This window comes from Haemaphysalis longicornis, unplaced genomic scaffold (assembly GCF_048455015.1).
Source record: "Haemaphysalis longicornis isolate Haplotype H1 unplaced genomic scaffold, Haemaphysalis longicornis Haplotype H1 scaffold_8, whole genome shotgun sequence".
Taxonomy (NCBI): Eukaryota; Metazoa; Arthropoda; class Arachnida; order Ixodida; family Ixodidae; genus Haemaphysalis; species Haemaphysalis longicornis.
Window position 1 is genome coordinate 177,531,345 of NW_027526445.1, and position 144,179 is coordinate 177,675,523.

A 144,179-nucleotide genomic window follows, 5' to 3' on the forward strand; every position below is an offset into this window, starting at 1 on the left:
CCCCCGGGCCGTGACCCAGGGTTCGGATCCCACCAGGCGGGCAATTTCTCTCCACTTTCTTTCTTTCTTCCAAAAATTATGTATCTGTTTCAATGACCTACGGCATCCTCCCCTTTGCTTTCCTTGGCATTCTTGACTGCCAATTCGTATTTCCGTATTATCCCCACATTTCTCATTCTGATTCGCTATATATATATATATATATATATATATATATATATATATATATATATATATATATATATATATATATATATATATATATATATATATATATATATATATATATATATATATATATATATAGAAATAAGGGTTGGAAGTCAAGACAACCTTGTAAAGCAAGGGGAGGATGTGGCAGAGTATTGAAAGGAATAAAGAATTTCGAAAGAAAGAAAGAAAGCGGAGAAAAAATGCCCGCGGGTGCCCACCCGGCGGGCATTTTTTCTGCGGGCATTTTTGCGAGATACTGTTCCGGTGAGTACAAAAGATCAAATATATTTTCCCTCCAATACCGATTTATGCTGAATCGATCGGAAGCTACGGCATATATGTACGTAAGCGGCGCAAAGCGGTAAATTGCCGCTTTCTCCCTGAGGCCTTACCAATTATGTTGCAGAAATACCTCAGAAAGTATGGAAAAGGAGTCAATCTTGTAAACATCTTACAAATTGTATGATGATAATGAAATGGGGAACAAATGCCGAATGAAGAGTTTGTAACTATTGCCACTGGTCGTAACGGTCTCCCTATGTATGTGGTTGTTTTGACTGGCTTTGCATTCTTGACTATCTGGATTTTTTTTTCGCCTGTCAGAAGCGATTATATGGATATCAATGCGACGAAAACTAGGAAAAAGAAAACTGCGCATAAAACGAGGACACAAGCGAGGATGACTAGACACACAGGACACGCACTGCACCCTGTGTGTCTAGTCATCTTCGCTTGTGCCCTCGTTTTATGCGCAGTTTTCTTTTTCGTAATGTACCAACTGGCCCAAGTTTGCATCCTACTTATGAACACAAAGGAGCCTGGATTGCAGGCGTTTTTCAATTAACATCTAATTATATTGGTCTGGAGTTATATTTCTCGCCTAGTTAGGCCTTTACAAGTCTCGCTAATTAGGGGACCGGTTTATATCCGATGTCGATAGAAATTTAACCTCGTCATTTCACCAATTTGTTCATTTTATATACGATAGTTCCTCCTGGACATTCTTTCTTTGATTTTAGCACTACGTGTTTCTAACGCGCGCACATTTTGAAGCGGCCTGGGAAGGGGAGGTCTCGTCTGTCTTCTCTGAAGACTCATCATCGCGTCATCGTTCTTTTTGCAACCAGATATCCTTTTCCGCGACGCTGCGGGAAGGCAAAAACAAAACGCTCCACGAGAGAAGTCACGTGAAAAAGAGCCCATCCAGCTTTTGCCGTAAACATCGCATGAATAGGTCGATGAGCCGACGTCCTCTTGCGACGAGCTAGGAGAACCAACCAGAAACAAAACACGCTGGCCGTATCAACACCACCTACATGTGAGAGCCTGCGAACAATATTCCTACCGATGCTTCTTTGTCAAGTAACCCACCAGTCGCCCGTTTTGTTTCTTAAATCTTCGTTTATCTACTCTCTTCCTTCCTTCTTGTCTTGTTCCGTAATGCACGATCCAGTCCTCGAAGTTCTCTGGCTACGAGCTTCTCAACTTTCGCCGTCTTGGAAGCGTTGCTCATTTCCGCAAGCCTGCACGTGGCACCTGGTCATAGCGCTGACTGAAGCAGCTGTGGCAAGGCGTCCGCCGGGGTCAAGAGATCTACTGTCGCCGCTACCCCCGAGAAACAAACAGTCCCTGAACTGGCTGCACAAGTAAAAACTGAATAATGCAATGGCTCTGAACGTGTGGTTAGGGTAAAAGCGAAAACTTGGGGGGTCTAAGTAAATTCGTTGACCCGGAAACGGCTTGGAATCGAAAGGTGAGGCCCGGACTGCCATTGGTTCTGTTTCTTAATGACCATAGGTCTTCTTTGGCCACGCAGAGGGTACGTGCGCTCCCGTGGGAGACGTATACTTCGTCAAGAGGTGGATGGCTCCCGTTGGGTGATGCAAGTATACACCAACCGTGTCAGGGAAAACAAACAACGGAGCCGGCAGGTAGCGTGTCGCTGACGCTAGCTACTGGGGGCGCGCAGAGATAACGCTACTGCGTAGCCAGTAGGAAAAAAACGTAAACTCCGCGTGTCTGCGCAGCCACGCATAAGATCGCGTGAGCTGCATGCGGAGAGAGCATGGCCGCTTGAAATGCAAACACAAGAGGGCACTTTGGGTTCGTAGCCGGGCTACGAAAAGACGCTTGGAATTGGGAGGATGTTATCTCGCACGCCTGTGAAGCACATCTGCAGAATTTAAGCGAAGTTTGTAGGTGTCGTCCCTGAAGTGTCGTACCATTGTCCCCCCTGATAAAGAAAGTGCATGACAGCTCCATCTTACCATGTACTCACCTACGGGGCAGAGGCTCACTAAAAGGATTCAACTTAAATTGAGGACGACTCAGGGAGGAATGGAACGGAAGATGATAGGTGTAACACTAAGGGACAAGAAGAGAGCGGAGTGGGTCAGAGAAAAAACGCGTGTTAAGTACATATTAGTAGAAATTAAGAAGAGGGAATAGGTGTGGGCAGAGCATGTAATGCGAAAGGAAGACAACCGTTGGTCATTAAGGGTAACAGAGTGGATCCCTCGAGAAGGCAAGCGTGGCAGGGGGCGGCAGAAAGTTAGATGGGCAGATGAGATCAAGAAGTTTGCGAACATAAATTGGTCGCAGTTATCACAGGACCAGGATAATTGGAGATTTATGGGAGAGACCTTTGCCCTGCAGTGGGCGTAGATAGTCTGATGATGACGATGATGATGATAGGTGCCATGTGTTTTTCACTTATGCAAAAAAACTCCCCATGCTCCACGTGTCTATGAAGCGCGTAGAGTGTGAAAACGAACGCCCCGGTGTGTGTGCTATTAGCACGTCACCAACAAAGTCGCACGCCGTTGGAAACATTGATTTGGGGATCAAGGTTATACTTCTCGTCACTTTGAGTGGATAAGTTATCAATAGGCGCCAGTTTCAAGATCAGTAGAGACAAAATAAAATACTGCGTGTGTCTGCACGTGCCTCTCTCAGGTGTGACCGGCGTTAACGCTCAAGAAAAGCAACATTTTCTCATACTTTTCACCTAAATTCTGGGTCGCCCATTTATATCGTGTGGTGCAAAGCTTTCCTGATCATCCACCTTCACAGAATGGAATGGCACATGATTTTTCTTCTGTGTTTCGATTTCCGTATTCTAAAATTAAAAGTGAACTAAGATATAATGCCGAAAATTCACAAACAAGGACAAGAAAGAGACATTTGTACGCAGCGCTGTCCCTGTGTACGCTTTTTCCTACCCATGTGTGTGTTTTTTCTGCGCTGTAGCCCTAGTTATGTTAAATGGACGGACAGCCGATTTTTTTCGCGTATATGTGTTCTCTGGCTCATATGAAAGCCAGCGTTTTATATAGCCCGGTAACCACAAGCAATTTGTGGACAAATTGGCGGAAATAATTTTAATTTGGCAGCAAGCTTTCTGAAATCGGAAGGGTGGCGGTTCGTAGAGTTGAAAGTTGACACTACAATATGTGTCCCGTGTCCCGGTCACGTGACCTGCCAGCCTAACAGCTACTGCAACTGTTGAAACGTTTATTCACTTATTGAAAACCTTTTAACACAAGTATTTGTACAAGGTTAAATTGTATTTGTATTTCTAAACATTATTTTGAAAATTCTAAAGACACGCCGCCCACCGCCCCTGAGTTGCTCTCAGTGTGGCTAACTGAGCCTCCATGCCCAGAATCAACGCCAGCGTTCAGTAAACAGACCCAGTGAAGCAGCTTTGACGGTTCTGCCCGAGTCATGGGCGTTTGCTCTGCCAAAATATTCGATTTCAGTTTCCAAATACGCCAATGGCAGCTTAAGAAAAAAAAAAAATACGCACCCGGGGAGAATCGAGCTCCCGACCTCTACAACGTGAAGCCAAATTCTACCTATCGTCCATCCCAACAGATGGCGCCTTCATGCAAAATAGACTGGTGAATTAAAAAAAACACATAAAGGAATAAGAAAACCTGCGATTCACATTTTTTAGCTGGGGACAAGTTTTTAAATACCGCTTTTCATTCCGCATAGAGACAAAAGTATGTTGCCATGCTACAGCATGTCATAGTTGCCGGCATTATTTTTGGGAGGACACATACGGCTCGTAGATCTAAAAAAATTCGATTTACAAAGTTCTAAGGCGTTATCAGCAAAACCGTTTCTCATTAAGGTGCTTTAAGGGATGCCCTTTCATTTGGGATAGAGAATATATACCCGACAAAAATCGGTTGTCTCTCCCTTTGAACCAACTCGCGCCAACCTCAGCCTTACTAAAAAATGAAAGAAGTAATTGAAATTGCGTGCATAAAAGGTAAACAGAAAAAAGGGAAACATGAATATTATCGGATTGTAAAGGGGGATTTTGTGCTAGGTAACAAAAAAAAATACGCTGTGACAAATGCAGGTAAGTCAGCTTAGTCCCATAAGCTATAGCTTTCTTACCATATTTTGTAACACACACTTCATTCCGCCCCAGTTGACTCAACATCAGAACTCCCAGCAGGATATGTTTTCTTTAATCAACCCTCACTTGCTATAGCTCAGTGTATACATAATTCGAGGTGGCGTCACAATGCTGAGATCGTGACTCAAGCAAGAACACGAGCGCCGGTATCATGCTGCAGATTCGTCACGCAAGAAAAACTTTACTGCGCGTCATATAAATGTGTGTATCGATGAAATCAGAGCGCCTCGGTGGTCCAAAACAGCACTTTCAATCCTACAGACGATTTGGCATGAACAACACTGATCTGGAAAAAAAAAAAAAAAAAAAAAAAACTTGTTTCCGCCCGGGATCGAACCGGGGACCTTGCGCGTGTGAGGCGCACGTGATAACCGCTACACCACGGAAACGGGATGGGGGAGGCATCGAATAAGATGAAGGTCAAAACTGCTAGGTGCTTCCTTCGCTTCTAACTCCGTATTTGTAGCGTTTGCTTCAGTTTCCCGGCCGATACTGTAATTTTTTTTTTTAATGCGGCGTGTTTGATGCGACAATGGGAATGCGATGTCTAAATTATTGATGTGAGTGAGTGAGTGTGCCTTTGTGCGGAAGTAAGGGAGCAGCAAGGAGGCCTGTTGACCCAAACTCGAAGGCGACTCGACCTGTACCTGTTCAGTGATCATTGAAGCGGCAGACTGCATGCGGTTACTTGGCTGGAAATTCAAACATAACAAGAATTAATCAGTGTGATATCAGTAGTGCCCTTGCACAGATAGAATGGCCTCGTCCTGATGAAATTCGTGAAGGAAAAGGAAACAAATTGAGGACATTTGAATGTCAACGTATTTCTCCTAACAAGACAAATACAGCTGCGATAGCCTCGGTCAAGAAAAGCCGTGATCGTCCGGTCAAGTCGATACATGGCATAAATGATAAAAGCCACAGCTGTTCTTACAAAAGTCGCAAACCATAAACTGTGACTACACTCGAAGGTTATTGTAATGTCGAAAAATTTCTTATCCCAGAGACAATGCAAAAATATAGAAATTGGCTGTTAAGGAAAAGAAGAGAAATAGACCTATTATTGACGAAAGGAAATATATAACGTAGGGCCGTGGCTAAGGCGTTGTAAAAACAACACTTCAGATGGAAAACAAACAAAAAAAGAAAACAACTACTGCTTTTACAACGTTTTATGTTTAAGGTTTGCCATACGTCCCGTTGCTGCCGCTGCTGCGTCCCCAAGTAGCTGTCAGTGGGATTAGCCTTGCGAGTTTTGCAGACACTTGATGCGCCTGAACGCCCTGATACCCGCCGCGGTGGCTCAGTGGCTAAGGCGTTGCGCTGCTGAGCACGAGGTCGCGGGTTCGATTCTCGGCCGCGGCGGCCGCTTTTCTGATGGAGGCGAAAAGCAAAAACGCCCGTGTGTACGAGATTTCGGCGCACGATAAAGATCCCCAGGTGGTCAAAATTAATCCGTAGCCCTCCACTACGGCGCGCCTCATCGCCTGCGTTGCGTCGGCGCGTTAAACCCCACAATCAATCTGAACGCCCTGATAATTTCGGAGGCGATACAAGCACGCTGCCATTCGCTTGCACATGAGACATCGTCGACAAACTTCAGCAGCGTTGCCACCCGCCTTGCTCTGAGCCGCTTTGATACCCACAGTGTCTCAGTTCCATATACGCAAAACGTTTCAGACTCAAACCGTCCAGGCCTTTCCGCAAAAACTCGACAGAGAAAGATGTCAGGGTTCCTAGTTGTTGTGCAGTCCGCACACAGGGTCATGAACCGCCGTGCTGGAGTATGCTGATTGATCTATTTCGCAGTCTGCAAATGAGGGGGGCATCTACTCGCTAATATCCTCTTAAGGCGCACGGCTGAAGGGGTGTGGTCGCATAGACAAGAAATGTTGATGTAGTAACGTCTTGAAGCCCCCAGAGATAGCGCTACTGGTTGCGCTTTGCCTTGTCACCAGCGTACTTGGGCGCCGAGACAACGTATGTTGTGTTAACTGCATGGTCCGCCATTTGGCTTCCGTTCATTCCCACGTGTGAGGGAGTCCAGTGCAACACGATGGGAAATCTTTCGGTGGGTAACTATTGAGTAATATCGAGGACCCTCTTTAGCTGCGCCGGAAAGACCCTGCTGAAGGCGCTTGAGGATGTATTCGGAAACATGAAGGACCACCAGAACTTGGGCCTGAACTGGCGGGGTCCTCAGAAGCGGTACTGCTAGGAGTGCAGTGTCAGCTGTAGGCGCTATATGATGGAATCATACTCCCTAACATATATGCGCAGACAGGGGAGATGGTACCAGCGGTCGGGTAAGCTTGAAGGTATCTACTGATGAAGCCGGTGGGGTTATATGGTGTAGGCTACCATGAGTGTGTGTCGTATAACTTGTAAGTTGCGTACCAGCCGTTTTGCCTTCCGCAGAAGCAGATATATATATTTTTTAATGAGCCTCAGAGACCAAAGGCGTTGTGCTGGCCTTCAAGTAAAGAGTTCTCGAGAGGTCCTGCCGGGTGGCGCTGCTCGCCTGCTATGACAATGTGGCTACGCTGGCTCATTCGTGCGCTTCACAGCAAATACCCCGGTAAGTTGTGCACTGCCAGAAAATAATTGCGAGGTGGGACGACCGCTTATGAGGAAGAGCACCGTGCCACAACAAAAGTCGGGAGTCGCAAGGACAGAGCTGTTCCTGCTGTCCCTCCTTCTTCATCTCCCCGCTTTCTCCCCGCGCGCTTCGTGATGTGGGTTTTTCCGTCGCAGCACCTCACAGGCTTTCTCTCCAATGAACGATGAGGCTCCCTGGAGAGAAGACAAAGAAAAAGAAAGTTAAAATAAGAAGAAGCAATCGCGAGGCAATGGCAGGCATGCAGTTATGCATGCAAGGTTAAGAAGGAGCCTTTTTTTTTTTCGTCGCAGGCTTCTATAATAATTGGTTATGAGCCCAGGTCTCGCACGTGGGGCACATCGATCTCGCAGGCAAGTTCGCCAGCCGAACGGTCGACGGGGGCCCGCTTCCAAGGGGCGGCTCGGAGGAGGCAGGGAGACCGTGCAAGTCGGAACAAAGCGGTGCCATTGTAGTACCACCCCCCATGCGGGGACCTTTCCTTTGGCGCACCGGGGCCCGGATGACTCAAGACGAAGGGCACACAACCTCCCCCTCTACCCATCTCGCCGCACACCCGACCCCGGAACGACACACGTGCGGGCGTTTCGAGGAAAGCCGGCTCTCTCTGTTTCCAACTGCTCCTTTTATCTGGCGCACTTCTAAATCGTACGCTTATGTGCCGCCAGAAAAACGGTAGGGGGTTGGTATGAGGCTTTCTTCCTGGTCGGGTGGCGCCCCGCGGGGAGTTCGGGCCTTTTAAACACCTTTGCATGAGAATGCGGGTGATGAACCGGGACCGCCCGCTGTGGCGTTGTCTGGCCTTTACGCAACCTCGCTGGCGGTAGGAAAAACACGTTGGTTGCGCAAGTTGAAGGACGGTTTTGGCTGTTTTGTTATCGGCAGCCTTTCACACAAACTTCTTATGCGTCTCTCCGCGTGTCTTTTTTTTCTGTACCGACGTTTTCTTTTTCTCTTTTTCTGACCGTTAAGTGCCCAAAGGTATTCTTTTGCTCACTCGCACCCCTTCGGCGGGGGATGTTCGTATAGGCTTTGTCGAGTTTCCAATTGATAGCGCTCGTTGCGGCGAAATTGTTTTGTTATCTACGGAAGGAGTTGAATACGAACATAATGTCTTCCTGCCTTCGAGTCCTTGCGCGTTTCACGCGAACTTCAAGGGCAGTCACCTTCTAACGTACAAGGAGGAGGTTCCGCCTCCTCCGCAGGAACCTACCGCTCCCAAGCACTTCACTTACTCCGCCGGAAGCTCACATGTGGCGGCTCTTGCAAACCCACACTTTCCTACACCGCACTCTTTCAACAGCAGTGCAGTTGTTACTGGCCGTACGTTCGGGGTTCGTGAGCGCCGAAAACTCCCCACGAGGAACGCTATTCTGCAGGCGTCGTGCAGGTGTCGCAAATTCTCGCAACACCAACTTGACAACGGAAAGACACGTGATAGCGGCCGGCTCAACAGTCGAGAGGAGCATGCGCATGCGCTCAGTATCGTTGGACAGCCCTTCGCTCGGGAGATTGCGTCATCGTGTCGTCGGGAGCATGCGATCAGTATCATACAAGACACCTCGCGCGCAGCGTCTTCGCAGTTTTTGGCATTGCCTGGCAGCGCATAGTTGGCATTGCGGAGGAAGAGGGCGCGATCCGAAAGGCAGGGCGTGGTACTGAAAATATGTGCTCGTCAATGCTCACGTAAAACAGCTTCAGGATTCAAGTATTGCGCATGAGTGCGAGCTTCCCTGGATTTTTTTGTGCCCACCCACCCACACCAATTCGTCTCCCCTGACTGCCCCTCATGTGGCGCGCTGGACGCACTCTTCCACTCCCAATGTGAGCGTCCACGAGGCCCTTTCCCCTTTTTCCCATCCCCCTCTCACTGAGAGCAGGCTTTGGAGAGCTCCGGCTTGGCAACCCAAGAAACCATCACGGCCAGAGCACTGGACGCCGCGGGGGCCCTTTGTGCCACCGCCACCCCCTTACCCTGATCGCAATGTAAAATAAAGTGGCACTACTACTACTGACTCTGGATGCTGCTATGACCTTTGACGGAGGCCCCATATCTGCAGTATGCGCTTAGGTTCCTGTCCCAACGAGGCAGCGCCACACTTTTCATTAGTTTAGCAAAGAAAGTGAAGAGTGCAGTTGGGCGAACTGAGTCGAAATGTGTGGGCTCTTTATACGGTTTCAACAGAGCGACAGCGCCGGGAAGCCTCCACTTTGCTTTGAAGCCGGTGGTTCCTAAGAGGTACATCGACGGGCGACGGTAGATGGTTGGACAATACCTTACAACGTTGCCCGTGGAGTACTTCAGCGCCCAACTAGTTTCACATCTGTACGATCAGTCTTGAGCGGTGCTACCGCAGTAAGTTTAGATTTTGATGTACGCAGACGATGGTGGGGCTCAGGCCGTAGCAAACGTGAGCTGGCGCGCGAGGATTCAGTGTGAGATACGATAAATTGTCGAATTTCTCGCGAAACGCAGCCGTCAGATCTCTGCCCCGAAATACTCCGCAACCATCATCGTCATGCGAAGAGTCACCAACTACCGCTAGCAGTTGCAGACGTGCCGGTGCCTACGTCCACCATTTCAGAGTTTCCTTCTCACGTGAAAACCACAAATTCTTAGCCTAACAAGGAAGCTAGCATGACTTATGCGCGTAATTTATGCGCATCGTTCATCTAGCAGCTCTACAGAAGGGGGAGGAGTTCGTACGCAACTTTTACGACACATAATAAATGGGCTGTTTTCACTTATTCAAGGTCAGCAATCGAGCTCTTAGCATCACTTCCGAAATAACAGCTGCCCTCGGTAATTCGCAATTCCCACACCAGCGAGCAATACGGGAGCGGCTGAGTGTGGAACAGGGGCTTGCTGCACACTGCAATGTCGCCGGTTACGTCGCAGCAGACCGAACGGCCTCGTCCGCCAACACTCCTTTCCTGCTTTGCCAATTTCGTTCCGAAAAAGAACGCGGCTGCTCTAGAATTTCACAAAACTGTCCACCGGGGCTCAAGTAACAAGCTGCATCTGTACTTCCTTTACCCAACTGCAGCTTCAGGCTACGTCCAGGTCCAAGCAAACGTGAAGGCTAAGCAATCTTGCATCGGCTGCTGTTGGACGCTTGCAGTGGACTTTTCAAGGCACGTCCTTTTCGAAAAAAAGAGATAGACAAGCTTTAACTGACCACGAACGTGGGCCTGCTTGGTCCTGTTATTCCAGAGGACATGTAGTGACGTCCTCAAGCCGTTGCGGGATGTACGCCGTCAGTCGTTTTTGCTCTTCGGTGGTGCTTGTTGCGGTCAGCCATTCTTTGTGTGGAAGCGTTTGTAGAGCTTCAGCAGCAGATACCAACGCCCAGTGATGTACGGAACGGCGTCCCTGAAACTAGTTCCTCTTGGGAAATAAGGAGGAACGGCACCGTTTCGTTAACTGTAACGGAAATTGGTTAGTTTACGAAGGAACGGCAAAGAGAGGGAACGGCGTTCCTTATTTAAACGTTCCATCGCGAGGATTTCGCTGTGTTTGATGCCAAGGCATTAGGGCGCTGAAGCTAGTACACAAATCCACAGGCCGCTACTGTGTTTTTCTTCCTATAAGCTGCCCAATTTGACCAACCACGAATTGGAGTTTGGTAACCACGCTGTTAGGTTGGTGTTTTTATTTTAGCTCCCGTGGGTTACTGGTTCTCAAATATATATGCGTTCGTCTCTTTGACGTCTTTACCAATTGAGATCACTGCATGCGCTTTCCCACATCCAGCTACTTATTTCATTGCAAATTAACAAAGCGTAAATTAACTAAACTTATCATTCACAGGTCATGAAGCCACTCTCCTAGCCTAGCGATGGACGTACTTCAGCGACAGGATCCCGTGTTCATTGGTCACCTGCTTCCTACCCTGATCGTCCTGGAGAAACGAAGTAATTGCCAGTCCATGAAGGGACTGACATAATGTGGCCCTCAGGCAAGCGCAGTTCTCGCCGGGATCGAAAAGAGGTAAACGATGTCAGCATCTGGGATTAAGTATGCTGCTTTTCTGATGAATTGTTCGGGATTGCAGGTTTGGACACCTCAAAGGAAAGCGCGAGGTCGTTGTCGCCAGTTGCTTAATCCCAGGATTTAAGCTATCATGTATCAAGTTAGCTTCGGACTCCATGCCGAAGCTAACGTGCAGTCCTGTTTTGTGCAAAGAGGCGCACAAGTTTTCCTACGGCGAAATTTTCACGCCCCCCCCCCTTTACAAAAAAAAAAAAAAAAAAAAACCCAAGCTGGGTGAATGTTTAGAGATTGCGTCTTTAATAACTGGCGTCACACCGGAACGATTACCAGGAAGATTAGCAATTACAAGATTAGCAGGAAGCGTTACACGTGGTTAGAACAACCGTTGTGGAATTTCGTAAGCGTTTCTAGGAAAACCACTGCAGTGGTCGCAATTAATTTGCCTAAACAGATGGTGTAAAACCTTTCGACTAAGTAGTCTTTGCGAAGAGGGAGGTTGTTTTATTCCGGCCGAATTGTCGAAATGCACCTACGTAATATCTCCTCGGTAGGTGGAATTACATTTGGGAGGAAAAAAGCCATTCAGCAGTGTAGGCAGAACTTATTCCGATTAGATTAAGATGCTGGGCCTACTGTATTCGAATACGGCAGGGGGATTTTTTGCAAACTTAGGCTTAAAACGAACCCCCTTCCATGGGTGCTTTAAAAGTTTGGGATATGACTTTCACTTTTTAAGTATGGTGACCGATCGCAAACTTCGAGTCAAAGCTATTTTAAATATGAAACGCCTTTCAAAAAATTATATGTATTCATCTGCGCGTGGAAACTTCCTCCAAATCTTAAAGGACAAGTAGTTAATTGGGTGTGGGTGTGCTTACGTTTAGGTAAAAAAGAACACGCCACGTATCTCTTAAACGTTTGGCTTAAAATGTGCAGCGACATTTAAAACACCCTTGACGAGCATCATATGTCAAGCGTATAACCTCGGTTGAACCCAGAATGCATCTATGTTAACGCCCTAAGCCAGACACTTAACATAAAGCATCTGGCATTCATCCGCGACCTTCGAACGACAGCACGGGAACTCCATCAAAAGTCTTGCAAAGGACCCCCTTAAAATTTCGCCCTGCCTGACAGAAACGAGAAATAATAAAAAAAAACGCCACTTTCTTGCTTGCCGTTCTTCCGTCGCCAATGCACAAACCCTGCCTGCTGCCTATACTTTTTACGGGCGTATTTTCATCGGCCACTAAAGCAGCGAGCAGCTTATATTGACGTGCCCGTCGCCTGGCTCGAAGATAACCGGTCGCCTCCCCGGCACGCTTCATTTTCCATTGTGCTTGTTCTTACGCTTTTTTTTTTGTCCATGCGACGTGCGTGCATGCCAACACGTTGCCTTTTGAACCACGCACCTTTTTCAGGGGCCGCTTGGCCGCTGACAAAGGACCCGGTTCCCCGCGTGCGGAGTGTGCGTACCCCAACCATCCACCACAAGGCTTGCTGTCGCATGCAACGAGCTCCTCTCGAAACCATACAGGTAAGTACAAAAGCCCAAACACGGTGTCATCGCCGCGGCAATGGTTGCACACATTCATCAGCGGGAGTGGATCACACTAAAATCACTAAAGGAACATTGATACTGTCAATTACACCAGGAAAGATACAGACACTTAAGCTATGAAGAGATTGCAAGGCTTTCTCGCTACCTTCGAGGGGTTGCTCAGGTTCGGCTAGACGGGGGGTGGCTCCGCGCATTGGCCTTTCAGAGCGGGCCAGCGCACGTTCCGGAATAAACACGCCGCTGTGCGTCCCAGCATGGGTTCCCCAATCACCCCGCTCCTCCGTCCTCCGTTTTCGCCCCACAGCTTTTCCTGCTCGTTCAACAGACACGAGAAGCGAGTCACGGGCCAACCACCCCCTTCTCTGATCGACCCTGCGAGTTGCTGCTCGCCGACAACACATCGACGACCCCACGCTTTTCGGTTGGTGTCCCCAAGGGCTTTTCACTTTGCCCTCCGACCTTCGCTAGATCTGAGGCAACCCATATTGATAAGGCCTGTGTGGTGCTTCAGCGGCAACGCTGGGAGTCACAGTAGTAACCACCTCTGAGTGGTTGTTAAAGCTTCAGAAGGAATGCTCTGAGGACACCAGGGCACAGCGAGAAATAAAAGAGAGCGCACAGATCTCGTGAGTTAGTAAAACGTGCAGTTGGGTTAGTTGTTACATATCGAATGGGAGTCTTGAGGACGGTGGCAGACGAGACAGACGCCTGTCTCGTTTGCCACCCTCCTCGTCTGTTTTGCACTAAGCCTCCCATTCACGTTGGCTAGTGTTATCCTGATCATGTATAGTGTAATCTAGGTCGCACAAGTGAAGGTAACCAGTGCATACATAATGTGACTTTAAAAGCACTGAATGGTGGGAAGCTTTTGCACTGGATTTTTTTATATTGTAGCCGCGGACTGCTGGCTACAACCTCGAAGCCCTGGATTGAGGACGCCTCTCACTGGTCCGGAGTGACCGCGATCACAATGGAGGGTCATAATGAATGTTTATTCTTTCTATTCGCGATTTCTTCGTGTGGCACATGAAGGGAGACGGGGAGAAAAAAGGAAGTAAAACGACGGTACGTACGTGGGAAGGACCGCGAAAATTGGAGCACTTCTCATAAGTTGGGAATGCGAAAGAATTCAACCCCGCAGTGTCGCTTCAAAATATAATCCGCCTCTTTCATTGCGGTGTGCTGCCACCTAGCGTGCCTAGCGGAAGTTGAAGCCGTAGGGTTTGCCGGCGTTTCCTCCGGCTGCGTTCTCGTTGTATGCACGGCAATCCCACATTACGGCGAGGAGCAGCCGAAGTTTTTCTTCTGTGTTGGTGTTATAACGCCTTAAGATGACAGCCCCTGGTCATCACATAATACCAGGCGGCTTCTTATCACTGAATGAGGGCTGGCAAAGAAATCTCGGACAGATCCGTGTGCCCGGTGTGCCGGCCGAGTAGCAGAGCGAGCAGTACTTGGAGTCACCTGGCATGAAGTGCGATCGCCAGCTCAACAAAGGCCGGCAGTTCGCAAAATGCCTTTAAGCGCTGGACACATGTACGATTGGTACACGCGATTCGCATGCGACTGATCGTTACGACTGTCGCCACGACTAGTCGTACGCGTGAATTTGAGACGGCCCGATGCGGGCATGAGATGCGTCGTCGGCGTCGCTCCGCCGACTGTTTTTGCTCAACGGTCAACTACGATGATCGCTGAGCTGAATTTGTAGATTCTCCGCTTTTGTTCGCAAGAAATGGATAAAGCAAGCAATCTTGAAGCGTTTTCTGCCATCGGAAACAGTCCGCGCACACGCCGGCCGCGCCTGCCAGCTCGACGCACTCAGCGGCTCGAACCGGCGCAGACCACGGTAGCAACCGCGCTTGTCGCTGCTCTGTCAATCTGATCGCTAAAAAGTTCCACATGCGAGAAAGTAGGTGTTAGTGTGGTGAAAAATTGTGCTAGGGATTGTTGTCTGGGCTTATTTTAAAAGCGGCGATCAGATATATCTGCCGCGATGCAAGCGTATACGCTGACCGGTCGCCGCGGCGCGCGTTGCGCCGAGCGGCCCAGAGATGGCGATACCTGCGGGGAAGCATCGAAACAGGCTACGCAGATGTCTCGGTCACCGATCTCTCAAACGGCAGTTATAACTTAAACAGAGTTCCACATGCGAGAAAGGGGATGATAGTGTAGTGAAAAGTTGTGTTGCGGATTGTTATTCGCAGTTGCACAGATAGCAGCGATCAAATATGCGCCAGGATGCTAAGCCTAATGTTCCCAACACCCGAGCCGACGCGAGCGACGCAAGCCGCCGTAGCCGATCGCGTGCGGCCGACGGGAAGCGATACAAGCCGACACCGTTCCCTTTTCGGCACTCCGAGTTACAGCGGAACGCAGCACAAGTTGTGGGCATTGTTCCGCGCACAACGAGCACACACAAAAGATCAAACGATGTAAATACAACCACGACCCCTTCCCGCTTGTGCGGGAGCTGTGGGGAATGTCGTCTGCTGCCCCTACTGGACTGCTTAGGGACTTGGCCGCTTGGGGATTGCGCATGCGCAGTGGGGTTGTGAAAGAGGCGGATTGGAGGATCAGGCGTCGGCTCCTGGCGCCAACTGTCAACGTCGCTGGAAAATCCATTTGAGTGGGTTTGTTATGCTGTCATCGGCGTCGTCGTCGGTGTCACCACCACCACCACCACCACCACCACCACCACCACATCCAATTACCCCAGTCCTGTGCTAACTGCGACCAATTTTCTCCCGCAGACCTCTTGATCTCATCTGCCCACCTAACTTTCTGCCGTCCCCTACCACGCTTGCCTTCTCTAGGGGTCCTCTTTGTTACCCTTAATGCCCAACGGTTATCTTGCCCAGTCGAAAAACACAACAGGAATTTCTGTCGCACAACAGAATTTTCTGTCGCACGACAGAAATTTCTGTCGCACGACAGGGATTTCTGTTGGGACTACAGGATGGTCTGTCGTGCGACAGGAAGTTCTGTAGTACAACTACAGAAAATCTGTCGTACGACAGGCATTTCTGTCGCACGACAGGAATTTCTGTTCGGACTACAGGGTGGCCGGTCGTGCGACAGAAATTTCTGTAGTACAACTACAGGAAATCTGTCGTACGACAGGCATTTCTGTCGCACAACTGGAATATCTGTTGGAAATGCAGGATGGTCTGTTGTGAGACAGGAATCTCTGCAGAATGATGACAGAATGTCTGTCGTACGACCGAAATTTATGTAGTACAACAGACATATCTATCATGCGACCGACATTCTGCAGTCCCCACTACAAAAACCTTTGTAATAGAACTACAAAATTTCTGTCGCATGAGACATTTCTGTTGTACTACAGTTATTGTGCAACACCGTGTAGGCACTACACAAACTTCTGTTGGCCCACAGACTGTCCTTCAGCCACTACATTCATCATTCCGTAATTACCATTATTATCTGCCATGCGACAGATCATTTTGTAGTCCCTGCAGATATTTATAGTGTGAAAGAGAAGTTTAGATCCATTGCGAAAGTGTCACATGACAGACCGTTCAGTATTGCTACAAAATCTCTTGCTTACCCTGTCGGAAAACCCCGCGTTTTCCGGCATTAGGAGAGCGATGGAATAGCCCGGAAAAAACGAAATACACAGGAAAACGCCGCGCTGAACGACAGCAACGCGTGAAGGTTGCTGGAGAGCATCGAATAACATGAGGACATTGCCTTTGGGGACAGGGCTTCAGCCAATGCGAAGGGGATAGCACGAACGGGATCTGTTTGGCTGTACACGGGAATGCCGCGCGCCGCGATCGACGCAGATGCTCCGAAACTTGGTGTTTGCGGCCCGTGCGGTGCCGCAAAATGTCACTTTTTTAGCGTGCGCTGCACGGAAACAATGCTGCGTGCGAGTGACGGTCATCTCGTTCAATTGCATTGCAAGCGTCTGTTGTAATGAACGTTTGTTGCATTGCGACCATTAGCATTCCGGCCGTGTTGGAAAAAATCTTCGCTACCAATTTGCAATTAACAACACAACTTAGCACAAATCACACTAATGTTGGAGCATCTAAGCGTAGCCCCATAATAAAAAAAATGGATACATAGAGAACTTCGGAAATTCCTTGGGTTCTTTGAGTGAATTGCAATTGCATATATTGTACTGTGGACAATGTTTGATAAAATAATCAGGCAACAAGGGTACCCCTTGGCAAAACGGACGCATAACAAACAAGCAAGATGTGCTTTTTGAAGACGTGGTCTAATAATTGCAGTGCACATTCTGACATGCATTTCTGGGTGTCTTTGAGAGCCCCATTGTTTCAATCTGCGTGCTGTTGTTTTATTTTTTTAGTGAGCAATTTGTTTATTTTAACGCGAAACATGTGTCCAATCAAGCCGAAATAGTTAAAATAAGATTTTAAAAACAGCGAACCAGTGGCCGCTACCTGTGTGAAAAAAAAAAAAAGAAACGGCGCCAGTGAACTCGCTGCATTACCGAGATGTGTTAAAAAAATAAATGTAGATAGAAAGAAAACGCGCGCCTTCCCTCTAGCCCGGCCCTTCGGAAGAAGTTCGGGGAAGAATCGTCCCCACTGAAGGCATGTCGCGGCGCGGCAGAACTCGCGGGACGGGGTGACCAGAATACGAAGAATCGAGAGGGGTGAGGAGGGGTCGCGAAACAACTTCTCGTGATCGGCCGGTTCCCTCCTTACCCTTCTTTTGTTCCCTCCTGCTTTTCGTCTCCCGGTCAAAATTTGCGGTGGCTGCGTGGCCCAGTGGCTCGTTCACATTTCACACCGGCGCTTTGCCTAGTTGAAGTTAGGCTTAACTTTTTTGCGAAAACGTGCATCTTATGTCCCCGCGGAGTGTCAGCAGCAACATTTGAAGCTTCGGAAGCTGTGGTAAAAGCAAGATCAGTCGTCCGGATTTCAAGCATCTCGATGTGATGACCCCTCCAGCGACGACTAACCGGGGTGCTTGGGATAATTGGCACTCTAATGTGAGTGAATGTGACGAATCTCGCAGGCAGCGTGATTTGGAATACGTGCGATGTGCTTCGACAATCGACTGAACTTGCTACGATCCCTGCGTGACTTCGGCAGGTATCGTACGTGCATACTCTTCAAGATAATGCAGCACCACAGAGACGTGCGCTTTTCGCCACAGGATACCCTTCTACGCCTTGCTGTGCGAATGCAACGAAACAAGGTTCACAAAGGCAAGCATTCCAGCTAAAGATTGACTTTCAATTTTAATTTTCTCACGTTCTCTCACGTTTTGCAGTGTAAAAAAAATATTTGTTCACTTGTGTTTTAATGGCCCTAACTAATATAAGGAAGAAATTTTCGAATGGTTATTGTCGATGCTCGTTTAATTTTTTTTTCTATCGGGGAGAATAAATTTGCTTTTATGAACAGGTTGAGCGTCATGGACGGAACGCGATGATGGGACGCGATTTGGCCCTGCTTCCGAAGCACGGCCAAATCAGCTGAAAAGTGCCCAAATGAGTCTGGCTAAATTTTGTAGCGCTACTGAGGTTTCCCTGAAGGAATGACTTCTGTATTTCTTGTTAACAGCTACGCGGGTTTGCAATTACACGGCTATTAAAAAAAAAAGGCCGGGCGTGTTCCAGCGTTACGTTCCAGGGGCTGCTGGATCCACGAGTTTCCGCGTCCGGCGTGTACCAGCGTCCAGGTTCCCGTGAATTTGCAGGAGGCACAGTTTCGCATGACGTGCGGATGAAAGCTGTTTTGTACTAAAAGAAATTATAGTTCTGACCGTTTCCAAGTCAGCACGATCATGGAGCATACGCGCCATATTTTGTTTTTATATTTGGCAATGAAATAAAAATTATTTGTTTGGTGTAACAGCAACATAAGAGGGCAGTAAAAGCCTCTCCATGACAAAAAGTGAAGCCACGGTAGTGCCCAGGAAAAGTGTTGTAAAAAGTGGAAAATAAAACGGATAAGCACCGCAAACTGCTTTTTTTTTCGGTTGGTACAGCTTTCTGAAATCAGTTATTCACTGAAAACAATTTCAAGCTTTTACCAGAAAGGCAAGAATGACCCCAAATGCTTATGTTTGTTGGTCATATTTTTATTGAAATTGTTATTGAAATTTTGAAATTGAAATGAAATTTATTGAAATCCTGCATACTTCAGGTACTTAATAGAAAAAACATCACGGGAAGTAAATTTCTTATGCCAAACAAGTTGAAATTGGAGACATGACAGGATTACTACGAAAACAGACATGACAGGATTTACTACAGACTACAGAACAGGATTTACTACAGACTACAGGACAGGATTTACTACAGACTACAGGACAGGATTTACGACAGACTACAGGACAGGATTAACTACAGACTACAGGACAGGATTTACTACAGAATACAGGACAGGATTTACTACAGACTACATGACAGGATTTACTACAGACTACAGGATAGGGTTTACTACAGACTACAGGATGTCCCATTCCCTCACAGGATCATTCTGTCGTATTTTTCTGTTGTGTTTTTCGACTGGGTGCCTTCGCATTACATGCCCCGCCCACGCCAATTTCTTATTATTAACTTCTAGTAGTATGTCCTTAACGCGCGTTTGTTCCCTGACCCACTCCGCTCTCTTCTTGTCCCTTAATGTTACACCTATCATCTTCCGTTCCATTGTTTGCTGAGTCGCCCTCAATTTAAACTGAACCCTTTTAGTGAGCTTCCAAGTTTCGGCCCTGTAGGTGAGTATCGGTAAGATGCAGCTGTCATACACTTTCTTATTCAGGGACAATGGCAGGCTGCCGTTCATTATCTGAGAATGTCTGCCCAATGTTGTATTCACCCTTAATGTCTGCTTATCTTAATATTGAGCCCAACAACGGGATAAGTAACGCCAAACTCGTCGAGATGTGCGTACTGGTTGCCGACGTTTCGAGGTGAGAGCGTTATGTTGCCTAAGAGAAGAAAAATTCGATGTTTGGAAATGCCACGTTATGAGGCACGTCATCAAGCTCACAGAGCCACAAAATTAGCACTCGCGGACAATTAGCGTGCCAGGAGAAGCCATTAGGTCTGGTGGCGCTGTCGGCGCGATTCGCGCCGTATCTCTTGATGAAAAGGGTTTCTACATCCAGTGTCGGTTTCTGCGTCGCCTAAGAGCGGTCCGCTACCCAAATACGCCAACAAGGCAGGAGGCGTACAATGCATAGACGAGGAGCAAACCTCAGGAACTTGGTGTTATTTTAAGGGTGTCGCGTTTCCCGATTCACGTACGGAAATATGATGTAGCAGTATACATCAGTTTTCATAAGTATCGCAGAAGTCCCAATGTTTTCGCATTCAAGCCACGTAAATAGACTTAAGTGCCCCGAGGAATTTTGTTTGTTGCGTTCTAGCTGACACCTCACCACCCGCCCCTCCCCTCTTTCTATTTCTAATTCGATGGCCGCAAAGTATTCACAAGGTCCATCTTTAGTCAGCTAAAGGCACGAACCCACGACCCTAAAGCTAAAGCTTTGAAGCCGACAATGCGAGCTGGACTCGCATTTAGGAGACCCTGGGCTGGATTCCAATGAATTCTTATACTTTTGTAATTTTATTGTCAGTTCAGTTACGTTATTTGAATTTTCTTGGCGCCATCGGTCAATTTAGGAGCCGTTCAGTTGCTACAGATGCCGAGCTGTGGCTTTTCTGATGAATACGCCGTTAAATGATTTAGCATTAAAACGAGAGGAAGGAGGATCAGAGGGAAATAAAAGATCTAAAGGAAACCAAGGAGAGCAGTATAGTGGGAGGGCAGGTCTATAAGAAAGCATTTAGTCCGGCCTTGTGCAGGAACTGTGGTAGGGTCTTGCGGCTTACTTGTCCTGCACCTAGCGTTTCTCGCCACCCGGTTTGTCACTGCCAGAGACGATCATCGTTGAGCACCCTGAAGTGCCTTAAGGATGCACGTAACTTCTCCTCACTAGTTAAAGGGACACTGAAGTGAATTTGTCAAGCTCCCGTTTTTGCTTGCACTGCGTAGACTGGCTCAAATTAGCACACTTTTCATCGTTTATCCGGTTGACAAATCGGTAATTATTTTACAAAGCGCGAAAGAAGAAAAACTACCATGCGCGGTTTGCGGCGGCTGCACCAACTAAGGCTGTGACGTTGAGAGGAGGGGCGCCGTGATTGGACGATGCCCAAGGTTAGCAATCAAACAAGTTTCGGTTTCGGTTTCGGTTCTGTAAAACATAACCAATGGCGTTGTTGGATGGGCATTCTCAATATCTCAGTAATCATCGTACCGCGCTTCTGCCATGTTGGCGGCTGTAAAATGCACAAGATAAGCCTCCCAGAACGGCTTGTAGTCGTAGCATTCACTAGCCGAGACCTACGCAGTGCATGAACGCCCTCCGCGTACCCGCAGACGCCCAAATGTCATGCGCTTTTCCCCCATATTTGGAGCTTGCCTCCCTCATGCCTGTATCGTAAAAAGCGTGTTCGCACCAGGCCAAGGGTCTGTTCATTCTGGCCTGTGCCCACTGCCTGCAAGCAGTCGGTGCTTATGGCAACAGCACGCCAACGAGAAGTCGCTAGCGCGCCAGTGCCAGCCTGCGCGTGTTTTGTGAACTAGTTCGTGTAGACATGAACGTTGCGGCCCAAAAAAAGGTGAACTCAATATAGAAAACATCGGCGGAAAACATAAAAGTGAACTTACAAAAAAAAAAAAAGCACGTACCCGCGGGGATTCGAACTCGTGACTTGCAAAACATTTGCGGTGAACTACATAACGCCTCAGCCCACTCGGCTTTTTTTTTTTTTTTTTTTTTTTTTCTGAAACAATAACTTTATTTACACATAAATATACACGTCATGCCGAGTGTTACACATGGTTCAGGAGCAGCTCTGACAGTGGATGTGTCGGTTACATGTTTGGCGGGTAAGATGACAACGTACGTGAAACCAGGAGAAGCAAAAAAAAAAAGGGGCAAAGAGACACGAAACAAAAATAGGAGGGCAATGAGAAACAGCAGCACAGGCTCTACGAAAACAAAGGCTAAAGGAATTGTGTGTGTCCTATGGCTGGCGCTATCTCTCCTGTTTCTCAAAGGAGGACTTGGTCAACGTAGATACGCTGGCCCGTTGAACGCTCCAGCCCCCCCCCCCCCCCCCCTTTTTTTGTTTTTTTTTTTTTGAATGGCTTAGGCGTTTCCCTGCCTCCGCCTTTCCTCATTTGTTTTGTAGCGCTTCAGCGCATGGCTGCCTCGGGCGAGCTTCCTTCGCAGTTCCAGGTCGCAGTCAGATGTGCCCAATGCGCTGACCGTCCATTGGACCTCCCGCAGAAAGTGTCGCCATGCGGGTTGTGGGTGGAGGGCGCACTCCACTGCATCTACCCTCGCTTTCCAGAGGGAGTGAAGTCCGATGGCTAGGACACAATCACGGAAAGCGGGGTGCTCTGCGTCTACACACAGGAACTTGAGGCCCGGCCAAGTGACGTTCCACGATGTTCTGAAGCACGCTTGTATTTCGTGCCAGAAATACATCGCCGTGTTGCAGTCGAGGAATGCATGTTCTGCGGTTTCCGGTTTGCCACACAGGAGGCATCCGGCGCCCCAGGGGAGGAAGAAGCCCCGCTCCTGCTGACGCGCCATGACTGGCAACACTGCCGCGTGGAAACGGAAGAAAAAATCTTTTGTGCCGACTGGGATGGGGGATTGCCTGACTCGCTTGAGAACATCGCCTCCACCCTGAGGGACCGGTGGCTGACGGTACAGGGGTGGTGGCAGTGTCTGAGCAACTAGGTCCCAGTATAACTTTCGCGGCTTCACAGCGAGCAGGTATTCCCAAGAAAAACACGTCTGAAGTGAAGCCACCGCGCTCGCTATCTCCCTGTAGAACCCGGTGATGCGAGAGCCGTGATCGACAGGCGCTGATGTGGCAAGCCACGGCCGCAAGTGAAAGGAGCCTATGCATTGGATGGCCGCCTGAAGAAACGGGTCGACCTGGTCGCGGAAGAAAAGGAAGCGCTGGACTACGAGCTTGAGTTCTGCGTTTATCAGTCCAATGCCACCCCCCTCCACGCTCCAGAAGAGATTGGTGCGGCGCATGGGCTCGTATTGTGACCGCCAAACGAACACTGCCCACGACCGGTGTAGCCTCTGTATCGAGCCGGCATCGATGGTGGTAATGCGCGCTGCGTACAAAATTGCGGGGTAGGCTACCATGTTGCACAAGAGGGACCTTGCATAAATGGATATGTTACGGTTCCTCCAGGGGTGAAGCTTCCATTCGGCCGCGTCAACTTTTGATTTCCATCGAGGCGCCACCGCCTGGCCCACTCCGATCTTTACCCCTAGATATGTCTCAACGCGGTCCGACCACCGCATGTTGAAGCACTTGCGCGGCTTTCTTTCCCAGCACCCCAACCAGGCTCCCTCGGATTTTTCAAGGTTCAGCTCTGCACCGGAGAAACCGCAGAACTGATGTGCCAGTCGGAGTACTTCTCCGGCTTGGGCAGCTGTTGTGCAGATAAGGGCAACGTCGTCGGCATATGCCAACACTCGGAGTTCCCGTCCGCCCATAACGAGTCCTTCGATTTTGGTGGACGCAGCAACCATGCGACACAGCGGCTCCAGGTAAAGAGCAAAAAGTAGTGGAGACATTGGACAGCCTTGGCGGACAGAGTTTTGTACCATGATGGGGGTGCCTACTTGCCCATTAACGATTATGCTCGTCGTGATTTGAGTGTAGCATATCTGGATCCACTCCATCATGGTGTCTCCTACTCCGCAGTGCCTGAGGAGTGTGAACAGGAAAGGCCGTTGTACCCTGTCGAATGCCTTCCTAAGGTCGAGCTGTAGCACAGCCAGTGGTGTTAACCCTAGCTCTCCCGCCTCACAAGCGGTCCTCATCCAGTGAAGGTTGGAATTTATTGTTCGCCCTTTGAAGCCGCAAGTCTGGTGTGGGCCCACCACCGTACTAAGGGCCGTTTCGAGTCGATGAGCCAGTATCCGAGCCAGGATTTTGTAGTCTGACGACAAAAGGGAAATCGGGCGGAAATCGGATGTGCTTGGAATTGGACCGGATTGTGGTGTTTTCGGCAGGAGGACCAGGTGGCTATTTCGCATGGAAGGAGGAAGTAGCTTTTTGTGCATTGTGTCCTCGAAAACTGAAGCGAGTATTGGACTTAACCATTTTTGAAAAGTCATGTAAAATTCTGAGACAATCCCGTCTGGACCTGGGGACTTGTTTCTGGGTAGCTGTTTGATTACGGATTCTACCTCCGCTGCAGTTATTGGAGAGTTAATTAATTCTCTCAAATCCTCCGATACCTTTGGGAGCTCGCTCAGAACTTCCTCGGGCACGGGGTCTAATCCAATCTGCAAATTAAACAGGCTGGAGTAAAAGTCCTCAAAGGCGCTTGCCACTTCACGCGGTCCCCGCGCGAGCTGCCCTTGGTGTTGAACCTCGGTGATGTTTTTCCGGGTAGCGTTCTCTCTCTCGAGCGTGCGGAAGATTTTCGAGGGCTGTGCCTCCTGCTCAACTCTCTGCTCCCTGCTGCGGACCAAGGCACCCCAGTAGCGATGTTCCAGTTCATTGAAAAGCACTCGGCCACGAAGCCGGATCCGCAGGCCTTCCTAATATAGGGTATATATTGCACAACCGGTTTACACTTTTATTTAGTTTTGGCATTTCAAGCCGCTTAGGTGACTATTTGTTGTACTGCGATCGTGCAGTAAGCGTCGCCCGAGTTTCCACAGTAGCTCACGTCTAGCAATTGCATTTCGTAGACGGAAAAGCGTTCGCAGATGCGTAGTCGTGCTGCTGACCGCTGTTCTTGTTCGCCCAGCGCAAAAAAGTGCTTCCCGCGCCCTAGTTTTACGCTGTACGGTAAAAATATCAGTTGATTTTATTTATTTAGTACCTATATTAACTTCGCTGACTCTTCTCCCGCCTTCAAGAGGCCTTATATTTTCCTACTGGCGTACCAGTCAGCGAAGCGTCGCATGTGCGCTTGTGCAGCGCTTGTGTGAAGCGACCTTGACTTGGAGCTAGATACAGTGTACAAACAAACCAAGTAAAGAAAGGCACATTCTTCCATTCACAAACGTGTCCTGGCTTCGTTTCAACTAGGCGAACGAATTGCGACCAAGCAATTTTTTTAACCTCCTTGATTGCGACGACCCGCCGGCGGACGGCGGACGAAACGCTGGGCCGACTGACTCTGTCTGAAGGCCGGGGAGCCGTGCAGTAGCGCAGCCAGCCAATTGCCCCCTCATCCCCTCCTGACGTCACACGAAAACGCCACAGAAAATGGGCGAGCGTAAAGAGAGGAGGACAGCATTTTCGAATTAGTTTTTCTACTAAATAAAATCGCGTAAACGCGCCTAGAGTGGTCGAAACATGGCCTGGGGACTCCGGACTACAATTTGCGCTAGTAATCCCGCAATGTTTACATATCACTTCAGTGTCCCTTTAATATCGGGTGATCTCTTTGCCATTCCCTCGTTACGTCAGGACCCCTAAAAAAGGAACTGCACACTGCGTAAACCCCGATAAATGAGACTGCAAGCTTTGCACGGTGACATATCGTGTAGCCGCGAAGCAGCGCCCTTTTGATATTTTCGACCTGGCTCGGCGGAGGAGTACATGTACTGCGCATAAAACGGAATATAATAAGATAAGCAATTTAATTTCCGACCTGTTGCGTTGTTGGCTTTTAATGCAAAATGTGGTTCATTCACCGCATGAGGCAATTTGGGGGCCCGTGCGTGGCAGCCTAGTTTCCGAAATACAGAACGGGAATTCTAAAGCAATGTGTAGGATTTTAATACCTGTCCTATCTCTGTATGTCTTACAAACAGAAATTGGCGGACTGTTATTACACGCGCGTACAGAACAATAAAATTCATTCAAGAAACCACACAATTGGTCGATTTAAAGCGTGCATGCCAACTAATTTTGCAAATACAGGGTATGATCACGTGTTGGGCAGCTCACGGAAGGAAAACTGTCACAAAAGAAAGCGATTCCACACAAGGCAGAAATAATAATAAGAAACCGCAACATTGCTGTCAACGTGTTAAAAAGCACTCGCGTTCTTGACGCGGAGTAATTGTGTTGACATGATATTATTATTCCAATCTTCCAACACGTTGAGAAGAGAAGGCAAACAATATTTTAGTGACTGTAAAATGTTAGTCAGGCGGCGGGCTGAAAGCCACCTGCCACAGCTGTGGCTGCGGGAATTAACCTTCTGGACCGTTGCGAAAATCATTTCATAAAACTGCGTATCGTGTTATTAAAGAAACAGACAACCGATTTTTTGGAGTATACGATGTTTCTTCCTAATGAAATGCATCACTTTAAACATTTTAAACCGAAACGGTTTCCTTGATAGCCACCTACAACGTCTGAAAGCGGAATTTTTTTATCAAACTGCCTTACATATGCCGCCAAAACGAATGGCGGCAAATATGACAGTCAGGCGCACGTGGCAACATAGGTACTTTGAATTGCACGTGAGAAGAAAATATGGCGTTGCGCTGCTGAGCACGAGGTCGCGGGTTCGATTCCTGGCCGCGACGGCCACTTTTCTGATGAAGGCGAAAAGGGGCCCGTGTGTACGAGATTTCGGCGCACGTCAAAGGTCCCCAGGTGGTCAAAATTAACCCGGAGCCCTCCACTACGGTGCGCCTCATCGCCTGCGTTGCGTCGGCGCGTTAAACCCTACAATCAATCTAGATAAAAATGTGTGTTTAAAAGCTTGTCCCAAGATGAAACAAAAATAGAATGCAGTTTTTCCTGATATCTTGTGCGGTTTTTGAATCCCGCATTGAAACCGACAGAGCTGTCTGTATACGTATAGTGTAACGTGTAGCCACTACAAGGCGCCATTTTTCAGACTTCAGAAAGTTTAGTTCCAAATTAAAAATATTTCCGCTGATTTATTTAGAAATTTCTTGATGCTACGCCACCATATAAAACGCTGGCTTTCATATAAGGTTGGTGATATCGACTTCACAAGGAATGGTTATCTGTCCCTTAAATACTCAAGAACCGAAGAGCCCAAAATAATGCAAGTTCCTTACACTTAGTATGTAATACTTTAAAAAAGTGTGGTGTTGTGTGCAAACACGTACTGTTTGCGTCGCAGCGAATCACTAGTGACAAAGCATTCACCGCTGATGACAAGTACACCGTCAATTATTCATTAATAAACTTTAAAGGCGTAGCAGCTGTAAATGTGACGCCAATACCTTTGTGCATATCACTACGTCAACGGGTGTGTCGCCTAGGTTTATTTGAGTGTAAATGTGCACCAGCCTGTGCTTTTACCTAAGATTAAGTGGCTTTAAAATTGCAGCCGTTTATTTAGTTTTGCTTGTAAAAGTTTTACCGCTATCGAACCTTTGCAAGGGCTACTGTGGTTTCATAACAAAAGATAATGAACTAACGATATTTAAACTATTCGTACCACGAAGTTATCTTGCGCTTACCTGTAATTTGCCTGTCCTATCGATCTTTCTGACACCCCCTTCCCTTTCCCCACACCAGCAGGCGTTCCGGTGTCCACCCTCAGGTGTGACAAATTACGGCTACTGGTGGACCTTCCTTTCCTTCTTCCTTTTCAATAAATGCATTCATACATTCACCACAAAAATATACTTCCTTCTCATTCCTTCCGAAACGATACGTACTTTCGACAGGATTGTACAATATAACGTTTAGGGAGGCAATGAGCAAAGTGCTGAAGGTGTTTTTGCGTGATAGAATTCCCAGTAAAATGACACAACTAACGGCTTCTCTATACAATGAACGCGCAGTAATCAAGGTTCGAGGCGCAGTGGATCTTGGCACCCTCCAGTGCCACAGGAGTTGAATACTCAGCGCAAGGACGCGGGTTCGATCCCCACCGCGGTGGTAATTTTTCTTATGGTGGCGAGAAATGAAAAAAAAAACTGTGTCTAGATTTCATCGCACATTCAGGGTACCCAGGCTGTCTAAATTAACTCGGAGCCCTTCCCTACGGTACGCATTATATCCCAGGTGTCGCTTCGGCGAGCGACACCCCTAACTTAAAAAATTACTTTTTCTACTGTTACGAACGTCTTGATGTCAGTCTCAGAAGAGGAAAAAGCTTGCACGAGGAATAACTCGGTTGATAATAAAGGCAAGCGGCGTTCGCAGGGAGTACGCCAATGCTTCATAAATTGCCTTGTGTAATGATATCGCCGTGTTAGTGATTTGTTGCGGCAAACGTATATCTTCAAAGCTTTACTACTACTGTGTCAGAAAAGTGAATTGAATCTATTCCCACACATTTTGTTACTTTTCGTATGTGTTAACGTACACATAACGTAGGCAACATCTCTTTGTTAAGTGCCGCTCTCTTAAATCTACCATTTCATGATTAGGCTATTCAAGTAATCTAAGTTGTCCCTTCACGTTTTATGCAAGTAATAACAAATCCTCCAGCGATGTGTGTTGCATCTCCAAGATACAATGTCATTTGTAGCGTAGACGAATTCAGAATTTTTTTGGGGGGAAGGAGGGAGGGTTAGAACGTGCTATTTCGGAACCACGTTCCAACACGTTCTTAATAACATTGCTTAACGATTTTAGAACGTAAATGTACCAAAAAAAGAAACCCAGGCGGCTTACGGTCGAATTTTTGTCCCTGGGCAGAGCTATTACTTGCATTGCATCCCCAGTTAAGTGCATTACAAAGTGTCTTTTCAATCGCACCATCACTTTCAACGATTTCGTGACGTCAGCTATGCATGACGACATGAACCAGCGGGAAGCCCGCATGGTTGAATTTGACAGATTGTTTGCTCTTTTGGCCTGCATGAATTGCTGTGAACAAGGGAACGCCACCAACGACAAATCACAGAACATGACGACCTTGAATAGCGAGATAGCATTAAAACCCTTTTGTAAGATAGTTTGACTTCATTTTAGCAGTAATGGTCTCTCCTCTGCCAACTTTTAACAAAAGCTAATGCTAGAGGCTTCTTTTGAATAGTGACATAAAGGGTTACCTGCACTAATCTTTACAGTGCTGCTGCAACACAATTCGAAATATCCATTGCGGTGGTCTTAATTAAAAGCAGCATCGTCTAACGGGAAAGTGCCAGGAGGTGGAGTCACTCCGAGCAGAAATTTCCGTTGTCACTGCCACCATCCTTGCATATCCCGGATAAGCCAAGAAGATAAACATCTCTTAGTTTGATGAAGATCACCAGCGTTCGTACTCTGTACGCTTTGTATCATCCCATCGCATTCCAGCGCATCCTTTGAATGACACTTCTGGCGAGAATTGGGGGGTGGTGCATGCTGTCCGCACGCAGAAAACTGCTATTCCACAGGCCGCCTAGTTACATTTCCTGCAGGTAATCAACAAATTGGGAAAACTGGCCTGAAGGAAAAGCAGGGGCGGGTGAATGGGTTTCAACTGTGCATGAGAACCAAACATAGCAGTAAACGCAAAGGGATCTCAGGCAACTGAGTGCTAACGGATCGACAGTGTCGAAATATGCGCGTTGCGCTAGAGCTAGCCGTTTGCATTGAGCTCTCTCTGAGACAAGGACCACGTATTTGTCTCCTACCGTGTCTCGACCGGTACAGTATGCGCCATACGTCGCGTGTTACATAGGACTCATTGCAACAAAATGCCTCCATTTCTAGATGCCGCATATACTTCCCTCATTAATTAATACACATTTTCTAGAATTGTTAAATGTTTTCACAGAAATAGTATTGAAAATTACACTGTGCGTCGTGTTTTGTGCCAAATTTAACGGCTGGCTCCACTAGTTTTCCTCCAGGCATGTAAAAGCTACCACGGGAAGCACATGGGAGCAATATCGAATATCAATCACTTAAAGATTCTGTAAATTTCTACGAAGAATTTTTGTTACGTTAGCGTTCAAAGGGAAGTCTCGCATACCTATTATCGGTGTTATAAAACGGTTCAATTACGTTGCTCAAACCGGCGTTTATATGTTAAATTGACGAGCATGCGAGGTTGATACAGGCGAGCCCGCTTATAACGAACACAACGGGAAACCGAAATCACTTCGTTATATCCGCTTTTCGCTATATCTGGACAGAAAATCTATGTAGACCAATGGTAACGGGAAACGAAGATTTCTTCGTTATAGCCGCTATTTCGTTAAAACCGGGTTCGCTATAAGTGGGCTATACCGTAGTATCTGGTGAGTTTGACGCTGACATTTCGCTGACGCTGAACGGCATCTGTAGTGACTTATTTATGACAGGTACGAACATCGTGTAATTTTGCTGCATGAAACCTTATTATGACTCATTTATCAGACTACGCTGCCAGTTAGATCAAGACATGCGTGTATATTGCCGAAGTCTTGCAGCATTTTGAAACGATTTGCCTCCTTTACAATAAAATTGTAGGCACTGCTTGGTACGAAAATAAAGAACGGTTTGAGAAGTGTCAAAAACTCTCCAGCGCTATTATAACCTTTGTGCACCGTGTGACAAACATTTCCTTTAAAAAATTGTCGGTCGACACAGGTGCCTGCGAAATTTTGTGGAAACTGCAAGATTTTCATGAGCGCGAGCCAAACTTACAAACAGGTGCTATCTAAAGAAACTGAAGACTTGCTGTAATTGCCACCAAATTATTTTTTTTTGTGCCTTCTCACATGAAATTCTTTGCAGCGCGCTGCAGTAAAAAGGGCTTCTGCTGACATTCTAAGTGCTATAGGCAGTATTTTCATGTGTGTTTCCTGATTTCAGCGGGCATTTATGGGTCAGTGGGCCTTTTTCAGCCCCACGGGAATCTGGGAGAGTTGAAATTGGTTTATTTTTAAATTAGGGAAAGTCAGGGAAGGCTGGAGAATGGAAAGCCGACAAAAGACAGCGTAGAGGAGTTTTCTTGTCAGGTGAGGGACGATATAGTTTTTTCGGCAACGTGACCGACAGGTTTGTACAAGTACACGGGAAAGAAAACCACGAACCATAGCCCGAAACACGTGTGAAACTAGCATGCCAGCCTCCTGCACTGGCAATGAAGGAGAATGAATGACTCATTCACATTTTGTTACGAAATGTGGAAAGCTGCTCACGCATTTCGTATTATGTGTATGATACTGTGGCGCCTTGCCAAAAAGGGACGCAGTTTGACCGCACGCAGGAAGAGAGCTGTTTATTAGACGATATGCCTAACTGGAGTTGAGAGGTTGGGCGAGGCACGATAGCGGTGGCTGGCAAGATGGCGCATGACCGAAAGCGCGAGCCACACGCCAACGCGCTTCTTCTTCGTCGTCTGCTGTGCCGCATCAAGTGGCACGTACGCACACAGGGGGAACCATTCCCCATAGTCATTGCAGACTTATGGTGTGGAAGAGTCGCAGTTACACACGCGACAATATGTTACATCCTAAAATGTTTGCTTCTCTGCCCGAAGTAGTTCTATTTGATCTCGTGTGCCTTTTAGAATAGCGCACCAATATATTCCTATAGGGATAAATTGGATTGACAGAATGACTGATCATCACGTAAGCCTCGAACTGCTGTATCGAACAGGCATGGAATTGAGAGGGTTCGCTAAGCCGTCTTTTTAACGAAATAGCCTTGTTCGGAAAACCACTTTTTTTAGAAGCTTTTTCATGGTGCTTTCTTCAGTGCGCAGACATAGCATGTTTTACCTGATGTTTACGAAGCATGGCTTATAACAATGTCGGTTTCTTCTCCCGAGGACTTTGTTATAACAAAGGATTACTGTACCTTCTTTTGTTGACGTAGACTTGCAAGAAAACCAGATTTTTCTGGCTCTGGTCTTCAATTTTGTGAAAAAGACGTAAATGAATTTTCATGAGTACGCGTCTCTAAAAATCTACGAACTAGTAATTAGTTATCAAATCGGTCGTATCAAATGATAACTCACTCTCAATTCGACATGCGTAAGTCTCAGTTTTCTTAGATTCGTATCAAATGAGAACCCACTCTAAATTCGACATGCATATGTCTGTTCTCATTTAAATTTAATACGCATGTCTATGACCGTTTCTATAAATTTATCTGGGAGTCTTACTCCCACAATGTCATATTTTCTAAAGACTGATTACTTGGACAGGCGTCTGACAGCAAAAGGCAAAGTTTTAGGCACTCACAACAAGACTAACAGGATTAAATGTGTTTTCATGCATCTCCTTAACATTTACGCCCGTGAAGTTATAGAATTCGTTTCTTCGTACAAAAGCCTTTTTTATGTGTATGTACAAATGTTTTCTTTCGTTCAGTGCTCAAAAGCATACCTTGCATGTATTGCGGTTGCTTTCTGGGCTTTCTTTCACCTTGTTTTTGTGCATGCCGGGTAGTTCTTGCACTTGTACTTTGATATACAGGGTGCTTCAAGTTATGTAGATTGTTTTTTTTTAAATTGGGCGCTTAGATGTACGTGAGGACTACCTTTACTAGCTTGTTATGCGTACGTGAGGACTAGCTTGTTATGCGCCCAGAGAGACGCAGAATGAGGGACAACTATTGATGGCGGTGGCCTAATTAACTAAAATTGAATCATTACCTTTATGGTGGATGCAGTAAGCAGGCATGTTTGTATCGAAAAGTTGGACGCAATCGTGTTTATACGCAGTTTTATTTGGCAGAATTCTTCTAGCTCATCAGTACTACGCGATATGGAACTGCGCACTGTTATTGCCGTTCGCATGATTACGCATTCTAGACAGTCAAGACCGGCGCAAAGCTCCTCACTTTCGTGACGTGCCTGCCGTGTATGGTTTTTTAGTTTGACAACGTGGTGGCGGCATAGGCAAAAGTGATAACTTTGAGAGGCAAAAGTGGTAAAAGTGAGAACGGGTTATTTGCAATTATTTTACTACAAACCGGTATCATCAATGGAATTTGACCGTTGTAGTGCGCATTGGAAAAAAATGTTCTGGAAGGACGTGTACGCAATATTTTCTAAGAACTGTTGTGCTATTTACGTGTTATTTGCGTGCTACTTACGTGCTATTTACGTGATCAGAATGGTATCTAGGAAACTGCTCATAAAGCCTTTGTCTGGCATCGCATTTGAGGAAACCAGAGCGTGGGCGTTCGTTTTAACTGAATAGAATTTAGAAAGAGATGCGACGTTGAGTTTATCTTGTGCACCAGTAATAGCCAAGTGGCTGAGGTTGCCTCGACTGAAATGCGGCTGATATTTACGATTATGACTCGTCTTCAGGAATGTTCTTCTCACTTATATGTCAACAGCAGTGCAGCGGGAAAAATTGTTTCTTGGTAAACGAAAAGGTGAACTTGAATTTTCGCCGTGAATTTTTTCTAACCAAATGTCCGAGAATAGAAAAGAGGAATGACGAACCTTTAACTTGAAGCATAAGCGACGAACTCGACTTAAAGTACCAGCCATATAAAGTTCGGATGTAGATGACTCACATTGCAGCATGCAGATGGACTTACAAATAGCTGTTGACTTTCCTCTGAGAATGTCGGAATATAAATAAACCTTTCAGTAGCAGCCAAGTAAAAAGCGATAAGAAAGCAATTAAGTATTGCATCACAGCATGTGGAACACAGGTCATTTTAAATCCTGGCCAAGTCGCAACGTGGGCATGTGTAATGTGTAAATATTGTCACGAAGCCAAGGACGACGCAGTTGTTTTGGAAAAGAAAGAAGTTTGTTGCAGCGAACTTGTACTCCCCTAACAACTCAAAAGAATACAGGGGCGGCGAAGCAGCGGTCAACAAAGTGACGTGCGTCGGCGAGCGTAGCAGAATCGGATACCCCGGCGTCTTCTCTGCAGGCTTTTTATCTTTTGGCGGGCGTGGTTCTCGAACCGTCGATTCGCATCGAGAACATTGTAGATCCAAGAAGATTATTCCGGGCTGTTCACGTTAGATCGGAATGCTCTCCCTATCAGAACAGATAACACACGCGGCACAGAAAGAAAGAATGGAACACGCGCTTCCCTTGGCACAGAGATAACACAGACCTGCGCAGCCGGGCGGTAAAAGCAAAACACAAATAAACAAACCCCATGCATGGTTCGCTGCAATATGTGGGTACGAACCTGGGGCACATACATCCTACGACACCTTCAATACTGCGTTTCCCAAATTTGGTGAAGCGTTCGGGAAGCTACAGTTGAGATCACCGCTGAAGGAGAGAGGCGGGAAGGGGGGGGGGCAGTGGCACCAACTGAATAGAGCAGCACATGCACCCACAACAGCGTCTGCTGCGGCTGTTTCTCTGCAAAAACCACGCCCGAGGCTCTAATTTCACCGTGCCGAAAGAGACGATGTGCCCTGGGATAAGTCCGTTCTCCGCATTCTCAGCGGAACCTATTCGCGGCTTGCAGCTGCTGCGGCACTACAGGAAGTTCGTGGAAGAGTATAGAAGAGGATCGGCTTGACCACATTAGGCCACTCTCCCTGCGTTTGCGTGCGTTAAGTGTGAGCAGGAGGACACAGGTTTGGGGAAGCCCCGGCATGTTTTCCGGCGAAGGTACTATTTACTCGGTCTGCCGGTACACTTGGGAATCCGCTAAGCCAGTCTTGTAAAGTGAATTTCTTGGAACCAGCATTGTGAAGACTTAGTAAATTGTCTTTGGTTAAGTCTCCCGTATTTTCCAGCTTATAATTCGCTTGCGCAAGGACGTAGCTGGCGATACCGGCATGCGCCGGCCCGACGATGCGCTTAATGTTCCGTTTCGAGGTTCAATGTCGTCAACTATTGTCCGCAGCTCAACACACGACTACGGCGTTGCTTGGTACGGTTGAAGTGTCACCGCAGTAGTAGTAATAGCAGCAGCAGCAGTAGTAATAGTAGCACTGTAGTAGTAGTACTAGTAGTAGTAGTAGTAATAGTAGTAGTAGTAGCAGCAGCAGTAGTGGTAGTTGTAGTGGTAGTGGTGGTAGTAGTGGTAGTAGTAGCAGTAGTGGTAGTGGTAGTAATAGTAGTAGTGGTAGTAGTGGTAGTGGTAATAGTAGTAGTAGTAGTTGTAGTAGTAGTAGTAGTAGTAGTAGTAGTAGTGGCAGCGGCAGTAGTAGTAGTAGTTGTAGTGGTAGTGGTGGTAGTAGTGGTAGTAGTAGCAGTAGTGGTAGTGGTAGTAATAGTAGTAGTGGTAGTAGTGGTAGTGGTAGTGGTAATAGTAGTAGTAGCAGTTGTAGTTGTAGTTGTAGTAGTAGTAGTAGTAGTAGTAGTAGTAGTAGTGGTAGCGGCAGTAGTAGTAGTAATAGTAGTAGTAGTTGTAGTTGTAGTAGTAGTAGTAGTAGTAGTATTAGTAGTGGTAGCCGCAGTAGTAGTAGTAGCAGTAGTAGTACTAGTAGTGTAGTAGTAGTCGAAGAAAACTTTACCTCGCAGAGAAATGGGTGTGGTTCGACGATTACGCAACGTTAAGCCAGAAGATATGGCGTCAAGCTTTGAGATCTAACGTCGCCAACCGGTACCCTTTAAAGAAACCACTCATTATAGGTACCGGACTACTCGCTGACGTTGTAAGATTTCAAAGCGAACCGTTAGATACCCGACACATACCCGACAGTTGCTGCTAGTAATCTAGCAAATGATTATGCGTTCACAGAGTTACCCTCGCACAAAGTAACCCTACATTGGTTCGTTGGAACTCCATTGTGCAGTTCTGCACAGTGACAATTACGGCGATGTGTAACGAAAGGAAAACTGTCTTTTTAGTGGTGGCACTGGCATGGAGTATAAATGTCAAGCAGATATATCCGCTGTCTGCCACACTGATCTGTGTTTAATGCGACACGGCCGTCGTTGCGCACAGAAACATGTCTGCTATTGTGTTAAATTTTTATCATTGCCATGAATTAGCATAAAGATAATAAAAATAATTTTGGTGAGCACTTTCGCTCTACGGTTTACGTAAACATAATTGAAAGCTATATATCCTTACACCCATTCCCGCCTATATTTGTGTGTTATCCACTATTATTTTTGTTCATGTGATGATGGCTTGTTCGCCTGCAACACGTACAAAGCCTTGGTTTAGTCATTGGAGGTTCGATGTCGCACGGCGTAAGTGCGAGTGATAAGCCGGTTGCAATGTTTTATTCCAATCAATCCTTGTTAAAAGTTCCCTGGTACTCTCAATGACACTGCAACGGGGTTATTTTGAGCGAAGGGGAATGCGAAACTGCTTTTGGCGTCATTCGTGTCACGTGGTGTACTTCCCTGTGTGCAATGTGAGCGGTCTTCCACCTCAAGAGCTTCTGACGATACCTCTCGCGGCCGCTGAAACGCGTGAGCTCACTGGGCTCCGCTTGAAATTAACGACAAGCCGCACGAAGATCTGGCGAACAGTAAAACTGGTGGATACCTTGCCCACGACACAAAATGATTTTTTTCCTTGCTGCGTCCATCGGAGGAAGAATTTCAAAAGAACGTAAAAAAAAGGGATGTCTAAAGCGAACTATGGGTGACGTTGTCCAAAGTTACTGCAACAGAAAAAATACCGAGAACAAAACGCAGAAGCTTTCGAAATTTTCCTTATGCCCAACATATCCGCCTAACTGCATAAGTAAGACGGCTGACATTTCCGTTACCACTTTACGGCTCACGATTGCCAGTATCTATGTTTTCGGGGGCCGGAAAATCTGCACATGGAAATGTTGGCTTGCGAAAAACTAACTATATAATATAATGCTGTGATATCTCCCCCGGAAACACTCCCTGTGAAGCGTTAAGGACCCAATTTCGCAAAGACGCCGGCGTCATCAGTGGCGTTGGCCATCAACGAAAAATCACAACCAGCAATATTTTCCGTATTGCCCCCTAGCGGTGCCAACTGATCGTAAGGGGCTGTCCAAACAGATGGCGTGCGAGCCGGAGCGGAAAGTTATACGGCTCGCCGCGGGTGCCAGTGATGTCAATGGATGAGACGTCAGTGCTAGGCTGTAATGAACCGTGGCGCGCACTCGCTTTTGATCACATGTAATGGCTCGCTACCATGCGAGTGATAATACTATACAAATGAGGCCTTATAACGATTTCGTGTTCCACGCTTAAAGGCAAGGTTGAAACATCCTCCGTATATTTTGGGTATTCTGCAACTGAACGTAATTCCCGGCTTGCACTTTTAGACGGCAACTGCTTCAGCACTCCCATTGATAACATTATGCCGCACCCATTCTAGGCATACGTGATACAGTCACGTAGTTTAGCGTACATTGACACGCCACGAATCGATGAATTCCAATACTGACGTGCCCGCCGGTTTACTGTGTGAGCTGTGCGCGGTCGCAGTCGCCTATCTGGTGTTTGGCCGTACATGTAACGCGCTGGGTCAACGACATGCTGTTTGCAATATGTTATTGTGAATTCCAGCTACAGCACAACGTCGTTACAACAGACCATGATAGTAATATCAATTTCAGTTTGCAGTAAAAGAAGTATGAGCAATCCAAATACTGTTACTACAGACTTTTATGGCATCATGAATGAAGTCTGTAATAACTTGAGTTCTGACTTATCAGCTGTTAAAAAGCAAGCAGAAACAATAAAAGTCTGCGGTCATTTTTCAAGATTCAGATACAACTGAAACACATTGGTATTTAAGGTCAATAAACATTCAAGGTGGCAAGAGTTTTTCAGCGTTTCTATCCTCATGAAGCAATGAAGCACAACACGAAATCACATATTATTAACACTACTCTTTCACTTCCTCACCCTACACTTGCGTTTCCATTGTCCCCACATGAATAAAAGCAAAGTGCAATTAACAGATTTGTGGCCTCGCTCAGAGATCTAGCCGTCTATACTGTATGGGGGTTTACATTTAACTCTGGTAACTTTCATATATAAACACCCAGTCTGTTGCACGAAATACTGTTCAATTTTAATTCTTATCACTTGACTGCCAGGAAATCATTCACGCCTACTGCAAGTGTATGACTGCATGCACGTGACGGTGCAACTACTTGGCATTTTACTGCTACGAGTTCACAATTATTCATAGTTGTTGGTTGTTTCAAATTTTTCCATTTGACCAAAATTGTAAATTGCAAACACAAACACTGCAAATGTATGAAATGAAAAGTTCTCTGCACTTGAAAAGTCTAATGAAGAGGTGCAAAACTCGACTTGCCACCTTTAATATAGTCTTATATCCAAATGTGTGTTGTAACAGATTCTACAAAAAAGAAGTTTAATTAATGCCACAGATGGTAATACGAACCAATATCACAAATCGGTATATCGTACCAAATATTTGTTGTAAACGAATCTGTTGTAACCATGTTACAGGGTACCTTTTTCTTCATGTGCACCCTGTAAATGATGAAAAAAATTCGCTTCCAACCTCCGCGCGCAGCAAGAGCATTTGTCGCACTTGGTGTGGACGATGATGAAGACTCTGATCATTTCTTAGTTATCTCCACTGTAGAGCAGATACATTTCTCTCCTCTGTAAAGCTCGGCGCTTCAGGAAAATGGACGTTCTCTTCACCTCAGGCTAGATTGATACTTTGACATTCCCTTACGATATGTTCGATTGTTCTAGATTTCTTCTACCCAAGATGTCCAACTCTTGTCATGTTGGAAGTATTCGCTTTAAATAGTCCTGGTACTCAACTATAGCCAGCTGGGACCTTAAAAAGCCGCACACTGCCTTTAAACTTACTGTAAAAACGCTTTCTTGGTTCCTCGTTTGTTTATTCTTAAATCCACATCTACATTTTTTGTTTCCATCTTGTCTGTCCACGTAACCACCTGTTTCCATAACTTTATATTTGATGGACGTCATAGTTTTTTTTTGCGCCTTCAGCTGTGAATTTAGTCGAGAGAGCTTTCGTCCCTTTCTGCTCTTGAGTGCAAACTATCGTAAAATATTCAGGTACCTGTAAGCTATCCTTGCCAGTTTCTTATGACCGAAATTTCTAAGCATCTCCTCAAGACCTATCTTGCTTTGTGCTTGTTTGGCTTCAAAGCTCTGCCACCCACATAAACCGGTACTGCCAATTTGTGGTACACCCATGAGTTGCCTGCGCCAATTGGCCGACTTCCTCCTGGCTCCCCTCCTATCCTGGCAGGATAGCAGTGAATAAACTTTAGTAAAAGTAGAGCTGTTTGAACTTGAGCTTGGTCCGTCCGTGTTCGCCTAAAGTTCTACCAAAAAAATACCGAGTGAACGTCAGAGTGTGTCTCGTGAGTAGCGCACGGCGTCGTCCAGGATTGACCGTGGTCTTGCGCCACGTGAGAAGCTCTCTAAATAAATAATGGAAGCTCACAGTAGCGCGTAACACTTGAAGAAGTGAAGCTGTGCACAACCTTCACGACCATCATGAAGGTTTAAGTCCGCGATTCCAGCCAGATTGCTTCTTCGCTGCCGCAACGCCATTTACTCTATCATTGTTGCTATAAGTGTGCGCTTTTCTCATTTTTTTTGGAAATGATAATCATTGGGCCTCACCTTGGAGGGGTGTACGCTATGACGTGTCTTTCGCGTTCCGAGCAAGTGTTGCTACGATTACGGTGAACGATGGAGTCTTTCTCATTCCGAGTAAGTGTTGCCACGATTACGGCGAACGCTGTAGATTTTTTGGGCCAATCTTGGCCAATCTCCCTAAGTGGGTATGTTTTGCTTGATGAACGTGCGCAGGGGAAGCTTGGTGGTTGCCGCGAGGCACGCACACACAAGCGCTGAGAATTTTCTTGGTTTTTTTAACTGCCGAGTGGTTGCCGCAATGTTGGCCAATCTCCCTAAGTGGGTAAGCTCAGGTTGACGAACGTGCGTAGGGTACATCGCGCGGTCGTCTAGAGGCCATGCTGTTGTAGGGTCATTGTTTGCCGGATAATTTGGTTTACGGAAGGGTGCGTTGAAAATGGTTGTCGAAGTTCTTGAAATGCTTCGTAGCAATCGGTTACTATTCTGATCTTTTTTGGTATAGGTTGATGGTGGTCGTACATCAAGTAGTCAAGAGCATTCAAGTCCGCATAGACTGGACTCCTGGCCATGATTTGGCGGCACCGGGGAATCAGGCAGCCCACGAAGCTGCGCAGGAGGCTTGCTCTTTCCTATCCTCCGCTGACCTCGCCGTCGCCCAGCCTTCAGACCTTCCTGAATGCTTGGACACGACCGAAAATATCAGCGTACCCCCCGCCATTCGCATACACCGGTACAAACACGAAAAGAAACTCCGACTCAGGCAACTTACGCCGAAGGATCACGTTTCCAACAGGCCTTCCCTTACAAGAACCCAAGAAATATTTATTAACAAATTCTATACAGATACATCATTTTCACCGGAAACAATTCGCAAATGGTACTACCCCCACATCAACCCAAAATGTCCATACTGTCAGCAAGCCGTCACGGCTGATTTGCACCACCTAGTCTGGATATGCCCCAAATTCTCTCGATACCGGAATTTAACTTCCCCAAACCCAGATCCCTCAACCCGTATCGATCCCCTCACATTAGATGAACACACCCTTAACCTTATAATACGGTTCGCCACTAAGAGCGGTCTAGCGCGAGTTATATAGCGATGGCCTACACCAGTGAATGGACCATTCAATGCTGAACAATTGCCCTGTGGAAAACTGATGCCGCCTCCCGAAGACCACGAACTCATACGAGCCCCCTTCAACCATAAATCCTCCCCTCCCAACACCCCCCCAAGGCCTCCGGCCTTCCCTTTTTGAATAAAAGATTTAACAACAACAACGTCTAGAGGCACGCTCGCACGAGCGCTAGGCATGTTGTTGGTTTTGTTAACTACAGGGCGGTCACCGCGAGGCCCGCGCTCACTGGCGCGCGCTCGGCGATTTCTTCGTATTTTTAACTGGGGACACTAAAAACTACGGTTTGCTAAACAGCTTCGCTGTTAAAAAATACCATGACAACATGCCGAGCGCACGTGAGCGTGTGCCTCGTGACGAGCGCCCGGAATCGTCCAACTCGACCTTCGCGCACACTCTGCCGAGCTTTCATGGCGTGATTGCTCGTGCACTCTTCTCTTCGCCAGTTCACGTGCGTTCGCGCCTGAAACGGGAAGCACAGACCAGCTCGCGCTACGGATGCCAAGTTCGCGAAGCCGGTTGCCGCCGGTTCTAGCGCGTGCTGCACGCTTTACTTTGTGAGAAATGTGAAAGCCCCCGGGCAAAACGATCTGGACCTGCCATTCATGGGGAGCTTTCACCGGCAAGTTCCGAATTCCATGTGAGGGGCAACAGCCGGGTCTTTGACGAAGGGAGGGGGACCGGCAGCTCTGTTGTTTCTCCAGCCTAGCGCCGCTAGTGGAAGCGGTGCCATTTTTTTAGAAAACATGGGTGAATCAGGAATGACTGGAAAAATCAGAAGGAGATTTGTGGGTGGAGCCCCAAGTGCCGAGCTCAGATTCAGCAGCAACCTGCTTTGCCCTTTCGGAACAAGCTAATCTTGTCATCTCAGGCTTCACTGGCTACAGCTCGAGCAGGGTTTGTGTTGTTCGTCTGGGTCCGGCACTCCCAATGGTTGCGTGGAAAAGCATGGATTTTTTTCTGTAGTGCTTGCAGTGTTCTTGTATCTTATTTGTAAACATTAGACTAAGCGTGACCTATTAATAGAGATGCTGGTTTGTATTCGCCGTAGTGTCTGCAAATCGTGGATGTTGAGCTCCTTGTGAAGAGAGGTGAAAGACTGCATCCTCTGAGTTTGGCAAGCTGTTTACCGCATCTTTCTAGAGGCGGGTAGTGAGTGGTCGTGCTAAACACTGTACGCTAGGTCTCTCGCCACCCTCGCCACTAGTGTCCTGTACACCAGTGTACGTTTTGAGTTTTGCTAATCTTTGTGGATAGGTGTTATATTGGATCTAGATTCTTCCTGCCGTGACATGCGGAATGGCTCGCTTGGAGTGCGAAATGATGTTAAGCGCTCTGTTATTCTTTTTTCCCATAGCCTGATTACCAGGAGGATGGCCCCGGTTTCGACCTTTCCAATGCTCAACTTGCTCATTGTGAGGCAGTCCTGCAGGTCCCCTAGGTAGTACCACAGCCACCGTGGAGTTTGATGGTTTCCTATAGGCTCGCATCTGCGCAGATTGTTTTAGTGTGGTGTCGGAATTTCCTTGAGGGATATTTAATTCTCGCCTGTGTTACGGAGTGGTTGAGATTAGGGTCTATTTTCTTGAGGAGGGTAGAGCCTTTTGATTTTGGTAAGCTGATCTGGGAGGAGGTCAGTCATTGCCTCGAGGCTTCTCCCTCTGAAGGGCTGGAATTGTAGACGGGATAACCCTTACCGTCTTGGCACGAACAAGTCGTTCTTTTTCTGTCCCTGTCTCCTCAAAAGTGTTGAATATAATCAATTTCCAAAGTTTTTCATGGGAACAGATTAAGCGCCAGGCACAATTGGAGGAAGGACAACTGACAGAAAAGAGGCACAGTAACAACTGAGCTTTATTCGCTCCGAAGCGATTATAACGGCACTAAAAACACCATGTAATACTTGTTTGCAACACGTGTGAAAGCGATTACAGCTGCAACCCCCTCCTTAGTATTCATCCAGGTAATCCACCTCGCTCGAAAGGAGATCAACTGAAGGCTTGCTGACGCACCGGTCTCCCATCTGTTTTTATGACGTAGGCCTCGAATATTTCCCGTTCTTCTTTTTTGCGGTATATCTCTGAACGCAACTCCGTTCTGCGCTTCATTGAAATGTTGCGATGACTTTTTCGCGTAAAAATAGCAGGCGTCAGACAATCATGTCAGCAGAAGGTTATTTACATATGTTCGTCGGGAGTTGAACAAATATTCTTATGTGCCTGCAATTTACAACCGATTCTGTATGTATTTCGTCAATTTTACTTTAGTACATTTTTACGATCTCGACTACCCACTACCATAATTCAACGCCTCAAAGCGCGGTATCTGCAACCAATTCCTGTGTCATATTTACACTCGCACAGAAGCCCTTCATTGCCACGTTAAATACATTGTACATCCTAACTCGCACCCTTAAAGCTTTTTGAAAAAAAAGTGATAAAAAAGTTCCAGATGACAGCTACGTTTAGGTCTTAAGATGTACGACGTGATAGCGTTACTTAGAGGTGGATGAAACGTTTTGAAACGGAGTTGCTGCGTTTACAACGTATAGCGGCAACGATTTTTATTTGCCGTTGCACAAAAAGGACAAAGGCCACCTGCGCTAGCGTTGCCGAAGAATCTGGCGTGAAAAGTTGCGCCTGCCGGTGGAAGTGGCAGTGTTTCAAAGTTTTATTCTCTAGCGTCGTGACCAGCCTGAACCTTTTTAGCATTTCTATTAAAGCGGGAGGGCGGGAGGGGGGCACATATGTGGTTAGAGTTTCGCAAAAGGAGGTAAAGAGATGGTGAGGAGCTCAAAGGTTGAGCCCTAATTGCGCGGCCCCAAACGCACCGGCTCTTTTCCTGGCTCTCTTTGAATAGGCTCACGCTGATATGGTGTCGAGGTGGTCAAGGACGCTCCCCATGTTTCGACAGAAGTGGCACATGTAAGCAGAGTGTAGTATTGGGTGAGTTGGTGATTCATCTTAACAATACAGCGCAACAGAAAAAGAGACTTGAGCTGAGGCAGCGTTCGTCCTGTGTGCCTTAGCTTAACTCTGTTTCTCTTGCGATGTATTCTTAAGGGGGAACATGCAACGTTTCACTTGTTATCCTGTGTGCATGGTTGGGGAGAAATTGTACGTTTTCCTGTGCATAGCAGTTTTATAGTATTGTCGGGCATTTCCTGCAAAAACATCTTTGCCCGTCTAGATTTGTCGATATATGGGTTGGTTCGTATCCTGCGCCGAGCTTGCGATTGTTCGACGATGACAGCGAATTTGGCACGGGAACGAAGGATAATGCGTGTTCGCGTGCTTTTTGTCAGCTGGAGCGCAATTTTCCAGATTCACGTATCCAGGTGTCAATGCGATATGAACTGTTATCATTGCAGACGCAAGAATGTTAATCAAGTGCTTGGATATTCTACCTCCAGGAAAAAGTGTAATGGCCTTTTGAGAGTGCGTAATTATGCTGAAGCTGATATTTGGTAGTTCTGATAGGTGGGCCGCCGACCTCCTTGGTGATCGGGAGAAGTGGGAGGTTTAGGGCTGCTGTATATGCTGCCCTCATGGTGGTGTTAATTGAGTTTCGTTCAGTGCAGGTATATTTCTGGAGCGGCGGGCGTGATGAGTGTCTGCATAAATGTTGCCATTACTTTTTATCTCATTCTAGCTCGTTTCTTGGTTAGGTGTATTGCAATGTGGTCCAAATGGGTAAAGATTCCCAATTTCGGCCTCTTCTCTAGTGCCATTCTGATGATTTTTACGCGACCCTCCTCTCGGACGATATCTTGAGCAATTTTTAGGGTCCCTTCTAAATTGTCCGCGTGGTGCCGTCCATCGTTTTCCCCACAGAGCTTGCACTGGTGACAGGGCCGCGAGAAATTTCAAACGTAATCCAAAAATTGGCCCATTACACGCTCTGTTTCCGGTTTAATTTCTTACTAACACATTTTAGTTAGTTTCTCCTCGTAGTTTACCTCAGAATTTCGCAGGCGACCCTCGAGCTTACGATGTTTTAATGTTTTCATTATCAATGAAGAGATGGTGGCCTTGTGCAGAAGACGTACGCTTCAACTGTTTTTTCAGCTGGAGGTTGCTTCATTTATACGGTTTTCACTGCTCGACATTTTTTTCTGCAAACGCAGAAGACGTTATATGATTCTCGCATCTCGTGAGTTAAAAGGGCACTCTCTCACTGACACTGTGGCGGACGGCAGATGTTCACAAACAGTTTGAAACATGCCTGTTTGAAGTGCCAAAGTTGCTTGAACTGAAAACTAATTCATTCATGACTTTTACAAACGCGGGGATATCATGTTTTATCTCGGATATAGCTACATTCGAAGTCTGCAGCGTATACAGAAACAGGCTCTCCAGGCCAACGGTCGGCTGGCTGGAATCGGCAATGCGGAACTTGCCACCGAAGACAAGCTGAACATTTCTTGGGATGGTCCTCGTATTCCGTTTGACCCGGTAGCATATTATTTGCGTCTATTTTGTATAGAGTGCCCTCTATGTAACTGAGCACTATTGCTGAGTCCGCCCACGGGTTATTTATATATTTGGTCAATACTGCCAGCAGCCATTTAGCTACTGGCCAGTGCAGGAGTGTACACAGCTGTGAAATTATGCATGTTGCGAGATGCGAGCACAGAGGAGGATCAAGGAATAAATTAAACATACGGCATACATATACAGAGTTTTCAAGGAACGATGGCGAAAAAAAAGAAACAAATATTACTAAATTCCGAAATCTGTGAGTGACAATTTAATGACAGTATGATTGGGCTTGTAAAATACAGTCATCATCATCATCACCACCATCGTCATCATCCTCATCATAACCATAATAATCGTCGTCATCATCGTCAATTTTTATTATTATTATTATTATTATTATTATTATGATTATTCATCGTCGTCATCACCGTCATAATCAGCATGGCTTCAGAAAAAGTTTCTCGTGTGACACCCAGCTATTTGAATTCCCTACTGATCTGCACCATAACATGGACAACGGCTTACAAACTGATTGTGTCTTTCTGGACTTCTCCAAAGCATTCGACCGTGTAGCCCATTGTCGTCTCATAACAAAATTATCAGCTCTTCGTCTAGATTCACTAACATTGTCATGGCTACGCAACTTCATTACATTATGTCAGCAGTTCACTGCAGCCAAAAATTTTTCTTCCACTGTTTCGGAAGTGACTTCTGGTGTAGCGCAAGGCAGCGTTTTAGGCTCTTCACTCTTTTTAATTTGCATCAACGACTTGGGTACAAATTTAACATCATGCGTTCGGCTTTTTGCTGATGATTGAATTATATACCGTAAAATAATTAATTCTGACGATCATCTAGCCTTTCAAAATGACCTTGATCTGATTTCAACCTGGTGTGACACCTGGCTGATGACATTAAATTTAAGCAAATGTAATGTTATGAATTTTAGCCGTAAACTTACTAACTCTGATTTTCTGTATACCATGAACAATAACTTGCTAACGCCGACGTCGTCATACAAATACCTTGGCATCATTCTCACTCCCAATTTGTCTTGGTCGAACCACATCTCTAGCATATGCGCAAAAGCTTCTCGATCGCTTGGTTATCTACGACGCAACTTACGCAATTCCCCGTCTAGTGTTCGTAAACTTGATTTTCTTACATTCGTCCTTCCACAGCTAGAATGTGCTTCTTCTATATGGACTCCGCATCAAAACTATCTAATTGACATGTTTGAGTCTATTTAGAATCGAGCTTCTCATTTGATATCATCTAATTACGACCGCTACGCTAGCATCACCCAGATTAAACATGAATACTCCATTGAACAGTTACACACACGTCGTTCCTTAGCACGTTTATGCCTATTTCATCAATATATTTATTTCTCGAGATCATCCGAGTTTAATCTTCGCCACCCATTTACCACGTCACGTCGACTGTACAACCAGTTCAGCTTCTCACGGATTTATCGTTCCACGCATGCCTTTATCTGCCCTCCCACGTGCTATACGCCTTTGGAATGATCTCCCCGACGTTATCGCATCTGTTTCATGCCACAAAACCTTTCGACGTCATGTATCTGATCATTACGCTCCGTAATTTTTTCACTGAACTTCAATTTCTGTACCTTTTATTTCATATGTTTCTCGCTTTTGGCGATTTAATTATCACCGAAGTGCTCATGTTGGCTGTGCCTTTCATGAACTCATCTACTTTTGATTGTATACATACCTACGTGCAGTAGCTATAATACCACTTTTGTAAACTTGAGTTCATCTTTTTGACCAGTGTTTTTCCTTCTTCAAACATTGTATTTTCTACGGTTTAACTTCTTACTTGTGTTTATTTTCTTCCCTTGTGGCATTTTTTGTTTCTCTGTCGTTAGTTCCCTTTGACAAATTATGTGCTTCCCCTTACGCTACGCCCTTCCATGGGCCTGTAAGGTATCCTTAACGAATGAATGAATGAATGAATGAATGAATGAATGAATGAATGAATGAATGAATGAATAAAACAAGCAACAAAATAAATAAATAAATACATAAATAAGAATAACCATCATCATCAGCCTACTCAGGTCCCCTGCAGCATGAAAACCTCTCCCACTGACCTCCAACCGCTCCTGTACTGCGCTGCTCGGGTCAATAATTTACCCCTGAAGTTTCGTATTTCATCCCTCCATCGATAATGGCCTTCCCCTTCCTCTGGACCCATCTTTTGTTATTCACTATGTTACCCTAATTGTCCACCGGTTGTCCGTTCGTCTCACTTCATGGCCAGCCCAAGTCCATTTCTTTTTCTTTACTTGAACAATGACATCTCCTACTCTAGTTTGTCCTCGGATGCAGGTAGCTCGTTTCCTGCCCTGAGTGGTATTCCTAATAATATTCGTTCACTGGCTCGTTTAGCCGACCTATGTTTGCTTTCTAGTTTAGTAAGGCGCAAAATTTCAGCTTCGTATGTCATCACCGGCAGTATGCACTGGTTATAGATTTTTCTTTTCAGTGACAGAGGTATCTTACTTTCATAATTTGGGAGTGCTTGCCGAGAGCGCTCCAACCTATGCCTTTTCTGCGCCGGATTTCTTTCCCGTGGTTGGGGTCAGCACTAACCGTCTCTCCGCAGTAGTTATATTCTTTTACTTCTTCAAGCATTTCGTTTCCTAAGCTGAAGAGGACGTTTATGGCAGGCTTATTCCTCATTACTTTAGATTTATTCATATTTATTTTTAGCCCCAGGGCCGCGTTCTGCAGTCTCAATCAGCAAGACTATGTCATCCGCAAACCTCAAATGGCTCAAGTATTCCCCGTTTATCCTTAATCCCATGTTTTCCCTGTCAATCCTCGATCCCTGCCATGTTATATGCGCTAATGTCCTTTGTTTTACTTCTGTTAATCAGTTTCGACAGTTCGGCTAAGTACTCACTTGAACAGAGACAAAGTAATCGCTGAAAAAAGAAAAGAAAAACGGCAGGCGTAACAGTAGTTTTCGCTCACAAGGAAAAAAAAAAGTCATCAGGCCATGACTGCTCTCGTTTGCTTCAACACAAAAAAATAATGAACAGGTGTAATATAAGAGCAGAAAAAACAGCATGCTGAGCACGAGGTCACGGGTTCGATTCCCGGCCGCGGCAGCCGCTTTTCTGATGGAGGCGAAAAGCAAAAACGCCCGTGTGTACGAGATTTCGGCGCACGTTAAAGATCCCCAGGTGGTCAAAATTAATCCGGAGCCCTCCACTACGGCGCGCCTCATCGCCTGCGTTGCGTCAGCGCGTTAAACCCTACAATCAATCAATCAATCAATCAAGAAAAAACAGCAAAAGCATTCAGCCAAGACATCTAAATTGATATTAGCGAGTGGCTCAAAGACACTCGGATGTACGATACCAGAGCGCAGAAGTTGTTTTGATTCAGATAAAAAATGCAGATTGAGTTGAAGGATTAGAGCCGAGCGCCGACAAAAACAATCGAAGGATGACGCTTTTATCAAGTCATAAGAAAGAACATTCCAACTCCTTATTGTACTCGTAAAAAAAGCGAAACAGTGGGTTTTTGTTTTACTAAGGGGAACCAGGATTGTCTTATCATGCTTCCTTCGCGTCTCAGGCGTTGTGTTATATGATACATAGTCATGATAGCTTAGTCTAGTGCGCCAATTGACAACGTTGAACAGGGTTTTGAGACAGTGAACTTTGCGGCCTGATTCAAGCGTTGGGATCTCGGACCTGTTGCGTAATTCAGTGATGGAAACGTGACTCCCGTTTACGTAATAGATAAACATCAGTGCTTCGTTTTGAACACGATCAGTTCAAGCGGTGTATTTTTGTGTGTGCGGGTTCCAGATGATGTCAGAATATTCCAATAATGGGCGTACCAGGTGTGCGTAGGCAACACGTTTTGTCTTGCTAGTCTCGTCATCGTCGTCGCCACCACCACTACCCCCACCACCATCATCATCATCATCACCATCGTCGTCATCATAATCATCATTGTCGTCGTCGTCAGCCTACTGATGTCCACTTCAGGACGAAGGCCTCCCTCATTGACCTCCAACCACTTCTGTCCTGCGAGGCTCGAGTGCAGTTTACCCCCAATTTTTTATTTCATCCCTCCATCAGGTTAATGGCATTCTCCTCCATCTAGACCCGTCTCTTGGTATTCACTCTTGCTAGTGCAGTGTTTAATCGCTATTTTGTGAACCATAACTGCCGAGTTGCCCCCGAGATTATGTTGGTGATGTGGGAATTCCAAGATAGATCACCTGTTTGATTGGGTTTTCATTTATTTTATAGACATGCTTTAGCGGATTTCTTTTACGGGTAATGGTCATTTGAGTGCATTTTGAACTATTTAGTGTCATTACCAAACGTCTACACCAGTTTGCAACCGCCAGAAGATACGTATCTATTAGTTGGTGATCTTATATTGATTGGGCATCATGGTAAATGACGCAGTCATCCGTAAAAAGCGGCATCACACAGAAAATTCAAATGATAAATCATTTAAAAAAATGCGAAATACAAGCGGCCCAAGGACAGAAACCTGCGGCACACCAGAGAGGACTGCAGTCAATTGGGAATCGAAGTTGCCCATACTAACATATTGGTGTCATTCGGAAAGATAGCAATCCAGACATTGGGTTATTTTTGTGTAGCGTAATATTTGGGACAGTTTAGTTTTTATATGGACATCAGAAACCTGATCAAAGGCCTTTCGGAAATCAAGAAAAATAACGGCGTTATCTACGTTATAGCTATAATTATGCTTCAGAGTTAACCACGACCAGCTGCTTATTTAAAAGCGTTCCTTTAAGAATTTTCACTACAAGAAATGCCAGAACAGCCATTACTAGGTCTAACATAAATAGAGGGAGCCGTTTAGCAGCTGTTGCTCAATAGGTGATCCAAAAGCTCCGTCGTAGGGTTAAATATGATTAAGAAAACAAACCAAAATTTAAGTTAAGCAGAAACGTAGAGAACCCCACCCTTAGCTTTATTAAATAATGCTTGAGGAAGTGAAAGAAGGTATACCGTAAGTCGGACAATTTGTCAAAATGGGACTGGTCAATTTGTCAGTCTTGATTTGAACGACGAGAAATACACCCGGTGTACAATTAGTGTTGACTTGGGCGCAATCGGCAAACACCTTTAAATTACACGGTGTCGGCTACCAGTGTGATTTAAGAGAATTTTTTTACATTTAGTATTTAATTTAAAACTTTAAAATGTAGTAGCCTTTCGGAATTTTATTTGACTGTATATTTTCGTGTGTTACGGGTGCTTGCACGCAGCTACGCACGTGTTTGGGTTTTTCAGCCGGTATGTATTATGGTTTCGGCATTTCTGTTCGCAAAAAATGTCTTAGAACTCGGCATAAAAACGGCATATTTATTCATCCAACTGTAACCACAATGAGAAAACCCGCAGGCACAAGCACCTAAGCACGCTAGTGAGATATTGAGCGCACACGGCAATCGTAAACTTCCGTACCAGTCAAGTGACCATTATTTAGTGTCCTTATAACACACTCGTATACAAAAAAAGTGACGTTCCTTGGAAGTATGCAGGTTAAAACGGCGTTTTTAACCAGTGCCATGAATACACGCATTACCCAGCCTTTGAACAAACTTCGTGGTGCGCCTTCAAAAGGTGTCTGCCGAGTGGACAATTGCGTAAAATTGCTTCCAGTGTCGTTTTGAAAGTGCTTTGGACACGTAATATTACACGCAATTTGCAGGCCCATTTTTTTCCTATGCTAGGGTGTTGGGTAATTGGATGCACGCGTTACACACAGGGTTAGGATACACACGTGGAGGCATGGTATAAACGTTACTGCGTCACAAACTTCCGGAGTTATTAACGTTCTGGTCCGGGAACACAAAAGCGGTTTTATTCTTTTCACAAGTGAGGGTCGCCATAAATCCAGGGGCGGTATTCTCCCGGCTGTCATGAGCTTTGACATCGGGCGCTCCAGTTATTTAGCGATTTTGCGAAAAAAGAAATTTTTTTTTCGGGCTGACGCCGACCAACTGCCACGGCGAGCTGCCACTCGAAAGTATATTTCACAGCCTTGTGGGTTTTTAAATAAAGAGCACAGGGAAAGCTGCGCTATTTCAAGCTGTGAAGTGACACCTGGGGTTGTTAGCAACGCTTAGATGGGAACAGTCTTGCAGACGTGAATTCCTCTGGTGTGCACGAAACGCTCGTTTTTTGGGGGAATCCTCCATTCGAAAAACGAACAAACTATTTCGATATATTCATCAAACGACGCCATAAAGTATTTCTGATGTCTTCCAGGTGAAAGTCTACCAGGGGACATTATTGGAATTCAAAAAGATGTCACATCATGGTCGTAAATACTCATGTGCTGTTAAATGGGTCGTTAATTCTCGTCTTACGGAACATTTTATGCGAAATGTCCTCGAAGAAGCCACGTGGTTACCTTGGTGGTACACCGGTTGTCATCAATTCACTCACTCACTCACTCACTCACTCACTCACTCACTCACTCACTCACTCACTCACTCACTCACTCACTCACTCACTCACTCACTCACTCACTCACTCACTCACTCTTCGTACTTGAGGATTTCGCTCCTCGAGAATTTAGGCACCCTTTCCTGTGGTTGCCTTCGTCTTGAGAAGGCTTCGCATTGAAAGACAATCTTTGGAGGCAAGTGGTGCTTGTAATTTTTGTAAATACCTGCAGGCCCACAGACTACATAAGCGTCTCTCCTCAGTTGGCAGCCATTAGACACTGCATTCCTCCCTTCTTTCGTATTGGGTTTTCTGCAAGTTTCATGGAGCTAGGCTGACGATTCCGCTACCCCCCCTCCCCCTTGCGCATTCTAAACCGATTACACATGTAATTTGAATTTCACTTAACCGACAGGTTTCGAATGCTACCTGGTCTGGTCGCAATAATGACATATGTTTCGGCCGAGGCTGCACTGGACATGTGAACCACACTAGGAAAGCTCTGTACCACACAAACAGCTCAATGCGTTTGTCCACCGTGGTACGGTACGCGGCTGAACTCCTGAATATAGGGAGAGGCCTTCGTCCTGCATTGCACACATATAAGCGGATAAATGAATGAGTCTCCCGATGCCTCCGACGAATATACATAGACGGCATTCTGCACCTTCATTTCCAGGTTTTCTTTTTTTTTTATTTCTCAACGTAAGAAGAGCGGTTGTTTAGACTTTCACAGCGGTATAAACCATGGGCGTCGGCAGGATTTTGTCTTGGAGGAGGGGAGGGGGGGGGACAAACCCCTTGCATTGGGGGAAGGGGGAGGGCGGGGGAAGGGGCAGTTGTGCTGGTGGGGCTCTGGGGTGGGGGTAACTGCCCCTTTTGTAAACCCCTGCCGACGCCCGTGATGCCAATGAACTCCGGGCTTTGTAATGAGCGCGTGACCATGACCAGCACGACTGGCGTTTCGGACAGCGCAGCTTGGTACGCAAAAATAGGAGTGCTCTCAGTCCCTCAGCAAGCTCTGTATATATGGAACATAATGGTGCCGTTTAAACGCAAAGTTGATTTTTAATTATCAGAGCACTAATAAAGTTGGTTAGGCACTGGTTTGTTTTTCGTACGTGCTCGAAGTTAACGGAGCCTTAAGAATGCTGCCGCATGCAAGGTAAAGAATTTGGCTAGTTGGTTTTGCATTCTTCTGGTTCAGCTTCGCTTTTTAGAGTTTTTACGCTTTCGAAGGGGTGAGCGAGGACAAAATAAATGTTTGGTTCATCTGAAAGACTGCTTTGTCGCAGCGAAAATGGTACCAATTTGGTACGAAAATGGTACGAAAATGGTACCAATTGGTACCAATGGTACCAATACCGAAAGTTCTGCCCGAAGCGTCGAGGGATCGAAACCAGGCGCCGGATAGTATTTTTTTTATATAGTGTAGAGGGAGGGGTGCGGACAACGATGGTGCGGACTACGACGGACGTCAACGCGGGTGACATCGTGAGTTACTGAAATGCTCTGCATTTAATATACGTAACTAACCGGCAGCGCCCGCGTTCATTTAGTTAGGAACGCTCATCGGGTTAGTTTTAGCGATAGTACTAAGCGAAAAATATGGCATTGCAACGCCGGCACGTGCAGGAGGAAAAGCAAGCACAAAAAGAACAGAACTCCCGTTGGCGCTGTTTCAGGCAGGGGGTGCACGAGCACTGCGAAGGGGGGAAACTTAATGCATTGGACAAACCTTCGTTAAATTCATCAGGAGAAAAATGAGACAGGGCGGCGAAGAGCGTGTTGCGTTGTAAGAGTGAACGGATAACGGTGTTACAGCCCATTATGGCGAATCACTGTTGTGCACCGACAGTTTTCACATTGAGTAGAACGGCTCCATTTTTTAAATGTTTCCTCGGTTTTATATCGTAAAAAAAAAACGTCCTTCGCGGGTAACATAGACCTGAGTGACTCACCAAAGGCTAGTTTTTTTCCCATCATTCCAAACTTTCCGGGACACGCACCTCCGAAGACGCCTAGCGCCCTCTTCGGCGGCAGCCTTCGACGGCCAGCGTAACTGAAAGGGAGAGAGGGAAACAATGGTAGGTCTCGAATGGAAGCAGGTTTTGCAAAAGGCCATCATGAAATAACTAAAACTACTGAAACTGCACTCGCGGGTAAATATTGCAACTTTTTTCGGCGAACAAACTTGTAATATAAGAAAGCGTGAGACGAAAACTGTTCTTGAGGTGCAAAAAGCGGTGCTGCTTTGCTTTGCCTTCTTTGAATAGAAGAAACGGCCGAAGACCTTGAGCCCCAAGGCGGCAGGCAACCAATTCAAGATATAAACGGGAGCAGCAGCAACAAGAAGGAGTTGGCGACAAGTCGCGCCTACAGACTGCGCGGAAATACAGCTCACATCCGCAAACACGGGTGGCGGTGGCGCAAAAAACGCGATAGAGGCACGATGCGGAAAGGCGCCTGCGATTGCGCGAAGACCAGAGAGAACACAAAACGAAAGAAAAATGTTAAGGCAGGAAGGCGGGCGGCACGTATCTATCCGCATTATCGTCGTACTGTGTTGTACAATGCATTGTAGAAAGCTCACTGCAGCGTCTACGAGAAACGGACGAGCGCAGACTCTCTTTTATCTTGTTATCGATATTTTTTTTGTATATTTTTTACGGACCTAGCACACGGCGCACTGAAATGGCAGGCGGTAGCTAGGTTATCAGGTAAATGGCGAGCCATTTTGAGGACATTAGATAAGATTCCCGGAACGCGTGATGCAGTCTGAGCATGAATAAGTACGTGCCTTTAAAGGCAGCACATGTGAAATCAAGCCTCCATATAGATTCAAGGGAATAACTATAGTTCGACATATGAATCACGGCCATTTCTTGCCAAAACGCTCAGAGAATCCCAGATTACAAAGGACTTTCAGATCTACGGAGTAATGGCTCCTAGCGGCAAGCAACAGTTTTCAGTGGGGGCAGCGTTACAATAGCAGCCCGAGTCTGAGCGGAATTTGAACCATGTGCGCTTTACTACAGTTGCATGCTTCGTGGTGGGCAGAGAGCTTAATTCCGTCGGAGCCAGGACTGGTAACATTACTGGTAACCTTGCGTGCCGCTACGTGCTGTGTTAAGCAGTGCAGCGAACACAGTGAGTTGGTTGGTAATGGCGTTATGATAGGAAATTTTGCAAGAGTGGACGGCAACGCAAAATGCGGCGCTAGCGCTGAACTTTCAACTGAAATGTTTTTTTCAAGTTATCGATGGTTTGCGGCATAGAATCACGTACTCGCGCGTGGCATTATTTTCCGCAAAAAAACAAGATAACCATTCCCTACTGCGCCACCTTAATGACCTGGAGCTTGAGTACTTTGTCAACAGTACTGAAGAAAAGGTCGCCCGTAACCTGTGTAAGCGTTGAGAGCTAACACTAACATTTTTTTAAGCCCTATGTTACATTGACGTTACGTGAAGCGTAGAACTACAAAAAAAGGATTTACGCACATCCAGAACTTATCTGCAGACAGTGCATACACTGCGTCATTTAGGCACCCCTTGAAATTAAAAGTTATTGAAATAGGCACGCTGTAATGTCAAGGCAGTTTTTGAGAACCGTACGCTTGTCACACGGCCATAAAGTTTCTCGTGTAGACGGCTTCGGAATTCACAGCAAAAGGAGATTTGACCGTTTAAACGCCTTTATAGAACTGTGGTTTGAGGTTCTAGTAGACACCAAAGCGTACAGTCAGTTATAAAAATCCCAAGCTATTCCCTTCTGCGATGGGGGATGACACGGGAAGTTGAGGTGACACAATTTCGAAGAAAGGTGCAAACTCATTTATTGCCTTGATTGGTGATCATCGTGGTGAAAGGTACGCGCACACATTCATTGTCTTGCCCCTGTCGTTATATATACACATTCGCGGGTGAATCTAGGCACGCGTGGCGCTTCGACGTGACCGCAACCGCATCGATGAACCCGGCACCACGGGAGAGTGGAAGAAAAAGAAACTGGGCGTCACGGCCTCCGCGATCGGCGGCGCGCCGCCGGAAGCCTATGGTGGAGGCCGTGTGGGCATAAAAGTGCTTAGAACGACGACAAGGAGAGGGCGTCGCGAGCGCAGACATGACCGATGCCAGCCGTACAAATGTTGAGGAAATTCCCCGTTATAGCAAGTGAGAATCCAAGTAAAAGTAAGGAATTACGCGAACAAACAAACGCACATAGCCGAGTGCCTCGCGCCATGGAACGCCTTGCACTTCAAAGACGTTGAGTCTCGCGATCGTGCTCCAGTGTGGACAACTACCATCGCCGACGATTCACGAAGACTATAAAAGGAACAGGGACCGGGCCTGTGCCGTGTTCCTACAACGACATTACCAACATTTGTGCTGTGATGCGTTCCACAACGTTTCTGGTGTCTGACCCGGTTCTTGGTGAAGAATTCTTGAGTTGGGGTCGTTTGAGAAACGCCGGTTTAGCGTCCGTTTCGAGTCGTGGCGCAGTCGCGCTTGCCGAGCCCCTGACAAGCACAGTAATCAAATGCTTTGCCGTGTCTAACTCCAGGCACTAAGGGCTCGCGCGAAGCGCACACTTTGACATAGACAAAACTAGAATGCCAACCCTTGCGTGCGCGGCGCCAATGGCCGGTCATTCTGTTTGTCTGGGAGCAATGGGTGCGGCCCCAGTCGAGCCGCTCTGTTGCCTGGCTGTGGCTTGGAATCGTCAGAGATATGAGTGTCGGCGTACACAGGACGTAGAGAGAAGGGTGGGGCTGCAGAAAGTAAGTGAAGGGCGATCACCACTTCACAGCCTCACGGAGTCAGAGGTATATCCGAGGCCGTATCACCACAGGAAGCTATCGTAGTGGGTTCTCTCACGCCTTGATTGTGAAAGCGCTAAAAAAACAGCTGTTTTGAGAGCTTATTCTTCTTTCGCTCCTAGAAACGAAAGAAGAAAGACAACACAACGCGTCCTGGTAAGCGTTAGCGCAGAGGTTCACATTTTAAAGCAATGCTTTCTACCTCTATCAGCCAACGGTTCCTTCGTGGCGTGCGCGGCAAGAAACTCCCAACACGGCTGGGGAGGGGCAGGGCGGTTTTCACTCGCGGAGCACAGTGTAGATGGCGCAGCGAATGGTTACCCAACGTTCCCCGCGCGCAGGGGCCTGCTCACACTGGTGGGTGCACCGGCGAGACGGCTTTGTCGCCTGCTTTAGCGACGGTAGTTTTGGGCCTGTTTTGGCACAGCTTCGCGTCCATTGCGCGCTTCTTTCGCAAGGCTTGTTTGACTTGTTCGAGACAGCACCGCCTGGGTAACCTGGACCCGACGGAATTAAGTGGTCGTATGTCAAAGACACGTTAAACAGTGGTTTGCAGGTCGGTACAACAAAATGTAGAGACCACATACAAGGCATCTGGCCGATTGAGAAACGCTACCTTTTGCGCACTGCTTGCCACGAATGGGACTGTGTTTTCTAAATTGGCGAATACCAATTCGGTTGTGTTTTAACAAGTATTACGACCAAGACCAGTAAACGTCTACCATGGGCTAGCAGGTATACAAGCTGACGATTGCTATACAAGCCGACTGATATACAACGTATAGAAGCCGACGACAAGCCGACGACTCAGGTGAATTATTGCGAAAGCAGAGACGTGAAGGAAACAGCGATCAAATCGGCTGTGAGAAAGGCTGACGTGCGCGCCCAGCAGTAACGGCCGTTCATATGTAGGTGAAGTGCTCTTTTCGGCCTCTCTTCCTCACACAATTACTCCACCCGTTGATACCGACAGACAGAGAGAAGGAGAACCGACAGGTGGCTGCTATCGCTGCTATCGCTACTCTCCAGACAGCTCAAGTACACGGAAGCTGTTGGGGTGTAGAATGGCATTGCGTGTGGTGATAAAGCCGATAATTACAGTGTCGTAGCTGAAATATGCACAGTGGAGGCAGCCTGCTTATCTTATACTATAATATTCAGCCGTTCTTGTCTCGTTCAATGTGTCTGCCTTTGTGAGATGTAGGCACGACGGTGTGAAGCAGTTTTTGTGGCTTTCTCAACAGATGTTCGCCAAAGATTTGACACGTCGAGTGTAAATACCCCAAAAGTGACTATACACTCAAAAGAATGCGGCATTTGACACAGCAAAGCTTCTGAACCCCTTAAAAGGAAGGAAACGTGTGTGATGTAGTCAAATGAAAGGAGTTTTGTGCCTTGTTGAGTGGCAACGTTTATCATCAGCAGTGTAGGGGAGGAATAAAGCAATATAAAAAAATCAGAGTACATCCCATTTTCTTGGAAGAAGTCCCTAAAGGCCTGAAGCGCTCTCGTCCCACTGTTTGTCAAGGCGGATTATACCGACAGGGATAAGAGGAGTGGCTGCTTTTTTAATCATCCCATCATTGCAGATATCGTGCCGCGCCGCAGTAGAATCGATGTCCTCTGAGCGCCTTCTGTGATGTTTGAAAGAAATTAAAGTTACACAGTGTCGTGTGTAGAGACTGTGTTAATAGCGAGATCGGACTGTTTGGATCAGGGTTAAAAAAACATGGCAAACTGTTGGAATGTTGTGCTCCTGGACAAGGCATATATTGCTGATGGCACCAGCATACACGTTCTCGAGCAAGATTTTATTCAGAATATGATGCGTGCCTGGCGACAAGACAAGAAAAAACATGTTCATATGTACGCACACTTACAACGACACCTAATCATCTTCACAATGACCCATTAAGCACTAACACATCGTGACAAGAACGTGCAGAGGTGCGGATGACATTACGGCTCCTTTCACGAGCGGCATCCGACTATTCACTAACGTTAGGAAGGGGGGGAGAAGCAGATGCGCAATCTCTCTTTCTCTCTCACACACTGAGACAGTGATGGGGAGTAGACAGGTGAGTATAAGGACATGACACTTGCCGTATTAAAGGGGGCGATGAAGATAGCATACAAGCTTAAAGGGACTCTGCAACACTTTTCTCAACTTTTTTTGAAATCTTAAGTCACCCAACACCCCCAGTACGTAATTAGGGGACCGCAAAGTACCACATTCAAAAATGAGTACTCTACGCCCATTAGATAACGTGGAAACTCGCTCAAAAGATTTTTCTGTCTTTCCCGCTCTTGACGTTCTTCGACAGCTCGAATTACGTCATTAAGGCCATGTAGCGGCTGTTGGCCGGTTTTCTTTCAGTTGCAGCAATGAACGCTTTTCGATAGCAACTTTAAAAATAAAGCCACAAAAATGAAACAGAAATGGAAGGCGTATCTGATGCGACGAGCAAATCACGCAATGCTGCTCCGCGCTGGCGATAACTACAGCTTTCGCAGTGGTTCCAGACCCGCAGGATAGAGTGAAAGCGCTTATCGAAAGTGTTGCAGGGTCCCTTTAATATTGGCGCATTGAAAGTACTGCCTTGCCCGATAACAATAATATGAATCTTATCGCAAACTTAAAAACAATGATGGGGATAATAAGGAACACAGGTGGAGCAGTGACGACTCCGCAGCAACTTTCCGGCGATTTTTCTATGACGTCACAGAATTTTGTTTGCGTGATTGGCGGCCACTGACCTAATCCACCGCCGACAAACTTAACTGCAGAATTGTAGTGGTGCCCTCCAGTTCCGTTTGATCGTGTTGCTTCGATGGTAACATGCAGTTAACTCACTGATAACTATGTTTTAGTGCTGGTCCATACTACCTGACTCCTGCTCATATTATGCCAGTGTAGCACGAAATCTAGAATTTTTTTTAATATTTATGCTCGATTTTAAAGCGTCCTTCGTGGCTGCAATGGATCCGAGTCCATTACCGAAGGCTAATTATATCAACATTAACAAAGTCATATTTTGTCTTGGTGGCCAGCGGCCCCTTTAATCAGATGAATGAGGATCTCTATCTTGAAGAGAAGTATTCGATCTCACCCGCTGTGGCCTTAAGGGAGGACCTTATCGAATTGTGCGCGTGCTTGCGCGCGTGCGTGCGTATGTTCGCGTGTATGCGCGTATGTGTGTGCGTGCCTGATATGTGTTTGTGTTTAGGGTTACGATGTATCATATATAATAATTCTGTAAGTGTGTTCGGCAGAGGAATTACACGAAGTTTTTTAACAGCGAAGCTGTGTGGCAAATCGTAATTTTTGGTGTCCGCAGTTAGAAATACCAATTGCCGAGTGCGTGCCTCGCGGCGACCACCCAGCGTCCCCGGCGAACGTTTGTCAAGCCAAGCATTGAAAAACTCCAGCGTTCGCCGTAATCGTGAAAACACTTGCTCGGAACGAGAGAGACACGTCATAGCGTACGCCGCACGGAGGTGATGTCCAATGATTATAATTCCCAGGAAAATGAAGGAAGCTTAACTTACAGCAACAACGATGGAGTTAAGGCGGCAGCGAAGAAAAAGCTGATTGGGTGCAATTGTTGACTTAAAGTTTCGTGGTGCCGTAAAGGTTGCGTACCGCTTCGCTACCGTCAAGTCTTACGCGTTAATCTGAGCCTCCTTCCATTTTTTCAGTATAGCAGATTCGAAGAAAAAATGGAATGTTAGCTCCTCCCTAAAAGGACTTACTACTGCGATTTTTATATGTGTATCTAAAAGGAGCAACGTTGCTGCTTTATAGGACAGAGCAACGTTGCTCCCCTCAACCAAAATGGCCGCCGATAAACAAGCGCGCTCAGTGGGAAGCTCGATGTTTCTTATGATCATGTATATCTCATCGCTGGCAGGCTGCGTTCATAGTAAGCACCATCTAAGGTGCTTCATTAAACACATCTGTTGGGAAAGTTGGTGCATTATGATTGAAAAAAATAGAGCGTGACTTGGACAACGACAGTTAAGAAGGACGAGCGCTTTCCCGTCGTCCTTGTTTACTGTCGTTGTCTAAGTCGCGCTCTGTTTTTTTCAACCATCTAAGGTATTCGAACATGCTGCTACGAGCGTGTTTGAATACCCCGAGGGTCATTTTTGAGCACTACGAGAATCGCTGCCTGCATGGTTCAGTTTCGATGAAAGCATTTGTTTACAGAAAAAGCCGACCGTGCATAGACCGTGCTGTCCATAGTCCAACACCAGAGTTTAATTGATGGGCCCTTATCCTTGATCTAAAAGGTCGTGCAGTGGCAAAAAAAAAAGAAAAGTAAAAAAAACTAACGGGACGAACCAAACCAGCTTTTAGGTGGTATACGTCATTCACATTTACCGAGTCATACATTCACGCGCATCACATTCTGCAATCTAACAACACAGCCCCCACGTCACAAGCGTGCCACAGCAGAAACGACACAAACGCAAACGAACGCGACATCGGAATTTATACATATATCATGGGTGCACTTTATGTATATAGGTTGTCTCTCTATTGTTGTCTGTCAGATGGCGTTATCTGTCAGATGCCGGCAACGGGTGAGGCATGCCACACATTGCATGGTTACAAAACGGCACATTCATATTTCCATATACCATACAGGTGAACATTCGGACGTCAAGGACTGCACATATTTGATTTTTTTTGCGTTACATTTATAAGCTATAATAAAACATGGGAAAACTGGGACCGGTTGCAAGAAAATGGCGAGGATTGGACGTGGCTGCCTTTGGTGACTGACACGTTTTCCGTGCGGTACGGTATACGTCAGCTCAAAGCGGGAGTTGAGCCGGTGCCGGTTGTTTTGAATCACTGAGAGCGGGCAAAGCATTTCCGCCGGCCGTATTAGGCTTAGAATAGCCGGCGACTTGCGTTGAGCGCCGTTATTAGAGAGTTTTAGCAGTCCGTCTGTTCTGTCGCGTACATAGTTACCGTGTTGACCGGGACCCGTCAGAGCACTTGTGCATTCGTCGCGTTAAGGGGATTAGTTCCGCGGGCCGGCCTTCGCCATGTCTGCGCATATGTCACTGAGGGGTGCGCCTTCTTACCCTTCCTCCTCGCCCTCCCGCGCGCGCAGGCGCAGTCGGGGCCCGGTCAACACGGTAACTACGTACACGACGGTACAGACGGACTGCTAAAACTGTCTATTAAGGCGCGTACAGGAGTCTGCGGAGAAATATCTACGACCGAAATTCACTCCTTTCAAGCATGTGGCACTTAGTTTCCGTAAATGAAAACACGGGCGGGCGTTTGCGGGCGATCGATGTAGCTGAGCAGCCCTGTTTCCCGACATGGAGACTGAGAGGGAATAGAGAGTTTTAGCAGTCCGTATGCTCCGGCCGTTCCGTTCGTTACGTTGCTACCGGGTTTACCGGGACCCGACTGCGCATGCGCGCGCACGTACCGGGCTCTTTCCGTGTAGTGAGACGGAAAACGTGTTTTAGCACTCCGTAGCGTCGTACCGTTCGTTCCGTGTGACGGCTGATTAGCCGAGTTGTTGCAAAAATCCACACGCTAAAAATACGTAAATAAAGAACGCAGTTTCCCCTACAGCATTGCAAATCTAAAATAAATCGCGCTCGGTCGGACGCATTGCGAGGCAGGGGCTGCGGCGGCGGCGACGGCACCAGAGCGAGCGCAGGTGACGACATGGTCGCGCGCCGTTCACGTGGAGGAATGGCCTTGGCCTTGCCCGATTGAAGCGTTAGACACATGTACTATTGGTACACGCGATTCGTATGCGACTGGTCGTTACGACTGTCACCACGACTAGTCGTACGCGTGAATTTGAGACACATGGCCCGATGCGGGTGTGCGATGCCTCGTCGGCGCCGCTCCGCCCACTGTTTTTGCTCCATGGTCAACTACGACGATCGCTGAGCTGAATTTGTAGATGCGCGCGTTTGTACGCAAGAAATGGATAAAGCAGGCAATCGTGAAGCGTTTTCTGCATCGGAAACAGTCCGCGCACACACCGGTCGCGCCTGCCAGCTCGGCACACTCAGCGGCTCGAACCGGCGCAGACCACGGTAGCAACCGCTTGTCGCTGCTCTTCCGAATCTATCTGATCACTAAAACGAAGTTCCACCTGCGAGAAAGTAGGTGTTAGTGTGGTGAAAAATTGTGCTAGGGATTGTTCTCATGGCTTATTTTAAAAGCGGCGATCAGATATATCTGCCACGATGCAAGCCTATGCTGACCGGCCGTGGATGCCGCGGCGCGCGGTGCGGCGAGCGGCCGAGAGATGGCGATACCTGCGCGGAAGCATCGAAACAGGCTCCGCAGATGTCTCGGTCACCGATCGCTCACGGCAGTTGTAGCTCAAATAAACATGCGAGAAAGGGGATGATAGTGTGGTGAAAAGTTGTGTTACGGAGTGTCATTCGCAGTTGCACAGATAGCGGCGATCAAATATTCGCCAGGACGCTAAGCCTAAAGTTCCCAACACCCGAGCCGACCAGAGCAACGCAAGCCGGTTGCGGTCTCCGGATACGGTAACACGGAAGCAGGGCGCCGGGAGAGACGCCGGCCGCGTACGGAACAAATGGCGCATGCGCAGTCGGGTCCCGGTGAACCCGGTAGCAACGTAACGAACGGAACGGCCGGAGCATACGAACTGCTAAAACTCTCTAATGATTCGTGGCGGAGCAGCGTTGTTGCTGCTCTCCCGGTACCCGTCCGGCTAAGGGACGAACCGCCGGTTGGTCAGAGGGAGAAACGGCGCGGCTCCAGGGACGAACAGCGAAAGTTGCTCCGTTTCTCTACCTTTTTTCTTAGAGTGCATTGCCAGGGTATCTTTCCCCTCTGTTCTCACCTCTGCTTGCGTCTGGAAACACGCCTTGATAAGCACTGCGGCTTCTAAATAAACATTATCGGAAACTCTGCGCCGACTATATATTTGTCTCTATACGCCTCGAGATTCGCGATCGCTGCGCCGTCTGCCGCCGCTTCTCCGCGGCGTTTGCGGGATTAGCGCTGCGTAGCTGATAGGTGGTCATGGAGCGTTTTGGTTCTCTTTCGCTTCTCTTTGCCTTTCCGCGCACTAAACAACTTGTTATGATGACGTCTGTAAGCAAACTGCACGTTTAAGGCACTTAAAAAAAAACAGCTGCGTCTTGGTAGAGCACTCGAACGCCAACGAGAGCTACCCGGGGAGGCGGTTCTGCGCGCTTCTTGGCCGCTCTTGCGGGCGTCGAAGACGGCAGCAGCATATCACCACTGTCACCTTCGAACACGTCAGCACAAGTGAATTCTATTTATTGTCGCCTCGTTTAGACCTGATATTGGCACTGTAAGAGGTTGGTGCGTTTTGTAGAGGAGAAAACAAATGCGGCTTTGCTTCGAATATGTATGTCGTAGAAAAATATGTTTCGGGGATGTGATAATTATAGCTGACAATAACTTGTTGTGCCTTTTATGGGAATATAAGCCACGCGAAAATGTTTAGTACACTCAAAGGCTGTCAAATATGTGCCCAATTAAGCTTTATAGCAAGCACCAAGGTATAAGTTAATGAAACCACGGGAAAATGAGTGGTCTGCAAGTCAGGAAGTCAGGAATAAATAGAATAGTCGTACGGGAATTAAAAAAAACCCAGTGGAGCTTCTGAAATGCTAAAGACGTTCGTTTAATCAAGGTAGTATTCAGACCAACAAGATGCGAAATGCACTGATATTTCGCAAGACCTTGGGGGGGGGGGGGGGTAGGGAGGAGGGGGACGCTCAACTATCGTTGTTTACAAATGCGGAGCGAAATCAACGAACGAACGTTTTAGTAATCTCACACACACACAAGCTGCGTGTTCACTTTTCGCTTGTTTTTCGCCTTCAACGAACGGCTGATCACTCGGCGGACGCATTTTTTGAATACAGGGTAGGCAGTTCACAAGCTATACGAAGTGTCGTCGGAAGAGTTGACTGATTGATTGTAGGTTGTAACGCGTCGACGCAACGGAGGCGATGAGGCGCGCCGTAGTGCAGGGCTCCGGATTAATTTTGACCACCTGGAGATCCTTAACGTGCGCCGAAATCTTGTACACACGGGCTCGTTGAAGAGTGTGGTATCTGGTAAAGCTCTCTGATTTCGGTTTATGCTAGGTTCTGCAGTCTCCCCGTGTCATATAACGATGTTTCGAAGAAGAGTTTCGCGGAAGCTGATTACTCTTTAAGCCCGTCTCTTGCGCTCCTCGTGGAGGATAAGTGTAACAGATTTATCTTTGCGAGCGCTCACCTCGGGACAAGAGGCCCCAGCATTAAAATTTGTCGTCGTGTGCTGAATCCCGAGTATAATTTTGCATTATCCATCGTAGTTCTTTCGTAAAATGTTTGTGAAAATTATGCCGCATTGGCTTGTTCAGGGTAGTGATCAATATAAGCGTAACTTGCGTGCTGTCAGGTATGAGTGCTCCGCTAGATTATACAAGCGCACAAAGTCGATTTACATCACAGTGTGTATGGCCGCAACATGGCCATCGGAGGAAACACGGCTTACGGAGACACTCCCACTAAATTTTAGGGCAGCGAAATTGCAATCAGCTGCATGCATATGCCGGCTTCGGGACGCCAGCCTGTGACATACAACTGGCGCTCATACAGACCGAATTTACCACACTAAGATCGCGTCATAAACGTTTATACTCTCTTAAACACACCGCGCTTACAGACAGAGTGCCTGCTCCACATTATTCCGTATTTCGAACGCGTAAAAGCGGTAAATCGCAGTCTTTAACGAGCCGCAAAAGCAACGGCGACAGAGGGGAGCGGGGCCGGAGACTCCCGCGGCTGCTTTCGAAACGGGCCGGTAGGGGGATTTCAGTGGCGCCCCTACAGGCCGCGCTCGAGGCGTATACTTGGGCCTTTCGCAGTGTTGTACTATTTTGGCCTGAATTGAGCAAGGCCTAATTGGTGTAACCATAAATTTTTCGCGGAAAGCATTGCTTGTGTGGTAATTTTTAACAACTCGTGATGATGTTGTGGCTGCGCTGCTTGTTAGGGCGCGAATGAGGATGCATGGACTGTATAAAGCACCAACCACGTGTCGCTTTAAAAACCCCTGATCATGGCTATGATCCCCGGTTTCCTTGACCTCAAAAAATATATTTATTGTCAACTGTAAGGGCACCCACGTCTATCTTTGTGCCGGTTGGCAAGCGCCAAATCAACCAACTTTGCTGAAGGTACATTCCTCGGCATTCACGCTGACTGCAGAAATCAATCCCAAATTTTATGCCAATCTTCTTGTAAAAAGCTTTCTGAATTACAGTAAGGTGTTGAGTAGAAACGTCGTTGTCTTCCATATTTGCTCCCGCGCAGTTGTGGGTCTTGTACCAAGGAGAACATTGTTGAAATTGCGTTTTTGGTAACACGTGCGGAATGCAGATCGCGAATTGGGATGCATTGACTGTGTAAAGCACTGACCACGTGTCGCTTTAAAAAAACCACCAATCACGGCTGTGAGCCAGGGCTTGCTAGTCATTATAAATACGTTCAATGTCGATTGGAAGTCACCCCGTCGTGACATTGTATTACGCTTTTCGAGAGGCTGACAACCCTCCACATTAGCAACCTTAAAGGTACTCTGCAACACCTCCGATAAACGCTTTCACACTTTCCTTCGCGTCTTGAAGCACTGCGAAAGCTAATAGTTATCGCCAGCACGGAGCGGCGCTGCGTGATTTGCTCGTCGCAGCAGAACTATCCACCTTCTGTTTCTACTTTGCTTTGTTGCTTTTTTCTAAAGTGGCTATCGAATGCCTTTGTTGCAGCAACAGAAGGGAAGCGGCCAATAGCCGCCAAATTGCTGTAATGGCGTGATTCGAGCGCTCAATAAACTTCAAGACTCGGAAAGAGAGAAAAATCCTTTTGAGCAGGTTTCCATGTTATCTAATTGGCATAGTGCGGTAAATTTTGGCTGAGGTACTTTGTGACCCCCTATTCTAAGTACTGGATGTGTTTATTGACTACGTCCTGAAAGCAGTTAAGATTTAGAAAAACAGTTTAGAAAAGTGCTGCAGGGTCCTTTTAACATCACGAATATGACTTCCTTCACCCCAAAACCAAACGGGCTTTGCCTCCAAGCACAGGTTTGCGTTCTTTCCCTGTACGCAAGTCGACCAGGCTGCAAGCTGTGTTAAACGACATGCTTGTCGGAAACTGTAGTGACATATGTCTGCTCGCATTGAGTCACGCTACATGTCGTCACGTTTCTTAGAAGCCAGTTGGCACGCACCAGCTGCTATAGCAGCTCTTTCGCGCATTTCCTCAAACACATACGCCCACTCATGTGACGCAGGTTAAACACAAACTAGGTGTTGGGTTAGTAACGAATATACATGAAGCCCATTATACCCTGGCACATGTTTAACGGCCTTGGGAATGAAAGCTTGCACAAATATCATAATGCACGTTTTACACAGATAAAGGGAACACAGAAAGGACACGCTGCACATGCTGTCATGGCAGCGGAGTCAAGCCTGACAAGCTCGTCACGTGCAATGTGCAAAAGAGGTGCACCTGACTCCGCGACAGCGATGTACAGTCATTGCATTGCAATGCGAACACAAGTGAAATGCGAAGGCGAAATAATGAACCAGAACAAGAAAATTTGAAAAATACCGCTCGTGGAGCTCCAATAATGGCTCAGTATTGGTATATTTGGAGAGCCACATTTACCAACGTTGATTTCGTAATTAGGCCACGCCTAAATTTGACTTCAATCGAAAGAAATCACGCTATTTGTGTGTCCTGTTTCATGTTTTCCTGTTCTCATTTCATTTGTCCATGACTGTACGTGTTGTTAAAATGCGGTCGGGGGAAAGCTTTCTGTATAGCCAGAAATGCTCCGCCTGTGGCCTCAATTGATTAGTACAAGTCGTGACTGGAGCAAGCCTGCTGAGTCTATCACGCGAAAGAGTATTCGTAACCATTCTCGCTGAGTAACTTTGGAGCGTTGGAAAATCGAAGTAATAGTCACATTTATAACAGAAACTGAAAACTAACTCATCATTTAGCTTGCGAAACAATAACATTTAAAGTGCCAAAACTGAGCGAATAGACGCCATCAAACCAACACGCAACACAAACATATCGTAGGAGCCTTGCGGATGGAGAGAAAACTGAATAAATTTACGCTTCTGAGGCTCTTTACTTTTGGTTTTGGTCCGCGCTGCCGTGGTTTTGCCGCGGGCCTGACAAAGTTCAGCTTCGCCCATGCGTTCGTCTTACGCAAGGCCACACGCAGGGTGAAATGGATGTATTGAAGTGGTGGGAGCAATCTGTAGCATAGGAAACGTGTTTGGGGAAACGAGCATCGACACATCGGGACAGCCATCGATGTGCGGTTATTTTACCCATGGGAGCAGATGCATTCGATAAAAAGGCGGGCCTTTCCAAACTCGTCGATGCTTGCCGAAAATAACACGCACTGAGCGTGCCTAAAAAGTAGGTTTTAATTTTTCATTCGCCACTGTGCACTCTGAACGTGTGCTCGCTGAAGTCTGCATTCAAGTCGCGAAATTAACATTTACACCGATGCATCTTTGAATGGGATGACAGCGGCCATTGCCTGGACATCTACACACTTGCCAGAATTGAATGGGTCACGGCAAATTTCCAACACATACGGCTTTGTAGAAGAAGTAGAACTTCTCGGCATTCTGGCAGCCACCCGGCAAATTTATGACCATTCCGCCCATCTCCCCGCGAAAAAATTTCGCATTATCACGGATTCTTATGTTGCTGTCCGAGAATTGAACCGACCGTTTTCCCCGAACACTACGGCGACAAATATCCTGACCACGATACGAGACCTACAAATGAAAGCATTCAAAATTCGCATTGTTTGGACTCCGGGGCATACTTCCGGCGCACAAGGCAACCGCATGGCTCACGACGCTGCCAGAAAAAGGCTACAATCACCTCCCACGGTGCCCGCCACACCCGTCCCCCCTCTCCAAGCAGATTGGCAAATTCAGCAACGTCTCTTCAAAAAAGAAAGCAGTAAGCGATTGCAAGCTGAAACTCTGGTTGGCATCCTTGCACCTCTTAACGCCTTTTCGCGTTCGGGCGAGGTATTAGCCAATAAAGTGTATGCAAATGCAGCATATACACCACACATTATACATAAGTGGTCAGCCCCAGCAGGCTCTCAATGCACCGATGTCCCCATTGTAATAGTGATGCCATACGAAATCTCTTCCACTTAATTTGGCTCTGTCCTATATTCGCCCGTAACCGCCGTCAGCTGCGAACTGTACGTACTGCACCTGTGACTGAACTGGAGCACGTTAGTCGTGTCCGTGACGACCTCGCTACTCTAGAAATAATAACCCAGTACCCCCTTGAAAACAGTCTCTACAAATTAATGTAGCGGTCTGACAGACTGTCCCGGACCGGCCATACCCATCCACGACGAATTTCAACAGTGCAAACTGCGTATTTTGGTGCCACTGACTGAGTGAACTGTCCATCTTGTGAATAGGACCACAAAACTAGAACTGTGTACACTGATAAAAATTAAAAACAGACAGCGACCACGAGTGTTTATAAAACGAAAAAAAGACGTTCCGGCTACCATAGGAGAGCCTTGTTCAAAATATGTATCACGCGTTCCCCCAACCAGACGGGCTTCCGTCCAGCACTTTATTTCAACTGTGTACACTGTGTGAATTGTGACCTTTCCCTTTCTCCTCTCCTCCCCCATCCTCACGTCCCCACAGGGCCTCACGGCCTCTCGTCCTTAATAAAGTGTTTCACCCACTCACCCAGACAGACGCACAGTTTACCCTCGTTGTAACAAACACTGGTATAGCAAATTATATGCTATAGCGAACTAACTACGAACATTGGTTGGTCACGCTTCATTTTAGTGACACTTATTCTTTGTATAACAAAGCCGAAACCGCGAGAGGCATGCTCGATATCGGCTATAACGAAAAAATATTTGGTTCGTGCGTGGCTCAAAACTGAAAAGCTAGCATAAAAAAACAAATATAAAGAAATTGAAAGAAAACGAACGCAAATAAACGAGAGCGCAGGCCTGTTTTGCTAAGCGAGCTTATTTAGTTAGTAATTTCACGTTATGTACCGGTCTATTTAAATTGAAATGCCACAAGGAGGCGGGTAAGGATTACTTGGTTTATAGTGCATTCGGCGCATAGAATAATGCATTTCTGTATGTAAGATTTTCCCACGAGAGATTTCCGATTTCTTAGTGTCGGTTTTTACCTTCACTGTTAGAATGAATATCAGATATAACGAAATAATTTGCTGCTCCGATCCGACATCGTTATAACAAGGTTCGACTGTACATGGGGGCCTCAAGGCGGAACAACTATGTCTGCCTCCGTATGCGCGCTGCAACGCGCAGTCTTTTTACAGTGAAGATGTGTTAACGCTGCGCTAGGTTCCGGGAAAAATTGCGTGTGCGTCTGTGAGGCATCACCGCCCGCACTCTCTCCCGCGCGAGAGCAAAATGCCCTGTCGCTCAGGTTAAAGTAGGTATCTTGGAAGAACTTATACTGAAATGGGCCGCTAAGACTACTTTATTGTTTAGCTGAAATATTCATTTACTTGACGTAATTAGTTCACAGTGAAATTGCAAACGTCCCAGAATTGCCGTCTGCTCTCAATACGTGGCCGTCTGCGGGAAGAGTACGGTTGCAGAAAATGGGTGTAACTTTTGATCGTACCGAAAGAAATCGCACGAGAATTAATTTTAAATTAATTCTAATGAAGGTATCTGCATGTGTCTTCAATTGATCAATATAGTAGGTCAGCATTCATAACTCAATATAGTTATTCATCAGCACAGCTTTGCCATCATCCATCTTCACAGAAGCGGAAGGGCTCAGAAATTTTTTGGCGTCATTTGTTCTATTGTATACACGCACCCGCGGACAGTGACGGTCGAGTCGCGTAATGAAGTATGTCTGCTCCGTTTCCTTTGGTGATTCAAGTAGTCTATATTTAGGTGTATTTATTCATTTATGAAGGGATGGTGCGTACCTCTACAGTGTAACTCAAGGTGTCTCGTGCTAAAATGCGGTAGTAAGTCTCCCATTGATTTGGAATTTTACCCCCAAGTTGCCCTGCCAAGCTAACTAGCTTGGCAAGGTCATAGTACGAATGATTCTCACGTGGCTGCAATGGACTGGTTTTCGACATCAGCGTTCCTATATCGACTGCGTCGTGGACTTGGTAACGTTTCCGCAGCTAGAAAAAAGCCGCAAACGCCTATCGGCAGCCCCCTTTGTTGACATTAAGGGCGCCTACAGTAATGTCATTCGTAAGGCTATTCTAAATGCTCTGCAGCACAATTCGGACTCGTTCTACCGAGTTTACCGATTGGTCCCAAACCTCCTGCCCGAGAGGTACTTTTTTGTGGTGAGAATGGCCCAACATAACAGCTCTCAATTGAACGAAGTGTTTCTCAGTGTGCAGTGCTAAGCCCAACGCTCTTCATTCTAGGTCTCATCGGACTAGTACAAGTTAGACAAAAATAAAATATCTGCCTGATTTTGCGCACTACGCGGCTCGAGGTTTCGTTGACCGAGCCGATGTCGAAACTTCTGACACAGACGCTCACTCGATGCGACGGTCAGGCAGGGACAGGCTAGTGTACTACAGAGATATAGTTGACCACTATAGACTAGAAAGGGCACAATACCCAGCCCCAGACAAGACACTGAGCAAATGGCAATCAGTAGCGTGGCTTCTGCAGACAGATTGCTTCCCCAATCCAGTGGCTTACAGCTGATGTTACCCAGGGCTCTATTCAGATAAATGTAAGGCGTGCGGTGACAGGGATGACCTACATCACATGGTATGGTCTTGCCCTCTCCGGAGAAACTACCCGCAAAGCAGTCAGGCAGGACAGCCTGCACTCAACATAAGGTCGAAGGAGCAGTGGGAGATCGCGCTTCGCAGCTCCGACCCGGGTGTCCAGACCCGGCTCGTACAGATGGCCACGACCGCCGCGAGGGACCAAGGACTCCTGACCGACGGTTAAGTGACAAATCTGGGAAAATAAAAATTTGTTAACTCACTCACTGACTTTCCATTTATGCTGATGACAGCTGCTTATGAGCTTCGGGCATCAACTCATCGCGGGTGCACACATACGCTTTCAAAAGAAGTGGCTGAAACGACGGGAGAATACCTGCGAAGGAATGGTTTTGAATATTTTTGGGCGTATGATCGTTAGTTGCTTTTACGGCAGGATCATGCATCTCCTGATATCTCATAACGATCACTAGGAAGTCGACACCTTACTTAAGAAATTCTAAATTCTTCGCCATAGTTATAGACAGGGACATTTTACGAATACCAAACGTCACTTCCAAAAAAAAAAAGGAAACTCACAGCCAATACCCACTTCTTCAAATTTCCTAATGGAAAGACGTGGGACACATCGGTAAGGCTGCAGCCGGATTCTGCAGTTTTCTTGCGCTTCTTGCGTATCAGTTTTCCAGTAATTTGTAAAGCCTGCTCCGCTAACCTCCGGACCGTCGGGAGCATCCAAGAACAGGCTATATGGGCACATGTCAAGGTCACCGCGGTGTTCATCGAGAGAGGTAATCATTTGCGTTTCTCAAAACCATCCGAGGCCAACTTATGTGGCATTTGAGACACTACGCCAGTACATCAGGTTCTTTACAAGGCAACCATCTCGCTATCCCGCATAGCTCCATCGGAGTCAACCACGCTAGTTATGATCTGTGATTGTCAGAACGCAAAAGGCTTAACTGTACCTCGAGATACACATTCGTGGCCCCACCGTGTTCCGAGATCCTTTAAGCGTTCTTAGAGGTATTCAGGAGAAAGCCCAATTCCTGACACTTGCCCTGGAACAAATTGCAATGGAATTGCAAGAAGGGCACAACGACTGGAAACCTATGATATCGAGCTCGGCAGGGGCGGTGGCCGGGCCAACTGATGCGACTTCATTTAAGCTCCGTGTACCCCTTGTCCCAAGCTCGACGGCCATCAAACTCGCAGCCATTCGTGAAGTTATAAAATATTCTTTTGAAGCTACTCCCCAAAATGTTCTCGTATTTTCGGTTTATAACAATAAGCCATGCCCACTCTCACCTCCAGCAGTTCGCCCAGCTTTCTCTGGTTCTAACGTTCATTTCCAACAAGTCTGAAATCGAGAAACTTTCCACTGAATGGTCATGACTACAGACCGGAACTTCAGGCGCGAAAATTCAATGTTTTAGCGCCTATAAAGGGCACTAAACAATGTGATTTAGGAATATGTAGGCGTTTATATATTCCTTTATATATAGCAGTGCGGTCAAGAAGGTGCACAGTTATCATTCCTCCTGTAAGCTTGCAGTCAGCAATCAAAGATCGGTTCACGATTATAGTGTTACAGCGTCAAATAGTGTCTTAAGGCATATATAGACTCAAAGTATATTTGCTTCAGCGTTTTTTATGTCAGCACAAAATTTTCAACTTGCACTGAAAACAGCGGTCAAATCTTGCTGTGTGGGAAACTAATTTTCTTTTCTTCGTGAAAACAGGGCAGACAAGTATTGCCACTTCAACAGACGTACGTAAATGAAGGGTGATTTTCTACTCGGAAAAAGACTATAAAACGACAACAAACCACCACCATCTCAATGTTCTACGGCATAAACTTATACCCCCTTTCAGTCGATATTTGTGTGCGAAAAATTGAATGCTGATCATCTACTGAAGTTTACAAAGCGTGTTTGCACTTCGGAGTGCTCGATGGTCTATATTCATCTGAAAATCTGGAATGTTTGCTGCTCAAAACCTTGGCCAGCTCTTTTACCAGAGGTAATCGGGGTATTTTCGACCGGGACAGAATTAGGCTTAAGAATGGTCCTTTCGCCAACCTGTCCGTCTTAGAAGGAGGCGGACCTGTTCGGTACCTTTCTCAGCATTCTGAGCCAGAGTAGCGCTCAAGTTTCTATTTGCTGTGTGCTTTTTACTAAAAATGTGCAATAAGCACTCCAATGTGCCACGACACGTTCAAGTCTTGCGTGGTGTAGAATAGTCTGGATTGAGACGCTCTCTCCGCTTCAAGGGTGTTGAAACTCCCACAGTGTTTCTTCTATTGAACGTGATCTGTATGAAGATGCATAACCAGTAACTGTTCCTGGAGGACCCGAACGCGTCCTGAAGAACACTTCGTAATTGCAGATATTTATTCGTTGTTAGAACAGAACGACCTTCTAAGATCCTCTTCGCAATGCACTTGAATCCGATGGATAGCAGTGTGAAGTGCATTACAGTCGAACCTTGTTATAACAAAGTAGTATCGGGACAGCAAATAAGTTCGTTATAACCGATATTCGTTGTAACAGGACAGCTAAAATTTGGCTGTAACGGATCGACAATCTGGCTTACGCAAAAATTATTCACTCAGAAATGCATTTTTAAAGATTTCGAAGTCACTATAAACAAGGTAAGCCTTACTTTTCTCCTTGCTGCATTTCAAGCTATGAACCGAAACATGAGTACGTGAAATTACAGCAGAACAAAGTTCATTCAACAAAAAGGCCTGCGTCCTTGTTTATTTTATGAATGATGTGATCTTCGTCTGGTGGATACTCACCACTCTGAGCAGGATGAAGTTTTCCGCAGTGTTAACGCACAGAAAGGCCTTTTATACGTCTGCAGTTTCGGACTACGGGTTTTTTTTTTTTCAAGTAGCTTCGCAGCCTCCTGGTGAAATATTTCTTCGCTCTGTGCGATATCGTGGGTGGCTGTGATGGTTTCAGTTTCCTTATAAAAGAATAAGTGCCATTGAGATAAAGCGTGACCAACCAAAGTTTGCATGTAGTACCAGAATCCATCAATGCTTTTCAGCATTGAAGGACTCTGGTAGTACTGTATAGACGATAATTTACTTATATCTGTGTTCGTTACAACCAGGTTTAACTGTAATTCCGGATAGAGAAAAGTCATCCTGTCCTTATGAAGTGGATGACCAGCGATACTGATGAAAATAATACCATTAGACAGCACGCAACAATGTTTGCAACTTATCCGTAGAGCTAGGACGCAAACACCCATAAAAGTTACCCAGGGCGCCAGGTGACTGGTGTCGCCACGAGGCTATCTGAGAAGTAGCTAGATGCTCATTTTATAACTTCCATCTCTCATTCATTCTTCGGGCTACATGTGCTGTGTCTTGCCGGTTGGCGTTGCCCCTGTGATCGGTGACTTCGGCTGCGGTGTCATTGAGTTCGGGCCTCTGGCGGCCTAGTTGCTAAGGGTAACGCCAGATCGAGGTTTCAGCGTTTCGGCGTATTGGATACAGCACGCGGATTCTGCCCGTGAAAGGTGTGCGACCAATCTCAAGTTGTGCGCTTCTGAAGCGGGAACAATATTGGCAGAAAATGGCTTCAAAAAACCCAAGAAAGGCTTATTGCAGCCCAAGAAGGCAGTTCTAGGCGCGGAGTAGCAGATATAGGCACGATCCTGAAAATAGATACATATAGGCACAATAAACTATTGCTGAAAATGTTCCTATTCCCTTAGTTCATGCCTATATGTTAAATAGGCGTCATACAGACTCAAGAAAATTATGGCACCATCTTCACTCCGTGGATGATTGTGAGGGTGCGGAGTACGGGGACTCGAAATGACATCCAAGTTGCACACTGAGTGACATCCCATTTGGGCCCCGACGGTCATTCGATTTAAGCCGTGACCTTGCTTATTCCCTGGATGAAACCAACTCACGGCTCAAACAGAATTTCGCGTGATTTTCGCTTGATGATGGTGTGCCCACAGATGGACGCGGACGGACATTGGGAGGTCCTAAGGTACTCCGCACCGTCACAGGCGAGGGAGTAAGCCGTTTGACTCGCGGTTACTAACTCACCGTCGTAGCCCAATGGGTTAGACGACTGGTACTAACTCTGTCTGCCCTACCAGACACAGATTCGAATCCTGGTGGTGGCTGTGTGATTTTTCGCAATTGTAACTGCTATGCGCACGGACGCGGACGGATATTGTGTGGTCCTAAGGTGCTCCGCACCTAAAATGAGCATTTTGCCTAAAGTTCCGGTCTCTAGTCGTGACATTGCATTTAAATGGCGGCCTAGTCACTGCATAGGCATCGGCAACATTTCGGCTGTCGAAGCTGCCGGAGAGGCCACGCTTCATCTGACGGTGCGGAGACGCTTCACCCTTGGGGAGGCATAAATACGAACAATTAAAACCACACACCGGATTTAGAGGCGGCTATCTCTGCATGTAAGCTCCTCTACTTCATCCCCGTCCTCGATGTGGCATATGTGCACCCCAATCAACTCTATTCTGTAATCTGTGATTGCGAGCAGCCTTTATGAAAGCCTACTTTTTCTTCATTACCGTGAATACCAGCATTGCCTGGTTCGACGCCAGCGGGGTTGAAAAGACAATTGAGCATCTCCTTTGTCGTTTCACTAACATTCATTCACCGGAGAGAAGCCACTGAGAGAACAAAGACCCTGAGCACGACCGATCGGGCGATCGACCGTTCGCACTTGAGACAATCTTATCACAATGGTTCCGGCCATAAATTTTGCAGAAGCCGGCCGAAGCTCAGGTCTGTTTCCCTAGCCATACCACTTCTATTTCCGATCATGTTTCCCCTCTTCGTCAGCCCTCCCTCTGGACTCACCCTTTCAGTGCAAGGTGAAAAATGGGGTCTACACCTGGGTAACCTCCAAACCATTCCGTTCGCTTTCAGGAATTGGGCTTTCTCCTGAATACCTCTAAGAACGCTTAAAGGATCACGGAGCACGGTCGGGCCACAAATGTGTATCTCGAGGTACAGTTAAGCCTTTTGCGTTCTGAAAATGACAGATCACAACTAGCGTGGTTGACTCCGATGGAGCTATGCGGGATAGCGAGATGGTTGCCTTGTAAAGAACCTGATGTACTGGCGTAGTGTCTCAAATGCCACATAAGTTGGCCTCGGATGGTCTTGAGCAACGCAAATGATTCCCTCTGTCGACGAACACCGCGGTGAACTCTACATGTGCACATAGCCTGTGCTTGGATGCTTCAGATACGTCGACCCGGATAAAGTGTTTTTCTTATGGTCAATGTTCAAGCAATGGCGTTGAGTCAATTTAAGAATTTAAGGGACGGGTGATAGACCTTGACGCAAACTGTGTTTAACTAATGGGCCATTGCTATATGCTTATACGGACGACATATTCAAGCAGTTTGCAAGCCGTGCTTTTTTGGCTGAGTCAGTGTCACGTTTGAATGATTAATTTCGGCACAACATTTGTGAAAAGTGGTTACTTTGGCAAGTATTTATTTGGTGTGAAAGAAACAAGTCGACAGCGGGTGGCGGAAAATAATGCGCAACTGTTTGGATATTCAGTCTCCGCATATTTTGATGAATTCACTCATTCATTTATTGGCATATCGCCCATACAGAAGAGAGACTTCTCCCGATATAGGAGGTTTCAGTCGTATACTACACCAGGGTATCAAATCCTATTTTGACAAACGTGGCCTTTTTATTTTTTTGTCCCAAAAAGTGTTCTTGAAGTTTCACATACGTAGTTTAGCCGAGGTTGTTACTCATACTAAACCAGGCAGCACTCCCGTCTTGGAAGACACGTAAAACACGATTCCACGTGAATTGCTTGAGAATGCAAAAGGGGTCACGCTGAACGCGTAGCACCCCTGAAACCAGAAGAAAATAATAGATTCGATATGTTGTCGGAAAACCCCGATTTTGGCTGCTGGAATGAAAATGGAACGCCTGTCTGAAAACATTTCATTAGGTTAAAAAACGTACCATAGCGGGATTGCTGTAACACTTCTTGGTAAAGAGTATTTAAAACATAACAGTGTATTAGTAAGAAGTTAACCTAAGATTGTGATTTCAGATCACACGTGGGGTGCACGTTTTTCTTTACATTCTTTTTATTGTCCTTTCAAAATTCGTTTTTCCACCCGGAAGAGATACGAATTACACCCACCTTCTATCTTTTATCCCTTCTTAATGTTCTTGACTGCTAGCTTTAGTTTGGGGGATCATGCCAATGAACGAGCCTCCTATTACCAAGCATGGTAATCCTACGACATTTCTGCGATATGCCTCCGTCTTGCAATAGTAAAGAAACGGCTTCTGATGGTAATGACGCTGAAGACGGCTTTACTTCAAGGAAATTGACATTAATGGTTTGCGCATACAATTAAAAAAATGAAGGAAGCTCACACTAACGAGCAAGACTTGAAGGTAGCGAGGCTGTACGCAACCTTCACGACCATCACGAAGGTTTAAGTCCACGACTGCAGCCGATTTCCTCCTTCGCTGCAGCAACGACCTTTACACCATCATTGCAGCCATAAGTATGCGCTTCTTTCATTTTTTTTGGAAGTGTTATTTATTGGAAATCACCTTGGAGAAGCGCGCGCGAGGACGTGTCTTTCTCGTTCGGAGCAAGTGTTGCCACATTTACGGCGAACGCTAAAATTTTTCTCGTTCGGAGCAAGTGTTGCCACATTTACGGCGAACGCTAAAATTTTTCTCGTTCCGAGCAAGTGTTGCCACAATAACAGCGAACGCTAAAGTTTTTCTCGTTCTGAGCAAGTGTTGCCACATTTACGGCGAACGCTAAAATTTTTCTCGTTCGGAGCAAGTGTTGCCACATTTACGGCGAACGCTAAAATTTTTCTCGTTCCGAGCAAGTGTTGCCACAATAACAGCGAACGCTAAAATTTTTCTCGTTCGGAGCAAGTGTTGCCACATTTACGGCGAACGCTAAAATTTTTCTCATTCCGAGCAAGTGTTGCCACAATAACGGCGAACGCTAAAGTTTTTCTCGTTCTGAGCAAGTGTTGTCACATTTACGGCGAACGATAGAGTTTTTTTTTGTCAATCTTGGCCAATCTTCCTAAGTGGGTATGCTTGGCTTGACAACCGTGCGCAGGAAACGCTGGGCGGTAGTTGCGAGGCACACACACACGAGGGCTACGCATTTTCTTCGTTTTGTTACCTGCCGGGTGGTCGCCGCGAGGCCCGCGCTCACGTGCGCGAGCTCGACAATTTCTTGGCATCTTAACTGCGGTCACGAAAAATTACTATTTGCTAATAGATTCGCTGTTAGAAGTTTTCCTCGCTGTCAAAATAATCTCACTCCTCAGCTACTTGCATTGACATCGCGATTACTTATGCTATTCCGGAGAGAGGGAGAACAAACTTTTATTTTCCGTAGGACCTAAGTCCAGGTCCTAATTAGAATGTTTAATTCATCGGGTCCACGGAGTTATACGCTTAGTAGCGCTGAGCTGCACAATACGGATCTGTACGCAGAATGGGCCGAGCGGATGGCCCCTGGTGTACAATTTTTAGTAGTACGGCGCATCCCTGTGCAGAGGTACAAAGCCGCTGCCATTTTAAAGCTTTGCAGATGGTTCTGCTACACAATCATTTCGAATGACAGAGGGTAGGCAATCTGACAACGAGAATTCACTTATTTACGGCGCAATGCAGAAATAAGGTTGCGAAAATGCTGCGTTCGCGAAACGCACAACATTGCACGTGTTGTGTGCTCGCTAGAAACGCAGAAGCGTGCAGGTGGAGTCTATGGATTGAGCATATGGTGGAACAGACTAAGCCATGACTCGCGCTGCTGGCCGCATACGTGTTCAGTTCTGTGCATTGCTCGTATACCAGCTAATTTCTCTAATACCAGCTCTCTCATAGGCATTGCACAGTACAATGAACAAAGGAACAAAAAATACATTTAAAGGCACGCTGATTATCAAAGCGCTAATCCGGCGTTGTGAGCTGGGTAAGACCCCAATTCTCTGTGCGTGCGTGGAAAACGGCTTTCGAATGAAAGAGTGACAAAGGGAGAGAGAGAAAAAAACAATTGGCTCCAATCTACGCTGTGAAGGTGGTTGGACTGCGGAGCTGTAAACGACACCCACAACGATTACCCATGTGGTGTCACTTGAATTTACACACGTGGCTCTACAAAGAGTGAAACCACAGACTCGGCCGGCCGTTACTTGGGATTCGCGGGGTGGTGTCCCCAATGCAGCAGCGTCGGCGAAAACAAAGCGGAGAGGAGCGTCTTTCTAAGGGTGAGAAGGAGGGCGGCACGTGCGGCTATGGCGTCATCCCTCTCACTGCCTTCCACTCATTGTTGTTTCATTTGTCGCCTCCAAAAAGCACCCACCCCTCCCCAGACGCTGAATCAAAACCACCGCCTGTCTCCCCGCCTCCACGTGAGGGCGTAGCTAGTCGACAGAACGGCGGGCTCTTCGGGCTCAGGTTCGATCCCTGGCGGTGTCAGTAGTTTGTTTGTGCATACTTGGTATAGCCAGTAGCCAGTAGTAGCCTGGGATATTTCTTTTTGTAGCCAGCAGTATTCTGGAAGTTCTCTGCTAACGCGGACACGAAAATTTACTTGGCTGGTTAGAGGTATACTGCATTACAGTAAAACATCTTAAATAGCGAGCTCACTGGTTCAGGATGGTAAGAGCAGCGGTTGCTGTCTACTGGTTCCCTCTCGGTCTGCATGCGCTGGTTTGAGAGGTCTGAGCTGAACAGCCGGCCCACCCACTGCTCGTACGTGGGGCGGGATATGGCACAGGGTGTGGGCTTGGGACAAAACTTGCAGGTGCTGCAGTAATGGTTGGGGTAGATATGGCGGAGGAGGGCTTAGTGGCGGCAGCAGTTCGTCTAAAGCTTTCGGGGTGTGGTCGCTTGCTTCGGCAAGGGAAAGGTTGGAGCGGGGTGACGGGAACCGTCGACTCTGGCGTCTGCAGTGGAAGATGACGTCTGCGTAGCCATTGAGTGTGTGTGTGCGCGGGGGGGGTGTCTTCTCCTCTTGGTCTTGACTCTAATTGGAAATGGCCCGGAGGGTACGTACTCGGACAGCGGCGTGGACCACCTCACTTCGGTCGAGGGACCCTTGCCCTGGGGTCCAAACTATGTGGATGTCTGGCAGCTGCGGATGGTCTTAAAGGAGCACTGACACCAATTTTCGGCGTTAATATTAACGCACAGTTCGCTTCCTTCACTCAACAGAATACCCTGGGTGAAATATGAGCGGCCTGCGACGCGAAGAACATAGTTTAATTGGATCTCATTTATCGCGCCGACGGAGCAGCGCGCGGAGCGGAACTCAGCAAATGGACATCAGCGTGACATCATCCAGTGAGAGCCAAAAGAAGTGACGTGGCAGCGCTCGTCAAAAACTCGTGACGTCACTTCATGCGCGCTGCCCCACGAGCGGCGAGCGGGCGCAACACCCTCTCAAGCGCGCGCCGCTGACGTCCGCACAAAGCGGTGAAGTCAGGCAGGGAGTCTGTCGTATGCGCCGTTCGGGATGAAAGTGCGGGAATTTTAAACAAACAATTTTCAGGCCGTTCAATGTAATTAACTATCGCGTGCTGAAGTATTTTAAGTGCTGTTTCAGGTTTGCCAGGCCATTAAGCATCGATAAAAGCAATAGAAGTGTAACATAAAATTTTCGTGTCAGTGCCCCTTTAAGGATCTTGAGGGCCAAAAGTGATATGCGACCGAGCTCGTGAATGCGGCATGCGGTGGTGATAGAAAACAGACACAAAGATTACAAGGATGTTTAAAACTTTCTAAGACTGTGAAAGCCTCGTTAGATCTTCTGTTGATCTACCGTTGAACTTTCTGTTGAACTTCACTGCCACGCCCGTAACCACTATAGCATCCTGGACCGCACCCTCCGAAGCTCGTTCCACTCGTTTGCCATTGCCAAGAGCCTCATGTTCGTCCTGGTCGGTACATTCACAGCTCTAGGTGACTCGTATTGCGCGCACGGCCAGCTTTATAAATAGCTACCTGCCCATAGCAGCGGGCGACAGTAAGAGCCAGCTTGCCGAAAAATTTCAGCGTAAGAATTTTAAAACTTTGAGGCCGAACCAAATGGACGACGGAAACCTTATTGCTGATTTCGGGGGCTTTGTGGCCTAGTTTAGGAAGAGGGAAAGCAGGAAGAGGGGAGTGTGATGGCCGTGACATTCGTCTGACTCGCCCACGAACTCCAACAGAGAAGAAGATGATGATGATACCCTCATAGTTTTTGAAACGTACCAATAAGGGGGGATTGGCCAGGGCTAAATACCTTACTGTAATTCGCGAGGCCCCCAAAATACTAATTTATCTCTGGAAAGACAGATGCCGTAAAAGGAAAATTCGTTTTGATTGAAACACCAATTACCCAATAATTAGTACCCCTCAGCAATTCAAGCAACCTGAAGCAGAAAGAAAAGCTTGATTGCAATTATACATATCCCTTTTTGCATACACCACGTCTGTTGCCCCAATAGATAATATAAGTAGAACAAATAGAGCCCTCCCCCCCCACACACACACCAAAAAAAAAACAAAAAAAAAACTTCCCCCACCTCCCCGAAGGGGATCGTGCGGAAATGCGAATGCATTGGGTGCACCGATGAGTGCGCTGCGGCAAGCAGCAACGGAGAGAGGCGTGCGCTCCACTGCATTTATATACATTTTCCGAGCGCAGCGAGCGGAGAGAGGGTACGCGGAGAGGAGAGCGAGACCCGCGCAACACGCCCGCCCCGCGCGCGAGCTCTCTCTCCCGCCGAGCTCCGCATTGCGAGCGCCCTCACACGCCCGAGCGCGCTCCTCCTCTCCCCTTGCCCTCCGCTACTCCCGCCCGAGCTACCACCTGCTCCGGTTGCTAGGCGCGCCACAGCTGTTTCTAGGGGCGAGGAGGAGCGCGGAGAGATAACACCTGCGGGCGCACGCCGACGGAGCACGACAACCCCCGACTAAGAAATGCATTCGCATTTACGACAACGACGACGACGAAGGCAGAACTACGAGGCGCGCGCTCACGTGCGCTCGCGCTGGAGGAATGCAGGCGCACGCCGACGGAGCACGACAACCCCCGACTAAAAAATGCATTCGAATTTCAAAACGCTCAATGATCGTGCTGGCTGCATCCACGTGAGGAGGCGAGGTCGTCCATTCCTCCAAACAGTTAAAGGGACTCCGCAACACTTCCGATAAACTCTTTCACTCCTTCCTTCGCGTCTGGAAGCACTGCGAAAGCTGTAGTTATCGTCAGCACAAAGCGACACAGCGTGATTTGCTTGTCGCAGCGGATATGACTTCCATTGCTGATTTTCTTTTGTGGCTTTGTTTTAAAGTGGCTATCGAATGCGTTCATTGCTCCAACTGAAGGAAAGCCGGCCAATACCCGCTACACGGCTGTAATAACGTCACTCCAGCGGTCGAAGACCGCCAAGACCAGGAAAGAGGGAAAAATATTTTGAGCAAGTTTCTCAGTTGTCTGACGGGCACAACAGTAACTTTTAGATGATGTTCTCAGCAACCCCCTATTTTTAGTACTTGATGTGTTCTTTGACTACGTTCTGCAAGCACTTAAGATTTCGAATAAAGTTGAAAAAAAAAATGTTGCAGGGTCCCTTTAACGCCGGGACCATATTCTTGTTCCTCTGGTGCTATGCCGGGACCATCCCAGAGTAGGTTCCAGACCGGTGAACAGGCACCGGCATCCATCGCACGCGCAGCACATCACAGGGGCTGCGTGGTATACCTATTCGTCTTGATCGGTGTTGTCCGCATGTTCTGTGGGGTCAAAGGACACGAGTTCTTTTGGATGCGGCATGTGCTAGCCACTTAGCCAGTGCGTCTGAGTACCAACCGTTTTAGTCATTACGTAAATAACCGGTTAGCCCCTACAATATACTGACCTGCCCGGACTAGATCCTCAGCTATGCACAGGACGGACTATGGACGGACAGGACTATGCACGGACTAGATCCTCAGCTCAATATACACAACTAAACCACGCTGGTATTATACCGGTATGCTCAAACAGCATTGTTAATTTTTCTAAATTTCCGTTCATTTGAACATTCAGGGTGTTTAACGACTTTGGCTTTACGCTGAGAAACTTTATTTTTGAATGAAGCTCGTTTGCACACGTACGAAATTTGGCAGAAAAGGCTTGAGTTTGTGTAAGGTCGATTCAACTGGGCTATTTTGAGCGTAACAGCATCGTTTTCAGAAACATTTTCCAGTGTTTCAGAAACATTCAGACACATTCAGTTTCAGAAACAGAAACATTTTCCAGTGAAGGGAGCCCTAGTCGACGCAAACTTATTCAGGGGCGAGGCTCTTGAACATAAATTGGGCCACTGCTGTAGCAGCTTCCTCGAGGTGAATTTCCAGCCTTACAAAGGGTAAAGTTGGGCGTACTGTAGTTAACCCCGTTCAGGGCCTGCGATGAAAACCTTATATGTAGTTATCTTCGGGATACCTTTTAGCAGCAGAGCGGTCTAAGCTATTTGTTTCGCCATCCAGCATTACCATAACAAATACCAAGATACGGGGCACTCGTGAGGAGCGCCTGGCGTCGGCCAGCTCGACCTTCGAAAACACTCTGCCCAGCTTTCGTGGCGTGATCTCTCTCGTGCTCTTCTACTCAGCAGTTCACGTGCGTTTGCGCCTGAAGTGGGGAGTACAGACGCCGAGAGAGAGAGAGAGAGAAGTGAACTTTATTGAAGTCTCCGGCGGAGGTAGCAGGGTGCCACGCAGGGCCCTCTTGCTACGTGACTATGTGGGGGCAGTCATCAAGTCGTGTCCCGTCGCTTACGTCGGGGAATACAACGCTCTCCTCGAGGCTTCAGCCCCTGGATCGCGTCGGATGCATCCCTGCGCGTTTGGCGAGCGAGAGCTGCCTCGATCCGCTGGACCGCCTGTAACTGTTGCACTGAGTCCTGTGCTAACACGGCTCTAGCAATGTCTTACGGCAGCCTGCCTGGATAGGCAGCCGCCTCTTCTGGATTTAGTTCACAATCCCACAACACGTGAGTCAGCGTAGCAGTAGCACTCTTACACACACTGCACTTTTCGCTGTCGTAGACGTCGGGGCACATGTTGCGCGCGAGCGCCGGCGTGAGCACCGAGTTCGTTTGCAACTGTCTATAGAGCACCGCCTGTTCCCGCGAGAGCAGCGGGTGCGGACGCCGAGTTCGAGCTACAGACGCCGAGTTCGCGAAGCCGGTTGCTGCGGGTTCTAGCGCGTGCTAATGCTGTCCACCTTGGGAGAGATGTGAAAGCCTGCAGAATAAAAACGATCCGGGCCTGCCAGTCATGAAGAACATTGAGTGGCAAGTTCGGAAATAGATGTGAGGTGCAACAGCCGGGTCTCCGACGAAGGGAGCGGGGTGGCCAGCTCTGCTGTTTCTCCAGTCTTGCATTAATAATGCAAGCTGCGCCAATTTTTTTTCAGTCGCCGAGCACGCGTACCCAAACGACGGGAGTCATATGAACAAAAATTGCCTTTGCCATGCGGCTGTTGGCCTTGCTCAGCTGTACGCAGCGATATATCTCTCGGGTTACGTGAAGTCGACGTAAGAGGCTGAACTAATGCTTACAGCGCGAACAACAGAACGAAGAACGAAGAGGGGCAACAAGACAAGCGCTGACTTCCAACTAATAATTTATTTCGGAAAACACATATTTAAGTATTGCCACACCAGCGGAGCTGCGCGAACAAGCCTGGAAACCAGCAGACACTGCACATAATTAAGATAACCACTGTATTTATTAGGAAAATTGCTGAACAGAAATGAGGGCGCGATTTATAGTGCGTGGGGGGCATCGTCGCGGGGAACAGATAACATGCTGACGCTTGAGTCGCCAAGACTTGACATTTCAGCGGCTTCTACAATTTCCGTTGTTGGCTTATTGTTGCTCCTAAAAACGACCACACATTAATTGTAAAAGGGGGGCACGATCCGTACTAAGGACACCACCCCTCAAATGGGCGCTCAAGTGTCCGGTGTGGGCACTCTGTACATTCCTAAGGTGTTCACGCAAGCAGGAATTGAGGCACCTTGAAGTTTGGCCGACGTACTTTTTTCTGCGAGAGTTTGGATTAACGTAGACAATGTTGTCAATGCAAAACAGAAACTTATTTTTATGTTTTATCTGGCAGCCTTTGTTCCCTGTGTTGGTGGGAGATGTTCCCTTGCATAGGTTTGACAGTTTCTTAGGCGCTGAAAAGACTACACTTAATTGGGCACCCGCCCCTATTCGCTTAAAACTGTGAAACACCTGGTGGATATAAGGAACCACTGCCACCCTCCTAGCCTTCTTCTCACCTTCACCACGGTCGTCAGGAGAGGCACGCTTGGCGTCCTTGATCAGTTTATTGGCGACGGAAGCAGTTAAATGCCGAGGGTAGCCCGCCTTCAAGAGACGGTCCACCTCAATTTCAAAACTATTTTTGCTCGTGCTTCTTCGTGTTTATCCGTTACTTATCCACGGCCCCGAAACAAGTGCGCTGAACGTTTCTGTGTTCAAATTTTTCCGATTTAGCCTCGTCTGAGACACGCTATGGGACGCGTTAGGGAATTGTTAGTTGTCGACGCTTTCTGCGAACGATATCCAGGTGCGCATTCTGCGGGTCGCCAGCCGGGTGCGTGCTTCTGCCAACCTAGGTAAGGGACTTTTAAGTGCGAATGCACTTCTTAAGCGACCCTGAACCTGCGTCCACCGGCGATGTCCGCGCACGTGGAGATGGGCGCGCAGCCTGGCCGCTGACATGGCACATACCCACGTGGGGGATTGGCCAGGAATCTCCTCGTCTTCCTTGGCAACGGGGGGAGATGGGCGCGCGTTGCCTGGCCGCTGACATGGCACATACCCACGTGGGGGATTGGCCAAGAATCGGGCGTGAGAAGGGCTAATGCACCCGCTTAAAGGAGTACTGACACGAAATTTCAAAGCTGAGATCCGCTCTAGCAATCAAGTACAACGACAACACAAATAGGTGTCTGTGAATAAATGCATCTTTCTTTCTTTGTAGTTGTGTGTGTGTGTGTGTGATCTCTCTTTCGCGAACATTACCGAACCGCGCAAATTCAACTCGTGCATTCGCACTTTCACATTCTTTCCCTCGGGGAAATGCGGGGAATTTTTTTCGCCTTTACAAAGCGATTCAATAAAGCACACTCTCGAACCCACCGAAAAAGCGTAGTTCCCAAATGGTAAAAAGGAAAATAATAAGTGCAGCGGAATGAAAAAGATACCAAATAACATCGATGGTAGGCCAGATGGATAGAAGATGGCGCTTCATAAATGGGGAGTAAAAGCAGCGCAAGCCGGTGCAGTGGCGTCGAAAAGAACTAAATATAGCCAAGCATACAAAAACAAATTCGGCACACTTTATCCGCGAGCATGGGCAGGTCGCTGTCTATAAAGCCGATCGTGATTGAACGCCGTCGCTTTCCTGGAGCTAAATCTCCGTCGCACGCGCCCCGGCTCGTGCAACGTAAACTTCTTTTGGACAAAGTGTTGTCAGTACGCCACAAGGCGCGAGCTCGAAACATAGCGATCGAGGGCTTCCGCCTTAAAAAAGCGAAAAAACAAAAAAACGGAATACAACCGCGTGCACAGGTTCGGCCCCAAAACTGCGCGCGCAAGTCAGCAATGTGGAATCACCGGCTCGCTTCGCAAGCCCGTCTGCTGCATTTCAGTGGCATTTATGCTGGTTGTAAACGAGATTTAATAAAAAACAAGGAGGAACAGCCTACATATTTTTCCAGAAGTGTAAGGTAAGAAGCACAAATCTATGTCAAGGCGTCTTATTTTCAAGTAATGTCACTGAAGTCACTGTCGTATCTCGCAGGACTGCATCTGGTGGCTCCGAAATGAAAGGGAATTGAAGGCATACTTACCTGGTGTCGGAGTTTCGCTGGTCACGATGGGCGAGCTCCCAGGGTGAGGCGCGAGCATTGCACTGAGCTCGTGCTGACCCCTGCCACTACCCCAAACAGGGGCAGATGGGGCATGCAATTTTTGGTAGTGGGGGGACTGCGTGCGCGCTTTCCCCCCTTCCTATTGCAATTCCAAAATCAGAACTTCACACCTTTACCCTATTCTACTCGTAGTTACTTCAGAGCAGCTGTAGGCGGTAACGAGGGCACCTATGCACTGTTTAGATGGAGTCATTGTGTAAGCGTTACGTTAGTGTTCGAAGTACTATTCTTACCTTCATTCAGAGTCCATACCTTCACGCCATTTGGTCTTTTCTCAAGTACTTAGACTTGCCACATACCCGAATTCACATCGTCCAGAAAAGAAGACATGTAGAGGGATTTTCGACTTGCTCAATTGCTGTGTCTACAATTAGCATTTTCAAATTTCTCATGTGCGGTTTCGACTTTGGCAACCGCGTGCTAATAGCACAACTAGAGGGACTTTTTCCAGCGCATCGCGATATAGAACGTTTATTGAACGGTATAGAATACGCTAAAACGGTGGCCATTAAGTATTTGGCACCGTTCGGGTTGACGACGATAGTAGCTTTTGACGTTCGAGGAGACCTCTAAGGCTTTCACCTCAAAACACGAAATCTTGTGCACATTAAGTGGTAGTGCAATGAGGTCGCATATGTTACAACAAGATTCATAAACGTGTTCTCTTACATAGAGCCCAACACGAGGACGTACTGGAATGTCACCAAAGAATTTCGTAGACTTCGAAGAGTCGGATTTGATCAATCTTTCGAAAGCTATCAGAAAACAAATGGTCTATTTACACAGCAGCGCTTCATCTGACTTGTAATGCTGGGGTTTTATATTATTCGCGACATTTTAGGGGCGAAGGCCCTCAGGAGCTCGGGCTGTCGGCGTCTCCTGTCGCCATGATAGTCGTCGTCTCATGTAGTCACGGTACTAAAACACCGAGACACTCGTTTACGCCTCGCGCTAAAACGCTTCGTAACGCGTACTAAAATATGCGGGACACTTGTTTACGCCTCGCGATGGAACGCTTCGTACTTCAAAGACACAAGACTCTCACAGCCAAGCTGTACACCTCTAACCCCACAGGTTTCATCTCCATTGGCAATAACGCCAAGGCGCCAAGTATACACTTATACACTGCATGCTTCTCCCCTCACCTGCTTTCACGTTAGTGCAGATGGCCCGAAATTTTTTATTATATACCATCTTTAGTCCGTTCGAGGTGCTAAACACTTACGGCATGCGCCACCACAAATACCAATAGGGCAGTGAATTGTTGGGAGACTTATAATATGTTCATGGTGGCCAGAGCAAGCGAGTCACGTTTGCGCTTCCAGCACGAGACAGGCAAACAAGGCACGACAAACGAAGGAGTTTGTCGTGTCTCGTGTGTCGCGCTAGGATAAGGACAAAGGCGAGTCAAGCGTAAAAGAATTTTGCGAATCGTGGACCTCCAATGGACGTGATAAGACCAATAGTTGCCTCCAAGGGAGCCAATCTGACAAATAACGAGAGTAGACGTACGATTTGACTCACAGAGACTGAATTTGGTGTGACATCACGCAATGAAAACTTCACGCACGCATTTCAGAATGTCATTGTGTGGAAGCAGAACCAAGGACATTTTAAGAGTGTAGGTCTCAGGGAGACGGCGCTGTAAAGTTAATAAAGTTCGTGTGTTTTTATATCCCTCATGTATATATATAGTGCACAACCTCCCTAAATTTAAATCTGTGCACATTTTTGAGTTCTAGGCGCGAAAACTGGCCACATGTAGTTAGTTATAGGACCATAATTTTGGACTGTTAATGCGCTGAAGGTACACCGTGGCTACTAAGCGCAGAGCAGAGGATGTCCTATTAATTTTGACCACCTCAGGATCTTTAGGGTACAGGCGCAAAAATTTTGATACTCGCTCGGCGTTTTCGTTAGTCACCCCCTTCAGAAAAATGGGTGCCGTAGCCGTACGTGATAGAACCCGTCTTAGGCAGTGCGTCACCCCGGCGGGTAAAATTAACTGATTTTGAATCATCCATAACATGTGAATTTTGAATCTGAATCAATTTTAGCCGCACTATGAAACCAAGAACAACAGCAAAAAAAAAAAAAAAAAAAAAAACACTAGACACATTTCATTACGAATCGATGAAGCAAGAAAATGATCAACGCGCCATGTTCGAAACAAGTGCGCCCAGTGACGCGACCGGATGAGGAAGTTTTGGAGAAGGTCCAACACAAGAGCTGTGCAGAATACAACCCCCGAGCGTCGGGGAGAGTAACAAAAAAAAAAATTGCGTTCGCTCACAACTGTCGCTTCCCGTAAAACGAGCGTGCGTGCCTTCCGAATCGCGGGACAAAAAGCGCTCTCTCTTTTCCTGCTCACGTGGCCGCCCTTCGCACAGACGGCGGCAGATGGAGTTTCATAAGGGGTGACAGCTCTGAACGCGGCCTCCCCACGTACGGTGCGACCCTTGACGGCCTTAAAATTGGGCCGGATGAGGCTATTTGCAGTGCTGGCTGCCTCCACGGGGTGCTTCGGAGCGGCGCTTCCTTCTTCCTTTGTTTCAAAGCGTTGGCATTCTTGTGACATTCCGTTTCCAAGTCAGTGCAGGACGGGCACTTCCAATGCGATGTAGAAATTTATTTAAGCGTGATAGCCTCCCCTCGTAACCTGAGAAGGCTTACAAGATTCTCAACCGCAGTTATTCAACAAAAGGATGAGTAGGGCAGATCTATGGTCTATCTATCTTCGCTATACAACAAAATACTTGTATCTATCTTCGCTATACAACAAAATTGGCGCAGCTTCCGCTAGTGGTGCAAGGCTGGAGAAACCGCAGAGCTGGCAGCCAATGGTAAATGTTGCTGTCGAGCCCCTTTCTTCCTACCCAGCTTCAGCTGGTGGACAGAGCACAGGCGGCGAGGTCTGCATATGGGCTCCAGTGAAGAAGGAACCACTCCCCTGGGCCGCCCTGCTGGGTCGTCCAGAAATCTCAATAAAAGTATTTCCGCCTCCTCCCTCTCCCTGTGCCGGAGATCCGGCTGTTGCGCCTCACATGGATTCGCGAACTTTCCTCTGAAAGTTCCGCAATACTGGCAGGCCCGGATCGTTTTGTCCTCAAGTTTTCACATCTCTCCCAAGGTTAACCGCGTTAACACGTGCTAGAACCCGTGGCAACCGGCTTCGACAAGTCGGCGTCTGTACCGGGAACTCGGCGTCTGTGTTGCCCACTTCAGGACCGAACACGCTTTAATCGCGAATAGAAGAGCCCGCGAAAGACCACACCACGAACGCTGGCCAGGGTGTTCTCGAAAGTCGAGCTGGCCGACGCTTGACGCTCCTCACGAAACCCACGCTCCTGTGCGCTCGGTCTTTTTTCTTGTTTTTTTTTTGTAATGTCATAGGGTGGTACTAAAAGCCCCTGCTGTCAAAAATTTCGCAATAAAAAGTGTAAGTACCTGGGCTTGAACCCAGGATGACCCATTAAAAGACGCGACGCTACCCGCTAAGGCATAGAGGTTGCAGCCATAAAGTTTCATACTACTATATCCTAGAGGCAAATCTGGCGCCACTGTCTAAGGGAGCCACGCTTCAGCGAGCGTTCTGTCATGTACCGAGCTGACACGTTGTCCTTGGCATGGTTCAAGAACAGGCTTAAAATTTGTCTCTGGCTGCAAAAAATCAACGATACTGCTGTAAAAGATTGTGCACATTTGCTTTGTCATTATAAAATTGAAACTCAAGAAAGATTTATATGCCAGTGATCCTTTAAAAGCTTCATGCACTATGAACCAGAATAAAAATGTTACCCTTTTTTGTCGATTTTGGCTTTGGGACAAAAAAGAAGCCATATGGCTAGCTAAGACAAGTGGGTGAGGAACGTCTCTAGCTGCAATGGCGCCACCCACGGCGGCCCGCGATTGCAGCGTGAGATTTCCCTCTAGTTCATATTAGTGTGAAACTTTATGGTTGCAGCCAGCGCGTTCTAGCTGTTGATAAAGGAGACTGCGGCAGTGCTCAAAACTAATCAGTAGATGGCGCTAGGTGGGACAGGAAGATACCGACCTGTAGTGATTAGGAGATGGAATGTCGCAAGCCGTCTTCGACCCCTCCCCCGAAAATCTGTCCATCTATCTGTCAGTAACACGTGACGCATTTCACCCCATAGGAATGCATGGATGCCATATTGGTATTTATGACTTTTGTGATAGGTACTGATTGACCGTGGCATATCGCTATTACCACGCCCCGCTGCGCGTTCTTTCACCTGTATTTTGGCTAGGTGGTTAAATCGCGTGACAGAAACCCACTCTCAGGCAGAGCGAAATTCTAGCACTTATGCATCCCAAGAAATTTGACTACTGTTTTTACAAAAAAAAGGAGAAAGAATGCTTTAAGACGACGTATATATAGGGAAGACCATTACAAGCTACTAAAACAGTTGCAGCGCCTCAGACATGTCCAGATTATTCTGTGAAAATGAATCCTCAGGTATATTCGAGGCTACCTATAGTTACATTATTGAAATTACCTGCGCTCTTTTAATATTTTGTTTGACGATACACGTTACCTTAGTTTATGATAGCAAATTAAAGAAAAACAACGCTCTAAAACGCTGCCTAAGTGTGCCGAGATAGAAGCAAATACTAAAATAAAAGCTGTCGGCGTTACGCTTCAAAACACAACAGAAACAAAAAATTAAGAGGTTTCAACAGATGGCGCGTCAGCAGGGCGAGCGCGGGAAAATTTAATTGAATAAATTTTCATTGTGGAGTGAGATGGAAAGGAGAGAGCATGAGCGTTTGAAGGGGAGACAGGGGAGAAGGCTACGTGACAAGACGTTATCGCCTTTCGATCACGTATGCAGCAAAGAAGCAGATATGCGGTCAATTTCTTTTAAATGCAGAGCATTTCTTAGCCTCGCCTCTTCCTGCGTTGGACGGCGTCCACAGCTCCGCGTCCGCAGCAGGTGCGCCTCTCCTCTTTCCCTCCTCTCTCTCAACAGCAGCTGGCGCGCGCATGCGTCGTAGTCAGCCCGTTCGCTCCGTCGCGGTCTCGGCGTAACAGGTGCGTGATAGCAGCGTGGTGGGGCGTGGAAGGGCGCGCGCTGCTTGCGCATGCGCGCTATCCCCCCCGTACTGCTCTCCCTCTACTGCGCGCGCTGCAAATATGAAGCGGCTAGCGGTCGCTCGTGCTTCAGTCACTGCGTTGCTCCTTCCTTCCTTGGTTGACGCTCGCTCCCACGTTTACTCGTGTCTGCTACTCCAGCATCACGGAAGAAGCGATGGAAGCAACACTGCCTTCAACCAGTACTGAGGCCCCAATGCTCTGCATTTACTCGTGTTCCCCTCGCGGGAAGGCGCGGGAGTTTTTTTTTCTTTTAGAGAACGCCTGGTTTTATGGCCTATAATATTATACCCTTGAGGGTATATGTTATAAGGGTATAATAACAATAATAACATGAGTGATTATAATAATGTTATATTGTCTGGGTACAAATACAGAAAATTATCCAGCTCGCATAAGCCCACAGGCTTGTAGGTGTAGCTGAGCAGCCTCAGCACCCAACATGGGCGAAACAAACGCCCTAGAACCATAAAAAAACAAACAGTCAAAGCTTCAAAATGAGCATCAAGTGGGTTAAATACAACATTAGCAGAAACATGGCCAAATTTATCATACCGAAATATAACAGGACACACACAAAAATAAAAATTTGATCACATACTCAGGGCAGAAATTTGGGCTAGTTGGTGATGGGACTTCGACATGGTAAAAAAGCGCAATAAAACGAGGACACAAGAAAAAAGGCGGTGACACGGGACGAGCGCTAGCGCTCAGCAGTCCATGACAAACACCAAACGCCGCCTCCTTTTCTATCTTTTCGACAGAGCGAAAATGATTGGAAACCTCGAAGAAAGAATTTCGGGCATTCTTGCTCGGTAGCATTAATCTCAATTGAAGTGAGTATCTCGACAGACGGCAAGATATTCCTCAGATATATGAAGAACAAATTCCCGCGTTTATTCAGACTTTGAACGTCAACGTGAATTAGCTGAAGAGCAACACCAGGTCTCTCCTGTGCCCAATCCTTCTTTATCCAGTCCCACTCAGGTCATTGTCGTTTTAAGTCAGTTTGCTTAACCCAGCTTCATCGTCGATCCTAATTAACGGATTGCCTTCCGATTTCCGAATATATACTCGCCCGTGGCGTGCCCAAACAACGTTGTAAAATAAGCGGAGACCAAGGGCCGCGAGCGTATACGCGTTTCCTAGTCAGCACAACCAAGCGACGCATGGAGCCATCTAGGGGCATGTTTGAAGCTGTGTCTACGTGCTTGTGGCCCTCAATTTGATCGCTCAGAACCACTTGGTCTTATAGTGTAGTAGTCCCGCTCGTGTGGAGCGAACATCCTAACACGGGTTCAAATCCGGTTACACATTTTTTTCTTTCATTTTCAAGGATTTCTATATTTGAATACGAAGATTTCTTATCCCGCAAATAACCTATTTATGTCTTTATGCATTATGAATGGATTTTCGGGTGTTTTCGCTGCCTTTTAGCCAGTTTCAGTGACTGCTATCTTGTACGTTTTTGCGGGTTTTCCCCTTTTAGGTCGGTTTCGGCTATTTCTGCTGAATATTTTTCTACACCGTAGTTTTCAACCATTGTAGGTCCGTTTTGGCTGATATTTATTTTAGTTCTGGTGGTTTTGTAGGCTTTGTATGCTTTGTATGCTGGTGGTTTATGCTGTGATCTAACCCCCATAAGCAAGCTCAGGTGACGGCTGACTGTACTGACTAGGAAACGCATATACGCGAGGAACGAAAACACAGGAGATGAAACACAGGCGCTATTGTGCTCTGTGTTTCACCCTCTGTGTTTCCGTCCCCCGTCTTCTTCTGCGCTTCGATACCTCGCTTGGTCAGAAGCTGCACCTCCAGATCAGACACTTTTTTTTTTCACTTTTTTAAGTGTTGTCCTTGTGTTCCAAGGATTTGAAGAATTCATCGCGTTTGGAAGAAAGCGTTTCAAGGGCGAAACCCGTTGCGATTCCTGCTTCTTTTTGAGCAAGTCAAGCCGGCGAATAACATCGTCTAGTTTCTTCAGTACACTATAAAGCGATAGCGCCATCGTTCCTGCCTGTGAATCTCCTGCCTTATCTGCCGCTTGCTCCGGTGCTAGCCTAGACTGTTTGGCAGTGCAGGTTGGGCAAGACCACAAATCTCGTTCGACAGACGACATGGTTTTTAAACATTTTTACTGTGAAGCATTGTGTGTCTAAACCCTCCCCTTCATGAAGGAAGTAAATTTTCTTTCCAGCAGTATCTGCATCTATATTTATTAAAAGTGGAAATTTTTCCAGGAACACGCTGCTGAAGTATATATGAATTGTGCCTATATATGCCTAAACGGTGGTGTTTGATGCCAATATATGCCTAAATGGCACATTTCAATGCCTATTATAGGCGCCTAAAACCTCGATTTTTCGTGCCAAAAGTTCCGGCGTCTAGTTGTAACCATCATAACAGTGGTCATGTGCAACTAGACCCTGTCTTCCGCAACTCTGTTTACTACGGCCTAACAAAAATGTCTTGGTTAGAGCTGACACAACTGACGAAGAGTTGTTGACAGCCGCCACTCGCTTCCGGCTGCTGCTTGCCGAGCGCGGGTATTTAGCGGAGACGTTCGTTTGTTACAAACTAACCGCCGGGGCGTCTGACACGCGCACGCGCACCAATGAGAACTCGAAACGGCTTCGCGACGCGGAAACAAACGACGTCGTCCAAGATGAACGCGCCTGTCACGTCCGCCCCGCCGTTTTCCCGCCACCGCGTTGGCTGCGCGGCCGGAGAGACAAGCTCGCGCCATGCGAACTAGACGGAGAAAGCGTGACGACGAGAAGAGTGCGTCAACACCTACTCGCGCAGAGGAGGGCGCGAGAAACCGGCACTTCAGGTCTTGTCCGTACCAGCAGGTCTACCGGACACGTCATGGTCTTCCAGCAACGGCCGTGCAACTATTTTCTCGAAATTCCGGAACTCAACACCAGCGTTTCCCCTTAACGTTGAACACGCAGCAATGATCTGTCCCTGACTAGAGGGTGTTGGCCGAATTTCGCAGCTCTTTTTTCGCGAAAGGAAAAGCAAGCGCGGTGACTACTTCGGTAACCAGGCGGCGTTGAAGAGTCCCGCGAGGGACTTCTTTTGCGCGGGCGCGGGCCGCCCTTTTTAGCGACGAACTTGGCTCGCCCCCGCCGGCGGAACAACCGAGCCAAACGAACTGGGTGGAGGTCGCAAACCATTTAAGCGGGCATCAGCCCCGCTCCAGCCTTTCACAACGGAAAAGAAGAACCGTCTCGGCCGGCCTGCAACGAGCCCGCAGCAACGACTGCAGCGTTTCCTCGCTGCGAACGCGAACACGTGCTCTGGGCAGTGCAGACGGGCCACCACACCGCCTTCCTCCCTTCCCCAATGAGTCGTATGTCTCGTCGCTGTAATTTGTTTTCCTTTCCTGCTTCCACGGCCGCGCACTATACTTTGTTTCTCTTCGCGGCCCGCGCACGCTCTAGGGGGGACGCGGGGTAGAGCTAAGTCGACTGATTTATGAAGCTAGTTAGCGCAAAATCAACACGGACCCACACATTGCCTCCTCCAGTGAGGGCGCAGCCGAGTGAGCCAGACGACTCGGAGAGCGCGCTTGCTGCAACGGAGATTGTACCGTATACACGCGCACTTTAGCACCGTGCATGTTTCAGAAGCAGTAAGGTATTTCGCATGGAAAATCATTATTCGTTGGACACAGGCAGCCTGAGCGGTTTTATGCAGGCAGTCCTGATATTTCACCCACGCGCTCTTGTTTGGTGGTATTCGCCAATGTCAGTGATTTTTTGCAACCTCATATCGGAAGGCTAGGGAAAATTACAAAAGTTTGCTTTAAATTGAAACTCTGCGGTACAGATGGCTAGTTTATTCCAGTCAGGGATTTAAAAACTATAATGCTCCGATATGTGAAAGTAATGGCGTTTTAAATTCCCGCCCAGCCATCATTAAGCGCGCACTCTTCCTATCTACCTTCATTTTTGACTGAATAGTTAGAAGTTTGCGGGATTGGAGACAATGGAATATATTGGTTGCCATAATATTTGTTGAATAAAAAGGCAAAGTGTCTTAATACCTCCATGCGATTTTATTGGTGCGCTGTTTGAAATCCCAGGTCTGGCAGCTGAAAGAGGAAAAAGAAGCAGGCAACCACTGTGCGCGTATATGCGGTACCATCCGAACCGTTGTACTGGCTTATAAGCTCCACTTTCCCCCTCAGAAGTGGCTCTCGCAGACAGCAGCAGCAGCTTATGGACACGTGAGCGCACGCACGCGAGCGACTCGCTGCGCGGGAGAAGAAACACATGCGTCGGCGCGGCTCGCTTGCTACGCGGCTTAACGCATGCGGAAGTGTATATACGCAGCAGAAGCCCGGACGAGCGCTTCGGCCCGTTTCGCACGCACACGCTCCAGCGCGGGGGGCAAAGGACCCCACATATCTTGCGTCCCAACCGCGCGCAAGTTAGCGTGGCCGGGGCAGCCCTTTCTTCGGTAGACAGCTGCGCATGCGCACACGTGCTGCGCTGACGCTGCTTTCTCTGCGCAATGCCTGTTGGCTCATTTACGCTCCTTCGCTCTTTTATTTCGAGCCCGAACGCACGCACGCGCGATTCCTGTCGCCGCCACCATTTTTGCCCTTTTGTCGGCAGACCCTTGCGCGTATTACGTTCTACGTTCACGCGCGCCCTGCAGTCGTGTTTTGAGAGAAAACGTTGAACAGCGATTTTGAGAAAAGAAAAGAGCAAAGACGGCGTGAAGGGGATTAAAAGCTCGAAGCGACAAAAGCGAGAGGCAGGGCACAATGCACACTCAGCAACCCAACCCAGCGGCTGAATCTCGTGGCTCCTGTGAAATCCCAATTTACAGCCTCCGTCCTTTCCACCGGTTACCCCTCCACAAATAACTGTGCGCATCCGTATATGCACAACAAAAAGAGCGCTCAACGATCTCGCGGATTTTGTTGCTTCTCTATACCCTTGTCTTGAAATGTGACTGTACAGCCGCTCGACCAATTTCTGTTGTTTTTCTTGAAACCGGCCAAATATTTACTTCCCTTTCTTGGCTGAACAAAGCTGCAACCCACGTATTGGCGCTCTACCTACTCCTTTCAGCGCCTTATAATATCAGAGTTCTTTTTAGGGGCGAAGCTCCTACAGCCATGGGTCTGTCCATCCCTTGTGTCTCGTGGTACGTGACCGCCGCATGCTTTCGGAGATGTCGCAAAGTGGGCCGCGTTGCACGCGCAAGAACCGGCTGCAACCGGCAGCGCAAACTCGGCACCGGGAGCGCGAGCTTGTCTGTGTTCGCCAACGGAGGCGCGAGCGCACGTGCACTGCGAGGGGGAGATCACGCAAGAGATCACGCCACGAACGCAGGCAGTCGTTCTCGGAGATCGAACGAGACGCAAGGACCTTTGCTCGTTTCCTCTCGTCTTGTTCGGGCACAAGTTCGCCCTAAACAAAAGTTCTTTCTTTACCGTTGTGTCCCATCCTACGTGACAAATTGTGGTCGAGGTGCGGGGTAGTCCTCGATGGCGAGGGGTCTTTCACCAGGTCTGGGCCTGGGAGCATTGACTCCGAAAATAAAAGTTGATTTGTACAATGTACACACACAGTCTTACGTCTTTCTTAATGATGTAATGGGCGAACTTTCACGGGAGAGTTACGGTTACCGATGATCTCCCCCTCTCGAGCTTCGCCCCACTTATCATCATTCATTCCGTGGATATGGCGTGATGTTTTTTTAGAGATGCTTGATATTTATTTAAGATGGCACGATGCAGTTTATGAAGGGCTATTCGCTAGGTGTGCTAGGCTTTGTATTAGCTCCGTCAGGAGAGCAGGGAATGCTAATTGCGGCGAAATACGCATTGAAGCCAGGAATTACTTCATCTTAGGGGAAAAATTTTCTTCAGCGAGAAAAGTTTTGCAAAGAATAAATCAGACGCTGACACGTCTGCAGAATATAATGGGGGATACGGTGAAAAGCCAAAGTAAAATGGCATAATTCGCAATGTTCCGCAGTAGTGAAGCAAGTTTGCTGTGATGGCACTACCCATGCGGTGGGCCGTAATTTTAATGTGGATGTGTCGGCCCCAAAGAATGGACGCCATCCCGCCCTGCGAAAGTGGATTTCCAGCGAAGCTGTTATAGACCACTACAAATGCTGATGGGAGAGGGTATGAATTAATAGTGTCTCGTCGTCTCGGCGAGCTTGTCGCTTGCGCACAGCTGTTCTGGAGGCAAATTGTGGGTCCGGCCTAGCCTGATGCATGCACTCGGCGTCTTGGGGAAGAACTGCTCTATTTATTGACACTAGTCCTGCTCAGCCTTCAAAGATAATCTGCAAACATAATCTTTACCCGAAACAAACACATGTTGTGGGGGACGAATTGTCCACAGGCGCCTTATCAACCATAACACGGTTTCGACGCTTGTTGTGTAGTTTCCTTAAATGAATTATGACCTCTATGCTGCACGCCCGACTAGCCTTACACATGCGCTCGGCGTCTTAGGCCTTGTCGCCTTGGCGTTTTTGCCCACGGACATCGTTTCTGCCCACGGGGATGAAACAGTTGGGCGGTAGTGGTATACAGCTTTGCTGTAAAAGAGTGCTATGCGCGTTCCGTGCTGGAGACGTCCGACTAGCGATGCGACACGGATCTGAATTAACCGATTCCGCAACGGCGTACGTCCATCGATTTGACATTGTCAAAGAGTGTGCCTACAGTGGAGTATGCCGTTCATTTTACATGTATGTCATGACAAGTAATCCTCTGTAATCGTCAGTACTAAGCGACAATCCTCTTGCAACCCCGGTGGTCATCCACATGCGCAGGGCGGAATGGCCGTAAATTTTTTTTTCATCTCAAATGCCGTGAAATTCTTTGAAGGCCGATTAGCTGGACACAACGCCAGGATTTTCGCTTCATGGGGGGTCTCGCATTTAAAATTTGGGGGAGCAAAGAGCGGGTCTCTTTGGTGCGCTAGTGAAATCGCACGAAAAGGAAATTTGTTAAGACATATAGGTGGTATTCGTTGATAAGTTTAGCTGTCAATTTCTTCGCCTGGCAACACTGAAAACGGTCACAGACATGGCCGATGCGCCACGGGCATGGCGCAGCTTGGGCCACTACGCCCGCACGTCGAAAAAAAAAAAAAAACACCAGCGTGCGTCGTCCGCTTTGTTTCAAACCGATTCTCAGCGGTGGGGTCAACAAAAATGTTATTAATCGCTCTCACAGTGGACTCGAGGCAATACTTTGCTTTGCGTTCGGTGAGGTAGAATTTGTAACGTGCGACACAGTCATGTGCTTAGCACGGACAGGTACCGTCATCCCGCGGAGCCTGACGTAACCAGTGACGGCGCACTAACACGGTTGCCTGAATGCGCGCCCCGCTAGTGAATACAAGCAATAGTAGGGGGGAATTTGTTAAGACATATGTATCAGGGAACAGCGACTACTGTTGACTGTTGCTGACAGCATTGACACTATTGACAGTGACTACACAGGTATCTGGCGTGTAAGAGACATCGCTCGTAGCAAAACCAGAAGCGTGCACAAGGGAATAAACCCATTTTGTTAGGGCAATGCTCGCGACGGTGTGTTTTGTCGGAACCCGCTCACCATGAAAGTCGTCGGCCGTGCCAAGCGTGATGTGATCCTACGGAGGGCCTCCGGAGGCATGAAGAGGGGTGGGTTTCTCAGCTGCTACCAAAATGCTGTGCGCTGCTCCAAATCCCTCGGACACCAAACAACAAAGCCCTTTTCACAACCGACACTCATGAGTAGGGTGCTTAAAGTTTTAGCTTGTGAACGTAAAACTGACTGGCTCAAGTTTAAAGTTAATTGAAATTACTAGCGGCTGTAACTGCCGCCATTCGAAATATTTGTTGGCTCAAATGTTCAGCGAAAAGTCCACCCAACCACTGAACTCCTTTTTGTTGGCGCTATGTGGACACAATTTTTCTGTGGACTTATGTCTGCTTACTTGACTTGATTGCCAGAGCAGTGTGGCTTTTCGCAGCGATGCATAACTACGGTTTGTATACTGCCTAATGTCAGGTGTGTTGTAATATCAAAACATGAGATAGACCTAAATTATTATACATCTCCTCATTTAGATATGCACGCTGAGCAGATTAGCTATCAACTGGCAGTGTTTTCAACCTCGGTAGAGTCAAAATAAATGTGCGTGTGTGCGTGTGCGTGTGTGTATGCGTGAATGTGTGTGCGAGTGTGTGCGCGCATGTGTGCGTGCGCGTGTGTGTGCGTGCATGCGCGCGTGTGCGTGCGTATGTCTGTGCGCTTGCGTGCGTGCGTGCGTGCGTGCGCGCCCTAAAAAGCTTCACCGGTGATCCACCCTCCCAGTGTGGGATGCCGGACGGAAACAATGTTAGTTTGGTTGACTGGGAGAACAGTTTTGCACCCTCCCAGGCTAACAAGGGTATAAAATGTTGAGTGTGTGCGGATCGTCCCGTGTATGTTGGTTTTCATGCAATGCGGTATGTGCTCCGTACTGTCTGATCTTTCCATTCGCCTTGTTTATTTATTGTCAAGTTATGTCGACCTGGTTTGAATAGCAAAACAGGCGCTTGTTTAACGTGATCGCGAGATAAACAAATAATCTGCAAAAATACTTTTCCCGTTGTAAGTCACACCGTAACGCTTACAAGAGTCCTCGGTCATGTCTTGGAATAATGCGCCCACGCAGTTCCATACTGTGTTTTTTTTTACTTTTAACACAAGAAAAACAAACGACAAAGTTGTACACTATTTCGGTGGACAGAGAATGTAAAATGAAAACATCAGATTATTAATTATGAGATGTATTTTGACTAAAGTGCACTAGAAAGATTTAAAGGAAGCATATTTGGCTTGGTGCAATCGGTATTTGGTTCCGATGAGATAAGATTTGAAAGAAGTTCTAGATGCAGGCCTCCAGAAAACCTTCTCTCGTGAGGGACTGTAGCGACATTTGCACTTTGGATGCGCTATGCGGAACAAGAAATCGGACCCCATTGCAATCGGGACATGTAAAGCGAGCTGAGCTACAGATACCTTTAACGGCCGAAGAAAAGCAGCTGCTTCCTTGCATGAGCACGGGTTTCCTCTTTTTTTTTACGATGAGAACATGCAAATGCATCGTGCAGGTCAGCTGGTTGATCTTCGAGTGTCGAATTGGTGACAACGGACTTGGAGGCCTGCAAGGCTGCCATAGTTGCTAGACACAGTTCAACATAAACACCTTGCAAAAGTGCACACATGCCCGCATACAGTCAGTGAAAAATGATATACGAACGCGGAAGTATAAACCGGAACAAACAATGGGAGCAATTTCTATACGTGCGAGTTGTGTGTAGCAGGGCTCAACAAAAGTAATAAAATTTGGAAATGCGACTTTCCAAATATACCACAACGCGTTATCATGTGATCTACGCAAACCGTACTCTCCGATTTTGTGCGTTCTGCTTCATATTTTCATGCTCACGTTTCATTTCCGCATGACTGTGCGCGCTACACAAACGCACACACACAAATGCATGCACACACGCAAACCCAGACGCGCGCGCGCACACACACACAGCACACACACACACGCACGCACACTTATGCGTACACGCACGCACACACACACGCACATGCACACACGCATGCACATGCACACACGCACACACGCACACGCACACACACACACACACACACACGAGCGCACGCGCACACACGCACACGCGCATGCGCACGCGCACACGCATGCGCAGACACGCGTATGGGTGTACGCGAAGAGTTACAAGTAACTAGAAAGCTTTGAACTCGGAGGAACTCTTTCGTTAACGCTAAATAATTATTGCGGAGTTGTAGAGGCAGTCAGTTGTTCGTTACTCAGTAGTTTAACGCGAGCTCGTACACAAACAACAAAACTTCAGTAATGCTTTGTCTGTTATGAGCACGCAAAACGGCATTACTAGATGCAATGGTGCCCTTCTTGAGAACATTGGAGAATTTTGTAGGGCTGTTTATTGTCTGTCATGTGCGGTGTACGTTGATTCATCGTAAACTGGTGGATCCTCCCCCAAGGTCTGCCATTGCATCATCGCTTAGAACGGGCGCCTAAACACGGCTCTTTGGCAGCTAAAATGGGTAGAATGGTGTAGGAACTCATATTTTACGACATGCATGCGAGGTAAAGGATCTCCGTGTGAACGCACCATGCCTAGAAATTCTAGCAAATACAGCGAGGGGTCTACAGTGAGTCTACTACGTTTTATTTATAACAGTAGTAGAAGGAAAGATTCGTATAAACACTTGTGAACCAAAGAAAACCCTACCATTCCTATTTGACTTAAAGGTGAAATGGCACATGGAACCTTTTTTTGCTGTATTAATAATAATCTGGTACACATGAAAAGAACGTCATTGCATAAATGAAACGCCACCATTTCAACAGACACGAACTTCCGAATACTCCTTCACTGATTGTTTTTCCCTTAACACCCGCGGCCTGGGACAGGCTTCGGGCACATGTTGTAACATCCACTATCTGTGATCTATTTCGATCGTTACTTTTGGAGTCCCAGAGTTCCAGTTTGCGATGGCCTCATTTTTTTGGTGCCTACTAGTAGTATTAGTAGTAGTAGTAGTGGGATCCGAACTTATGACCTCCAGAAGCGTATTCTGGAGGTCGTGGGTTCGGATCCCACCTGGCGGCCATGTTTTCCTCCACTTTCTTTTAAAAAAATTATGCATCTGTTTCACTGATAATAAACGACTTACCACATTTTCCCCTTTGCTTTATACGACTACCTTGACTGCCTATCCGCCTATCCATATTTCTGTTTCAATTCACAGAGCCCCTCATTTGACATTCTGTTTCGATATATATATATATATATATATATATATATATATATATATATATATATATATATATATATATATATATATATATATATATACACATATATATATATATAGCTGGTTGGATGCTATGCAACCAGCTGCCCCAGCTGGTTGCATAGCATCCCCTCTTCATTTAGGATTGCAACGCGTAAGTGACCTGGAATTAGGCTGCAAAAGACACAAAGCACAAAATCACAAATGCAAACGCTCCCACACGGACGCACACACTACGGCTGGGCAGAACAAAATTTTCTTCAAAGTGCTCTCAACACTTGGAATATATTTAGGTGTACAACGGTGTTGTAAGCACGGAGGGCGGCTAAAATTGTTGCAAATGACCCCTGCAGGGCACAGTCACAAAAAGAGCTAGCAAGGGTTTTGATTCTCGAAGTTTCACTTGCAAGGTCAGAGCCAGGCGCTCAGAATGATTTTTTAAGTAAACAGTGATTGTGGACATATCTGGGCAGACTCGAGACAGTGATACAAAGCGCGGTTTATGTCGCCGCAAGTCACAAGCTGGACACACGCCAGATCTGTGTCTCCCGGTATTGCTGAAACGTTTATTGCATAAGGAACGTTGGCCCGCAGATGATTGTCGGTGGATTGTCGGTGGATGATTGTCGGTGGATACTTGAAACGCTGCTATCTGTCTCGTGAGGTCATGGAGCTCGGAGGCTACGAAGGAGTGGGAAAATCGGCTCATTCTATTTAGAAGATCTGATACTTGCCGCTCCTATAAAACCTGAAAGGTGGTTTTAAATTTGATGAGTTATCGTGAAAACCACGCATCTATACCCAAAAACCCGTGGAGACGCTCACATTTGTTTACATGACGACACACAGATGTTCTGTGAGTGATTGAAGTTGGTGGATACTGGATATTGGTGGCTTTCCCGCTTACTTATCGTTGATGAAGAACTCCTTTCTGAATAACGAAAAAAGGGATAATGATTCAGGCTGGAATAAATCGGGTAAAGGATAACATTTTAACACCTGCGTTAGTAGACTCATGTGGCGTGTACCAAGCGATGGGTGGGATTGCAACAGTAAACGCGTGCATCCGAGAAGTCATGGCACTTAAATGTTATGCCAGTATGACAAAACAAAGTTCGCCAAGGAGTACCGCACATTCCATTTTTGTTATTTTAGACATGCCGCTAAACATTCAGCAATAAGCCAAACAAGACGTTTTTTTTCTCAGCAGTATTCGGTAGTTGGTACATGAAAGAAGGCGTTTAGCAGCGCCTTAAGAGTCTCCCCAGCGTCTCTAAAAGTAGCTGCTTGCTTTGGCAAGAACGCCTTGCCGCCAAAGCGGAAGCTAGCACCGCAGAGCACATCGATCAGCAATAACCGTGGCGTGTCAACAAATACGGAAGCTGCCCTCAAAACACAAAATAGTACAGATGAAGGAACAAAACCCAAGCTGCGGAAGACGGAGGGAAACACTAGAACTGTCACCACTGAGAGAGACAAGGCCCGGGGGGTATTACACCACAGCTTCCTTTCTCGAGAACGAACCTGCTATTTTCGCTTGTGAACCGTGGTGCGCTTCTTTCAGCTTCGCTAACCTCATTCAGATATTATGTTGCTTTCTCTTGCGTCACTGACGTTGTATACAATTTTTAGTTGCGGTCTTTGGTCTTGTAGAAATTTGGGGCGTGCAAACCGGCGACTCAAACGACAACGCCACGTATCCACCATGCCTGGCTTGTACTCCTAGGCTGCTGCTGTCGAAAGAGTCGATAACCTCTAAGAGGCGCCGACGCTCACCACGCGGAACGAAGGATAGCTTGAAGCATCACCTACCACGTAAGTGCAGGCCGGAGGTGTTTTTCTCAAGAGAAAAATGATAGCTTGATTGCAGCACGATGATTGGCTGCAGTGAAGTGACGCCACACGAAGGGGATGACCATGAAAATGGCTGAGTGGGCTAGGAAAGGAACGCGTTAAACTGAACCGTACATATTGACAGTTTGGTGGAAGAGATAGGCTACGGATAGGCGAGAGGTACGGTGTTCCCAAAATGTATCCGTTGCTTTAGGGGGGCACGCCAAACAAGGCTTCATGGGGCGAGGGCCGAGGCGGGAGCAAGCGGCAAAGGCTGTAGCTGAAAGCTTAACGACGCTTTAACGCCGGCGAGACAAACGGGCCGACAGCAGTCCAAGAAAATATGTAAGGGATGAACACTGAAAGTTTAGGTTAAAAGCGAAAAAGACGAATGGAACGATGACAGTGTGTTTTTAGAAAGGAACAAATCTCACTCCTCTGGTCAGGAGAGTGAGTTATTGCTTTTCCGAACGAAGTAACGATGCTTAGAAAGAGGTGTGAAATACGAGCTGTGCTTTTTCCTGGAGTAAACCCGCTTATAATCTCGGAATCAACAAATACATTGAGCATGCATCAGCAGAAATGTACCATATCAGCCGATCAGAACGTATGCACGGCGTTAGAGAAAAAAATTCCCCGCATTTCCCCGAGGGGAAGAATGTGAACGTGCGAATGCACGAGTTGAATTTGCGCGGTTCGGTAATGTTCGCGAAAGAGAGATCACACACACACACACACACACAACTACAAAGAAAGAAAGATGCATTTATTCACAGACACCTATTTATGTTGTCGTTGTACTTGATTGCTAGAGCGGATCTCAGCTTTGAAATTTCGTGTCAGTACTCCTTTAAGCAGGTGCATTAGCCCTTCTCACGCCCGATTCTTGGCCAATCCCCCACGTGGGTATGTGCCATGTCAGCGGCCAGGCAGCGCGCGCCCATCTCCCCCCGTTGCCAAGGAAGACGAGGAGATTCCTGGCCAATCCCCCACGTGGGTATGTGCCATGTCAGCGGCCAGGTTGCACGCGCCCATCTCCACGTGCGCGGACATCGCCGGTGGACGCAGGTTCAGGGTCGCTTAAGAAGTGCATTGCACTTACAAGAAATCGTCCTCGTATCTGCTTGATTGGCTGTAAATATCGCGAGAGACAATCGCCTTCTGCCGCTGCGGTCAAGTAACGCTCTTTCCTCTCCTCCCTCATGCTGTTCTATTCCCTCTCCCTCTTACCATATCACATAGAAAGGAAGTTTGCTCATTTGGATTCAGTTTACCCGCGTTCGCACACCTCACATGCCATCTGTTGGAACTTTTCTTCTATTCTGTAAATGGCTTAAGGACACACCTTGTTTCAGCATTCACTTTTACCCTTCCTGAATTCGATACCGGGTTTTACCGTATTTTTATTTATGATTTTATTTTATTTTATTTTATTTCTCGAAAAAATATAGCGGGGGCTGAGACTAAAGGCGCATGTGGCCTCACAGAATTAGTCACCCGGTTCACAATGTCGGCAACAAAAGTGATGTTCACAAGTGTACACAACACATAATAGCACAATCATAATAACGAATTAGCACGAAAGCAATACATTTCCTATGTATTATACAAATCATAGGTCTATAAATGCACAGAAGGATCAGTGTACATACGCGAATAGTAATTCCCTCGCATTAAGTTTCAACAATTACACAACTCCATCACAATTACGTAATAGTGCATTTTAGTATGTATATGTTCTTAACTTGTTCCTTCAGGGGAACATTTCCACATGTACCTTAAACACTTAATTATACACAAGTATTGCAGGCGTTTTGCTTCAGTAATATTTCTTGAACCTGTTTTTAAATTGGGTTCACTGGCATATAAGTTTAATTTTCCTCCAAATTTATTCATAATTTCAGTTGACTGGTACAGGAAAGATTGCTCACCATAGTTCGTTCTTACTTTTGAAATGTGTCGTATTGCATGCCTGAGATGGTAGCTGGAAGAATTATTGGTAATTTGATTGAGGGCCTTTTGTTTATAAATGGTGTGCAGAACGTTCATGTAATAGATTTGGTCAGCTCGAAGCATTGAATTTACAGCAAATAAGAGATTTGCCCTCAATTTGTGTGACAGCCATGATAATCTAAGTATATGCGCAAAATTCTTTTCTATAATACAATGCGCCTGTTATAACTTGTTTTAGTTGTGGTTCCCCACGCCAAAATTCCGTAGCATAGTTTCGAATAAATGATGGCATTCTATCAATTTTGTTTCAACGGTAGTGGTATCAAAGGCCCGATTCTAGATATGACACCTTTCCCAAAAATTCCGCGTCTACGTCTGTTATTCTACGTCTGTTATTTAAAAGAGCGGTGGTGCTGTCTATTAGGCACTTACTTTTTGCCTCAAATATGCCTAATGTTTTCTTTGGGCTAGGTAGTGTTGATGTCTATTATGCATGCCACCAGTTTTATCAGTTTGAAAGGGTTCAGCCTATGCATACTTCCTGTCCAAGAGTTCTGTGCCAGACCTGTAGCAGGTGTGCCTGCAGTTTAAAGCCTTCCTTTTGCGTTGGTCTACGCGCTTTATAGTGGTCAGGAGCAACATCCTGAGCGTTTCCCTAGTGCCGTACTGAGTTCAGTATAGATTATGAACTCTTTCTTTGAACTCTGGTGGACTTTATGTGACTTCATTTGCAGTAGCTTGTTGCCCACGCCAAACATTTTTGCGCAGTGTGTAGAATGACCACGTTACATGAAAACTGATTGGATAATTTGCTGTACTTAGGGCAGCGCTGTTATCACTAGTCGCTGCGCCTTGACATGTGGGTTATAATAAATTCTCTTTACCCCCCGCGCCGAAAGACGACGAAACGAAACAGAACAAAGAGACATGGGCTCGTTGTAACGCCAAAGAAGTCTATAATGAGTGTCGTCAGGGGAATACATGATGTTTCCACCTTTAAAAGCACGTAAACAGACTTAAGGTCCCTGAGGTACCTTTTGATTAAAATGATTAAGGGATTGATTGACGGGACCATCAACAGCTATAAGTTACTAGGGCACATTTGTTACATCACATTGTGGCTCACCTGAAGACTAATATCTTTTCTTTGAAAATCTACATTGGTTTAGGCCCGAGCCATCATCATGCCAAACACCAACAGTTTGGGCAAGTAACCAACATTCACCAGTCACTTCATTATTCCCTTTATGTTGACGCTATCTTCCTTGACGATTCCAAAGCTTCCAAAAATGGGCCCCATAAGTGCCTTGAACTTCACAGCCTCCAGCCTTGAACTTCACAGCAGGACGGCAGAGGTTTGACTGAGCCTTTTAGCTGTTTCCAATCAGCGTACCTGTGTATCCGATACGCTGCAGGGATCAGTGCTAGGTCTTCTACTGTTTTTGATATACACAAACAAAATACCTTATAATATAGCATCAACCGTTCACGTTATCGTAGATGACCGTGTCATTTGTAGGGTAATAAATCATGCAAGTATGACTTCACTCCAAACTGATGTAACAACACTATCTGAGTGGTGTCATACCTGGCAATCATACCTACAATCATACCTACAGATAAAACTGACCAAGTAACGCCTACTTCCTCGATCCGAAATCAGTACAACTCGAGCGATACGTGTATAGTCAATTCATTTATCTATCCCCGTTATGCTATTAGTTCGAACTTGACCTTAAACACTTATACAGAACACTTAACGTCTAAAGCTTTAAAAAACTGAGCCTTTTTGAATGGTGTTTACAACTAGCAAACTCCGAAACTAGACAGCACGCATACGCATACATTTCTTTAATTACACCTTCGTTGGAATACGCGTTTATCATATGGCTCCTGTATGAGGAATATATAACAGCTTTACTGGTGTCTGTGCACAACAAAGTGGCGCAGTTCATTCTGTCATCTTATTCCCACTGGAGGTTCGTTCCTGCAGTAAAATCGCCCCACCCCCGGAGAAAATACTGTCGCTTACCGTCATTCCGTTTTTAGTATCATGGTGGTTCATTGCCTTCATGAAATCATGTTCACCCCACCACTTATGTCCCTGCGCGCATTCATGACGTGCACAACGCCCACATACGCGAAAACTAGCAGGTACCAAAATTAGCCCTTACAGATTAATATTGCCGAGTAGCATATGTTCCTTTCAAGTGTGGGAAACATAACTGACCTGTCCTCTTTCGAGTGTGCACTCTTAACTTTTCCAGAAAGAGAACATAAGCTTTAGTTTTTACCTCAATTTCCTTGTTTTGGTTGCACCGTTGGTATATGCACTGGCCTTTCACTTCGTTGTCGCGCCAAATTTGTGACTTGTATGCATAATTTTGTTTGATGTGCAGCCCCGCTTATTTATTTACCCTCTGTCCTCATGAGGTTCTTCAAAAGATAAGTAAACAACCCCAATTAACAAATATAATTCGGCGATTAACGTTATTCAGGAGCTTGTCATGAGGCTGACATTGGACCCGCCGCGGTGGCTCCGTGGCTAAGGCGTTGTGCTGCTGAGCACAAAGACGCGGGTTCAATTACCGGCCACGGCGGCCGCTTTTCTTATGGAGGCGAAAAGCAAAAAAGGCTGGTTGTATGAAATTTCGTCGCACGTCAAACATCCCCAGGTAGTCAAAATTAATCTGGATCCCTCTACTAAGGCGCGCCTCATGCCTGCGATGCGTCGTCGCGTCAAACCCTACAATCAATCAATTATTCAATCAAATCAAAATCAAGGCTGACGATAGCGATTGGAATAGCTCTACGTACACACACAAAACTAACTTTAGCTCGCGCCAGGCATAACAGGCTCGCGCCAGGATATTGAATCACCAGCTTCCCATTTTCGCTCGAGTCAAAGCAGGAAGATTGAAGTTTAAACGCCTTCTAAAAGAAGCTCGTAAAGTGCAGCTTCTTGCGTTCATACGTTTAGTCGCCTTACGCACTTTGACAAACAGATTCCCTCTCTCCATTCCGTGCTACAGCCTTCATCTCACGGGTCTTCGCTCCTCCTTCACTTTACTGGCGATAGCAGACGCGTTAAATCAGCCCCGAAAGTTCTACGGCTTGACAACTGGAAGGTTCTGGCCATGTGAGCAGACGCACCACATTTGGTATTGGGTTACTAATGGCGAGCACGGAGATAAAACACAGGGGAGGTCATGGAAGAAAGAATTGAGACAAGGGTATAGAGACTGAGTTCCCGAGATGGCGTAGACGGAGTGTTGTCAGCTCCCAGGACGTACCAAATGACGCGCTGTCTAGACATGGACGTCGCGACGACCTCCGGTATAAGCCCTGAACGCTCATGGGAAAGATGCGGGAAGAGCGAAAGAGGGGAGCGGATATCGTGCGGAAAAACCGAGGCGCGGATATGACAACCGGGTTTCTTTTTCCGACCAGCCTGTGTCGTCATCCGAGAGATTCCGGATTGGCATTTCTAAGCAGTCAGAAATCGCCACGGGACGTGCACTTTGAGACGTTCAGTAACGGTAATGTCGAGTGCCTCAGAGTGCAGCAACGCAAAACTAACTTTTAATTAAGGACCGAAGTTTTGCAGCGAAGCTTTCAGCCTCTCACTGATGTCGTCTGCAGTCCGCCTAAATCGCACTGCAGGAAAGCCAACTTTCTGTGACGTTGTTAGTGATCGTGGGTGAAGTGAACAAAATTTAAGACACTTCGTGTGGTGGGAATCGAGCCTGGGTCCTTCGCGCTATATATAATTGCGCCTATATAATTTCGCCATTCCGGCATGGTAGAAGCAGTTTGTATTTGGACAGGGGTGCATGGACGTGCGAAATTAGAACAAATCAACTCGCTTCTCGCTTCTGGGTTGGTTTGTTTGGTGTTAGACTAGATTTTGGAAAGCTTCCCATTCCCTCATCGTTGTACTTTCGACAGAGGGGTAGTTGATTTTATTTGTACTGAACAGCCATAGAAGACAATGTCTCACAACATGCAGCAGGACAGAAAAAAGGTTTTTCCCGACTGTTGGTGACGTGTATAATGTTCAGTGTAACTCTAATCAATGCTCTATGTTTCGCCTGTTGAACGAGAAACGAAACGGAACCATGAAGCGTAGGATGGGTAGATGAGAAACAAATCACACATCTGCACGCCGTGAACGATGCCGAGGGTGCGAAGCACTGCGACGCAAGTGGTGTATTGTCTGTGTGATGAGCGTAATCGTCCGTGCGTGCTGATGCACTCTGAGTTTTAAATGTTTTTTGAGATGCAGTAATTGCACTGTAAATGTCAAGCGCCACACGAAAGACAATTCGCGCCCCAGTACTTCGCACCCTCGGCATCGTTCACGGCGTGGAGATGTGTGATTTTTTTTTGCGTTTTGTACCCTTTTAGGTGGCTTGACTAACATATTTTTCGATTATAATGCTGTGTGCACAGACGCCAACGGACGCCAGTGAACATTGCGATGTCGCTGTACACTTCAGTAACTCTTTTATATTCAAATTTCCGTCTGCCGGCGTAGTTAGTGGTAGCGTATTGTATTCCTTGCGTGCTTTTTTATTCAAATTTCCGTCTGCCGGCGTAGTTAGTGGTAGCGTATTGTATTCCTTGCGTGTTGTTGCGGGAGTCCGTGTTTTGAACCCTGCTGGTGCTGGTTTCATTTTTTTCCCCGTGACTCCCTTTGAGCCGTCCTTTCATAATGCTGTGTGCACGGACGCCAACGGATGGACATTGCGAGGTCCTAAGGTGCTTCGCACCTAAAATGAGAAAGAAAGCGTAGAGGTTCTAGCCTGCATTACATATTTTGGTAAAGCCATCCAATCCCCGTCCCCATTCGTGCACCCCCAGTACAAGCGGCGTATCAAGCAATGCTTGTGCGGGATACTCCCTTTGCAGGCCTTCCCGCTGTATCACCTCCCAATACGGCTTTTTCACGGTAACGTAACGCAGCCTAACCTAAACTAAACTCTACCTAACAAACTAAAATTAACCTAAAATTAACCTATACCTAACCTAGCCTAATATGGCCTAACCAAACCGAAGGTTTTTCAATTTAATTTCACTTAAAATGCCGCGGACCTGCTTCCAAAAAGATCCTCCCCGTTGGTGCAGGCACGCGTAAGTTTTCTTTCATCAGAGACAACGTCCGGAACAAAAAAACAGCAAGCTGTTGTTGTAGACTTTAATTTTGCCGTTGTCCTTTTCGCTCATTTCTTCTTTTTTTTTTCAAGTTTAAGCGCTTTTACTATTCTGCGTTGAAGCATTTACTGGCCACCACGGTCGCCTCGTAAAACATCACATACAGTACTTACCTGATATCAAAATAGTGACGTAATGTCGGCCAAATAGCGTCTTGCGGCGCTCGTGCGGTCTAGCAATCATGTAACAGCGCTGATTTCGGAGTGTTATCAGCAGCCAATGTCAGCTGCCTTACACCCTAAGTCAACTATACCTCTATAACATACAGCCGCAAAATTTAACACCTTAATCGATCTTGCGAACCATAGTTAATTTTGCGCTCTTTTGCTAATTGGGCATACTAGTTATTTAGTCGCTGCATTTACGTCTTTTGCGTTGTACCATTCTAGTGACTTCAAATTCTTTTAGGATGGAAACGAGGTGTATATGTATTGGTATGTAATATTCCTTGTATTTAGTACCCTCTAGAAATCATTATGTTCATTTTGACCAACTTGCTTTATACTCCATTGCGGTCGACTAAGGTTACAAATTTTCTGTGTTCATTTATTTTTCCTTGACAATTGCTTTAAAGTTATAGGCCGGCAGTGCTGCTTTGTCGTAGACATGTGTACACGACGTGGGGTCCTCGTCAAGACAACGTCCGTGTCGGCTTTTTGACCACACTTTTTGCATCGCGAGATGTAGCTGCAGAATATAAATATGAATATAAATTTCTATTTGCATAACCTTCCGCCTTTTTAAAGTAAGGGGTACTCTCGCAAGCTTTATTTCATGTGTTTTCATAATCTCTTGAGCTTTATTGCTTCTTGTTACATAACATGTTATGAAACAAGAGCAATAAATTCGAAGTGAAAATTTTTGAGTTTTTTTCCAGGCAAAGAACTCGGGGAAGCTATAATTTAAGTTCTTTATTTGAAGCAGTTGTGAGCAATACAATGGTAAACAACCTCATAAACCTGTGAAAAGAATTGGTCAGTCGGTGGAATTTTTGTATATGGCTCATGAGGCATTCTTTTCAGTATTTTTCAGGCCCAATGCGGAGGCCCGAGGATCCAACGAGAAAGACATCAAGAAGGCGACAATAATATCAGGATGGGGCGGTCGCAGACGACCTCGAAGTTGAGGTTCAGGAGGCCACAGCAAAAAGCAAACCCAGAGCAAGAGCAAACACCAGAGGAATCCCAAGAGACAGTGGACGGAACGCGAGAGGCAATTGAACAATAAAAAGTTGGCATGACCTGAAGCTGCAGTTTTGAATGACGATATTTTTTTAAGCACATACATATTTCTTCAAACGTTTGGTGTTTAAGACCTTCAACTTACACCTGAGCTATAGAACGAGCTGTAGTGGAGGGCTCCTGATTAATTTTGCCCACCTGAGGACCCTAAAGTGCACCGAAATCACGACAGGTATTTTCGTTTAGCAGTCACCGCGACCAGTATCGAACCCTTACCCCTAAGCTCATCAGAACGACACCTTAGCCGATGAGCCACCACGGCAGGTTTTTTTGAAGTTTCAGTGCTAATTTAAATGTAACCATATTCTTTTGCAGGGAAGCAGTGCCAAAAACTTCATGATGTAGTACCCATTGTTACCCTACGAGTGACAAAGGGCTGTTCAAGCCGGTAGCGTTCCATGACACTAAAGTGCAAGTTCCAGGGGTCTAAGGTTGTTATACCACAACGCTGTACGCCTGGCAAGTTGGCAGAATGGGTCACGTGAGACGCAGCCCTGTAAGACCCAGCCACCGCAGATCTGTAGATACCAAACTCGTACACGCCCGATCTGAGCTCGTTCCCGGACACGTCAGACCCGGAGCCGTCAGACCCGGACATTTCAGAACCGGAAACATCAGACCCGTAGACACCAGGCTCGGACACGTCAGACCCGTGTCTGAATTTCCGCTCTGATGTTACCGTTTCAAACACGTCGGGCACGGTCTGGTGTATTTTTCGATGCGGCAGCGTTCTGCTTGTGCGTTTTAGCGCTGAAATGGCAGAGAAAAATTCCTGTCTTTTCCGTCCTTTCACTTAGGTGTAACATGAAGCAAGGAAAAACAACAGTGGAAACAACTTAGGACCAGAAAGGCATAAATCTGGCGAGGCCACGTTTTCAACAGAGCTATGATACACCCATGCAGCGCGCACCCACGGACGCAGCAAAACGTATTTTGCGCTTCTACCCTGGCGCTCATTTTAAGAAACCACTATGCCCCCTAGGTGCAATACTTGTCAGGAAGTCCAAGGAGTCAAAAGGCCCAACGAGTCCAAGCGTCCAACAAGTCAACACGTACAATTTGTGTCAAGCGGCACAACGCGTCAAAACGTCGAACGCGTCAATAGGTCATTGGACTTCTTGAACCGTTAGACCTTTTGAGTCATCGTAGCCGCATGAGAAGGTCCAAACGACGAGTCAAAAAGTCCAACGAGTCAAAAGATCCGCGGTGAGTCAAGAGAACCAACGAGTCAACAGACCCAACGAGGCAAGGGATCCAGTTTTGGAGATTTTGACTCATTGAATCTTCTGCTTCGTTTGACCTCTTACCTCGGAATCTATGTGCACTAGACGACAGACTCATCCTCTGTCCCCTATCTGGCCAGCTGGCGTAATAGGAACGAGCGTGGTGTGCAGGGAATTACAGATGGCTCTGAACAATAAGTGCTGATTTGTAAGACTTGTTGTTTCGCCCGTTTTTTATGATTAAGGAAGCAGCGCACTGAAGGTAAGAACAAAGGAATACCTTTAGTGCCTGCATCATCTATCTTCATTTAGGCGGTCCCTTGCCGTGATGTTGCCGACACAATACGTAATGGGCGTCCTTGACTCCTTATGCAGACCATGTTTTGATACACAAAGAGGCAAGAAGTATGGCACGAGACCAACTAGTGCCATTTTGATCAGCCTGATCAGTCATGACAGGCCAAGTGTCATGATCAGGAAACCACTGGAACTGAAATGACACTTAAGCCATTTTAACAGCCAAGCAGGCCCTCATCGAGGTCCTGCGGTCGCGGCGATGGGGAGACGCGTCGCCTAGCAAAGAGGAGGGCAAGCGCCAACAAATACGCAGCATATTAATGAAATGCTTGAAAAAGACGTTTATATCTGAACTACTAAAAGTGGCGGTAATCTTTATACTTGTCCACATTGTCGAGCAAAAAGAAAACATTAAGCATATATGGGGCAAGTTAGACATCAACACGTAAGTGATATTTGCATTGTCCTTGTAATTAAAATACATGTTTGCTTGATTTTTGCTCATGTAAACAATAACCCGCGAACACACACACACACACACACACACACACACACACACACACACACACACACACACACACACGCACACACACACGCACGCACACGCACACGCACACGCACACGCACACGCACACGCACACGCACACGCACACACACACACACACGCACAAACGCTAGCGTTGTTTAGCCCAACGTTGTTTAGCCCACACGTAGCCATGGTCAGATTTAAGCCGAAACACGACGAAAATTAACGCTGCTCCTTCAATTAAAAATTTATACCGGAAATGTTTTCACGAAAATAAACAAAAAACGTTAAAGAAACTCGTTGAATGGAGCCTGTATATAAGGTGAACGAAAACAAAGGGTAATGAAAAGTCATTCTTTCCCCGTACGTGCTGTTTTGAGCGACGCAAAACACAATAGAACCAAAACATACAGCTGCATACCGCTGGTTTAAAGGGAGCCTACAACACTTTTTTCAGCTTTTTTCGAAATTTTAAATGTTTTAAAAAAATAGTCAACAAACACATCCAGTACCTATAATAGGGGGTCACAAAGAACCTCAGCCAAAATTTATTGCTCCATGGACATCAGATAACTTCGAAACTTGCTCAAGCAAATTTTCTCCCTTTCCAGTCTAAGCGTTCTTCTAGAGCTCAGATTACGCCACTACACCGGTGTAGGGGCGTGCGCGCGCGCACGCACACACGCACACACGCGCACACGCACGCGCACAAACGCTAGTGGTGCCACTTCGTGGCAGGAATCCAGGTTGAAAAGTAAAAAAAAGGCTCCAATAGATAGCACGAGCACTGGAAGACGGCGCAAATGAATTGGCGCGAACGGGAATCGAACTGATGGCTTTGAGTAGTTCTACGAAACTTTGCATTGCGGATGGAACTCCAGACAGCTTCGCTGTTAACGTCAGCGTTCGCGACGTTGAGTCAGTGAAGCTGTGCTTATTTTTTTCTGAAAAAAATAAGCTTCCTCAATCAAGTTTGCTACCGCGTTAAGGTGAATAGAACAGCGTGTGTCGCAGTCTGATCTGGACCCATTGATTGATACGCAATCGAGTAAGTCTGCTTCGACGATTCCAGCATGTAAACGCGACACGCATTGCCTTTATGGGCCCGGTGCTTCCATGGAAACCATGCCGTGGTTAATGGTTGACCGATATCCTCCCGAGGTTCGCAAACTGTTGTTGGCGCGGGCTTGTTGGTCATCATCAGCCTATCTACGTCAACTGCAGGGCAAAGGCCTCTCCCATGGATCTCCAGTTATCCCGGTCCTGTGCTCACTGGGACCAATTTATACCCGCAAACTTCTTGATCTCACCTGCACACGAAACCTTCTGCCACCCCCTGCTACACTTGCCTTCTATAGGGATCCACTCTGTTTATTTTGATAACCAACGGTTATCTTGCCTTCACATTACATGGCCGACCACGCCCATTTCTTCTTAACTTCTACTAACATGATCTTAACACGCGTTTGTTCCTTGACCCACTCCGTTCCCTTCTTGTCCCTCAATGTTACACCTACCATCTTCCTTCCATTGCTAGCTAAGTCGTCCTCTGTACCAACTAGCCCTGAGGTGGAGGGCTAGTTGGTACACACTGAGAAATAGAAGCAGCAGCACGAAGCAAGTGGGGCCATACAGTATGCGAAAAGAGTCCGCAGTTCGCGTTTTGCAGGCGCTGCTCGCCGTCTTGGCATCTAGAAGGCAGGATTGCGAGTCCCGAGTAGCGGTTTCTTATCAGGAGGCGCGGAGAAGTTGATCGGATCTCTGCGACTTAAGAAGACTCTGTAACACTGCCGATAAGCGTTTTCGTTCTTTCATTCACGTCTGGAAGCCCTGTAAAAGCAATATCTCCAGAACTGAGCGGCACTACGTGATTTGCTCGCCGCAGCCGCGACCGCCTTTATATAAGGCTTTATATAAAGCCGGTTGTGGTCGCAGCATGCAGATTCGCCTTCCGTTTCGGCTTTGATTTTGTGTCATTTAATAAAATGTGGCCAACCAATGCGTTTATTGCTGCAGCTGAAAGAAAGACGGTCAATAGCCCCTACACCGGTGTAGTGGCGTAATCTGAGCTCTAGAATAACGCTAAGACCGGAAAGGGAGAAAATTTGCTTGAGCAAGTTTCGAAGTTATCTGATGTCCATGGAGCAATAAATTTTGGCTGAGGTTCTTTGTGACCCCCTATTATAGGTACTGGATGTGTTTGTTGACTATTTTTTTAAAACATTTAAAATTTCGAAAAAAGCTGAAAAAAGTGTTGTAGGTTCCCTTTAAACCAGCGGTGTGCAGCTGTATGTTTTGGTTCTATTGTGTTTTGCGTCGCTCAAAACAGCACGTACGGGGAAAGAATGACTTTTCATTACCCTTTGTTTTCGTTCACCTTATATTCAGGCTCCATTCGACGAGTTTCTTTAACGTTTTTTGTTTATTTTCGTGAAAACATTTCCGGTATAAATTTTTAATTGAAGGAGCAGCGTTAATTTTCGTCCTGTTTCTGCTTAAATCTGACCATGGCTACGTGTGGGCTAAACAACGTTGATGTGTATGACCCATGCCCACGGCTCGGTTACTAGCGGATAACACATGCGCCACAATGTCACTAGGGTTTTATGGGTCGCCGGGTACTGGGGAGTGACCCACTGGTAAATTGTGCACCATAGGTTAACTCATACATAGAGTTTCTTAGTAAGTATACTAGAGAGGAAACTGCGCCTCGTAAGCCATGTCGTCGTGGGGGTTCATGGGAAGACATCCTTTTTGGCCTGGGCTTGGCATGACAACTGGATTCTTAAGCGGTTTTTGGGATTTTCTTTCTTCACTATGCATTCACACGTTTACGAGCTACAAGGAAGCCGAAATCCTCCCGTTTCTGTGGTAGCCCTGTTAAGTGAAACAACAGGCAATGCGTGATCGCACCTGACAGTGCTCATGCCGCACTCGAAGGACGCATGACTGAGCGGGTAATATGCCGCCACGAAATTGGTAGCAGACGAAAAGAAGAAGCAAAACGTACTTCGACGAAGACAAGATACGGCAGATACGGGCGCTTGTATGCGTCCTATCTTGTCATCGTCCACGACTGTTTAACGCCACGTTTTCTTTTTTTTATTAAACTAGCTGGCGGTCGGTGCACCGGTAGGCAGCGTTTTCATATAGGCATGCTAAAAAAAACTTTCGAAACTCTTCAAACAACTTATTATTTGAAATAATGGTAAAATTAATAAAAGCACAGTCTCTAATGAGTTACCCCCCAAATATTAACATTGCTCGTAACTACAACCTTGGCCTGCGGAATAGCAGGCACAACCGTTCCGTCAAAAATACGCTTTACTTCTTTTTTTTTTATATTTAAAACAGCCTCTTTTTATTTTCCACTTACATAATTGAACACTATTCTTCGCGTTTTTGTGGTACTTTGTTTAAATTTGCGGTCACTAAAACATTTCAATCCAAGCCAATGATGAAATTAAGGCGAGCGCTATGTATAATGGCGGTCCATGACGACACAGACGACCTTGATGTGAGCCGCATAGACGCTAGCGCCAGATTCCTCTCTAGTGTATACTGTAAGAAACTCTATGAACTCATATACTTATACGCGAGGCTTAAAGAAGCACTGACACGAAAATTTTATGTTACACTTTTATTGCATTTATAGATGCTTAATGGTCTCGCCAACCTGAAACAGCACTTCAAATACTTCAGCGCGCGATAGTTAATTACATTGAACTGCCTGAAAATCGTTTGTTTCAAATTCCCGCGCTTTCATCCCGAACGGCGCATATGACAGACTCCCTAGCTGACCTCACCGCTTTGTGCGGACGTCACCGGCGCCCGCTCGCCGCTCGTGGGGTCGCGCGCGTGAAGTGACGTCACGAGTTTTTGGCGAGCGCTGTCGCGTCACTACTTTTTCCTCTCCTGGAGTGATGTCACGCTGATGTCCATTTGCTGAGTGCCGCTCCGCGCGCTGCTCCGTCGGCGCGATAAATGAGATCCAATTGAACTATGTTCTTCGCGTCGCAGGCCGCTCATATTTCAGCCAGGGTATTCTGTTGAGTGAAGGAAGCGAATTGTGCAATAATATTAACGCCGAAAATTGGTGTCAGTGCTCCTTTAAGTGTTTACACACTGCATTTCACCTCATTATAAGCCTAGCACCTGGTCATTCTCGAATAGAGGGCTACGGACACTTACTTCGAGGTGTGCAGAGAGATCCCTTTTCTGAATATTGCAAGTAGCGCGGCCGAGTCTATTGACTCGACACCTGGACACAACTCTCTAGAACCAGCGGTTCGTGATGGGTGACAGTAGACCAGCAGAACAAAAAGTTGGCCTAGTTTGTATGGATTCATGTTTGTGTAAAAAGAGCTCAAACATCACGGGTAAAGAAAGCCCGGTTCTTTTTTTCGTCCCTGTTTTCTTTTGCGCTTTTTGCACCAAATTTATCACAGGTCAATTAGCTTCTCCGTCGGACGGCCAGCGAGCCAGTCAGTTTCACCAACTTTTTTTTTTGTGGGTGAATATCCTTGTGGCGCCTTTCAGGCATTCTATCCGTTTCTTCCGGCTGCCGTGTTTAAACGTAATCCTGATCTGTAGTGTTGTGGGAACAAACAAACAAGCAAGCAAGCAAGTAAACAAACAAACACACAAACAACTAACTAACTAAATATTATAGGGGAGATGCACTAATGGCCCATTTTCTGTCTGGCTCCTATTCCTTGTCTAAGCTTCCGTAAATATCCTATCTCGCAGTAAAGGCTTACAAAGCACGATAACACTACTGCAGTACGGGCAACACACATCGAGCGACCTTACAAGGTCAATAACCTCAGAATCATCGCCCATTGTGTTCCGTACGCACGTGCGCTTTGCACGGGTGCGAGGATGAGTTCACAGGGTCGGGAGTCCCCTCTCGGAAATCCGACCAGGTGTCGTCATCCCTTCCGAGCAAGCTGCTCCGGAAAAGCAACAGGGGAAGCCGGCGGCGGCTGAACACGGTGGCCGCTCAGTTAGAATCGTTCCCGTCGTCATTTGCCCCACCGTAAGCCGCGCCGCATGCCCCGTCACTCCTCCCGGAAAGCCGTAACGCACGAATCGCTCCGACGACTCAAACTTTCTCGGAAGTCACGTGTTCTCGGTTGAAGTACCGTGGGAGGCAACACGCCCTAGGCTAGAAAGCCTCTCAACCGCGTTGTCCCGGCGTGATCCGCCACCGACAATTGTCTTCCTGTGAAACTTCGAGGCTCGAATCATCTAGTAAAATACAACCGAGGATTGCAGCTATTCGAAGCATAGAGTTTGGGGCAAAAACAAAATGTAGGGCTTAATTCCATCGGGAGCGTAGTGGGCGTCGCCCGGCGAACGCGGTTTCGTCATATGCAGGGCAACCTACGGTGTTCCCTTTCGTTAATGTGACTGGATTTCTATTTCGGTACAGGAGAACCGTGCGTTACTATGTGAATTGCAGGAATTGCGGGGGAGTGCTGCGCGCGGAACGTTTCTGCAAGTGTTGCGGAAGCTTTTCAGAAATTGAAGGGGCTGCCTACATACAAAACTGCACACACATGATGACGTAGTGTGTATTGTTCTTCACATAACCGACAAAGTCTACAGCCACGCAAGACGAATCTGTTTCAATTTTAAATTACCATGGAGTGTCTTCAAAAAATGTGTGTAAATGCGCTCTAAGTCTACAGGTGAAGCTTAACTGAGTGGCTGGCAACCTACTGTGAAGGAGCCGGATCATTTGGCGTACAATATGACCAGCGTCATTAGGTATATTTTGCCGAAGATGGTGTAGCTTGAAACAGATTTGAATGATATCGAAAGTTACATATTTTGTTGGGGTTTGATGACAGGATTGTACGGCTGAAGCTTTTGGCAAAGGTGCTGTACATTCAGCATAGTTTGAGTGTAATATACCGGTAAGCACAAGAATCAGTAAGCCATGTAGCCTACAGCATAGAGAAGTTGCTGCTAATAGGTGTACGGAAATAGCTGAGGTTGGAAACAGCTCACCAAGATCGTAGCTCGACCGTTTTAGTTGACGCGAGATCCGTGGCATACAGGTCATATCGATCTTCTGTCATTTTTATGCAGCTGAAAACCTTAACCCTTATGCGGACCTGTTACAGCTCCACTTGACTAAATCATTGGTCGTTTGTAAATAGGATCCGACCCTGCTGTGCCTAGTTGGTACCTATAATGGACACTGATGGTGCAGTCGCCTTCCTGCAGCCTTTCGGTGGCCTCTTGAGGGCTTTTTTGGGAGAGTATATAGAGGGCGTTCAAAGTTAGGTGGACAGGTTTATTTAAAATTGCGTGCTTTGATGTACGTGAATACCACCTCTACAGGGAGGTTATGTGCCCGGAGGGACATAGAGTGAGGTGGAAAATAGTGATGTCTACGGCTTAATTAACTAAAATTGAGTAATTAACATTTTAGTGGCTGCAGTAAGCAGGCATGTTTGTATTGAAAAGGTAGACGCAACCGTGTGTCTACGCAGTTTCATTTGGCAGAGTTCTTCTAGCGTCTCCGTACTTCGAAATATCGAGCTGCGAAGTATAATTGCCCTTCGCGTGATTCCCTCTTCCTGTGACGTGCTGCTGTGTACGGTGTTTAGTTTGACAATGGGGTGGTGGCATAGGCAAAAGCAATAACTTGCACCCTTTCAGTCTTGGCTGGCGTTATCGCAATCTGCAGCACTCGGAACCGCTGTCGAAACACAGAACAAGAGGGAGGAGCTTTGAGCCGGTCTTCAGTGTCTTGCATGCGTAATCATGCGAACTGCGATGAAACCTTGCAGCTCGATATCTCGAGTACGTATGCGCTAGAAGAATTCTGCCAAATGAAACTGCGTCGACACACAATTGCGTCTACCTTTTGAATACAAAAATGCCTGCTTACTGCAGCCCTTAAAAACTTAATTATTCAAATTTAGTTAATTAATACACCGACATAAATAATTACCACCTTATTCTGTGTCCCTCCGGGCGCCTAACATCACTGTAGAGGTGGTATTCACGTACATCTAAGCACCTAATTTAAAAAAAAAACCTGTCGACTTAATTTTGATCACCCTGTATATGTGAACGTGACGGACGGGGTCATGCCGTTTATAGAGGGATTACACCCTCATTTGGATCAGCAAATATTTGTACCTGGCGTGGAAGATGTCTTTGCCGCTATGAAGTTTGCTTTGCCGCAAATAGCGGTGTAATGTTCGCTTTGGCGCGAAGCATTTTTTAAGCTCCTTTAATAGTGTTTTCAGACACGTTTTTTTGCGTTGTCGGGCCTTCCAGCGGCCACTAAATGCTGCTAACTGACTATCATACGGCGAAGACTGCGGGGACTGTTATGCCGCGTTACACTTGACCGATTGGTCCAAGTCGTCTATATGACGTAGACGACTACGGCGCGGACACTGATTGCTCACGTTCAAGTGCTTGACCAACCCTCCCAGCTGCCATCAGGAAGGTGACGGCAAGGAGAAGGCGTACGACTGTTCTCGGCAGAGAATACCGCGCAATTGGGAACTCTCTTGTGGTGGAGAAGAGAAGAAGCATGGTTGTCGCCATTCCAGGCAAAACAGGCAGGAGCGTAGGCTGGGTGGGTCGCGCTGGGAGAAAAAAATTTCCGAATATCGGCTCCTTTCGTTGCAAATGTCGACGAAAGACGATAGTCGACTGGCGCCCTTGGCAAGTAAATGCCTCCCTTCTCTTTCCCGCTCACCTCTCATGCTGTTCCTCTCCCGTCTCATTCCTCCCAAAATAACCCGTAAAGGTTTGCTCAACTCAATTTAAATTTACCGCGTTCCACTGCTAAAAGTCAGGTGTCTCGATGCCAAGGCTGCCGTACGGCGGAGACACGGGTGAACCGAGGCACGTTACTACAACATTTATGTAACCACGCTGCCCTACTCTACGAGCGTTCCAAGCGGAACGTGGAAGCTGTCTAGTGGAACCTTTCGTTGCTGTTCCCGTTTGATTTTTTAAAATGCCGCCAGTTAGCGCGGGCAACAGCAGGCGACTGTTTCGTGCAGTTAATATAGTATTTTATTTGCTATCGCAAAAGCCAAGCATCCGTGAATTTGTTTAAGAAAGGAACACTGCAAGTATCCGTCATGTATTGATTTTGCCTTATATTGCGTAATGTTTTGTTGCTCAACAATTTTTACAAGTATGAACTTTAAAACCGGAGTTAGACGTTTAGATTTGGCTGTGAGTATATAAGACTATTGCGCAGCATCTGTGTTGCTTTGGCCGGCTGGTTGAATCGAGTGACAGACATACCGACAGACAGACCAAAACTTTCGCATTCATGGCAACACTGGTTTACCCCCGCATCTTACCGGCACGTACTGATTCAGATACAAATCATAGCCCCTCCATTTTCTTTTCGCTGTTTTACCGAGGCCTGTAAGCAGATTCATGGTTTAGAATCGTTCCACCGATCTTTCGACGTCTTGATGAGAATCTCTGCGCAGTGGACCATTGGCGGGTAATGCAAGAAACACTTCACGGTTCGGAAAGGGACGCCACGGCTCATTCCCCCTGTATACAGGCGGCCCCTTTCTGAGCCGTTTTTACTCCGTCTTCCGTCAGGGCGCAGTGGAGGAGATGGGCGCTGGCTGTCAAAACAGGGCTTCCTAAACTTCCACAGTTTGTCTCCCCTCACTACCTCACTTCCTCCTTTTGCAGAGCGCACCCCCGGGGCTGAAGTCGACATTCGTGTTCGAGGAGGGCTCGAAGCTCCGGGACACCGCTTACGTTCTTTCGTCTGCACGATCTGGATGCGCGATCGGAGAGCCGCACAAAAGCTGCTTCTCCCCTACTATTTACCCACGCCGGCGTAGGAATGCGGACGAGATGCGCGGCCGCTTATAAATAGCGCCATCTTTCCGTAGCTGCAGCTTCCCTGTCTACGACGCTTGCGACAATTCGTCGTGCGCTGTTCGCTTTACCCGCCCGTGCCTACCCATTTTGGCAGCAGAATGTGCCCATCTATCCCTTTCTTTCTTTCATTCTTTCTTGCTTCCTTTCTTTCGTTCTTTCTTTCTTTCTTTCTTTCATTCTTTCTTTCTTTCTTTCTTTATTTCTTTCTTTCTTTCTTTCTTTCTTTCTTTCTTCCTTTCTTTCTTTCTTTCTTTCTTTCTTTCTTTTTCTCTCTCTCTCTCTCTCTCTCTCTCTCTCTCTCTCTCTCTCTCTCTCTCTCTCTCTCTCTCTTTTCTTTTTTCTTTCTTTATTTCTTTTAGGAGCGAAGCTTGGCGGCGTCTCCTGTCGTCGTCGTAGTCGTATCTCGTCTCATGTAGTCACAGTACTAAAGCACCCGGACTCTCGTTTTCCAACGCCTCGCACTATAACTCTGCGTGCTTAAAAGACAGGAGGTTTTTACAGCACAGCTGTATACCTCAATCTCCCAACGGTTTCATCTTCGTGGTCAAAAATATCAAGGCGACAAGAATAAATTTATGCACTGCATGCTTCGCTCGTCTTCAGGTTTCCTTTAGCGGAGATGCCCACGATTTCTTTCTTTCTTTCTTTCTTTCTTTCTTTCTTTCTTTCTTTCTTTCTTTCTTTCTTTCTTGATGTTTTTGACTTTCTGTCTATATTCCAGTATTTTCTTCTTTACTCCTGCTTACCTGATATATTTTTCTATCGGTTCTCACTATCTAACTTTACTTCTCTTCTCCATTTATTTTAATTGTTTTCTTTCGTTGCTTATTTATCTAACAACGTATTCGTCTTCATCACTAATGCTCAATGTCTTTCCTTCATAATTCTCCGAATAGTTTTTTTTGTTCTTTGTCTTATCTCTTCAACCTTTTTCCTCCTTTGTTCCCTCAATAACTGCTGCCTCACCGACCACTCCACGCCTACTGATTGTTCTCAATGAGCAAGGAAGACATTGCGCGTGGTGTCCGCGCAGCGCGAGTTGCTGCAGAGGCTGCCAGTCCGATGTGCGTAACGATGCCCGCTTCTGTGCGTAACGATGCCCGCTTTGTGAGAAGCGTCATGATGATGATGATATGATGAAGAAGGGGCAGAAGGAGGAGGAGGGCAGCAGAGACTTCGTTTTACGTACAGTTCTTTTGAAAAGCCTACATGCCTCGCCTCAAGATAATGGGCCACAAAGAGCCTTACCTTTCGAGTGAGACTGAAATGTTTTATGCCGGAGAGCTGGCGAAAGCACTTTCCTCTCCTACTGTCATGAACTATGTTGATCGACTACAGCTTAGGTTACAGGGGACACAATTTAGAGAAGACAAACGGACGAAGTCAACAGCACGGCGATCAACGTGCTAAGTCAAATAGCTCAATTCCTGACCATACTGATGTCATGAACTAGTTCGGTAAAACATGAACGAGAAGCGTTTGGCTCGAATTCTGCGTGCCGCAGAAAGTTCCCGCGTGGACCAGAAAATCTTGACGAAGACTGTGCGCAGGTGGGGACAATGTCCTCTAGCCTCGATCCTGCCCTACGTGATATCCCGCGGTTACAACAAAGCGAACTTCGCACTTGTGCACCCAGAGAGCGCTCCTCAAAGCTTGCCCCGCCCTACCCCGCAGCTGCAACAACCGGGTGACGGCACGGAGTCACGCTTCTCCCGCGTGTCTCGTATTTGGATCGGTGACCTCCACTGGGGCGCCCGACGACGACGACGAAGCGGGGTTAGACAAGCAGCTGGCCGCTGTTTACGCAACGAGTCGTTGACTTCGCCACCCTCCTCCGCTCTCGGAGTGCGGCGATGGTCGCGCCCGAGTTCTTCCGCGTCTGCGCCTATATTTACGATACACGCCCCTCGAGGCTCGCCTCTCCACGACGGCGACGACGCGGCGAGAAGCGATCCCGGGCTCCGAGTTTTCATGCCGATACCGAGGGAGGGACCCCAGATTGCACGGCGGCTGCGCTTGGATGGCGCGCGCCCCGCGAGACTTCGCGGCGAGTTTTTGAAATCACTAGTCTTCGTCGTCATAAAAGAAACTTCGACCGTGAGTGTAAAGGCGGCTGAAAACGTATTTACGTCTGTAGCTCGCGTCGTATGAAACCTAGCTCAGTGGCTGTGGCGTTGGGTTTCTGAGCACAGGGAAACGCGATTGATTACCGGATATAAGAGTTCATTTTTTCTCATTGAGTAGGGAAACGTCAATGAGCACGTGCGCATGAATGTAATGGAGCCCAGGGAGTGTAAAGTAAATCCGGGCACTTCCACTCTGGCGCACACCATAGCGAAGGTGTATCCTGGGCGCGTAAATACATCCGAAAAATTTCCGTATCCGCCCCAGCCACTATCCTACGGCGGAGAACGAGACCGCTGACTCGGTTTACCGCTGACTCGGTTTACCGCTGTTGCGGCTGTTTTTTCTGATGGAGGGTAAAACAAAAATGAAAGATTTCGTTGCACGTTGAAGGCACCATGAAGGCAGTAAAAAATGCTCTTTAACCAAAATGTGGCGCTGCTCAGTGCACTTATGTTTTGCGGGAAATGATGTTTCCATTACAGAGGGATATTTGAAAGGGCGGCAGTGGGTGGCAGAAAGATGCGATCAAGAAGTTTGCGCGTATAAATTGGTCGCAGTTATCACAGGACCGGGATAATTGGGGATCCATGGGAGAGGCCTTTGCCCTGCAGTGGGCGTAGACAGGCTGATGATGATTGATGGATGATGATGATTTAGAGGATGATGAGGATGAATGAGGATGATGATTTAGAAGGGCAGATTTAAAAGAAAAGATTTAAAACAACAGTGCGTAGTCACCATGTTGACCAAATGTGAATGGACACAGTCCGTTAGGAATCTGGAATCCAGCAAACGCTGTTTGTCCGCTTAAAAGTTAGTAGAGCTCTAACCTGTGCAATAACTGCGGTTATGTGAGAGAGAGAGAGAGAGAAAGGAAGAGAGAAATAGAAAAATACAAATACAGGGAGGATGGTACGCTAACAAGAAAACAATCGTCGTTACTGTCGTCGACTCATACGATTGGCCGGAAAGCCAAATGTAAACGATCACACTTGTGGCCGTCGGAACGGCAACAGGCAGGGGTATTGTTTAATATTGTGTAGGCCGAGACCTGTCACAAAATACATGAAATACAGTCGAAATTATTCATTCTCTCCATGATAACAAAAACAGTGAAATTGACACCTGGGTGTAATAATATTCTTGGAACGGTTTTGTGACGGCCTGCGGAATTTGGCGGAGCATTGGAAGCGCGAGGCGGCTACCTTCATGTTTCTTCAGGGACGCATCATTTAATTCGAACAATAGGCGGCCTAGAATAGCAGCACTTCCTTTCGTAAAGTGCAATGTTTTAGCCACGCCACACCTCGACGCAGCCCTCTATACAAAACACGAAATTCCCTCAACCCCAAGGCAGTAGCGGTCCCAGAGATTGGTTTTGGGCGGGCGGGGGATTTTTTTCTGAGGAAGGGGGGGGGGGTGAGGGTGTTTAGGGGGCGAAAAAAGAATCGCTCCCCTCTTTGCACCAGTACCAGTTCTGCGGAGAAGGTGATAGCCATGGTTTTTGCTCCCCCCCGCCCCTCCCCCCCCCCCCCCCCCCCCCCCCCCCCCCCCCCCCCCCCCCCCCCCTTCTGCCTAGGCGGTACAACCGCTGGGGCTTGAGCTCGCATTTCTGACGGTCGCAACACGTTTGCGACCTCGCACGAGTGGGAAGCTTAAAAACAAAAAATTACCCCACCTTCCCGCGAGGGGAACCCTGTGGAGATGCGACGCATCTTGGGGGTTCACTTGGTGTTTCCGTTGGGTTGATTTTCTAATTGCGTGAAACGTGTGAAGAACGCGTATGATGTATTCTTTATTTAACACGCGGCGTAACGTTAACGATGACGGCCTTGTGGTCGCTGAAGTGTACGGGTAGTGGATGGTGAAGTAACGGGACCACCGTGCAATTTGCAGCGAAGATCAAGTCTATGCACGTGCCCGAAATCGGAACGCCGGTGCTGGAACGACCGCGGATATGACGCTACGTGGCGCGGCTATGACGCAACACCATCGAACACAATCCACTTGAATCCAATCCAATCAAATCCAATTCAATCCAGTCCAAGCCAATCCAAGCCAAGCCAAGCCAATCCAATCAAATCCAACGCCCCTCGCGAGAGAGTGTTCGCTATCGCAGAGGAGAGGGGGCGAGCGGCGGAGAGCGCAGCTCGCGCGGCGAGGAGAATGGGGGAGGGGTGTGGACGGACAACAACAACGCCGTATGGAGGGACAAGGCGAGTGAATGAGATGCCGTCGCATCTAAAATAAAAAAATAAGAAGCTGAGGACCTTCGGGGGTGGGGGGGGGGGGTGATATCTGAGCTTTTTAGTCGACCCACTGGTATACGGGGAAATGCCGTATTTTTATTACATTAAGACTTAGAAAGTCTTAATAACAACACCGTTTTTGGGCGGAAGGGTACGTAATACGGCTGTTGCTGAGTAAAGCGCCTGTGTACCGGGAATTTTGTGTACGTTAATCGAGTGAGGTGAATTAGATGTACTTGCGACTATCTCGGGCCGGGCACGCTGAACCGAGCTGCCTCGCTGCCTGTATCACTGAGCACTCAATTCGTATGCTCCGCAATGTAACAGTGGGCATTTACACGAATCGCACAGAAACGTAGAGGCGCAACCTGATCTTTTATTTTACAGCAATGAAGATTGGCGTAGCCTCCAGCACATTATCGATAAAATTTCTTGTTTACCTTTACCGAAAGTAACTCGCCGAACGACCTCTATACTTCTGCGTAATTTTAAAGAACGATTAGCAAGTAGGATCCCCGTGCAGGAAGAACGGATACAGGTACGAGAAAACGGCATTCATTCATTCATTCATTCATTCATTCATTCATTCATTCATTCATTCATTCATTCATTCATTCATTCATTCATTCATTCATTCATTCATTCATTCATTCATTTTTTCGATCGCGCACACACCTGAACTCATTCTAGTCTCACCTCGTCGTTCATGCCTCTCTACTATAACAGGTGGCAACTACTTGAAGCGAGAAATAAAAATGTCAGAGCATTCAAATGAGTAATTTAAATGGCCCCTGAGATAGAGCAAAAAGGTAATTTATTCCCGCCAAGCGTAAACAGAAATTTTACTATGTTTACGTCCGCAAAATGACAGGTTGGCATAGAAGCTTTTCCTCGAATAAGCCCCTCGCAGAGGTGAGACAAACGATGGAACGAACCGGCTGATTAGTATACACACTTCACATCGACTTTGACTGACAGCCACGCGGGCTACGGTGCCCAAGAGCTGAATGACGTCCCATCAGTATGACACCCACATAAATGAAGCGTTGAAGTAATTAAAAAACGCGTGACGGTAGCCCTTTAACTCTTTAAATATTCCAGGAATAGTGAACTGTGATATTTGTGTGGCGGCAGCGTTAGCAGTAATGGGTTAGAACTTCAGTAATAGAGTTACCGGTAACACCTTTGGCCGGTAATTTAGTAACCTACTCGCTACCGCTTCGAAATATTAACTGCATGGCAACGTTCTTGCCTTTCTAAAATTTTAAGACAACGGGTAGGCGCGCGGTAATCGCCTACAGACACGTTCAGATGCACACACAACACGTATACACACTTTCACGGAAAGGTAAACCAGCGAAAAAAGACGCAAAGACAAGGAGAGAAGAGACAAGACGCACGCTGGACTAGCAACTGAACGTTTAATCGAAGAAGCGGATTCACCCCGCGAACAACCAAGCCAACGCTTGCGCTGACACGTACGCATGAAACGAAGAAAAAAAATGGCAGCATCCGTTTTCCGTGGATAATGGCGAGGGTGCGGAGTACAGGGTCTCGAAATGACATCCAAGTTGCGCCCCGAGTGGCATCCGATTGGCGTTCTGACCAACATTCGATTTCAGCCGTGAGTTTCACCTTGATTATTCCCTAAATGAAACTGCAACTAACGGCTCATATCGAAGTTCGCTTGATTTTCGCTTGTTGGTGGTGCGCGCGATGATGGGCGCGGACGGACATTCGGAGGTATAGTCCACACCGTTGCAGGCGAGGGAGTAAGCCGTTTGACTCACGGTCGTAGCCGAATGGCTAAGACGAGCGACATTGACTCTGTCTGGTATGCCAGACACAGGCTTGCTTCCTGCTGCTGCCTCTGTGAGTTTTTGCGCTTGTAAATGCTATGCACACGGACGCGGACGGACATTGTGCGGCCCTACGGTGCTCCGCACCTAAAAAGCTATTGTTGACTTAGGTTTTTTCTTCTTTTGTAAAATCAGCCCTCAATATTGGAGGAAACCAATTTCTTTATCGCTGAGGGAAATAGACGGCAAGCTAATGCGATTGCCTTCCTGCTGTTGGCTGAGGAAGATTGCTTCAAGTATTTCCCTCTCATCTTTAGTTCTTCCTTTTCCGAGGATCGTTACACTATCCAACACTGGTTCGCACTTGCTCTATGATAGGCAGGGTGCCCAGCTCCTTGAGAACTGACTAATGCGCAACGCTCCCTCAGCTGCTCATTGAGGCATCGGCTTGTTTGGCCGATGTAAACGTTCCCGCACCTCAACGGAATCGTACAAAATGACCCTGTCTTCACACTTGACGAATTTCTTGACATGTTTTGTTTTACAGGCGTGTTTCTTATTTCCCACATCTTCAATGCGCGTGCACAGTCCTGAGAGTTTACACGCTGCGGAAAACACCATTTGAACAAAGTGCCGCGAAGCAATTTTCTTCAAATTGTGCGACACTTTATGGATGTGCGGCATTTCCTCAACCTTTCCTTTACCTTCTTTTCATCGGGACCTTGTGATCTTTGGACACGCTTTTTAAGCTTTACGCGAAGGGATTCACCGGCAGCCTTAAAACCAAAGGAGAAGGAAAAACCTGCAGCGGGTTTTGCGTCTCCTCCGCTTAAGGCTGTCGGGGAGTCACTTCGGCTAAAGCTTGAAAAGCAAGTCCAAAGAGTACAAGGGCCCTATGAAAAGAAGGTAAAGGAAAGGTTGAGGTGATGCCGTACATCCATAAAGTGTCGCACAATTTAAAAGAAAGCTCTCAAGGAGATGGACACCTTGCCTGTCACTGTCGGCAGGGCAAGTGCGAACCAGTGTTCGATAGTGCGACGATCCCTGGAAATGGAAGAACTAAAGATGAGAGGGAAATACTAAGCAATCTTCGTCAGCCAACAGCAGGGAGGCAATTGCATTCCCGCACTATCTATTTCTCACAGCGATAAAGAAACCGGTACGGCGTACAAAACTGAGCGGCGATTTTACAAAAGCAGAAACACCTAAGCCTATGTTCAGACTACCGACACAAAAGCCATATGGTGATCTACAGACGTAACAAAAAAGGCGTGGCCCGCAGTTCGGGTGGCTGAAACGTGAAATGACGTCATTCTTTCAAGTTATTACGACAGTTACGGCAGCAGTCTTAACCCGGCTTTAAGGGAACAATAACGTTTTTTATTCGTTTCATCCGTACGTGTTATCGCATGCGTTAGCTTGGTTGTTCACAGGGTGTGTCGGTTTCTTCAATTAAACGTTCAGTTGCTAGTCCAGCGTGTGTGTTGTCTCGTTTCTCCTGTGTTCGCGTCTTTTCTGGATGGTTTACCCTTTCGTGAATACGCACCCTCGCCCAGCAAGCTGCACTTCTACATATACAGACACACGCTCCCTCAACTCTTCCCAGAATGCGTTAACGTAATCTAGATCGCATTTTTGTTTTTACATATTTAGTTGGACATACAGCCCATCAACTCCTACTCGTTCTTGTTGTGATGTAGTTGTGGCCTTCTAGCTCACGTTAACGCGTTGTGCGACGAGAAAGGGTGCGGCCGGGAATCAACCCCGATGATCGACTTTAGCAACGAAGGAAGTTGGTTCTCTGAGTCTGCGCTGACTCATTTTTACTCAGTTCTAAACACCCGCTTCCTCGGAACGATCTTAGCTAAAATCCGCCAGCCAAGATGGCTTTTTCTCGCATTCTATAATGCTTCAGGCTGCACCTCCCACTGGAATCGCCTATTCAGCTCGAAGCGGCGCAGCCTGTCTCGTTACCGACTTTCCCTGCCGACTATCAACTGCATCGCCGCCTATTGTTCGTTTTTATGGCGTCGACTTCTCCGGGCGCATGAATAGTGCTGCCGCTCGGCGCTGTGTCCGTATCGGGGCTGCCGGCTGACAACAGACGAGGGAAATGGGCGCACCATAAAACGTCACGACGACAGCGGCGGCCACGACAGTTTCTGATGCTAGCACCGCCGTTTACACGTTTCAGATTTTACGATGGCGGTAGCCGAGCTGTTTCCCGGTGCTTTTTGTTTTTGCTATTCAAACTTGAAAGTAATCTCTGACAACGGATATCCCTCTCTTTATGCGGGGTGCACGGTATAGTTCTATAGGTTCAGAGCGTCGCTGGGGGGAAATAGAATTTCGCAACGGAAGCGTAAAATTTGTATAGGATCGTTTCGCCAAAAAGAAGACATGTCCAAATTAAAAAAAAAAAGACAAAAAAAAAAAGAAATGAGTGATATCAGTTTCTTATAGGTAGCATAGAGGGTAAGGGTCATTATCATGTGCAGTACAACTAAAAATCTGTCGGTTCCATCACGACACTTTTATGGTTGCGTGGGGGCTGTATAAGTTTTGGGGAGGGGAACTGATTGAATGTAGGTTTTGAGGCAGGCGACGAGGCGCGCCGTAGTGGAGGGCTCCGGATTAATTTTGACCACCTTGGGATCTTTAACGTGCGGCGAAATCTCGAAAAAACGGGCGTTTTTGCTTTTCGCCTCCATCAGAAAAGCGGAAGCCGTGGCCAGGAATTGAGAGGGGGACTGGACTACGTGCATGTTTAAAGCTAGCTCGCCCAGATGTTCTCTGACACGTTACCCAGCTGGAACCCGCAAGTGCTCTTGCTCACCCCTCCCCTTTAGTTATTTTAAGCTAACGCATAGAAAAAATAAGGAGACGTAGCAGACAGTTTGTTTTTTTATGACGCAGGGATCGAGAAGGAGGCGAGGAAATAGGCAAATACTTTCTAGTGCAAATACACCGAGAAGCTACCGCTAAGGCTATGAGCTGCGTATAGGTAACCGTGCATTGTAAGATTAGATAACGAGAGCCGTTTTTAAGATCTCATTTTCAGGCGATGTGGGATACAGTTGCCTACGGGCACATTGTCTGGGTTGAAACAATTCGCGACATCTAGAGATCTGCTTAGACCGATCTGCATACACAGTAGACGCGTTTCCTTTTGTTAATGCTCTAAAGCGTGCAGTATCCTTAAATAATATTTATCCTGAAGTATCCTGTTGTGAATATTCAGGCGCACCCGAATTTACTTGGATGTATCAGAGGAGCAGGTGAAAATTAAGCAGTCGAAAACTGACAGGTCTATGTTGGAAAGGCTAGGGGTTTCAAAGCTTTCAGTATTTCTTCTATATGGCACACCTAGTTGCCTATTGCCAGCACTTGTCGACATACTCTTGGTCCCCCTAATGGCTAAACATTTAAAAATCAACAAACATGTTTTTTTTTGTATTAGTTGCACACTTGTCTGAACGTGCGGGATCAGCATAGAAAATACTACGACAAACTCCGCATGCGGTAAGCATTATATCACGTGAGCAGTGCACCCTGAACAAGCAATATCTGTATGGTATATATACGCCACGTAGCTCCACATGTCACGCCTTCCACATGCTCCATGTGCCACGTATCAAAAAAAAAAAAAAAACCGCATGCATGGTCCGTGTACATATACGGATTTTTCAATATGGTATCTATGCTCCGAGTAGTCATGCGATACAAAAAAGTGTACTTTGAAAACATTGCCGTCTACAAAGCGTTCTTATTAGACAGTACCTTGCCTTTTGATGCCATTTAATAATTTAAATATAACCGATGACTAGCAGAATATTATTAGGGATTCGGGAGGAAGTGTGATTATATGCAATGACGTCCTTTCCCAAACTATATTTTTGAAATAAAACAGAAGTTACCTTAAAAGACGTATGCAACTACGAGCAGCACTCAGATATGTAGCTGGCAGCATGTTTAAAGGGACACTAAAGCTGTCACACACTTTTCCTGAAGGGGAAAGTGTAGGACTGCTGCATCTTACTGGTACTCACCTACGGGGCAGAAACTTGGAGGCTCACTAAGAGGGCTAAACTCAAATTGAGGACGACACAGCGAGCAGTGGAACGGAAGATGATAGGTGCAACATGAAGGGAGAAGAATAGAACGGAATGGGTCAGGGAACAAACGCGTGGTAAGGACATACTATAGTAGAAATTAAGAAGAAGAAATGAGTGCGGGCAGGGCATGCAATGAGAAGGCAAGATGACCGTTGGCCGTTAATGGTAACAGAATGGATGTCTAAAGAAGGCAAGCGTGGCAGGGGTGGCAGAAAGTTAGATGGGCAGATGACATCAATAAATTTGCGGGGATACATTGGTCGCAGTTAGCAGCACAGGAGCGGGATAATGGCGATCTATGGTAGAGGCCTTTGCTCTGAAATGGGCGTAGATAGGCTAGTGGGGTTGTAATGATGATAATGAAGATGAAAGCGCAAATGCAAGTTGGCCTTTATCTGTAGGGGGGAGTGTTGTGACTAGAAATTTAGCACTTACAGCACCATAAAATGCCAAAGGCGTAAAAACTGGTGTCATCCCTACCATTCACTTTCCCACAGCATGATTTGTGAAATCACGAATCATTGGTACTGCAGCGCGGGATTCGTGGAGCTTGCCCAAGCGTTTATCCGAAGAAGACGCCGATGCAGGCACATGTGAACGTAAAGTAAATGCATGTAAATACTTTTACTGGTCATGGGCTTTTCAATTTTCAAAAAGCACGAGGCTAGCAAACAGTATAAAATAGTACGCCTCAGCCCAGGCAGTCGAGTTTGTCTCAGTTTCGATATCATTGAAATGTTCCGCCTTGTGCAGAAGCACAATCGATATATGCATGTATTTGGATGATCTCGAAAGCTTATCGTACCTTCTTATCACTAGCGCATACACATGCACCAGCCAGGGTCCAAATCGGTTCGGGACGATTCGTACAAAGACGTTGATCTACGATGTATTTAGATCAAGTTTATAATATATTTCAAGTCTTTGGTTCTTAAAGCTTTCTACTACGACTACCATTAAAATTGCGATGCAATCAACGAAAAAACAACCAAAACGTCCTATCACACGAGTGATTTATGAATGAATTTATTGCCAAGAAAAAAAACGGGAGAGGAAGGTCCACCAGCAGGCGCAATTTGTCACACGCCTGCTGGTTCATGTCCGATTCATGAATTCATGAGCGATTCGTGTTATCTGCCGCGGACGATATTATCTAGGGCTGGGATAGAATTCATATAGAGTATTCATAAATGTTCTGTGAAGGAAACTTTGACATCCACCTCAATGCAGCCGTACGTCCACAAAGGAAAGTCACACAGCTTTCTCAGAAACTTCACAGCTGAAGAAAAATTCGCGCTGGTCCAGGACAAATGTCAACAAATATTACTGCACTTTCCCATTTAGATACCAACCGCCGCGGTGGCACAGTGGCTAGGGCGTTGCGATGCTGAGGACGAGGTCACGGGTTCGATTCCCGGCCGCGGCGGCCGCTTTTCTGATGGAGGCGAAAAGCAAAAACGCCCGTTTGAACGAGATTTCGGCGCACGTCAAAGATCTCCAGGTGGTCAAAATTAATCCGGAGCCCTCCACTACGGCGCGCCTCATCACCTTCGTTGCGTCGGGGGCCTAAACCCAGGAATCAATCAATCAATTCGATTTAGATACCATGTTCGTCGGCGCCACAAAGCGCTTACCGCCCGATAGAGCGCCGGGCAAAGGAAACAGTCGATGTTGGGGGGCGCAGGCTTGTAAATTTTCTCACAAGACTGCAAAAATAAACACGAGAGATAAAAAAAAAGGTGATGAAGTGCGATACATTAAAAGGTTAAAAGTAATGCCCAATAAGGATACAGATTCCCAAGGCTCCATTGCTTTCTGCTTAGGAACACAGCAAAGAGTACCGTCGTCGATTCTTGCGCCGCCGCCCTGCCGTGAAAGCCGCACTCGGCTTCCACGGAGGATCGTGCAGCGGCGAAGGCCGACCGCTCTTTTTCCAACAGCGAAAAGAAGGGAAAGCGAAGCTCGCTTCTTTCGTTTGCTTTCATCTCCGGAGCGGAGGCAACGGAAACGTTCGAATTACAATAATTTGCCTGTCAGAGAGCAGCCGACCTTTTCTCTTTTTTCCCCCGCGTGCTCACTTCGCCGAAGTTGACCGCGCTAACAACACCCACGCACGAAAGCCTGAAGGTAGCCATAATTTCAAGGTGGGACCACTGACAGCATCCAGTTTCCCGATTAGCAGCATTCGCCGGGCCTCAGTCCTGTAAGCGTCAGCCAGCGAATGACGGCAAAGGGAGAAGCAATACTGAAGTAATGCCTCTTCATGCCTCGTTATCTCGGTGGTGTTTCCCTATAGCACTCGCACTGCCACGCTTTTATAACCGTGTTCTCCCGCGTCAGCGAACGGCGATTGAGCGCACGCTCCAGCGAGCGCTCGCGTTCTATACGGCCGTAACACGCCCACACCGCACACGGACAGTCCTCCTTTTGATTTCTGCCCGGCAGCGTTGGGGCGATTCGGGTTTTGTGCGGCCGCTCGCGGTCGGCGAGGTTTATCTTTACGCGGGCCAGAAGCAAGAACCCACCAAGGACGTCGGCCGACTCTTCGCAGCCATTCTGCCTGCCACTGGAGCCGAACTGGCGGGGATGGCGGACGCGTTACGGCGGCGCCGGTAATTATCGGGCGTCGCGCCGGCTCTGCCGGCCGCAAATATAAGCGCGGTACCTTACGCCACAAATGCGCAACAACGTGGGCGCCTTCTGTCACCTGCCTTTTATGTCCCTACGGATTTTCCTTGCTTCGGCGTGAGGGATAGATATTCCTGCGAATGTATAGGTTTGAAGGTGAGCAATAACCTCATACGCCTAGCCGCACCGAAGGGCCACTAGACCAGGGGTCTTAAACACGCGGTCTGAGGGCCGCTTGCTGCCAACAGACCTTTCGATTGCGGCTCGACCGGCTCAAGAGTGTTTTCGTACATTTATTTCGATTTATTTTTCATCGCGAATGCGTGAGTGCGCGCCTTGCTCGCGTAGCCAAGGACGCAAATAGCCAGGCACTGCTCGAAAATGCGCTGATAACGTCGTTCACGGCGTCATGTTACCAGAGCGAAAAAAAAAAATCACCGTTGAAGAAATATTTTATATTTCAGAAACGGCGATGAGATTCTAGTCATCCAGGGGATCGGTGTCGGCATGTTACTCAAATCGTGACCCAAAATTTCATTCATAACTGACCCGGCATATTTGCAAGATGTGGGAAAAGACTTGTTTCTCTCAAAGGCCCGCCCCCCCCCCCCCCTTTTCCCTAAGACAATATTCGCCAGATACACGAAAGTGTCTCTCTGTATGGTCTGGGCTAAAAGCTGCATTAAGCAGCTCGAGAGGGGCCCATGGTCTTTTGTACATCACAGCAGACAATGCACCACTGACACAATTGATAAGAAGAAGAAAATAAAACACTGGACGCTTACAGCTTTCTGAAAGCATCAATCCGAAAACACAGACAAATGCTCGTTAGTGTAAGTAATACTTATACAGTCAATGTACACTCATTACATAATTTGGAATTCTAGACAGTGCCATAAAACATACATTCGTCATAAGCATGCAATATCAAAAACCCTATTCGTTTCAACCTTCTTCACTGACCCGGCGCTTGCGGGACTAAATTTTGTGACTGCGCCGTGCTCACTGATGTGAGTTTAAGACCCCTGCACGAGACAAACTTCGGTCGGAATTCGCCAGCCAGTGTTGCTCCGCTCCGAAAGACGAACTTGCTCTGAAAGTGATTATGCCTGCGTGTACGACCACACGAAGTAATGCAGGCGTACCAATAATTGCAGGATAATCTGCGCCTGTCCTGTTCGAAGGGACGTCCAGAGTACGTAATAAGGCATCAGGAGGGCTTGCTGGAGCTTGTAATGTCGCTATGCCAGAGCAATAGGCAAACCACAGTTCATATTTAAACAAAATTGGCCATGTATCGTCTGGCTTCGCTGCTAACGTCGTCCAACGACGATATTCTTCTGCCGCCATTTCCGCGTAACTGTCTCTTTTCTTTTCATTTCATTTATTAGTTCCTTAAGGGCCCGAAGGCATTACATAAGGGGGGGGGGGCAAATACATATATGGAAGACAGTGAAGAAGTATAAGACATATACAACTGGGCATCAAAAAAAGAAACGAAAGAAAAATAGTGACTGACATGCACCAGTCAGCACAACTAACAACAACTAAAAAAGGCAGGTAAAATAAAACTAATACCGAATACACAGGTTCAGTTATAAGACTAAAAAAAAGCACAGAAAAAGAAAAGACAGGCAAGAGCGATTGCACAGCTTCCAACTAGTAAGGAGTATGAATCATCTTTGATGTTCGGAGTGGTGATAATGGACGTCCAATTTTTTTTGAAAAGATGCGCGATCAATGCATGACACCATATTGTACGTCGGGTAGCGAATTCCTCGGGATGCCTATCACGCTCTCCCCTTCGCTAATCCCGTTATAAAATCAATACAGGTTTGCAAAACTATCCAATTGTTCGGCCCCCATCTGGTCGTACCTTTCGTTCCTGTTTGGCTTGAGGAGCCGCGGTGGTCTGGAGCGCAAGCCCTTTTTTACCGTTTTGGTTGAAACTTTCATTTGATATCGCCAAAATCAAGCCCACGTATATTCCAAATTAAAAGAGCGCTGCAAGTTTAATGAATGTATAATTATTTTGACTGAACTATTCCCAATGTTTTCTGTTTGCTGAACGATGTTGACAAGTTTGAAGTATGCTACCAGATTTCGTAGTTTTGAAAGGTTTTGCCTTAAACATCCGGCTCAAAGATTTCTTTTACTTTTCGCCAGGTGGCTGAATGCAGGCAGGCAGGCAGGCAGGCAGGCAGGCAGGAAAAAGTTATCGCGGTTAGTAAGCCCGAGTAAAACTACAGCATTTCAAAGATAGGAACAGAACACTGACTTCATAAAGTGCAAATTACTGCCCACAGAAGAGCAGAAAGATGGAGTGGCGCTGCGCTGCGTGCCGCCATGTTGCAAACGCAGGGATGTGCACGCTATTTTGCAAAATTAGCGTGCGTTCGCAATACGTCGCTACACGCTAAACTAGTGGGCTGTTTGGATAAGGCGAAATTCGAGCGGGGCAAAGGAATAGCGTACACTAGCTTTTTACATAGTGCTGCGTGCGCATTGGAATACTTTAACGTGAGCCGAGAACCACCACTAGGGCAGAACAGTTATGGTTTTCTTTCCACGCCACCGCAGAATATCTGCTGGCATGGAGTTTCCGCTAATATGGGTCACGCGACAAAAATAAATGCGGGCGAAGGATATTTCATGCGCTACGGCACAGCAGGCAGTGAAAAAGGACCGTCAATGTAGCATGTTCCCATTGCGCGCCACAAGCCAATTTGACGCGGCTTGTAACCGGATCCCTGCACGCCGTTTTCTTCCATGTCATTGCAAAGCATCAGCTGGTAACGATGAAGCTTTGACTGATGATAACTTGTGGAAACACTATTTGTACTGTTCTTTCGGTGGGCTTCCTCGGCTGATAACCGCAGAATTGCGGAATGTGCCACCGAATCACATGGTCAGTCGTTTAGACGGCGCCAACAGACTTCCACTCCCATAGCATGCCATGAAGACCATTCAACGCATAAATTTGGGCTTGTTGAGGAAAGGACATCGACATTGTGAAAAGCTCGCAAAGACGGGAACACAAGAAGGAACAGACATAGCGTTCGCACTGTGTAATGATCCCTTCTTGTGTCCCCGTCTTGTCGCGCTTTTTACCATGTCGAAGAAGCAACCAACGGTTAATTAAGCGGCAGTTTAGAAATTGGCAACTAGCAACATCGTATCTCCACCAAGCTTTTTGGCCACGGGCACACCACTGATCTGAAGTGCTCCCTGCTGGCCGTTTCCGACCGGTCGCTCTTAACGGCAGCAAAGCCGGCCACCACATCAGGCCTTCTTATCTAGTGGATGTAGGCTTCGGCCACTTATATGCAGAATTCCGGCGTACCAGTCTTCGGGCCAGTTGCGCAGCGGTTCACCTTGCGCGGGACCTGCAATTTAGCGCGCACGCGTCGTGCGGCTCTGAACGCATGAGTTATATCACAGCGCGCTCTCTTTCTTACCGCCAGCTCCGCTGCCACCTCCTGCCTTGCAAACTCGCTCTTTGCGTGGGTAAGGTCTCACTTGTCCGCTGCCTTCTTGGCGGCTCTCGGGCATTTTTCTTCGCCGACGACCTTGCCCGGCCTTGCAGTGAGCGGCGAATCGATGCGCGGATCGTGCATGGCGAGGCACATAAAACATGCTAGCATCAGGAGTGCGCGTAGGGGCAGTTAATTACTGCAGCCTTCTCCAGTTGTGTGCGGTACAGTTATGACGCATTGATGTTGCTGTAATCCCTTGCCAACGTGCACCTTCGTCCTGGATTAGAGTGGAAAAGAGATAGAGAAAGAGAGCAAGAGAGAGAGAGAGCAGGCCGTCGAAAGAAATTTGTAACACGCTGATCCGTGCGATAGCAGTAGCGGCCGGGTGATCATGTGTATAATTATAGGCCGTGGCTCGTCTCGCTCATTCTCGCCTTAGCCTTATCTTTTCTTTCTCTCTTACGCTTCCATTTATCGGACATCTTGCCCGGCCTTCGGGCTATCGTTTCGCGGGACGCATGGGCAACGAGCGACATTAGACGCGTACTGGATAATTGTTCCACAAAGCTTACCTTGCTTCGGGTGCAGGAAGGAATAATTACGGGGGGATTGTATAGCCGTATTAATGACAGCGTTCGCTTGGTGGTGTTCTGGGGTAATTGCATGTACAAGCCTTCGTTCTTACAATTTCAGGCGCGTGCCATGAAATACGACACTGCGAAGAACAGGAAGGATGTGTATTAGTGCAATCAACAAGCATGCAGGTGTGAAAACGAAACAGATAATAAGTTAGTTACCAAAAAGGGGGGTATTTTACGTATCCTTCAACGTGATCAGTTTGAGACAACTGGCTCTGGTCTCGCTGGCTATAAAAATACCAAGGTTAAGTCGTTTTTTGATCCGATTGCCTGAGGAGTCGTTGCTGGTATGTACGTCTTACTGTCCCATTACCCTGACAAGGGCTTGGAAAGAATGAACCTCACACCCCTAGAGTAATGCTTTGAACACCACAATAGCTCTCGTAAAGTTTGTTGACGTTGGTTGGGCAGTAAAAATGCCGTAAACGTCTGTCTGCAGTCCACCTTCTCGCTGTTCATAGTGACAACGACAATGTTATCTACGAGGCTATTCAAGACGCTTGCCAACACTTCAAAGTTCGAGACCGAGTTTTCCGATGGCTCAGAAACTTCTTCCCTAAAATCTGTTACGTCGTTTTCAAACGGGACAGCCGAACGTCGGAGCGTATCATTCATTGTGATTATCACCGAGGTGGGTTGCCACTCCTAATGATTTACTACGAGCACTTATAGAGCTCATAAACGTTCTGCAGGGAGCTCTGTTTTGATCGATCAGATACAGGGAAAATCCCCAAGGTTAAGTAAGTTTCGGCGAAGGAAAATTTGACATCCACCTCAATGCAGTCATACGGCTTCAAAGGAAAGCTGTACAGATTTCTCAGAAACTTCGCAGTCGACGAAAAATTCTAGGATTGGAACCCCGGACCACCGCCTAGCCAGGCCAGTCGCTCTATCAACTGAGCTAATCACGAGGTTAGTAGCTTGTAGCGCGAGAGCGAATAGATCAACAACTCGAAGTGATGGAAAGGTGTTAATCGACCAGATTTAGGGGAAATCCCCAAGGTGAAGTGAGTAGCGGTTGTAGCCGCACGGCTGCATTAAAGTGGTTGTCGAATTTTCCTCCACAGAAATGTGTTTGGTTTATGCCACCGCCACATGACTGGAGTCCTCAGGTGGCGCACGGCTGCAGCTACTGGCGTGGCTTCACAGGGTGGCATTTTCGACGTGCTCTGACCCATGAAGGCAACGTTTCTGCCTTTCTAGTGAAAAGTGCATGGTGATTGCGTTTACTGGCAAGCTCATGTAGTGACGCCCAGTACATTGAGCGGGCAGCCGGTATCTGAAACCGGTAAGCCCAAACTCCTTGCTGTTATTATCGACACGGACATCTTGAACGCGCAAGTGTGTCTTTCCAGAGCTTTGATGATAGCCATTGCGGAGATTTTGAGGCAGATCGGTCAGAGTAAGCATGCAGCTTTCGCATGCACTTACATTCTCTTCCCTCCATATGCGAGTGTCGGCTGGACCCTTCCCTTCTTTTCCCTTCCCCTCTAATTGGGAGCAGGCACTGAGGAGCTCTGTCCTGGCACCCCAACAAACCGTCATGGCCAGATCCCTGGAATGGCCTTTTGAGCCTCCGCCGCCCCCTACCCTGAACCCAATGTTAAATAAAGTGGCACTACTACTACTACTACAACTACTAGACCCCCTTTTAATCTCGGGTAATAACCCTTTTGTGGATTCGGAAGCCTGCTGTCGGCGGGATGTTTGAATACGAGCAGTAACGTGATTGCCTGCCGTTCGGATGGCGTCAGGTGGATACCAGCTGTGTCTTCAAGGCGGAGGTTGAAGGCTTGATTAGGGTTTCACTGTGCCGTAAATAACCATATGGTGAAAATCATGATGGCATACGTACAAGCACGTGTAAAGCCGCCTTTTATGAGGTGGTGTTTTGCCAACCGTGGATTTTCAGATAATGTTGAAAAGTTGCAATCCGTGATTGGTGTCGCTATAGCAAGAATTTTAATAAGGAGGAGAGCATAAAAGGGCGAGAAGTGATATATATTGACAACAGCCAAGTGTGACATGCTGGCAATTTTGTCCAGGGAGGCAATTACCAAGCTAAAGGGTGCACTGAAGGGGCTGCAAAGTCTTGGGTTCGTTTGACAGCGCCTTGCTGAGGGTGATTTTCATGTTCTGGTGTCATTTACGTTTAACCTGAGGATCGCTGGCAGCATTACAGTGACAGTAAGAGTAAGTTGCTTCGATTTCAGGCGAAGGTTCCACATATATTTGTGCCGCAATTGCCGTTATTACCGATAGCAGTCGTTCTAGGTCTGAGATAGAAGAATTGTGTCATCATCTGTAACCCTTATTGTTTACACCATAGCACTGTATTTTCCCTGCCTTTTTTTCCGGCCAACATCTCATGTAATGCCCCAAAAGGGCCGTTAGGGTACAAATAAATAAATAAATAAATAAATAAATAAATAAATAAATAAATAAATAAATAAATAAATAAATAAATAAATAAATAAATAAATAAATAAAACGAATAAAAATGAATGAGTAGAAACTAACTAACTAAATAAATAAATAGAAAATCAATCAATCAATCAATAAATAAATAAATACTATGGCAATATCTTTAGCTGCGATTCGTTAGACAAAGGTACGCCGTGTTCTCAAATATAAAGAAAAGTTAAATTTTCTTCTTGTTACTCCCATGATTTTTTGTGCCAGTAATATCCACAAGTTACAAAAACCGCCAGAAAAACAGCGCGCATATTTGTAGGAGCGATCATGAAGCTGCACCTTTGGCCATCTTTCGAAGGTGTTTTCAAGTTGTCCAGATCCCTTCCTAAGAACATGCACATTTTGCACATTTTATGGCCACACCCATACTTATCTTCGCTCCCATCTCATCAAAGGTTAATGACACTGTGTGTAGTATTTCGTCATGTTAATGTAAAACAGTAGCACCTCATTAAGCTGTACCTCCTGGACATGGAAATATACATATACAAACGATAGTACGACTGACTGATTATAACGAAAATCTAGAAGTTTGCCACGCGG

General features: G+C 47.0%; 1 long non-coding RNA gene and 2 other non-coding genes across 3 annotated transcripts; 2 read left to right on the forward strand and 1 right to left on the reverse strand.

Annotated features, from left to right (window-relative positions):
• Positions 1-4,961: 4,961 nt before the first annotated feature.
• Trnav-cac (transfer RNA valine (anticodon CAC)) lies at positions 4,962-5,034 on the reverse strand. The gene has a single exon. It is a non-coding gene; the product is annotated as a tRNA-Val (tRNA).
• A 6,108-nt stretch (positions 5,035-11,142) lies between these two features.
• On the forward strand, positions 11,143-113,018 carry LOC144150234 (uncharacterized). Its single transcript, XR_013318466.1, has 3 exons — positions 11,143-11,253; positions 12,678-12,793; positions 112,973-113,018. It is a non-coding gene; the product is annotated as an uncharacterized LOC144150234 (long non-coding RNA).
• On the forward strand, positions 86,876-87,040 carry LOC144150400 (U1 spliceosomal RNA). The gene has a single exon (XR_013318550.1). It is a non-coding gene; the product is annotated as a U1 spliceosomal RNA (small nuclear RNA).
• Positions 113,019-144,179: the final 31,161 nt, after the last annotated feature.